This window comes from Acipenser ruthenus, chromosome 13 (assembly GCF_902713425.1).
Source record: "Acipenser ruthenus chromosome 13, fAciRut3.2 maternal haplotype, whole genome shotgun sequence".
In the NCBI taxonomy this organism is placed as follows: Eukaryota; Metazoa; Chordata; class Actinopteri; order Acipenseriformes; family Acipenseridae; genus Acipenser; species Acipenser ruthenus.
In genome coordinates, this window is record NC_081201.1 from 4,948,792 (window position 1) to 5,059,996 (window position 111,205).

The following is a 111,205-nucleotide window of genomic DNA, read 5'->3' on the forward strand; positions in this document are numbered from 1 at the left end:
GGGATGCAGAAACAATTGGTTCTGCAGCCTGCCTCTTCAATACAAAAAAGGAATTATACAGAGGATATATTAACTATCACTAAATAATAAAATTGTGTCACTGAAATATAACTAAAATATCTATTTTTGACAATAGACACAACATACATATGGGGTTCTGTGACAGTTTATAAACTACTCGACCTAAAGTCACAGAAACCCTTGATGGAATTATTTTCCTGTAACACACTGAAGCACATCTATTATTTTTTATAATACATGGATATTAGTATCTGTGAATTGAATGAATAATAATAACGTAAATTAAGTCAAATATATATTAGTAACAGCTTTGTGAAAAGGACACGCATTTCTAGGATACACCACGTGTTTCATACAGGAGCACAGCAGATTTGTGCAGATTTGTCCTGGAGCACAGCAGATTTGTGAGCTGGGGAATAAGGGTGTTTTCAGAGAGGCTTGGAGACGTGCAGACTTTTGTTTGCACTTTGTCTTTCCAAAATGTTTTATCACTGGTGTGTACTGTCTGCAAAGCTGCACTGTCTAGCACACAAATTCCCAACACAATCAATACGTTTTTGCCACAATCGTATCTAGGCTAACATTGATCTTGTTATGATGATTCACATAGACGACAGAAGCTGTGCTATTAATTATGGAAAGTTCACAGCCCAGTTGGGTGCTCAGTGTTCTACGGTGTGCACCCACAGATTCTGTGGCTTTGTTTATGGCTTTTGCTCCTGCAGCAAAATATCTGCACAATGGAGTTTTGTGGTTAGGAGGGGAACAACTCTGTTTCTTAAACAAGCAAAGCAAGCGTTTTATTCAAGTGGAGGATTCATAAATGCCAGACATGTCTAAACAGGAATTCTCTTGCCGAAGGCAAATTTGTGAATAAGTGTTTGCTGGGCTTCAAAAGGAGATATGAACCAGTTGACACACATGGCATCAATGCAGAGGTAAATTCACTACAGATGGGCTGATTGCTCTGTGCCTCTGCTGCGCTGACGGGAAACATTTCAGGTGCATGGTTAGGTCCTGTTGGCTCAGGTCATGGTGACAAAGCTGAAGCTCCTTTGTTACAACAGGCTGTGTTGTACACTTGTGCAGTTGAACTGTACCACTCCCGTTTCTCAATCAAAATCTGTACAGGAGGGTCCACAACTTGCTACCGTGTAAGTGTACAGAGCACTGTCGCAAAGTGGGTGAAAAGTGGCACATCACTCTATTCTTTACCATGCTTTCACTATGCTAGTGTAACACATTTTGCAACATGCTTGCCATCAGGACTGAAGGTGTTAAAGTCTGTCTGTAATAATGCCTGAAGTGACAGAAAGAGAAATATACATTACCGGTAAATACAGGATACAGTTCCGTGCCTCACGGCCAGGACAGGGGATTAACAGGGACTTGTGGCAGCAAATCTGACAGGCCTGAAAAGGAGTCAGTCTGCTCCGCGGGGTGGAGGAGCAGACTGAGCCGGAGCACTGACCCTGTCCTGCTGTGTCCCTATACCCTTTTCAATTTCCACCCCTCTCTAAATCATTGGGTCATTTTTATTTGTAGTTTCTCTCCATAAGATAAGTGGTTGCCCACCCCAACAGCCAGTTTTATTTTAACCAGTTTATTTTTTATTTGTTTTCTGAGCTTGTACATACATAGAGCAAACCCTTATTTTTTTACATGAATGCATCATTTTATTAGTGCAATTAATAACAAATAGTGATTAAAATACAAAATCTGGACTATATTAAAACTGATCAAGACCAATGAATAACCTGAAAGACCTGGATCAGATTCAGACTGAACTTTACGCACTGTTTTGGCTCCAACCTTCATAGCCATTAGTTAACAATGTTGTCGTTCCAAACCGCTTCATATCCAAGCTCTTCCAAGCCTGTGGAAATCCATCTTGACACCCCATGAGGTGACCAGGGCTCCTGGGTGTGCTTGAGTGCTGACATCACCCCTGGCTAGGTTGGGATCCCACTTCAGCCAGCCGTGTCAGGCTGGGGTGGGGGCTGAGATGCTTTTAGTGTGTCATCACCCAGCAGGGGCACCTAAGATGCAGGATTAGAAGATGACAGGTTTTTGGATCTCAATGGTGCCCTGTATGAAAAGCAGTTGCAGTGCAGTGCAGTGTGGTTCTAGCAGCATCTGTGTGCTTGGAACAGAACAAGTTTGCAGTTCAGCAGCAATGTACCTCATGTGAAGTATGTTGGCATGTGCCCAACTCCTTGTATTTTTTTAGGTAGCAGTCCCAAATATTTTGTATTTGTACCCAGCTGTTCCCAGGTAAGGAGGATTGCTACGCCCGGCTGGCCTGCCAAACTCGGATCAGAGAAAAATAAGCTGTTAACTGTTTCAGCATCTTCCAAGTCCAGCCAAGTGTGACAACAGTTCAAACAGATTGGGGTAGAAAAGAACAAGGATCAGATAAAAGGAGGTACTGTTTTTAAGATGTGGGTATCCACGCAAGATAAAATCTGACACAGAAAGAATTTATCATGTTAAAAAGAAAAATCCTGCAGCCGAGTAATTGTCTCCAGTGTTGAAACAGGGTAAGAAAAATGCAACAGTTGGCCTGACACAAATAACCCATGCTGATCTCCATCCAGAGTGCCTGCAGTCAACACTACAGTACATCTGGTGCTGAAATGCTTCGATTCCGGAAGTGGAGAGTGGGATTGACTTTGCCAACAGCCTGGAGTGCAGATGCTGAAATGATCCATCTAAACAGACCCTTGCAGAAAGACACCAGGCAATGTGTTTACATTTCTGTGTCCTGACATCAGACAGAGCAACACTAACCTGAGGGGCTGCAGCATTGGGCATTCAGCGATTAGCCCTGATTATGAACATGGCAGAGACATTTAGGTCCGGCTCACTAGTTCAGTTGTACAATGCTTTCCATGGTGTCCTTTCCTCTCAACATTGGCTTTCCATTTAACTAACTTGTGAGGCAGCTAACTGGTTATCTTCTTCAAAAATATAAATGCTAGTCCATATTGTACTTCCATCCTGAGTATATACCATTGGTAGGGCTGTATTTTTTTTTCATAGTAAAAATTAAAATGCTTATTTCACAGCATTTCACAGTCTAAAAATAGGTACCAGCATTTTTACAATTATACATAATATTTATTAAAGCAGAAAACATAGAGCTGTCACATTCAAAATGTATTATTTTCTCTATATTTAAATGTTAAATTGTTGAATATTTCATGTAAAAATAACAAGAGCAATGTGAAATGTCCCCTTATTGTACTGGTCAGAGCATTGAAGATATTTTAAAGAAATCGTGCAGCTCTATACAGTATGTTCAATCATCAAACTAAACTGTCTGCCAGGTTCCTAAATGCAGTGTAACTGATGCGTCAATAAGGCAAACGCTTGCGTGAAAAAAATGCAGCCTTAACTCTTGGTGACCGACTTAAGAACCCTGTGAAGCTTGATCGCAAAGTTGTTATGAGTTCCAGTTGAAGGAGACAGCAGCTCAAAGCTTTCATCAAAAAGACATTGACACACGATAGTTTTAGTTTGTGGTCTGTCTCTAGACTAACTATGGGAAGCAGAAACACTCATTTACCATTTTTCAGTGCCAAGCAAGTCTCTAGTCATGACTATTATTTGTGATAAATTTGACAGTTGTACAGTACTCATTTGATACAGCAAATATTCTCTGTTGCCAGACGCATTGAAAGCAGTTGTACTTTTTTTTCTCATTAACTGTGTTAGAGCTAGAGTACTGTATTAAAGTTCATCCTCCTAGAAGACCAGATAGATGAACATCATAGAGTAACCCAATGCAAACCACAATAAATGCATAGGGTTTAAGCATGTGAAAATGATGTTAAACTGCTAAATAAATGTGCACATTTACCATGTTCAAATATTATCATGGAAAGTAGTTATCTGCTATATAATAATCATCATGTTCCTAAAACCACTGCTCTTGAACTCCAATACCTTCTTCCCCCTAACAGATTACAGTTCTGGTGGAGTATTTGTCGATCACAGTGTAAAATGCACATTTAAAAATCTGAAATTAATTGCTGACATTAGGGGGGCTCTCTAGTTTTATTAGACAGATTTGGAGAGAGACTGGAGATGGTTGAGTCTGTGGATAACACAGATAGAAGCTGCTGTGCTCATTTAAATCCCAGGTCAAGCGGTACTGGCATCTTCCTTGTAATATTGAAACATTTCCCGGAGGCATGTAAAAAATAAAAAGGCTTATTTTGTTTCCTGTATTTTTAGCTGACTGCTGAAAAGAAGATGGTGTGGTATAATTAAGATTGACAGGCTTTCCTTCTAATTTCACACAAACCAAGACAGGACAGCATTTCAGATGCGGGGGCCTGTTTAGCGCCAGAATCGCTTTGCTGCAATTAAAAAATAGAACTTAGGACACTGGGAAACAGCGGGGACAGGTTCTCAATCGCTAGCGGCCCCAAGTTAAGGATGATTTGTGGAAACCTGGAATTCCCCACAGCCGGATTGGGAATGCTTCCCAGACCACTTTGTGGCTACGCTGCAGATTATATTGTAGGATTCATCCCTACTTGAATGCCTTACAGCACTATATGATTAGCTAACTGCAAGGAGTGAAAGGAAGATCTGTAGGCTAAGCTGATTTTCTTAAAAAAAAAATAAGGTGAGACACCCATTATATAGTCCAAGGGATCTGTTTACTTGTAAGATGGGTTCTTGATACACAGGGCTCAAAGATAAAAAAAATGCTCAAAAACCCAGCAGTAAACCAGCATTCTAACACCATATTTGATCAACCAGAACGGAATGGCTGTATTCACCTGCTTAACACTAAAGTAATTCTTGATACATCTAAAAAGCTTCCTTGAAAGCATTACATTCATAAAAAAAAAACATCCCAACCCTTTTATCTCAACCCTAAAGGTCAGTAGGCTAATTCCAGTAACTGTTTCCAATGGAAGTGTCTCCCAGATTCGCGAGGGAATCTGAGATCCTGTGTCATTTGCAGGTATTCAAAAAGGAAAGTTTACACAACTTGTTTGCTGGGTTCTACCTTGTGCTGTTCCCGGGAGAGAAACAGAAAGAGAGTTTTGTGCTCCAGTGCACGTTTACAAAAACACAAAAACAACAAAGAACAAAACTTTTTAAGAAGAACTAAAAGACCTTTAGGCCCAACAAGTAGTTGTCCTCTTCTTCCAGGAGTTTACAATCTCTCCTTTCGTGATAGACTATCTGAAGAGCAATTTGCTGGTAACAAGACCACCCATAAACGCCTTCTGTTAACAACGTGTGTTTCCACCACCACACAGCACAATTTTTCGGGTAATGTTTTGCAGCCAGCTTTGTGGTGCTGCTAACAATGCAAATCAGAATGCTCCTCCAAATATCTGGTTTTGATATGGAACCCCCACTGAGATTTTATATCAGCAGTAGAATGCCAATGAGAAGGATAAAGGACTTTTTTAAAACATTTTATTTTTAGCCAAAACAAGTGTCTCAGGGCATCCTGTAAAAGGGACTTCACTGATGTATTTACCTCCACTGAACTAGTGCCCCAGGACGATTTAATCTACCACTTCCTCTCTCTCTAGCGCCTGGACTCCAGAGTGATTTATTCATCTGCTTTTTTCTTTTGTATTACTGGTTTTCGAAGAGACATACACATTGAAGCACTAGAGCAAGAACAAATGAGAATCAGTCTGTATTGTCTTTGAAGTCTTAGATGATAAACCAGACTGCAATAGTCTGACAGATTTCTGGTAAGGGACAAACAAATAAACTAAAATGAAGTTACCAGTATATTTAGGGTTAAGGGATAACGTCCGAGTGTCTTATAAAAAACCCCAGACAGGACCCTAGTACCGTATATTCCTTTTTAAACAGAAACAGCTTTGGGATAAACTGTTGGACAGCAACGTTTGTTGCTCATCGTCTTTTCTTAACCTACTGCTATCCTGTCTGCGGTTTGTCTGACTGAATTAAGGTCGGTTCAAGAGGGCAGGACCGCAGTTTGCGTGATTAAATATTTACCTGCATTGGTGCTCACAGAAGGAAATATTTGCTTTGAACTACTCCGTAAAACATTTCTGAATGGCTCCTTTATCAGACAGAGAAAAGATCAAGCTGGAAATGGGAAGATTAGGCAGCATGAAGGCAAATAACATCACAAAAGCCAACCACTAAATTCTGGCATTGAAACAGTATAGATCATCACTGGATACTGGTGTACTCTTTAATAAAGCTTTTTAATAACTGCATGTTGAGCACCATTATACCTTGCTTTCTCATTCTGTGGCTCCCTGTACAATATACTTTTAAAAACCCTTTGATGTTTTATACATTCATATGGTTTAATAAAACAGCAGGTGTTTGTGGGATAAATGTATTACTTTATATACTGAGAGACAAAGCCTTTTGCTGATAATGAGGCTCTTGGCATTTGCGGTAATTATCTTCATCATCAGGAATTGGTTTGTTGGATTTTGATGTTATTTCTAAAAGGTCAAGGGCATGTTTATGGTTCAGCTCTGGAGGTCTGTAGTTCACAAGCCCATGTGATAGGGTCTTATTCACGAGACTCTATCTGATTGGTCCTGATCTGGAGGGGGTGGGGCTCTTAGTATCAGTTTAATTTAGCTCCACCCACCAATTGTCACACTCTACCCACTCTGCACCGCAATGCCCAAGATGAGGAATTAATAAAGATGAAAGAATCAGGAATGCCAAACCTCTTTGTTTTAAGGGGACATTGTGATATATTTTAATCCTCAGTTGAATAATGCAACTTCTATATGACAATCATATATTATAAAACAATTTTGGTACTTAACACTTCTTAGTTCTTACCATGTGACGTATACATAAAAATCCCCAAATCTTTTTATTTATTTGTTTATTTATTTTTTATAAATGAATACAGGGAGAAGGATACCCCAGCTAAAGAAACGACTCTAAAATCCTTTGTGGCTTTGATTTTAAAATATCCGTCCCTGTAAGTTTTGGTAAGTAGACGTTGTGCTCCTTTTCATCCACCAGTTTTAAAATAGTGTATCACATTTATTTTGGGGAACAAACACAAAAAATGACAATGAGATTAAAAGCAAATAAACAAATGACTACATGTCTCTAATAAAAACTGTCCCCCAGTGGCTGCCGGCAATGCGACTGGGTGTGATGTCGCCATGAATAAAAATGGATAAAGTTATTACCTGGCAATGAAGTGAAGTAAGCCCCTAATTTCATCCAGATGTTGTTTGATTTTGCAGTATTGACAGATGCACTCTCCCGAGGGTTGTAATGATGCTGTAATGGGAGCGGTGCTTTAATCTAATTAGGTTGGGTTTTGCTTGTCAGTAGAATTAGTCAAAAAGGTCAAAAATTAAAGCGGCGTGCATGGATTATAAAACTGGCTTCTTTTTGTAATTTAATTATTTGTTTCTCATTATTGCCATAACGTACCAGGCTTTGTAAACCAGCTAGGCTTCAAATTAGCATATTATAATTTTTACAGGGATTCCTTTTTTTATTTTTTTTATTTAAGATTGTATTGTATTCTTTCTCTTATACAATGGATTACATTTTAAATCTGTTCCAGACAATTTTGAAATACTGTAATAAATAATGTATTTTTTGTTTGTTTGTTTTGAATAGCATAGTAACTCATGCACACATCGACTCATATTGAATGAAGTGTTTCGATTTGAATAACCCACTTCATTCTTTGCATCCTGTTTTGCATGATCAAATTGAAAAACTAAAACAGTACTAATGCCCCAGTATTTAGATGTCTGCAACATTGCAGAAGAGCATTAAGCAGGACCATTGCATTCTACTAAAGTTGCTGTAAGATTGAAAAAAGACAAGAAACATCACCAGAGATGAAGCCCCAAGTTAATTCCATGCATGGTAGGCTGGGGTCCAGGAGAGGGCAGGACAGCGTATTCAGGGATAGAGTATACTGAGAAACACACACAAAACAGTGGACTGCTCTTATAGTCACCTGATCTGTGGGATAACCTTAGCCCTCCTGCAAGAGGTATCACTGTGAAACTACAAGTATTTCGGATTATTCTGAATGATGGTAATGGGTTATGATGAGTAATCATTTGCATCATTGTGAAATGAAGCTGTTCTACACACAGGGGTTAAGCAGCACAATTTTTGCTTTTGGTCCAAATTTAAAACTCACAGCCGGTGTAAAACAGTACCTGAAAAGAAGTTTAGCCGACAAGTTGTGCCACACAAAGCCACATTGCTTCAGTGTTTTTTTTGCCCCTATTACTCTGACTTGCGGCATCGATCACTGAAAACAGGTGCTGTCTGTACGCACCATTAACCATTGAGAAGCTATTTTTAATGTTGTGGAACGTAGACTGATTACATGCCGTTGCTTCTTTTCACAGTCTCCTAGCAGGAGCTAACACTGCCATCTAATTACTGTATCACGGTCTTCAGAGCGACGTCATAGAGCATGGAAATGGGGGGGGGAGTGTTATTTTTTTATGCTTATCAGTGAAAAAAAAATGAAATCAGCCTAAGTATGTTGTAATACCAAGATAGGTAACACTCAACATGCATGTAGATCAACTCTGGGTGTTTTTATCCTGCGCGGGCAGCAGCTGATTCTCACTGTGGCGTCAGGTCTTTGCTACAGTTATTTCCAGGTCGGCATTCCAAAGGTCACATGCTTGAGCACTGTCTGATCAAGGGTCCCTTTCCACCCCGGAGAATGTAAACTATTAATCTTGTCCATTAACACTGAACCCATACCTGTGTGATTCAGTTTCACATGAGCTATGGTGAAGCCGGCACACAGGGCTGGAGTCAGAAAGCTTTGCTATTCAAGTGCTTTTCGTAACCCTATGTGTTTATAGTGCTTAAGGTGCCTCATGGCACCTTCCTTTGATCTATCATTTTAATTTCTTTCAGTTCAGCCAATTGCCGTCTTAAAGTTGTCTGCGCTTGATGCCTTAAAATGCCAAATTCTAATTTTCTGCACAGTCCTGGAACTTAGCTGACTCTAATAGCGCATGATTTGTTTCAACATGTTCAATACCATCATAAAAACTACAGCTGTACAAGCACAGGTCTGAGGAAGCCAAAGCTTTGTTATCTTATGCGCCAGGCTGAGATATTTGCTAGAAGCTGTGACACAAAGGGAAAGGTATTATATCATGAACAAAAATGCAAACAACCCTGATACTTCACCTTATTATTGTGCTTGTATAACTAATTATCATGATAATTAACAATCAACTGTGAGAATGCATGTCTAGACAGGTCAAATATGCACACCTGCTTGAAAATCGGTTGTTAGAAACTATCCACCAATTCAGCACCTTTCACATACAGCAAAAACATTCTGCAAAATACTTGTGCATTGGCTGATAAAGCTTGCTCACTACCCAGTGACGTAGCAGTCCTCTGCAGCTCTTATCTTCCCCATCCATGAGTTTCCTCCGAGTGCACACAGAGCAATGGGAAATTGCAGGTGCCGATGTTCTGGTTAGTCGGACACCCACTAGCACACCCTTTCAGACCATTACATCTTTGCTTCAACCTGTTTGACGACCAACTAAACAACACCACCTAACTACTCGTTCTGATATATTCCCCACGTTGTATGGTTCATCTCTTTTGTATAATGTGGCTTTATTTTTTCTTAATGAAGTGGCCCCATTTATCCATCAGAAAATCAAATCTTAATATCCCATAGTTAACCTGTGAAGTGTGTTCTCTGACATCATTAAAACCACCTGTTCTCTTGGCCTTGCCTAAATTTACAGCACAGGGCTGGAAATCTGAAAGTAGCGCTCCTCTTTGGGGATTAACAGTAGCCATTAACCTCATCATTGCACAGTGTTGAGTATCCAGATGTTTGGATGAGATACAGCATTTCCAGAGCGAACATTAATCAAGTGTGTCAAATTCAATTAACATGTCTGCATTTGATTGTTGAGGTCAGTAGATATAAAGTCTGTTTTGATTTTCAAAACATTTGATGGACAACTAGCAATTGTATTGCCTTTTATAATCAACTCATACAAGAACAACCGCATCGCTTGGCAGTTCACAAATCGACTTGCTTACTAACAATTTTATTTCTTACATCCAACCAACTTGGATTACCTGTTTTGGTCTCTGAAAGCGTGCTTTTATTTCTCAAATGGCATGCCTGCCCACTCATGCTCACTTACTTCTTCACAATCTTTTCTTTACAAACTATTTGTTTTTTCGTTTTTACGATTCTGACAAAAAACTCCCTACAGTAGGTTTGAAGCGAGTGCACTGTTTTCCTAATTTATTATAACAAAAACTAAATCATGAAAAATTATAGCCAGCTTAGCTTTGTTACAAATAGAAGCAGTTAAAATATTTAGAAAAAAAAAAATAGGAGCGAACTGTGATTATACTTGGAACAAACAGGGATGGAGAAGTGCCAAGTTGCTGTTGATTGCATATTGGATGTCTACCATAGTACATTTTGCTTTGGTGTTCAGTTTTAATTCTAAAATGCATTATTAGGGAGATATTTAGTGCAGCTCAGTTTGCCATGATTCTAATCAAATGTAATAACCCAACTGTATGATGGAATTAAGTTTGGCACAGCAGAAACCCATTTCATGCTTACTTCCAAAATGCATCAATGCCTCTTCATTAGCATTGACCGTTTGCTCAGATGGGAAGGGGATACATTAACTAACTAGTCAGGGATTAATCCAGACTTACCCTCCACCCGAGGGACAGTTTGAATGTGTGTAGTAACTGGTTTTAATAGACCTTTTTATTGGAGCATGAAAACAGTGCCTTTAAAATAAAACAGCTTTTTAAGTTAAGTGTGCAAATCAACAGTCACTTTTTTTTTTTTTTTTTTACCAGTGGGACACAGTACTGTACCATAAGCCCTGTCCCTTGTTAACCAAAGCAGTGATTGATTTACATTAGCTTGTGTTCAGGTCAGGAATGTTTCTAATAAGGGAATGTACACAGTGCTCATTTTAAAACTACATTTAAAGTTAATTTTACCCCGGTAATGATGTGAATCCCTGACCTACAGTTCCACACTATTGCCAAAAACTGAAGCCAAATGTTTAGCTAGCAAACAGGTTACACAAAAATAAACAATGTGTACCAAGCCTGGTTCAGATTAGATTCAAACTGCAGGTCAATACAAAGTACCGGTCAGATCCTCAAACTCCAGTGCATGAAGAGAGCCATTGTGATTAATTCAGTGAAAGTCCAGAGCGACTATGTAATCTCGACCCACGCTAGCAGCCTAATAAGCACCAAGTGCCTTTTAAGTGGAGCCCTCTTTCTTCCAGAGCACCGAGCCAAGCACAGAAAACGCTTTCCAGCTGAACTGTGGAGTGGAGCCACAGGTGATCCCATTAATCAAAAAAATCCCTGCAGTTCCAAACACAGAGGCTGTTTACATGAGTCTGACATGTGTCAATCAGGCAGCAGCACGACAGGGAGGCTGGGATAGGGGCGGCTTGACAGAGACAGAGTGTCAGAGTGCCGTCTACAGAAAGGGCTGGAATGAATTCATTTTACAAGCCTATGATGAGGTACACCCCACCCCTCTGCGTATTTTGTATTATTGTTATTTTATGTATTTGTGTTATTATTTCGGTTATTTAAATGTATTTTTTGCACTGTTTTAGGTTGGCAGGGAAGAGTTAATTGCCTCCCCTGCCAAATCAATTCACGTGTAGAATATGCATCTACAATACTTGTTTGTTCAGTGTTTGTTAATCTCGATTTATTTTTTGTTTTGGCCGTTTGCTTTTTGTAAAGTGTTTTTGTTTTGTTTAAATCTTTTATTTATTATTAAAACGTGCATCAGCGCTTCACTCGCAGTACTGTGTCTGTGTATTTCCTGGTCTGATGTCACCACCAAGGCATCCTTGTGACACAGCCTTACAAAAGAACCCATAGATAATATCTACTAGTGTATAACTCAACCCACACCACTGTAAAATGAATGAACAATCCAAAGGCTTACACTATAAACCACTACAGACATAGTATCTTATTAGTGCTTTAGCTCCACCTCAGCCTGCTTGCCCACAATCCCTAAAAGATAGGTGAATGACACACTTTATTTATTTAGATGTGGTGCATGGTTTATGGACTACCCTGTATTTTAACTCCAGTTAAAATAATCATACAACTAAAGTCCTTATTAAAGCAATCTATCAGTTACTTGGAACCTGAATTGGGATTCATAAATGTAGCTAACACTACCATCTAATGGGCATACTGAGAACTGCAGTAAAATTACATAATTTATTATTACTTGGAGATTAACAGGTGGTGTGAACAGTATGTTAAGGTCCCAGGTATAGATTTACAACACCCAGTGTAAACTTACTATATCCCTACTACAGTATATAACACATGAAGATACACAGATAAGAACAAATCAGTCACTTATTTTTATTAGAGGAGTAAGTATACAGAATATATATTGTAGTTTTTACTTCAGTGTTTTAGAATGAATACATTCAGAGCACTGCAAAACTCAAGCCAGTTTTACATATTTAGAGTGCTCCATGACTCTCAAATGCATTTACTTTGGTGATACAAATGCATGTCTACAGTGTAATCCTTCCCCTGGTTTTATAAGGCTTGCAGCAGAGAAAGTGTCACTCACTGCTAGACACTGAGCTTCAGACATCACATTGTTAAGTTAATAATTGGGAACTCGGAACCTTTGTTTTCTGCTAGTACTACAATAACTAAAGGATAGACAAAAGTATTTGGTGTACACATTTTTACCTTTTTTAAATGCATTAAATAAAGCTTACCCCTTTTAAACACTGAAAAGATATATTGACATTATGCTGCAAGATAGAAACAAAGACATTTCCAAATTCCCTCCATATTTTTTATAACAGCATGGTATACTTTTATTCTTGCTATTACAACAGGTCACCATTTATTCGTTTGTTTTATTATGCATAGCTATTGTTGCTGATGTTAATATGATTTTAGTCAATAGAAGGAGTTTCTGGAACAGTTAAAAACCCAAAGTGCAAAATGCTTGCAGCTAGGGTAAAAAAACTGTGTCACAAATAAAAAAAGAAACTCTTTTAGATCACCAGGAGCATGATTTTCTAAAGGTGAGAACTTTTTGGATCTACCCTTCCCATGCAGAGACTTTGTGCGTTAAATCCAAGCTGAAAAATAATTGTATGATCTTCATATGTTAGGTCAAAAAAATCGTGAACTCATTGAGTGTCAGCAATCCTTCATCCATACCCTAGCTTTCCCTAACGGGGTTTAACCAGATTACTTCATACACTGACCAAACACTTTCAAAGTACAAGACTTTCATTCATATTCATGTTCTTGTTGATGTTTCTTCACATCTGCGTACTAGTGCTCGCCTTACTGCCCCATCAAAACACCATCGACTTTGTCTAAAGAAGAGAAACAAAACAGCCATGAAGATGTTTCAATAAAACCCTCAGTCCAAGGAGAAAAAAACACCAAATTTGTGATGAAAGTTTTCTGATGATACTATTGCAAGACTGGGGCTACAAAGCAGACAGACTATTGTTTCAATATTTGTGTAAAAGCTGATGAGTTTTATTTTTTTGTTACCTTTGGAGACAAACTTCAACGAGCTGCTGAATATTCAGAAGCGTGACTGCCCACGCTGGGGCCCATCATTGAGAAACTCGTGGCCCAGACTGTTCCCACACTTACCACAGGAAACCTGGAGAGCAGGAAAACAGAACCGGATACTGCTTGAAACACACACCAAGGATGTACACTGGAACACCAACACTCACAACACTTACACAACACCTTCAGTGTAACTGACTGCTAAACCATGTGGTGTCCTTAATATCCAGCTACCCCTCTTGTCAGATAGGTTCCCTGGATTTCAATATGCCTTCCCGGGACATTAAAAGATCCTAGTTTTTAATGTTTTTAATGTTATAGAATATACAGCAACACCGCAAAGCTAGTACTGTAAGTTGAGCACAATAATATTGCTGCAATAGACGCACAATATTAATTGGTTGTCAAGTCTATTATAGTAATGTTATCAATGCTACCTATTGGATTACTGTAGGATTTCTAGAGTTTAAACTTTCCATTCGATCTCCCACTTTTTTGTACCTCAGAGGTGGCAACCCTAATACTGATGTACAACCCTTTGATAAGACATACTTTCCTGACTGATTTTATGTAATACCTACTTTAAAAAATGGAGAGGAAGTTTCGTGCCTTGGGTTGCCAAATTTTCAAAGTGAAAAACTGTCTTTTTTTTCTTCTTTTATTCAATTCATTGATGCAGCAACAACGCTGAAAACAGCCCCAGTTCTCCCAGGACCTCTGGTAACCCTATTTATGCATGTCACTACTCTACCGGTGATAATGTTTTAAACTGTGACATGTCTTCTCCCTACACTCACACACATACTGTAAAAGAAACAAAGTCCTCACCTTAAGGGCATCCGTCATTTCTTCATACTTGGACACGCTGCGTTCGTGGACAGTCTCGGTGAAGGATGGCCACGGGGATGAATGCTCGTATTTGCATCTACTGGAAAACAGCTCGTAGCCACATTTGGCACACACGTATATACCTGGAGAAAACAATATTGTATCCAAAGCATTTCAGTACTTCTAAAGACAATAAAAATGCATTCAACAAGATGCATTTGTCTGTAACAATAAAGTCTTGCAGTCCTAATCTGGGGAAAACAACGTTTTTTTTTTACATCGCAACATTCACAGGGAAGCCAAGCAGCACACGCCCACAGAAGGAGCAATGTGTTTCTAGTGTGTTTGATGCGGTGTAAAAATAAATAAATAAGAAAACCGCGTGTTATTCCACTTGTTTTACAAACCTTGTTTGTAATTTGTGATGGATTTGATTGGATGAATGTTATGTAATTTATCCGAGAAAATAACCTTTTAATAACGCAAAACCAATTGCTAGTTGATGATACTGCAGTGCGCTGTATGGCCGAAATATCGAGGAAAACAGTACGTTTCTGTAATGATATTAATGAAAAGAAAATGTGTTCTGAGCTTGACAAAACAACAAGGATTACGTCATTAACAGGGTTATGAAACGGGGCGACCAGCCGTTACATCACCCACCCGCCTACTTACCAGTTTTAAAGTGATTTTTAAATTCCTCGCCTCCTCGAAAGCTACAGAATGACATTTCTGTGTAAGTAAAATGTAGAAAAAAAACCCTCCGGATTTTACGTAAAGTTTATTTTAAATAAACTTCCTGAATACGTCTATCCTCTCCGCTCTCCAGTAGGCTTTTGATAGAGTGGATCAGGTGGCCAAGCAACAGATCACATGACAAGACTTCTTCAGTGGAAGTTGTAATACACAGGTTTCCCGCTGGAGGGCAACAATGTCTCATATTTATTCTTGCAGTGTATAGACTCAGATTTATCAACGTTTGTTTCAGGGAAAAACAGCTTCATCAGTTGGCCTTAAAATACAGTATATAGTAATACAGCTTGCAGATTTAGTTCAAATACAGTACTTTGTTAGTCAATTCAGGAATGAAAGGATATATTACCATACTAGTAAATTCACAGTTTATGTTTATGTTCAAAGCACCATTGACAAGAATCAATAGATTTGTGCAAAAGTGGATATTCAAGAGGCAATCTGCCACACACCAACGCTGTCTTCCGGGATCTCAGTGGAAATCAAAATCCAAGTTGCCAGCTGTCTTTACAGTAATCCCTTGCGTCAGACAGTGAAGGCCCATGCAGCTTCCGGAACTCAATGATTTCCGCTGGCACAGGAATGAAATGAGGTTACCAAGATAGATTTGTTGTCACAGTTACATTATGTCACCTCAATATATAAGGTTTTGTATTATATGAATAGCATGTGGAATGCAATTTTCATAAAAAAAATACAGGTGATTTTACTAAGCATTGATTCTAATAACCATTTAGGCTATTGATAGGGGTTCACAGTAACACACTTCAATGTAAACACACAGCTTCACATATTAGAGCTTATAAAGGTGTTGTACCAGTTATCTCAGTCTAATCAGATATCTATTAAATGCACATTATCAAAAGCCTCAGAGTATGTAAGAGAGCTTTCACACAACAGGCAGATCAGGCCAGGATGTTTCCCATGTTGTGCCGCAAAGCTGAGAGATGGAAATAGGACTTCCATATGCATTGCCACTTGACCAATTTTAGAGTTCATGTGATCTCTGTATTTACATAAACTCTGATGGTCCCCTTCTACCCCTTAACACTACAAATGCTGTATCATAAAATATACAGTCCTTGTGCGAGTAGGTCTGGACAGACTTATTACAACACTTTCAAATATTTTGTCTGTACCCTTGTAAAACTTTAGGCCTCTTAAAATAATTGGTCACACTGGGATACCGTCACATTTTGTCTTGGGGCTCTGTTCCTTCTTTCTATGAGAAAACAGGTACAATTGAAGGGATGTTGAAGGAATGTTTTAGCTTAATGAATATCATGTTCACTTCTGACCTGTTTAACAGTTGTGACCTCTGAGAAGGTGCTTATTAATTTGGCTATGACTGTCACCCATAATAACAATAACATGAAAAAATTAGACATTTTATCTTTAAGAGACAATGAATCTTCTGTTACATTAAAGTGATTGGCTTTAAGGGGAGGTGGTGGGTTGAGAAGGGGGGGGGGGAGGCAGGGGTTATCATCATTTAATCTGGATTAGACAGGCAGGCAGGACGGCAGGCTGTCCAACAACCGTCAGGGGCTAGAATAATCAGATCGGAGTAGCATGCAAGGGCAGCAGCTGCAGAGAGAGAGAGAGAGAGAGAGAGAGAGAGAGAGAGAGAGAGAGAGAGAGGGGGGGGGGGGGGGGGGGGAGTGCTGCGGTGTTCAGCCTCCTCGTTCAATTGTACACACCACATTGGGATGGGACAGAAGAAAAGTGCGGTGCAACTGTGATGAATCGCTACAATACCAGTCAGTAAGAACTGACTCTTGCGAATTTACTGGACTGAATTTACTGATGATCGTTAAAACTAGACTGGACGAGAGGAAACGGAGATTAGCGTGCAGTGATTGTACTCCAGCATTACCGCAGCCGTTTAACAGGATGGGACCAGACAAGTACTCCTGCTGCTGCTGCCGCTGCTGCTGCAGCTAGGAGCGGAAAGCCAGAAATACAGCTGCCGTTACATTGTGGCAGGGGGGGGAGGGACATAACTCATTTTGCTGCACTGAGTTTTTTTTTTTTTTTTTTTTTAACTGTAGCTCCCAGCTGACTGGAATTAAGACTGTTCCTTTCCAACGGTAGAGTCTATTGTTGTGTGTGTCCGTGGAGCAGGTTACATGGTAGATGGTGTTTGCAGTGAGCCGTTCTACAGTGCAGATGGACTACTCTGAACAGCTGGGGAGTTCACGAGCAATTCCAGCAAGAGTGCACCTCACCTGTAACTGAGGAATCTACTGCGAAAAAAGGACAGAAGTGCACACGTCTTGTGGTAAAGTTAGCAAAATTAATAACTAATTCTGAGCAAAAAGTATGTATAACTTGTATTATGGATACACATTCTGTGCACACAAGGCAGATAATGAAAAATGGTTCGATCATGTATGATTAATGGCGCTTTAACATCGCCCCTACTATTGATAAAACCGCTTCTACTTTACTATTTTTTTCTAATATTACAAAATATATTATCATTATTTTTTTGAGGCACAAAGATATCCTTCAGAATTACTACTGGAGTGAACACTGTTTATTTATTTAATAGACAAAAGCCAATGCAGGCTGTTAAACTGTCTCTCCTGAGTTTACAGTCATTAGAACAGCTTTCACACTGCAGCCTCAGTTCACAGACCTGCTGCCCCTGGGCTTTTTTTTGGTCAAATCTGGCAATACAGTAACCTCCTATAAACCATGGCTTACAAAAGCTGCTATCACACAGTGTACGGTTTTAATGCTGATGGCATGTTGCCTGTTTTGTGTATTACCTCAGCTTTGCAAGCTTATATAAATCAAACCTGTTCAGCATCTTCACCTCATGTAATCATCTGTCCGGTTGCCCTTCTTTTACCATACTGATCTGTATCAGCAATGAAAGATGATGCAGTTATCAATCAATCAATCAATAAATCAATTTTATTTAATATAGCGCCTTTCATAGTGGACCACCATTACAAAGCGCTTTACAAGATGCAGTAACAACAAGAAAATCCATAATACTTTAAATACAGAGAAATGGACAGCAATGAAAGATGATGCAGTCATACCCATCTTAAATACACTTTTGGCGTATTCCTAACAGAAGTATTTACTGTAGAAGCGCCAAAAAGTTTTTAAGTCAAGTAAGGCACTGATGTTTAAGGTCATTAAATTAGAAAATCATCAGAGATGTATTTGTAGCTAAAACAGGATGAACGATGCAATATTGAAAAGGTTTTTGGGCTGACTTTTAAAAGTATGCCTCCATTCATTTAGTTATTGTATTTGTGTATGAGGGCAGCAGCAGATCTATGGGTTATGTAATGAGCAATGCTCTGGAGAGCAGCCTCCCCCTAAAAGGCTGATGGTGACACACAGCCTAAGCTGTTTGTTGTAATAAGAGACAGAGACTGCCCATGGCAAGTGCTTACGATGGATCTGGTGAAATCGTTACTGATTTGTTGATAATCAGATCAATAACGCTGTCATTCATCTGATTATCAACAAATCAGTAACGATTTCACCAGATCCAGCCTAATGAAATACAGATTGTTCTACTGTTCAAGCAGCAAGCTATTTTGTGAAAAAAATAATAATAATTAGAGCCAGCTTTTAAGACATCTGCTTTATTAATGGAGTAAAGGGAATGCAGTTCAGATCCTTTTAAGAGAACATTTTGGCTAAAATATATGAACATCTTAAAGGGTAAGTGGTTTTAGCCATACAATTGTGGGTGGATGCACATCTGTTTGGGATCTCGCAGGAGCGTAATAACTCTAAAATCAGGTGGAAGACAAAAATGTTTACATTGACACTGACCTTGCAAATAATACTCAACACAACCATTTTCTCTCTCTATGTATATTACCCATGATGCACAAATCTAGATCTGTGAACTAAAATGTTTACAATTCTCAGTATCCTGAGACAGCTTGTGCACACACATGTATGTTTGCATTGCTATCTTTCTGGGGACATTACACTGACCCCAGTTATGCCCTTGTGCCATGCCAAGGAGCACCAATATTCTGTTTCTGTTTCCCTGGGCACTACTAATCCGAGCGCATCAGGATTTTAGGAATTAGTGTCTGATCAGGCAGAACATGACAACAAGGGAAAACAATTGGAAGGGGGGAAATCCATAAGGATTAAAGAGGTTTTAAACCAGAACACAAGTGTTTGGGGACTTTGCAAACTAAGACAGCAACATCAGAGCTTTGGTATTACGATTTGGTATGATTATTACATAGTTTTAATGCTTCATCTGGGGACTCTCCAACTTGAACTGAGGTGCAGTAAAATGTGTTTTCAATTAAATAATGCTGTGATTTTTTTTGGTAAATACAGCATTATTTTGTGAGCTTAATCGTGTGTTTGGGAAACATTTGACTAAATAGCGTTGTTGATTAGGGAAATAATATAATAAAACAAAGCTGCAATTTTTTTTTTAAATAAATATTTTCAGTCCTTGTTAAAATGGGCAGATTTGTTTATTGTGTTTGGAAGGACAACATACTGTAGCTGTGAATCGCTTGGGGACAACTTGCCTTTGAATCTTGGCTTCATTTGAAGAGATTACATTACATTACTATTGCGGTACATATTGGTCTAAATGGACTGTGGAGCAAATTGAAAACAAAAAGGCCAGCAGCAGCTCAGCAGATTAGTCCTGCGGCAGGCTTGTTGACTCCATTCAGCAGGTCATCCTAGCCATTGCCTTTTCATTTTGACAGCAAGGCGTCATGGAAATCACGTATTGTATTCTAACATCAAACGGGTGTCAGCTGCAGGGAGCTGCTTGTTTGTAGCAGGTGCTTATCTTGTTTCGATGCTAAAAAGATTCTACTCTATCAGTCACTCAATGGATGATCAAGAAGACAAATAGTATTAGAGGTTGCGCTTTGCTCTATCTGTTCTAACCTGTACAAGCAACAGCTGGAAGGTGGTAATACTGTGGGGTTTGTTTTAATAACTCAAACAGCAACAGATCTAATTAACAGCAGACTAGATTTATTGATTTGGTATTGACCCCTTCCTTAACATAAATACAATAAGCATTGTATTAGTGGGACTTAAATCTTCCACTGTTTAAATTCTAATAGACCCCTTATGTCTTGTTTACTTGTGTGTCTCTGCAATTGTACTGATATTGCATCCTCTACAGTGGCCTTTTATCAGTTATTTGTCTGCCACGGTATGTTATGAGGTCCATAAAGTCTTGTCTCCCCCACAGCCCGTAGCCAGTTATTCCAAGCTCTTGACATTATATAGGAGATGACATTTCTTCAAAGCAGTCTTAAAGTTAAGGATGTAGGTTTATATCCCAATGGAGAGCTGCAATGTATTGATGGAGATGTGCACTACCATGGTCATATGAGCAAGTGCTTGATTCACAGTGCAGTATCAGCTGGTCTTGTCCAAGCAATTAATAAAGACAAATAACCATGCAGAGGCATCAGTAAGCTTTAAAAATGAGAGCACAGCAGGGTTTGTAATGCTGCATAACTCTGGATGATAAAGAAAAAACACAAGCAAGTAAAGGAAAGCAGCTTGTTTGCCAATCGGACTGGTTCATCCTAGCTTGCTCGCTATCCTAGTTCATTTACATTTTCTCTGTTCTGGCCTCTGGAGAATTGTGTTTGCCCAGATTCTGATCACCGGCAACTGCAGTCAAAACTAAATTAGGATCTGTTTCATTTCCAGGTCATACCAGTTTGCTCATGTAGAATTCCATCAGTTGTTCTGGCACATCAGACTAGTGACACGTCAGAGTTAGCTGGTTTTGTTACTCTTTCTCCAGTACAACCAAGTGAATAGCATCCATTAAATTAAAAAGATTTGCGTGGAACTGGAACATACATGTATGCTTAATTAATTCCTATTCATCTAAAGTAAAGTGGTGTTAACCACTTTCACTCTATTCCCAATATTTAAGTTTATGAAAGTTTTGGGGGGTTTAGAAATTATAAGCTATAAATACATGTTACAAGTGATTTTGGTACCAAACACAAAGAATAAAAGAACACATCTTACTGTCTCTTCTGTTTTTTTATTTGTTATTTTCAGGAGTAGACTGTGATGGGAATGTAACCAATGGCCAAGTCTGCTGAAGACAAGCAAGTCTTAGGACTTCCTTTTGACCTTGTCAACCAGTCACTCCTCCCCACACAACAAGAACCACCAGCCACCACCAACCAGGGCATTGTCATCCAGCTGACCACGGCTGGCAAAGAGGAGGACTGGGACAGCCTGGAGGACAATGAGCTCATCTTCTCACTGGACAAAGACGAGGACGGGGGGACGGTCATCTTCACCAAGGAAAAAGCATATTCAGAAAGTGGAAAGAGTTTTGAAGATGGCCTGGGCTCCACCTTCCACATGCCAACCTCTCCATCCTCCCCTTCTGTTTCGGGGTCGCTCGGGGACTTTTCCTACTCCACTGGCTTTTTTTCTCCACAAACGTCTCCCAGCAACACCTATAGTTCCTCGGCCCCGAAGCCGTACATGAAACTTGTCAAGTCTCTTTCCACAGAGATTGAGTCCAAGGAGGCCACCTCCCTCAACACCCGGCCTCTGATCAGTCTTGTGAAGTCTATATCCACAGAAATCTCCCGGAATGAGCCTGAAGTCACCCAGTCCAAGTCCGACTCAAAACTTAACCTTCACCTCTGGAGGCAGCTAACCCAGTCCAAGGGCAGGAATGGAGATTCCAAGACTGCTCCTCCCTCCCCCAGCATCTCGCCATCCGAGAGCAAAGGAGGATTCTTCAAAGTGCCGGAAGTTGAGGCCAGACTGGAAGACACCAAGAGGAAGTTCTCAGAGGCCATGCAGGAGCCCCTCAGCATGCTGAGCAAGATCATTGGCGATGAGAACTCAAAACAGAAGCCAGGTGCCAGCGATTCTCCTGGGGCCAGCAGTCAGACCAACAGGGATTTGGGAGGGGACCTAGCTGGGAGCAAAAACACCACAAGAGGAGGAGAGTGCGACAGGCTGTCCGTCTGTGAGACTCCCCTCAGGCACGCCAAAAGGAGCCTGTCAAAGCCATGTTTGTCCCCAGAGCCAAAATGCAAACTGGGTAGCGGTGGCAGCAGGTATGAGATTTGCACCTATGGGGATGTCATGCAGGTAGTAGAAATCGAACCCAGTACTGAAAACACAAGGGTAGAAAGTGGAGAATTCTCTCCCGAGCTGAACAGAGAACTTGGTTGCTTACAGACTTCTCAACCTGTGCCAAGTAAATGCTTGTTCTGCATCGCCACACTGGCCTACAGTTACTTCGTCCTGCCTTTGCCCTCTTACATGTCGGGCCTCTGCCTGGGCCTGGCCTGCGGGGTTATGGTGGGCCTGGTGGTTATCTTGCTTCTAGTTCCTAGGAACTCAGTACACTTTGCCAGAAAGCTGCCATCAGCTCATGATTGCCTGCAGTCGGATCTTCTTATAAAGGAACACAAGGAGCCTGATGTATTGAAGGTAAGTTCACAGGAGGTGTATCAGGTTTAAGGGAGGTTGCCATTACTTGGTTGTCATCTTTGACACCCTTTTCACTGGAACATGGACCCTTTGATGTGATTAACTGGTAACTGGTTTCTCCTTTGGATCTCACGTGTCATTTCTGTTGATTTATGCCACTACTAGGGAAAACAATGTTTATCACTCCTGCTATATTAGAACTGCTAAAAAAAAAAAGATCCAAGGTATTTTTCATTACAGGCATACACTCATTCAAACAGCTTTTTAGCTGCAATCCAATGGCATGTTTGTACCAGATACCAGCCTATTTCAGGAAACTAGTTATTCTTTATTCTCTGTTGGGTTTTTTTTTTCCAGTTCACTTGCATCCCCACTGGAGTTGAAAGCAAGATTATACAGAGTAATGCTCTGCTTGTCCAACCCAGTTACAATTTATAAAGTTAAATGCTTGTCTGTTGTCTAACTGATTTCAGTCAGGATGCTGTGCTTCTGTCTCCACAGGCTTCAATGGTTAAGGCCTTTGTGTTCCCTATAATTAAGTAATTTACATTTCAAACTGCCTGACCACTTTGTCATTCGTTGGATGATAACAGTATTTAGTAACATGTGTTAACATCTTATTTGTAGGCTTGACTCATAACCACGTTATCAATACCAGCAACTTACCAATTCTCCCATTAAGCTGATGAGAGCTGGCAATTGTTCCTAAAGGAATTCAGGCCACTATATTATGGGCTGGATTGAGTCAGTGCAAGACAGTGGATTCATCATGGCGATACTTTGTAAACCTTGCTTTAACCTACCCTCATGTACTTCAGAAGATCACTTAGCTGCAAAGTCAGCTTAATATTTGACAACAGCAAAATTAGTTTGACAATAGTAGCTTGGATCCCAGCCAAATACATCGGCCTTGATGAAAGAATAACGCTTTACTCCAGCAGAATAAACCAGACTGCAGGAGAGGTTGGGGATGGTAAAGGATAAGGAAGCTGTATAGACTGAATTCTGAGTTTCGAAAAGCAATGAGTGGTGTTCACTTAACTTCATGGGTTAGCCTGATCATTTTATGTGAAACTGTTTTTGTGCTTAAATAGTCAAACTAGTATGCAATTAATGACAATGGATGCTTTGTAAAATTAGGTTTACATGTATCTTAAATTAATGAATGTGAATCTGTCACATGGTTCAAACCTTGCCATTAAGGGATTGATATTTCATACATCAGTCAGGATATCACTTTTGGCTATTGCATAGAACTGCAATGCACTTAGTGGTATTGTTATGATTTATGAATGCATTTAAAGAACACAAGGACCAGTGGATATAAGTCATGTAAATGGACTATGTACATAACTTGGTGGGGTACAGTGTTCTCTAGGTTATAGACCAGTCAGTTTAATGGTTTCATTGCAATGAACTAAAACCATTAGATATTGAGAACATGTCTTCCAAGCAGCACCACCTTCATTATTCTATTAAGAGGCTTTGTTCCTTACTGTCCATTATTGCAAAGCCCTTTGAGGTACGGTAATGTCTAAAATAAGACTTTGTGTTCCAGGGATGGATGAATGAGATGTATGGGTATGACCCGGAGACCTACCTACCCTCCCTGACTCACTCTGTCTTCATCACGCTGGAGGGCTCCACTCTCAAGCTGTCCTACCCCAAGAACAACATCCCGAGGCGGGCCACCTTCGATGAGCCCCGACATGACGCTGTGTTTACCAGCCATCGCACAGTGGAGCTGGCCGAAAGCAAGGTTTGTCATTCACTACCTAGTCCTGCGCATTCCAGCCTCTTTAATCCCTGTATATATTGATCCATGTGTTGTTTTTCTATTGTTTTTCTATTGTGTTGCTGTGCTTTGTCTGTGTATTAACTCAGCATAAAGGCTAGCTTGTGGAAGTTACTGATAAGGACACATTCCTTATTTTGGTATGATATAGTGTTGGTGTATTGTACTCTTCTATACCAGTGTTTGTGTCTTGTAATCTCTTGGAGCAATCTATTAGCAGAGTGTGTTGTCAAATGCACATTATCTTACAAAATTTGAAATGACCAACTGAGAAAAGGTACTGGAGGATAGCAAGCTGTACAAAAAGAAAGAATTGTTGAAGAATGATGTCACCACAGGTTAGGTATAAAAATATATATTTAGGGCTCTTTTTTTAGACCAGAGGAAGAAGAGAAGACTGCCACACTCAAAAATGAGTAATTATGCATTTGTCGTATTGCATGCTGTTCTGTAAGTCTAATACAGTATTAGGGTTAAACTAACTGTATTGAGCCAATCATTCTAGGTTCATTCACAAGATAAGACTCACACCAGTGAGTCAGTTCACACATGTGTTTTCTTCTATTCTTCTATGTACTTTTAACAGGTGTTTCTTGTACCCCCGGCACTGGCCCGCAAGAGAATATGGAACAAGAAGTACCCGATCTGCATCCTCTTGGCTGAGCAGGCAGAGACAAAGATGGGGAGCCAGGGCGAGCAGGAGGCAGAGGAGCAGAGAACCCAGTCTGACACCCCCAAGAGAGGGTCCAGCCCCGAGCCCTCTGCCAGACCCCCTACAGTGGAAGCCAGTCCTGGGATCCTCTACCTCTTCGGACGCACAGGAAGGGACAAGGAGGAGTGGTTCCAGCACTTCCTGGCTACCTCCAGATCCGACTCCGAGGGCAAGGAGAACCCCAGTAGATGTGGCTCCAAGTTTGGTAAGGTGGAGTAGGGTTACGAATCGGAAATGTAAGGCAAGGTGTGAACGGAACCAAGAACCGAGCCAGTCTGAACCCAAAACAAAATCCAGCTCAGAAACAGAAGTTCAGAAGTGCTGTGATTTTTATTTACAGTGTCCAGAAAGTTGTAGTCACACAAAAACATAGAAGAATAAACAAAATCTTCTCAGTAGGTTAGAAGAGAGGGCTTTTTTCCCCTCTCTATAGAGTCAGACATTGTTTCTTGTTTAGTCTGGCTGAAAATCCACTTGTCATTAATATGCAATGCTGTGTGTGTATGTCAGGTGTGTCAATGAACCGCGGCTCCAGCCCCTCAGGCCGGGTGTTGTACAGCGACGGCTCCAGCAGGGGGAGCACTGAGGACATCGCCTCCCTGTTCCGACTCAGGGACCTGGCTGGGAGTGTGCGCCAGAAGATAATTCTGGACTACAATACCTACATGGCCCACTTCATCCTGTCAGAGAGCTCCAGCCCACTGCTCAGCCCCTGCCACAGTGCAGCCAGCAGCCCCAGCGCCAAGAGGAAGGTACTGAGCACGGATTCACACAGGAAACTGTCTTTAGAAAGGTTTATTGTGGTACAACGAATGATCAAATTATTTGTTATTATGAACCTTTTCTTCTAGGCGTTGCACTAATGGAGGTGTCATTGTTAGTTTGCCTTTGTCTGTGATCTGTGTTACAGGTGGATATCTATTTACTAGTATATCCTTTATAAAACACTGGAATTGGACTTGGGTCTAATTTTGTTAGTTAGGTCTAATTTTGTATTTAGAGTAAACTTAAAGGAAACATCACCATGCAATGAGCAATTAACTTTTTACCATTAGAGAATTTGTTTACAAAGTTTGAAAACTTTCTTAACTAAGAGCTAAAAAAAACCCTCTATCCTTCTTTTGTATTTTCTTTTGTTGAATTAGAAAAACAATGCTCTACACATTTAGATCTGCATTTAGTATTTAGTCTGCAGTATTTATATTTAAGGATTTCCTTATATCAAATAACCAGTCAGCCTACAGAATTGTTGGCAAACATGAGGGTGATTTTTTTTTTATTTTTTATGATCAATTATTAATCTCCATGGTCAGGCTGTTCAGTCATTACTTAGGAGAATGAAGTTGAATAGTTTGATTCGAATGAAAACCTTGCAGCAGTCTGGAGTGCTAAATTGCAGGGGACACTAATTTGTTGTCTGTCACGCTGGTTGGCTGCAGATGAAGTGTGATAGACTAGAATTTGCATCATCATCACCAGACTGTTAACTGTAAAATATGTATTGGATGCCAAAATTTTCTCATTGTTTCCGAGCTGTCTCTGACCTGTGACTGGGTGTTTCTCTATTCAGAAGTTTTCTGGACAATCTTTCAACTAAACAGGCTTACTCCTGTTACTACCGGCAACAGAGGATGTGTAAAACAATATCAACAAACAATCTGAACCGTTGCTATTGTCATAGCAGGAGATGCATGTATTGCTTTTAACTTCTTGAAACTTCTTTTACATGGTCCCTGTCGAACCCTGCAGGATGTGGTTGGATTATTTTTACAATAGTGGGATGCATTCTTCTGACTTCTCTGTTTATCTCTCCCACAGTTCCCCAGAGACCCACTAGGGGGCAGCAGCGAGGCTCAGCCAGCTTGGATAAATGCTTTGATTGGACGGATCCTATGGGACTTTCTGAGAGAGAAGTACTGGGCAGATCAAGTGGCATGCAAGATCCAGAAGAAGCTGAGCAAAATCCGGGTGAGATCAGGGGCAGACCTCCTATGCCTTATCCTCAGGCTCATATAGATATAAAATAGTTTAATTTAGTGCTATACCCTATATTAGAAATATAGGCTATAGTACTTTAATATAGTATTCTCAGGAGTCTTTTATCATTTGAAAAAGTTCCAAAAAATCTCACATTTATTCTGTCCATCTATAAAATATCTACAGAGCAAAAAACTAAAATATTGTAATTAAAATAACTTTAAGGTGTTATTGATTTCTACATTTTACCACATGGTGGCTGAATTGTGTTATTATTTTAGCATTAAAATATATTTTAAAAAAGCATTGTAAAATACAAATCTTTATTTTGTTCTTTAACTAAATAACTCTGTGCTGTACCATGGCAGTTCCTAACATCTAATGTCTATCTGTTTATCAATGCAGTCAGGAGATCAATCAGGCCCAAAAGCTGTTTTAGCCGCTTCAGTCTTGTTCAACCTGGCTTGATGTAGTTTGCTAGGCTGAACAAGCTATTAACAGGTTGCAGAGGTTTGGTCTGGGCTGTGGTCTGCACATACAGCTTGTAAATGAGCTGTAGACAGTGACAGACACGAACTCAGAGAGCCTAAAGGGAGAGCCTATGGTCTTCTTAAGCTTTCAAAGCTGTCAACTTATCTAACAGCTCTGTATCTTATCCTTACATTTTTCAAAATAATTATAGTAAAGTCATAATAACCTTATATACTTTTTTGTTGCCCTGCAGTTACCTTACTTTATGAATGAGCTGACCCTAACGGAACTGGACATGGGAACCTCTTTGCCTCAAATCCTGAGTACCTCGAAGCCGTCCATCAACCACAGAGGTAAGGCTAGAAAGGATTTCGAAGAGCATAAAGAAAGAAAAACAATCAAGTAGCCTGAGAGACTCGGGTTCGGCAGCGTTTAAATTTGTCTGACATCCCCCCGTTGGGAGCTGTTTGTGCTTTCTATTCCTGTTCTGCTGTTCAGTGTAGTATAATCATGCGTGGATAACGCGTCTCAGGCTCTGAGGGAGCTTTCTGTATCTTGGATTACTCAGTCTTCTATTGTGTCAAACACCTTCATTCATCTTTCTGTTTGAATGTCTCAACACTGAATAAAAATGGAATTAATTATCAGTCGGCAGTACTGAAGAAGCTCTAACTCATGAGGTATTAAGACTTAAAGCATGTTCTGATGAATTCAAGTTCTTCAAAAACAGAATATCAGACTGAATTTAGGTAATAAAAATAGGCTTCAAGAAAACAGCTCATGAGCTAAATTCAAATGTAACTTTCCTTAATGCACGTACAATGCAGTGGTACTTCTTCTCTGTATGCATATTTAGTACTGTATATTTTCTATTTTGTAATTCCAGTTGAATAGATGATCTTATGCTGTTTCAGGTCTGTGGATGGACCTGGAGGTGACCTATAACGGATTACTGCAGATGACTCTGGAGACCAAGATGAACTTGTGCAAGCTGGGGAAAGAAGCCATAGGGGACAAAGACAGCGTGCTGGAGCCTGGGAGGGAGGGGTAGGGATCGGGGCATTTCCGTACCACACTAGCATCCATTCGAACTGCAACATCCATCTGTGAATGACGTCTGTGGTTGTACACACATGTAACCTCTGTGTGATGTACTTGACATTTATATGGGTGATCCTGCCTCCAGAGAGCTCTCAAACTGGTTACTACTTGAAAAAAAAGCATAAAATCTTTAAGAAGGGACTTTTATTTTCATTTAATCGCGCCGTGCTTTTCTGATGTGGACTTATTTCCAATGGAGGTTGGAAACACCGAACTGGTGATTTAACCCCGGTCTTCAGGAATAACAAGGTATTAGATTAGCCTGCTGCACCACCATTACTTAGTCCTTGTTGATGCATCATCGTATGGCATTTAGTGATGGCCCTGTGCAGCAGAGGGGAATGGAGAGGCATGCTGTATGTTCTATGAATGTCAGCAGACTGTCTACTTGGGTTAGCATTGCTCAGAGATTAGGACAGGGGCATCATAGGCTAGTGTGGGCTGCTGGTGAAGATAAAGGCTGTGTCAGTATGCATTAATCGCTCAGAGAGATTTACAGACTGTGTTATTCAACAGTATTTAACCTTTGTCATGCCATAGCAATTGTCCCCAACTTCGTATTGGTTTATGTAACATTTCTGATGACATGGCTAAGGGTACGATTTCGTGTATAAGACACATTTGAAGAGGGCTATAGAGAAAATGCGCTGTCACACACAATCTGAAACATTTGCTATCCAGTTTTAACCATGCACCCACTACCTTGATTAAATGCTTTGGAATTTATGAATAGTGTTTCATACTTCTATAAATGAATGATATGCTTTATAGACGGGGTTACATGGCTTGCTAATATACATACAAATGATTACAAATGAGATCAAATAGTTTCATGTTTTCTTAAATTTGGTTCCGATCAATTCACATTGGAATGGGTCAGATGCTAGTTGTGGTATTTTTATTGTGAATGTCATATTCCAGTCTGTACATACACCTTTAAGTCTGTTTGATGTGGCTCTTACTCTGTAAATGAGACTAGTAGACACTGTTTCGTGAATCCTCGCTCCTGTCAAAGGACTTGTAATTATTTAACATAAATAAATGAAGAGATCCTGGGAAGTAGAATGAATATCCTGCAGTGCCATGAATTTATTACTCTAGCAACAGTGTAATCCTTTGACAGCAGTAATGCATTAACTGCAGCCCAGCTAGCCCTAGTTTGAGTCCCTGGTGCTTTTTTGTTATAGATTCAGGTCATATGGACCCATGGGATTTAGGACTTGGCGCTGGGGCAGTGATTTTTGTGTATTATCCAATAGCGCAGTCCTGTTCAGTAAAAGTACAGTCAGCTGCTGGCCTCATTCCAGATCCTGACCTGCCTGAATGATATTAATAACCGAGATTAAACATCTGAGAATAGCCATTCTATTGAAATATTGGTTGACAGGTCGAAGCCGCGCGTCTACCTGCTGGCAGACAGCGATGAGGAGTCTTCAAGCGCTGGCTCTTCTGATGAAGAAGAAGTCCTACCCACTGAGCCGCAATGGATTCTGGGAGACAAGGCCACACCCCCTGGCACTGAAGGGTAAAGACTGTCTGAACTTTAGTAAACATTGCACCAATCAGCCACCAGGAGTTTTAGCAGAATTTGCTTAACATCTATGCACATTTTATTCTTTCAATCAATATCACAGTTCAACAAAAATATAAATTTATACCTACAACCATACATTGAAATGTAAAAAATCAGTAAAAGCTAAGGATATTTAGAATGATTCAATATATTCTTCTGTGACTGTAATTCCAAACAAAATGTGCCTGTTTGTTCCCGGTTTAGCCACGTAGGTGGGAACAGTACAAGTCGGAAGATCCTCCGCTTTGTGGATAAAATCGCCAAGTCTAAATACTTCCAGAAGGCCACAGAGAATGAGTTCATCAAGAAGAAGATTGAGGAGGTGTCCAACACACCCTTGCTGCTCACCGTGGAGGTGCAGGAGCTGTCGGGGACGCTCGCTGTCAACATCCCACCACCCCCCACTGACCGGTTATGGTACGTCCCCAAACGCAATCCCCTCCTCTCAGCTCACAATTTGGACTGTTCTGCTATGTCATGGCGCTGAGGCCTGCTCTATGATGTCACTGTTGTTTTCTCAGCATTACAAACTCTATGAAGTAACTAACAGTAGTATGCTACAGTTGTCCCTGTTTTGGTGATGTTCATTTCCAAGTGGTAACGCAATGACAAGCTATGATGAGAGAACCTTAGGGCTGGGCAAGCCAAGCTGCTTGTTTAGCTCACCCAGTATCTTGTTTGTGAATCCTCACTACTTGTCGAATCAGAACTGTAAGTCCTATAAAGCCTTAACCAGGAAAGGGTGGAATAAAGAGACTTTGTAACGAGGCGTTCACTCTTTTCCCCAGGTACAGCTTCCAGATCCCCCCAAGACTGGACCTGAGGGTGAGGCCCAAGCTAGGTGAGAGGGAGGTGACCTTCTCCCACGTCACAGAGTGGATAGAGAAGAAACTCCAGCAGGAATTCCAGGTGAGAATAACAATTACCTGCACGTTTGGTTAAAGCTTAATAAATAATAAACAAGCATATCAAGTGTGTGTAGATTGCATTAAAGCACAGCACCATCTAATGTTAATAAAAAAAATCATCACTGGAGTTTTAACTACATCTTTTAAAAAGAGATACACAAAGTCTGATGTTATAGTTCTAGTATCAGGTTTTGCTTTAACGCTAAGTTATTAAATAAATAACATTGGTTATACTTTATAAGAGAGATGATTCTCATCACTGTTAAAGGAACTGTACTGTGCAGTATGTTTACTGTATGTCAAGATTTCCTTGTATCTGAAATGACGTACAGCATAGCACCATCACAGCCCATGAAGTTCCACAAATGAATTACATACAGTCCTAATAAAGTCTGGCAAAAGATTTCCTTTGAAGAGTGTAAAGGTTTTTATGTGAAAACTCAATTTCAGACGTGGTCTGAATATTATGGGCCAGCAAACACCTTGAGGGTGCTCAGCAGAACTTTAATTATATTACTCAGCTGTTTGGTTTTAATTTTGTAAAATTAACAGACGTTTAAAAACTGGAGTAAATGCTTTGAAAATGTGACCCTATGTGCTATATTAAAAAGCAGTATTTTCAGAAACACTAAAACAAACATATTAAATTCAATGACAAACATTTTGACTAGAAGTGTTACTTAGTGTTGTCAATGTTACACCTAGGATGTTGAGAACCACTTCTAGTCAAAATGAGTGTCATTGAATTCAATAGGTTTCTTTTAGTATATCTAGATGTCTCACTATTGAGTGTTTAGTAGTTATGTATATTATCTCCAGAAACGTACTCCAACTGGAAAACTTAAGAGGCCATTCCTAAAAAGACCTCACAGTGAAAACTTTAACTCCTAGACTATTTTAATATACAGATTTGAAGCATGAAATAAATGCTGCTGCTTTCACTACAAATACATCAACACAAGCTGAAGTGTACCCCACAGTTCTAAAGATATAAACAGATATAAACTGGTAAAACAGTAGGATTTATTTTTGTAGTAAGGTTGTTTTTAATTGTCCTCTCTTTATCTCTATAAAAAATGTTTTTAAAAAAACAGAAAGTGTTTGTGATGCCAAACATGGATGACCTATACCTTCCCATCATGCACTCTGGCCTGGACAAACTGGCACAGTCCCCAGCAGAGCCCTCGAGACAGCCTTCTGAAGAGTCTCTGGACAAAACAGAACCTGAAACATCACCTTTTACTGAATAACTTTCATGAGCTACTAACACTTGGTACCCAGGGCAGCTCTGGGTGAGGCACAAGAACCTACACAGGACACTAAGAGTGCCGTACAGCACTGAACTTAGCTTCTTGTTTAAGGACAGATTTAAAATATATTTTACTGTAAAAAAGAAAATGTATGAGATGTGCGTGCCATAAAATGATGTCGGACTGCTTTGATATTTTTTATAGACTTGTTATATGCATCTTGTTAACACTGTATGTCACACTTCCAGAATCTCCTTACCTTAACAATGTTTCCTTATACAGTGCTCTGTAAACACAGTGGTAACCAATCATCTATTGCACAAAGCTATCAAAGGAAATTCCAATAGAAACTTAGCTACAGTACTACCATATGCATCAACCCCATAGGTTTCCCCACACAGAATTCATGCAAATAGAGATTAGAAGAAAAAAGACAACAAAAAAAAACTTGAACTCAAAATATGAGAATGCAAAGTTACAAAAAAATACTGGAGAAGTTTTCAGGAAAAGTTCTGTCAGCAATTCTGCATATCAGTTGGCCAGTTGAAATCACTAAAAGTAGAAGTAGGAATAGCTAGTCATGGATTACAAAAATATTCTTTTTGATGTCTTATAAATTGTGATGTTCTGAAGACTGCAACCCCACAGTCTAGTGCATGTTTTTAACACTGACTTTGTTCTGTAATTTGTCTCTCAAATGTTAATAAACGGTACACATTTGCTGTGCATTTTTTTACATCTCTAGTAAGCTGCCATGCTGTTGACTTTACACGCCTAAAAATGGGTCCCTAAAATAATTCAGGGTAACGATTCTTTTGATGCAAAAGACCACACAACACTGAAGTTTATCATTGGTTTGATTGCCACACAATGCAGTAATAGCACAGCGCCAGGCTGCTCCTTCTAGGGACCCCCTGCCTCTTCATGAACCTCTGGGGTCTTCTTCTGAAGGTCCTTCTTGTGAAGACCCTAAGAAAGTGGAAAGAGCAGAGTTAGAAAAGCATTGCATTCCAACGGATCACCGTTGCACATATACACTTTTGATATGTCCCCCTATTGGTCCCTCTATCCTCATCACTCTCCCACCTACTGTAATAGACAGCTGGTTCTGATTGATTGTATCCCAAGTGAGCAGGACTGACAGACAGACCTTAATGGTTAGCTGGTGTTTATAGGGAGCAGGTCCCTTGTAGGTGGTTTACTGCAGTGCAGATGTGATCTCCACTCACGATGAAGGCTCTCTTCTCCTGCCCTGTCCGAAAGCGCCCTTAGCCGAATTTGGAGGTAGTGTTGATGAACTTCAGCTCGATAGGCTCCAGGTCCTTGCGGCTGGTATGCACGAGGAGCGACTGGAAACAAGAGCAGACAGTGAGTAATCCTGTACACTGGCAGTCCTGACCACAGGCTGATACCTATTGCAAGAGTCCTTGCCCTTTCTGGAGTGCTAGGACACGCTTCTTGGTCGCCATGACACAGCCCTTCAGCATGAGGAAATCGCTGACTTCCCCGTAATTGTTTTCAGCTCTTAAACAGTTGGAAGATTTCAAGTTAACAATAAAATTGTATGCAACTTGAAATAATGTAACCTGAAATGTTAGGGTGCTTGAGGGTACCCCAGATCAAGAGCAGATGCAAGGCAGAAACACGTGGAAATTAAGAATCATGACATTGTACCCCCAAAGGTATCATATCATTTTAAACATCAAATTATATAGACCACTTGATCCCAAATCTTTAGACAAGGTTCAATTTAACTTCTCCCTTGTTGTAATTATCGTGGTAGATCATTAATGCCATTTGAAGTCTCAACCATCTTAAACAAACCTTGCCTGTGAGTTAACATAAGCAAAGTGAATCAGGAGATTGTGAAGCAGCTGGGGGCCTGTCAGCAGAGGGAGGGGAACAGCTATCTCCAGAACTGTGACAAGGAGATGAACCACTTGACCCCTTTATGAACACAAAGGTACTCTGGTACAGCTAGAAATTGTAGGACACTGAGCACAAGCGTGTCTGGTATTTATTTCTGGAGCAAAGTGAATTTTAGATTTTTTTTTTTTGTAGGGCAAGGTCTTGAAACTAGATGAGCTCTCCTTGTTGCGCTTGTGTCCCTATAGAATATAAATTTGCTTCCATCTTGCCTTTCAGACTGGGGATCTCTGAGTTTATGGTAGTGCCCAGAAAAGCTTGATGAAACAGAAGCACAGAATGATTGCTGAGAAAAGAAGCACCTGCTGCTGAAGCCAAACATGAACTAGTACTTCAAGATTAACACGTGGACCTAGCAGAAAGTCATTCAGCTTTTTATTGTTCAAATGTGAACAGTCCTGGCAACAATGTATTAATGTAAAATAAAAATCTTTATTTGGAAAAAGGGTGCTTGTAGCTTAAATACTTAAGTGTTTGGATGATGCATAGATTGAAATGTTGACACACAAAATCTTGACTGAGTATTCAAATGTCCTTCCTGTTCCCATACTTACCACCCTGGTATAATCCCAATTTACAATTTTTACAGGGGAAAATTAAATTGGTAATACAGCATATTTTTATGAATATTCCAGTAGAACACAAAAGTTGATGCAACAAATATTTGTTGTGTATACAAGATTTAAACTGCAGTTGTAGGTGAATCTTGAAAAAACAATGTCCAACCTAGAATAAATCACTAATCTGAATAAGAGCATGTAGCCTTTTAAAGCAAACTTCTGCCAGTTTCAGTACAAGCACCACGGATGATTGGAGAATTATTGCAACAAAATGCCAAATTAAGTTAAGCAGTGACAGCAAAGATGCTATCCCTGTATTTGGCAAATTCACTACTAAGCAAAACTTTGTGTGCAAATAGCACCCTGGATTACAGAATTTTAGTCTATAGCCACTTAAACATGTAAAAAGATTGCTGTTCTTAAACAGTTTGTAAACTGTAAATAGCCAGTTCATGATTTCTCCACGCAATGTCCAAATTGTATTTGGATTTCATTTATTTTTTTAATTATATATAAAAGTTACTGGCATACAATTACTACTTCAGAAATGAAAATGTATGATGCTCATAGCATTAAATTATTGCAAAGCCAATTTAAATGCAAGTTACTGCAAATGAAATTTACAAATTTGTATGGGCAAGTTATGTGGCATTGGAAGGTACAGTGCAAAGTAAATACACACTACAGTATTTCAGTTAAAATATTTATTTTCCTCAAAGTTTAAGAGGTTGGTGGAACAGCTTCCTGGGTCCTCTGCACAGAAACCCTGGTGTGGGTCTTGGCCAAGTGATCGGTGAACTCCTGCAAAAATAAAACATTACATTAGCACAATATGGATCAAGTCTGTAGACATCTTTTAGAACAAGACTAGCTATATTAAAAAAAAAAAAAACTTATCAATTTAAAAATGATATTAAAAATAGGCATATAGATTTATTTGGCCGACACCTTCATCCAAGGAGACTTAAAGAACCATGGAGGGACATGAACCCTCAATCTTACTTGGTAGGGAGACTTGGCAAAGACAGTCTCCTTCCAGAGATCAGGGGTCAGGTAGCTGTAGGTCTTGGAGATGGCATCAAAGGTGGCCTTGGCTGTAGAACAGACAGTACTTGGTTAAAAGATCTAGCATGTAATATTTAACACAGAAAAACAAACTTGATAAGACATGTAGAGCTCAGAAAAAGGAACAGGAAGACCATGAAGAGGTTAACCTGCCGTGCATTAAGATGCTCATTTACTTTCTCTCCCGTTTAAAGACAGTTATACCACAGTGCAGGCATATCTGAGCAGAGCTGAGAGATTGAAAACATCCATCATTATCAATGAAGTCAGGCACTTTCAGGCCTTGTAGTCCAAACTCACCAAAGTTGCCCAGCGTGGCTGTGCAGCCTCTGGCTGAAGTGTAGCAATCATCAATACCAGCCATCGTAAGCAATTTCTTCGGTACTGGGGCAGATACGATGCCAGTACCACGGGGAGCAGGGATCAGACGCACCAGAACTGAACCGCAGCGACCAGTCACCTGATGCACAAGACAAGCAGGTTATTAAAAACAGGAAAGGAATGAGCAATGATCACACCAACAACTGATCTTGTTAGATTAGGCATTACTTCCTACCTTGCAAGGTACGGTGTGGGGTTTGCCAATCTTGTTACCCCAGTACCCTCTCCTTACAGGGACAATGGACAGTTTAGCCAGGATGATGGCTCCTCGGATTGCAGTAGCAACTTCCTTTGAGCACTTGACACCCAGACCAACGTGGCCGTTATAGTCCCCAATGGCAACAAAGGCCTAACACAAAAGAAGTTTAATGTTATATGAAATACAAAAAATCAAAAGCTTCAAGAATGTTGATGACAACATTGTACACATACCTTGAACCTGGTTCGCTGACCAGCCCTGGTCTGTTTCTGGACAGGCATTATCTTAAGGACCTCATCCTTCAGAGAGGACCCCAGGAAAAAATCAATAATCTCAGACTCCTGGAAGAAAGTAAACAAATGAAACCAAATTAAAACAAATTTCCAAACACATGGGATTACAAATCTGTTACTTGCTACAAACCAGTAACACACACATGCAGGACTTAACCCTCAGAGTACTACAGGGCCGATGATCGGCCCACGGAGGTGTGCTGCATGAGGACTAAAGGGCCGATTATCGGACATAGATCTGCCCTCCCATTTGCTCTTATTTTTTTATTGGTCAAATTTTACCTAGCAACAAACTGTGCCGAGCAACAGCAGAGGGCTTTGGTGTTAATATTAGCCAATTTAAATGGTTGTGAAGCGAACACCTTTTTTTTTATTGGTTAAAAAGAAAACCCTGTCTCCTAGGCTAGCTGAGAGTTGAGAAATGGCGGATTAGAGAGTTTAAGCAATTCGGACAGAGAAAGGTTTTACGGCTTCTGAGGCTGATAAAACGTATAATTGTTTGGGACTGTATAGCTATGTGGATAGTGATGACAGTGATTTAAAAGAGGAGGAGGATTGAGAACAGGAGGATGACGAGGGGGATGAAGAGGATGAAGAAGAGGCGGAGGATGTGGCGGGAGGTGACGACAGTACAGACAAAGACGTGCCTTTAATTTGGTTGCTGAACAAAAACTTCAGAGTCCCGATTTGGACCCGTAACAGAATTGCCAGAACAGAAAATAACATCGAACATAAAGTATACATAGGTTAGTGACTTCACCAAATTGGCTTTACAAACCACCGAAAAAAAAAAAACCACTGATTGCAAAAGCCAGGACTTTACAGAGAACAAGCTTCCGTGCCAATTCAGATGTCTCCACAACTCAAAGTTGCATGCAATAATAATAATAATAATAATAATAATAATAAGTAGTAGTAGTTTTGCATATGCTTTATATTTAATTAACACTTATTTGTGTTGGTATACATGTTGTACAATCTTATATAAAAGAAAAGGCTTTCGAGGGCAAGTACGTTTACTGTGCGGTTCCGATCTGTTTGTACAGATAGATGCGTTGCTTGCAGAATTGAATATATCTTTTGATTCATTGTTTGTAAACATCTGTGGTTTTTTACATTTAAAAAAAAAAAACATTCTAGGGATTTATATGTCGTATTTTGAAAGTTTATGTGCATGGTTGGTTTTGAAAATAACTGATGTTTTGATGATAAAAATACCATTTGTATAACAAAGGTGTCTTTGCCAATACATATTTCTATGTTCAGTCCAAAAAATATATCAACAGAAAGAACAAAAAACTTCAATGTCTTCCGTTTCTTGTGATATATAGGTTTCATACAATATATATATTTTTGGGTGTAAAATTAAGTAATTTGCTACACTATCCCAAGCGCTGTTATTTGCGTGCGACAGCTGTAGTCCTGTGGCGTAGAGCACTCGCCGTGACGTAGTACTCTGAGGGTTAATACTTTCAACGTTTACCTTGCTATTTAAATAAAACTTTACAACCATGACCAGCGGAACAAGAGAAAGAAAGCAAGCGAGTGGGGTTAAATAAATTTAAGAACCACCAATTTATTCGCCGGTTATCGAGGTCAAAAATTGCCAACTAAAAGCACAGCAAAACCATCACACAGTGATGTAATTTAACCCCCCCCCCCCCCCCCCCCCAAGAGTTGTTACTGAAGATAAGTCTCCAGTGGGGCCGTGGCTCGGAGGATCAGCTATATTCCAAATCATTCAACAGGGAGCCTAATGGACAAGCTTGTCTACAGAATTTAATTGAAGAAAAACTACCACCCCACCCAAAATTGTTTGTTTGAAGCTTTAAAAAAAAAAAAAATATATATATATATATATATATGTTATATTTCTATGGCTTCTTTTTAGGGTCTTTAACATTATAGTATGTAGAAAGGTGTTGTGTCAGTAGCAAATATCTGCGCTAAGGATCACATGGCAACTGAATTCTCAAAATTGCTCGCAGCTTTTCGGGCTGCTTGGCGAGGGGGAACTAAACCTTCCTTTGAATTAGTCTGCTGGCCCCAGATTTGTATGGAACAACCACACTTCATGGCAAATGTTGCACGGGTTATTTATTAATATTGTTGTAAGCAAATCCTTTATGTCCTTTGTGTTTGCAATGACAGTATGCAGAGGAACATGCAAGTGGCTTCCTAGCAGCCAAATCGCTGCATCTACTACGATTCATGTAATTATGCAACTTCCATGAGTCTTTACAACCAGTCAATTATTGGTGAATATAAAAAAAATATTGAATTGCAGGTCATTTTTAAAAAAGTGCATCAAAAGAATGTGGAAATTGACAGACAATTGTTGATTGTTCAACTGCTTTCATTTGAAGCAAACAGTGACTTCAATTTAAAGTCATCTGTTGCCACTGAAGCGCATTAACAGAATACTGCTTACTGCATTTTTTGATCAACGATGTGTTGGAATGGGGATTGGGAATTGATTTTAAAAACAGGAATTGACCCCAAACCAGGGAATGATAAATCAAATGCACCTTTGCCAGGAAGCGTGGATATTTCAAAAGGATAGCAGAACACACAGAGCTCAAGTTCAGAGCTATTAATTAATGCATTTAAGTCCCTGTATATAAAAAAAAGGCCAGTGTATGAGTGTCATAGCAATAAAATGGATAATTTAAACTAGCAAAAATACACTTCCTGCTGGCCAACCAAACCACCAAACGCATTTGTGTTCTTTAGGAGGCTTGGGGGTCCAATGGTTAAATAGGGCTTGATACCAGGAGATTCAAATCCCCGCTCTGCCACTGACTCGCTGTGTGACCCTGAGCAAGTCACTAAACCTCCTTGTGCTCTGTCCTTTGGATAAGACTTAAAACAGAGAACCTATTTTAAGTGACAATGCAGCAGCAGTTGTGATGCATCGTTCACCACCAAGTCTCTAATCCACAACTTCTCAGATTAGTTCATTGATAGACACTTAGTGCGCATACCACCCCTACCTCTGCCAAACCTCTCCAACGTCTATACTATAAAGCAAAAAGACCATTTACCTTGATAGGAAGAGAGTACAGATAAATCTCCTCCAGAGACTTGATCTTCATGTCCTTGACAAGGCGACCCAGTTTGGTCACAGGCACCCACTGCAGGAATAAATTTAAATTAATAAATAAACAGCCACAAAGTGAATTTAACCAACTGACTTCTAGGTGACATCTGATTGTCATTCACAGAATTGTAAAAGTGTTGAAATACAAAATACATACTGAAAAAAACCCAGTCAAAAAAACCCTGGTAATAAAACACTCGCCTCCTTATCGTCGGCCTTGCCGCGGGCACCACGGCCTCTCCCACGACCCCTGCCACGGCCTCGGCCGCGTCCCCGGCCCCCACTGCCAAAGCCACCTCGGAAACCTCCTCTAGCACCGGCGTCGTCCGCCATTTGCTGCAGGAGAGAGGATAAAGTCAGACAAACGCGCTAGCATGAAGACGTTTAACACTAACATATATTCTAGTTAGAACACGTACTATATTTTTATATTAACTGAGTAGGAGATTAGGGCTTCCTAGTTCTACCGAAGAAATATAGCCGATGCAGGCCACTTTTACATTATCATAACTATTACTAAATATGTGACAAGTCACAAGGAGCGTGCATAGTAAATACCTGTCAAGCCATACCCAACCCTGTCTTACAGTGCAACTTAAATCTCCTTCTAAAATGCAAACACTGTCACAAGTGACCTTCGGCATTAAAATCACCTTTGTCTACTCAATAGTTTCATGTTATGATAGTTAAAATCACAGTGTAGAACCCGTTTTACTTTATTATACTTCACAATCTACAACGAGGCCTACATTTTGCACTCTGTGCCTAGGCGGCTCATCAAATGTCACTAACAATAACATTAACGTAAATATACCATCAGTGAGACATGTAATCATGATTATATAAGGACTAGACAAATATATCCCTATAGATATTAAGGATGTTTAAGATTTTTACAGGATTACCGCCCATCCTGTTTCCCAAACAACACCACTACTTACGTGATCTTTTTATTTAAGAAGGAAGAGCAGCAGCCGCGCTGCGTTTATAAAGGGCCCGGCAGCTCGCGAGACTTTGCACAGCCCTGTACTCAGAATAACCTATACTTTATCGCCGTAGCTAATACAACTCTAAACTGTTATTCAGGTTTGGGGTGGCAAAAGAACCTTCTGAACGAGACAGCACCCCTAACAGTGAATATTACATAAACATATATTGACTGTTAGCGGATGTTTTTAGATTAGACAGATTCAGGGTTAGAGACGCGACCCCCACACTGAGTATAATTATATACTCGTAGAAACAAAACTCTTACAATTATGTGCTATTCATATTTTGAGGACTTTCACGCAGAGGTAATAATGAACCAATATTGTACTTTTCTGGAAGTTTATAAATCCTTTTAGACCACGTGGCTTGCATATTGAATCACGTTACAAAAAGCATGTGACTTGAATTGGCGGGAATAAATTGTGTGTGTGTGTGTGTGTGTGTGTATATATATATATATATATATATATATATATATATATATATATATATATATATATATATATATATATATATATATGTGTGTGTGTGTGTGTGTGTGTGTGTATATATATACTATTAGAATTTCTTGTATTACCTTTCTGACACACTGAAAATTCCCTCGGATGTTTTAGTTGTCCTTAGTAAGATAACTGTGCCTACATGAAAATGGTACATTAAGCTTATTGCCCACTTGTTTTGTGTGGTGATTAAACCCATGTTCCTACACTTTTGATGTCAAAATTAGTATAATTTGATATCCATTTATAATAAGATACAGCAATCATTTAACTCGCATATCGGTACCAGAGAGGTTTAAATAAATAAATAAATAAAATGTACTTCCTCTCTACAGAAACGGTCTAATCTATTTATATTTTGTCTCTATTTCCAGGTGGTGTGGTCAGACTTTAAGGAAGATGTTTACTACAACGTGTATATAGATAACGAAGAGCCACACAGAAAAAAAAAGAAAGAACACGTGGGAGTTTATTCTATAGTCTATTTTATTGCATAATATAAATACAGTGAGCAGGTCGACACAAGTATGGGGATATGTTTGTTTATGATTTTAATTGGGTTCTAATGACGGGTTTATAAGAATATGCACACTCGTGTGGTATGTAGGTGTGACCCTAAGTGTTCCAGAAACTCAGGTTACAGTTGGTGTCACAACAGCAGTTTGTAGAAACATTTAGAACGGTTACAGTAATTACTCTAAAATGAAATGTCATTGTTTGCACATTATTATTATTATTATTATTATTATTATTATTATTATTTATTTCTTAGCAGACGCCCTTATCCAGGACGACTTACAATCCTAAGCAAAAACATTTCAAGCGTTAAGGAAGTTCCACAACATACATCTTGACAGTTAGGAATAATTGAAGAGTGGGAGAACACTCCAGTAACTGGTTGGTGTTTTGTGTCACCACAAGAAAATTACTTTTGTATTTGAAATACTTTTCATAAGATCCAGGAAATCTTGCCTCTAAAGAGATTAAGTGTAGTCACAAATCCATATTGAGGTTTAGAATATGCATCACAAATACCCAAACTCTGACTTGGCAATTTGTAAATAATGTGTGTGAATTGAGAGCTAATCCCGTTTTGTAATTGTTTGGTCTGACATGTGGATTGTGCAGACTGGTTTATACTATGTTTAATAAAATAAATACATTTTTAATGCCTGTAAAGATGTTTTTAAATTATTTCAAAAGTATCTACATAAGCTTGTTCAGTCCTCCTCGGACAGTGCCTCCCCACATTTTATATTATTGAAAACGAAAAAGTAATACTGGTTAATATATTTTTTAAATGTAGTCATTCCAACAGAGTTAGGAAAAGGATGGGACAGCCAGATTACATTTCCCTCCCCCTGAACAGTGAACACAAGCAGTAGAATGAGCACAGATTATTTATGTGAATGCTAGATTCTTTAATAATATAGCTGGCTGTAAAAAAAAAAAAAAAAAAAAAAAAAAAAAAGTTTGACAAATGTGTCTTCATAATGTAGAAATTATTAAGTTATTAAGTATTTGTTTCACATTAGAAAGCGGTTTCATTTAATGGCGGCTTTGAAGGTGAGCTGTAATATGTATTTAATTTATAACACCTGTAATAGAAGAAACCCGATAAAGGTGAAAAATGCAGACTACATACATGTCTTATAATTATATATCACGTAGTTAAAGCAGTTTGTTGTGATGCTTGGTAATAGCACAATGTGTGATTGTGTAGAAATGGGTTTTTGCAAGAACTGCGTAACTGAATTTTGAGAGTTGTTTGCGGACCACAGGTTGGGAACCACTAAGCTAGAGAGTTAAGGGTTTTTCTTTGCACATGTACTGTGGATTACTTGGGTATTGCAGATTCAATACTAAGGTAAGGTCACAATCCTGAACTCAGAAAATATCCTACACAAGTGCAAAGGAGTTACATTTGTGGACAGATACACAAGATTATGATTTTAAACTTCTTTAATTTGAGTGAAGCTTAGTAAAATATTCTAAAGTTATGAAATACTTAACTTTAATAAACATTTGTGACAACAATTTTATGATGATAATGAAAATATGTATACATTTGACAATTAAAAAAAAAAACCTTTAAAATATAGCATTTCAATACACAGTTTAAACCTTTCAACAACAAAGCAATGTCTCAACTTTGGGGTGGATTCTATTACAGTTAAACGTAATAGTTCATAGATTTATTTGCAATTCTATATGAACAAAACATTTCAGATTTATCTATTCCTACCATGCCCACTTGATCAATTTTGATGAGCTTTTTTCATGCCGCTGTTTATAAAACATTGGTAGAGGACTCTGCACTGCCTGCATGATCATCGCCCTCCTCCTTCTCCATTCACTCAGACTGTCACAGATCAGACTGACCTGCCACCTCATCTGCAACATGGTGCTCTGCATCTTGGCCAGCTTCTTGAGTTTTGCAGCAATAGCCTTGTGGGTACTCTGCTGAGACTCAAACTCCTTCTTCAGCTCCCAGTAACAGTTGTGCTGTCCATGGACAGCTGGTCACTTCGAAGTCGCATGCCGTGGAGTGACCATACTGATACGACAGGGGGAAGGTGGCACAACAGCCGTGTATTTCATGATCATAACCACCGCAAATATGCCAGGTTACGTCATATAATTACACACAGGTTCATATGGGTGCTTTACCCGTTCCAATATGACAATGATACACCAGTGAGGGGACATGTCCCTGTACAGCATTTAGAAAACCATAGACTGAGAAAAATTAAAGAAATGCATACACACTTTTAAAATGTCAGATTACATTGCATAATAAGTTAGAAGTCAATTAAATCTGTATGTATATTGATTTGAAGAGGGGAAATGTACAGTTTATTCCCTATAATGATGGTTCACCAATGACTATTTACGTGTTTCGCTTGATTAATAATAAATATGTAACATACGTAACTTCAGAGGGCAAAAAAGTAAAGAAACGTGCATTTAATCAAATGTAGCTGCAGCAGAACTTGCAACAATGTATTTTTTATGAACATGCTTAATGTAATGACACAGTTTTTTTTTTCAGTTATACAAATGGAGATTTACTAGTTCCCTAACCGCGTTTCATTTATGGTTTGCAATTCGGTACGGCGATTATGACGTACAATCCGTGCGACGGCCAAGGAACTGTTGCTAGAAACACATGGCAGATAGCGAGGTGGTGTAGGTTTTGTGGGTTCAGAATTAACCAGAAGTATTTTAATATCTCATGGACTGCTGAGTTATCCCGGGAATACATCGAATAATGACAAGCAACACCCTGCAGTTCAAAACTAAGTAAGCTGGTCAAGATAGTAAAGCGCCTATGGTTGTAAGCAGAAAAGTACACATGCCATTTCAATAAATTGGAAAGTGGGGATAAAAACACTATAATGATGTTAAATTGTACACATTTCTGTTTTAGCTTCGCTGTTTCCAGCAAAATTGAACCGTTTTACAAAGGAGGAAAGGTTCAGGTAAGAATTACAAGGAATTCGTTCGGGATTATTGTGCTATAACAATGGCCAGTAAATAGATACCTAGGTCAGTGACGTTTATTATGTGAAGCAGCGCTATTGAATCGTTATCAGCAGCCATATACAGTAGATTGCTAGACTAAATGATAGACTTAATAATTCTAAAATACTCTTGCCATACCATATTTTGCTAATTGCACAGTCCATTTTGATAATATAGTAATCCATCCGACATAAGTATGCAGGTATTGGTAAGAACTTTAAGTATCCTGTACCTGTACCTATGGGATATAAATAAGACTCCCATTGCATAGCAGTTTATCCATTCCTGGTTTTACTGTGAGTTTAATAAGACACACCTGAGCTTGTTGCCTGTACACGGGCTAATCAAGCTCTTATTAAAACCTGGAATGGGTGAAACTGCTAGGCCATAGGAGTCTTATTGCCATCCCTGAACAAATGCAATGTGTTTTTTCCCTTCTGCTTTAGATCAGTAAAGATGGAAAATACATTTTTTGTACCTGTGGTACAAAAGTCAATATCCTGGACATTGCAACAGGACGAGTCTCTCACAGCATTGAGCAGGTAGGGTTGCAGTACATCTAATGTCTGGATTATTTATCTAGTTTGTTTGATGGCAGATGGATATGAAAAAGAGTCCACACTCCAGACTTGTGTGGCAGATTACTTCAAGTAAAATTATATTTTTGTTTTCTAATAGCCTGTTATTTCTATGCATTTTGTTGCTATTTACAAATGCCCTGTAAAACCTTAAGTAATGTTTTTATTAATAAATTACACCTGCACCGCTCCCAATAAACCCAATGTATGTTTTCTCAGGATGACCAAGAAGACATTACATCATTTACTGTCAGCCCAGATGACAAGGTAAGATACAAAAACAATCGAAGCAATAGTTAAATACAAAACTGTATAGAACAAAATAAAGCGAAAAATATGAATTATCAAAAATGATAGGGTGACCAGTGGCTCATCCAGTAGGGCACTATCGTGTGGCGTTTAGATTGAGTCAAGTGATCAGGAGTTTGCTGGTTCAAATCCAGGGCATGCCAAGTTTAAGATCTTGGCTGCATTGGCCAGTATGCAGCCGCTCCCACAAATTCCACTGTAAGTTGACCCCATTGTACATACTATACTTGGACTGCTTGTTTTTACTAAAAGCTGTGTCCTTTACCTGCTTCAGATTCTGGTGACGAGTAGCCGTGCCCTGCTGCTGAAGCAATGGGACTGGAGAGAGAACAATTGCACTCGCACCTGGAAAGCTGTCCACACAGCACCAGTGGCCAGCATGACCTTTGACCCCACCTCTACTCTCTTGACTACAGGTACAATGTTGTTTTATTTTTTTTTAAATCAAAAAGCTGTGCTTAGTGTCTTAGTGACTATTCTAGAAAGAGGCTCAATTTAGTTTTTCCTCTGTTTCAGAATGTTGCCACCTTATAAGCCCATGCATAAAATATCTACTACAGGTGTTCCTATGACAAAAATAATAAAGAATGCAAAATGGTGTTTTCCTTCCCTTTTTAACTTCCTATGCTATCGATGCAAGAATATAGTGAATATGTTTGTGTAAAAATGCTTGCAGATTTGTTGTCCAATGTCTCACCTTGTAACTGATGAATTTGCTCTGTGTTTTTAGGAGGCTGTGACAGCACCATCAAGGTCTGGGATGTGGTGAAACAGTACTGCACTCACAACCTCAAGGGATCCTCTGGAGTCGTTCAGTAAGACAGTTGTATTCAACGCCTGGAACTTTTGTGTGTGTTTTACTAACCTATATGCAATAGAGGAATATATGAACATTCAGGCCAGGGTTGTGAATGACCATGTGTAATGCAATCCTTTTCTTTGAAACCTCCCCCAGTGTTGTGGAATTCCATCCTGATATCTCCCGGCTGCAGCTCTTCTCCTCCTCGATGGATTGTAAGATCCGTATCTGGGACCTGAAGTCCAGCAAGTGTGTGTCTGTCCTGGAGAGCCACTACAGTGCTGTGACCTCGCTGTCGTTCACTCCTGATGGCAACACGCTTGTCAGGTACTGCTCTTCTGTCTGATTGGCTACAGTCGCATGTGTGCACTTCAGAAAAGAAAGGGTGTATTGTCAGCTGTGTGACCTTGTGTTCCACTGGGGGTAAAAAAGTGCCAGTTCTGGCAAGGTCTGCACTCCGAGATGCGATTTTCCACCTACACATTTACTATACGCTAGCCTTTGAAATATCGCTCCCTTTCTTTAGTAGTGTTATTTAACATTTGAATCTGTATTTTCAGTTCCGGCCGGGATAAAATCTGCACTGTATGGGATCTGAAAACAAAGACACCCACAAGGACTGTACCTGTTTTTGAGGTAAGGAGAATGATACATAGCCCACGGTTCAAGCAGTGGAAACACACTTTGTGTATCTGTACCTGCATTTCATATGAACATCTCTACCCTTCTCCCAGACTGTGGAAGCGGTTGTTCTGCTGCCAAAGCAAGGGGACTTCTCCAAACTGGGAGTGAAGAGTAAAGAGCCCCATTTCATCACTGCTGGAAGCAAGGGTGAGTGTAGTCACTGAACCATTCTGGTGCATTGTCTTTTTTAAAAACATTTTCACTGTGGAAGAAGACAAAAAGCAAAAAAACATTAAGGGTATTTTACTTGTTTTTTGTAATATCAAGATCTATATTGCATGGCACAAATGTCTTGCCGTGTTAGCAATAATCCTAAATGGAGAGCCAAGCCATTCTAAGTAGACCTGCATGTATAGTAGGTATGCGATTTCTTTTGTAGCTTAAAGGATATAAGTGTTTTTTTCTTTTTTCTTTCTATATTAATTGTTTTAATATTGTGACTGCCTCCAGGTGTGCTGCGGGTGTGGGAGGCTAGCACTGCCCGCTGTGTCTTCACCCAGACTGTATCAGCCAGGCCCCAACCAGTGGAGGTGGGGGGAGGGGAGGAGCCAGATGAGCACAGCCTCACCCACTGCTTGCTGCTGCCCGCTACCAATCGGATCGCCACGGTGACCGCCGAGCACAACTTCCTGCTGTCCGACCTGTACACGCTGGTTCTGGAGCAGCAGGTGAGGAGTGCTGAATGATGCTTCTTGTTTAGCTTAACTATGTGTGAGTGTAGAAAAAATGGAATGTCATTGTGGGGTGATGGCGGCTCTAGCCTGTTCAAGCCTGGTTAGGAGTCCTCATCTCTCCTGCCTCAAGAAAGCATGCAGCTGCAGACGAGAATACAACATGTAACGCTGTTGTGTGATAACACCTTCTTGATCACCTCTTTACCAGTTTGTGGGCTACAACGATGAGGTTCTGGATGTGAAGTTCCTGGGCCCGGCTGACTCTCATATTGTCGTGGCGACAAACAGCCCTCAGCTGAAGGTCTTTGACCTGGCAACGTCAAACTGTCAGATCCTGCACGGGCATTCTGGTAAGCATTCTTCCAGTGTAGCTGGTAAATTAAACACATAGGAACGTGCAAGAAGCTTGATACATACAGATTTTAGTATAGAAAACTTCTGGGGGTATTTGCCAAAGGTGATTTGATGTATGTGCAATCGGGGATCACTGTGGAGAGCTGTCTAAACACTATGTGGCACAAGTGATCAGTTTTAAATGTATAATGTTTGGTATGATAACTTTCTGTCTTCAACTCACAGTTTGCTCATTCAGGTTTAATGTCAAAATAATCTTTTTTGAATCTCGTTAAAGTGGTAATGCTGGTGGCAGGTAAGAGGGTAACAAGTTATACATTTTATCCGGGGCATGTTAATGTAAAAACCTCTCACAGCAACACCATCAACTAAATTACCTAAAAACAACACACAACATGTGATAACTGAAACCATTTCAATTCATCCGTTTATATCAAAGGTCCCTAGAAACCTTTGAATTATGGGGACCACTACACAACTTGAAATATCACGTTACAGTGTGCTGTAGAAGATGCATTGCTTGCATTCGTTCACAGAAATACTAATGAATTGTTTCTTATTTTTTCTGTGCAGAGACTGTTCTAGCATTGGATGTGTTCAGAACTGGTTCCATGTTTGCAAGCTGTGCAAAGGTAACCTATCAAGAAGTATGCTGCGTCCTGCTCCATAACTCTGACTGCTTGAATCTGTTTCACAAGATAAGACAACGCTAGTATAAAAGGAAAAACCCTCAATGAAAATATTCTCAGCAAATCAATTAACAAATACATTTTCTTTTACAAATGTATTGCTTACATAGGATTTTATCTTTGCAATTATTTAAAAAAAATGTGTAATCCTTTATTTATCTAGGACAAGACCATCAGTGTGTGGCAGATGAATATAGAAACGGGGGTGGTATGCTGTGTGGCGAAGGGATCTGGACATGCCAATGCTATTGGAAGTATTTCCTGCTCCAGGTGTGGTCTGTTTCTTGGTACACAACACTTACACTATCCCTTAGGGGATGAATATCCCTGGCGACAGGGTACAGGCACAATCTGTATCTCACACTTCCGTACAGTATTTTCATATTTCTTGGGAGTTGCTCTATTTGGGATGAAACTATGTTTATGGTGACCTACTCTTGCAATAATTTATGTATAGTCACCTGTTTCAAAATAACATTTCAAGTAAGGAAGTTTTAAATAGGTTGGTAAATGGCCAAAGCTATCTCAACCAAATTGAATAATTGGTAATGTGCTGTCTGCTCAGAGAAAAGGTTCCTTTAATCAACACTAAATTCAACAGGAGTGTATCACACCTGTGCTATGTACAGTACACTTCAGACTTCCTTTTCAGGTTCCATTGCATCTCCATGTATTACGCATACACACATTCATTATTTATTGCCAGAAATGTGTCTGGTGTCACAAGCTCTGGCATCTCTTATTTATCAAATTGTAAAGCCTGGAACCGTTCAAATTGATAGCCTTATTCCTTGAGATGCTAATATATAGGGCCAAAGCAAAATCTGTGCAACAAATGCTCTAGCTTAAAAAAAATAATGTTTCCCTGCTTTTGCTCGGTCTTCTCAGGATGAAGCAGAGCTTCGTGGTGAGTGGCAGTCAGGACTGCACGATAAAGGTCTGGGATCTCCCAGAATCCCTGGAAACGAGAGGAGGCAGCCCTGAAGTCCTGCATGCACGTGTCACTGAGAAAGGGCATGACAAGGTAAGGCAACAGTTGAGCAGTTCGTCACATTTAATAATAGTTTTTTAAAGCGTCCTGTTCTCAGCAATTCTTTCTTTGTTTTCTTTCATCCTCCCCAGGACATCAATAGCATTGCAATCTCACCCAATGACAAGCTGCTGGCAACGGGTTCCCAGGACCGGACTGCGAAGCTCTGGTCCTCTGCAGACCTCTCCCTTCTGGGGGTGTTCAAGGGGCACAAGCGGGGGATATGGTGCCTGCAGTTCTCTCCCATGGACCAGATCCTGGCCTCTTCCTCTGCCGACGGCACCGTCAAGCTGTGGGGGCTGCAGGACTTCAGCTGCCTCAAGGTAGCCTTTTCTTATTTTACAGTGGAGTGTGTTCAGGTGTATTTGCACTTGGAATATTAATGAATTCTTACATTATGTCCTCCAGAAAATAAATGTGTTATTTATTTTAAACCAGAAATTGTAGTCGCTAATAGACAGCTGGTTATTGATCATGTCACAATCAAGGTTACAATTTTGACATCAATTTGCTGTTAGCTGTGACTTTTTTTTTTGTAGTTGACGTGCACCCTGATAAGAAATGTATGCAATCCTAATTGGTTTTTATTATAACAAGACATGTGTCATAGAGTTTAGCTAAAAAAAAAAAACCCCTTCATTTCTCAATATAAATATAATGTATAACCACAAATGCAACTATGAAAAATATGGGTTGCCCTCATTTATTTATTTTTTTTTATTCCGCTGATATCCTATATTTTAAGTTTTGACTGCCTGTAGGCAAAATGTTCTTCATTTCAATCTACAAATATATATATAACGCACTATAACGAGGAGCATTATAACGGGTGAGCGCTGTGTGTGTGTGTGTGTGTGTGTGTGTATATAAAACCCTGTGCAGAATAACAAGGTTTCTGTGCAAGGTCATCCCTCTTGTTTGCTGACAGTTCCTGTGCATGGGGGAGCACTGACAGTAAGACTATGCATACTGTTTTTTTTATGTTCAGTTATACAGTATGTGTTTTTGGGGGTGGGGGGTGGAGTGTAGAATTATTGCATAGTCATGGAGGTGTCTTTCTGATGATGATCTTCTGTTGTAGACTTTTGAAGGTCACGATGCCTCGGTGCTGAAGGTTATTTTTGTGAGCCGTGGGACACAGTTGTTGACAAGGTAACTTTTTTTTTTTTTTTTTTTCTGTGATCTGCTGTAAATGTATCACAGGTAAGCTATTATATTTTGCTCTCTGCTACCTGCTAACAGAATATATATAAAAAAACAATGCACATGAAAAAGTCGACAAATGCTGTCTCTTGTTTTGATCAGCGGGTCTGATGGGCTCTTGAAGCTGTGGACAATCAAGACGAACGAGTGTGTGAAGACGGTGGACGCGCACGAGGACAAAATCTGGGGGCTCCATGGCAACAAGAAGGATGACCTGGTGGTTACTGGCTCGGCCGACTCCTGCATCACTCTGTGGAAGGTTAGTACTGCGCTGCTGGAGCACCCTGCTGATTCTGGAACACTGGGGCATGGCTAGGGTTAGTTACCTCCCTAATACCTCTGAACATGCAATTTTATTTAGGCCCTGTCAAGGGGTTATAGTTAAAATTAACTATACATTGCTAGTACTATGTGCTTTCATCGACTATGTAGGTTCAGCACAGCTGCCATACATCCGGATACACTAAATTAAAAAGAAAAAGAAAAAAAGCATGGTATTAACTTTCTTCTTTTACAAAAGGATGTCACTGAAATTGAACTTGCTGAGGAACAAGCCAAGCAGGAAGACCAGGTCATAAAGTAAGTGTTTAAATACTGTATCTGATGAAAAATAACTTTCTTTTGAGACTTGCACTGCCGGCTGACTTTCTGCAAAACTATCCTATAACACCAGTCTAACATGCTATTTGGGCACACTTGCAGACAGCCTCTGAGTCCTAGTCTTATGTGCATTGACATTGCTCCAGGTGTTTTGAAATGAAAGCACTAAAATATATGCTGAATAATAGTAAAGTCTGGCTTCTCCTTGTCTGCCCTTTCTCTTGCGCAGTTGTTTTTTTTTTTTTTGAGAAACACACCTGCCTTTGTCTTAAACAAAGGAGCGCTCGACTAAGAAAAATCCTGTTGTGGTGCCAGATCTCTCATGTCAGGCTTTTTGAAGAATGATTTGTGCTTTAGTGTAAGACCTTTTAATTTTGATTTAACCTTTTACTGCCAGGCGTTTGCTTTTAATTCACATGCAGTAACCTAGGGAGACGCACAGTTTTCATACATACAGTAATATGCGAAAACAGGATACAATAATACAGGGCTATGAACAGCAAACTGTGGATGCAAGTCTTTGCCATTTCCCCTGATGTTGAGGATGTCGTGCTTTTCTGGTTTCAAAATTCCTGTGATCAGAATGGGACATGCAGATTTCAAGTGCAGTTCATTTGCAATGTATACTTTTTAAAAGTTCACTTATTTCCAATAAAATGCACAGTAGTTTTAAATTTATAATACTTTTGTTTTGTAATTTAAATGTAATTGTAACTTCAATAGAAACTGACAGTAGGCATCTGGCTTTAGCCTCCCGAGAAGATTATTTTTTTGCTCGTCCCTTGAAATTCGTATTAACGAGAATTGACTTTCTTTTTTGCAGACAGCAAGAGCTCTCCAACCTCTTGCATGAGAAAAAGTATTTCAAAGCTATGGGCTTGGCAATCTCCCTGAATCAACCTCACACTGTACTCATGGTCATCAAAGGTATGCTTGGAACTTGGGTCAGATAAAATACCACAATATGTGTGTGAGGATAAGTATGTTTCATTCTGAACTCAACTCTGTACATGTCAAAAACTAACAAGCAATAATACATAATACTAGGGATGGGCACCAATATCGATATTGTGATATACTATCGATAATTTCCATATCGCGATATCGTGGGATAAAAAAAAAATCAGTTACGCTCACAGAGACATACTTTTTATTGCAAATACTGCTAAAATACAAATGCAGTATAATCAGATTTATTTTATATTAATATACAATCATGGTCAATATTTCAGCTTTGAGGTGGCTGATGAAACAGTAAAACAATATAACAAGACGGATATTGTGAAGCAAAGCACAACTAAGTTAAAGTAAGTTATTGCTTTTCATGTGCAAATATCTGTTAACATCTATATATATATATATTTGATATTGCAATTGTGTTATTATATTTCTGTGTTTTGGAAGACTTCATTATTATCGACATTGAAATATAATTTTCACATCGTTGCCCACCACTACAAAATACACTCCTCGGAAATATAGGCATAATCTTGAAGCTGTGAAGTGCCCTCTAGCGCTCCTTGTGTGTAATATTCTGTGAACTCTGCTTTCACAAAACCAAACACAAAATGTTGTTTTTCCATTGTAGCACCAACATTACTACTGTTAAGATCTGTAACCTTTTAAGGAAGTAGCTAACTGTGCATAACAACAGGTTATGGACAGGGCTTTAGTGATTGGTAAAGCTGATAATGTCAACAAAGGGGCACCACAGGAATGCTGACAGTCTTCATTTCTTATGTCAAAGAATTTAGTGTAATTCTTGCCAAGGTTATTCTGTGGCTAGCAAGCTGGATTTAAAGTTTTTATGGGGATACTTGGCATAAATGAGTTGAGATTTGAAGATGTCTTCCGTGACTTCATTAAAGGTGTTATTAGTTGAAAAAAAAAATGTAATTCACGTAGGGCTGTGTTCGAAGGTTCGTTCGCTAGCCAGGAATTTGAAGGTAGTTTTAAAACTTCGAAGGTTCGTCATGTTCATTCATGCACTGTATTTTTTTTTTTTTTCCTTTGTTAACAGAAACCGTTTGACAATGTGTGAATACTATAAGTCACACATTAAATGTCACTCGCATGTAGAATTTTGATTTGTATAATGCTGTTACGTAAACAAAAGCTGTTGTATTAAAATCCACTACCAAATCGTTATACGTATCAACTCTATATGGCGCCGCTGCCGTGTATGGAGCAGGGGATATGACAAAGCACTGGGGTGGTACCTATAGCAGTTGTAGTGCTTCAGTAAAATATGTACTGAATACCTAGTGTACAAGACAGTGTAAGATGAAGTGCTATGGTAGAATATGTTTGAAATATACGCTAAAACTAATCATTTTAATTCCAAAAAATGAGCACCATCCGCCCCTCCCCCCTCCAGCTTGTGTTTTCCAGAGGCAGAACTTTAATTTCTTCATTCGCTATCTCGACAGCAAACTGTATTGAAAGAAATGTCTCGAAACCCCTCTGCTGTTTGGGATTTGTTTGTTAAATGCCCAAACGACCAAAAACAAAGTTGAATGCAAACTGTGCAAGAGACTGTTGATGTATCATGGAGGCACAAGCAATCTCCGCTCTCACTTGACAAGTTCATATTATTCATATTTTTAGTTGTTGTAAATTGTGACTGATAACCTGCTTGGAATGGTGACTGTTAAATAAAGCTTTGTTTTGCCTCAGTCCGCTGCAGTTGGTGCTGCTGCAATGCAAGCTTACTGTATATATCACAAGCAGCATCAATTGTGTGTAAATAAACATGTATTTCTATTTATTTAAATTATAAAAACATGATTACTGTTCTATATAACATGTTTAAACTACATGTAAATGTTTTTATTACATTTAAATGGATTACCTGTAAAATAATAGGATTTTCAATCAGATATAAGCAAGTAGCTATGGTGACATCACCGGTAAAGTATGCACATTAGTACCATTGACGGTTCGAACCTTCCTTCGTTAATGTGTACCAAACCTTCGAAGGTCAAAATTCACACCAAGTAGTTAGATAAAATGTATCTATCTTGTCACTCAGCTACCTTAAACTTTTCTGTCTGCTATTAACCAGGCGAATGATTCAATACAATTGGTATGCAAGACATCACATCTCATTGATTTTTATTTTTGTTTTGTTTGTAGGAATTCTTGCAAATGAGGATGGCACAGAGCAGCTTGAAAAAACTATTTTAAAATTAAGACGGGATCAAACGGGTCTGTACACATTTTTCTTTCTTATCTGTTACTATGGGTAGTTACGTTTGGTTGTGCTTTTTTTGCAAACTAGTATTTTAATGTCATGGATAGCAGGTGCAGCTGCGATCCCTGCCTCCTCCTGCAGAGCCTTGAAATGTAATTTCCTTTTGTTAATAATCCACAGCATGCAACGGAACACTGCTCAAAGTATAACAAGAAAAAACATGCGTGGCCTTTTGAGGTAATAGTTCAAAATTGAAGCACAAGAGTTGTATTGCGTTCTGCTTCTTCAGAGCTTGTTAAGAAGGGGAGAACAAAAAAATGGACACATTGGCAATCCACACTACTTTGAGCACCGTACTGCTACAAAACCTGAACCATCACTTGCATTGCAAAAGGCCTTGATCCTTCATCATATGATAGGTATCACTGATAAACAAACAAATAAACCAAAAAAAGGAACAACTTCTTCTTTCTTCTTCTTTCTTCTTTCGTCTTTCTTCTTCTCAGTCAATGGGCTTAGCCAGTAGGTGTAGCGGGGAGGAATATTGACTAGCCTGTAATCCCCAGTGTTGTGTTTCTGGGTTGCAGAGTCTGTGCTGCGATTCTGTGGGGTGTGGAACACCAACGCCAGGAACTGCCTGGAGGCCCAGGCGGTGGTGCAGGTCCTGCTGCAGCACGAGAGCCCCGAAGAGCTGCTGCAGTACAGCGGGGTCAGGGCAGCACTGGAGGGGCTCCTTCCATACACCGGTGAGCAATCGGGCTGGGAGTCATGTCAAATTGGATTTGCTACAAGAGGTTGTGCAAGGGAATTTGAGAAAACCACTGTGCAGTCAGCAGCAGAACTATACCCTGTGGCTGTGCTTGAGAGCCCTGTGAATCATCCCTGTAAAAACACTTCTGTGTTGACCCCACTGCATGCTTTTGTTATGCAAAAACTGATCCTTTTTCCCCAGGCTGCTGTTGTCTGTCTTGTAAAAAACATATTTATCTATTGAGAAATGTGTAGATTGTGCTAAAAGCAATAAATGAAAGGAATGCATTTTATGATGAGGAAATGCATATTTAGGTGCTGCAGTAGAAGGTTGTAAGAACATCATTAAGTTGGTACATATAAGAAACCTGGATTGTTATAAATTCTGGGTTAAAGGTGATTGAGGGCTAGCTAGTTTGAATCACGGTGGTTATTAGAAAAACATTTAAGATAATGCGTTGGTGACTTTGTAACTCTTTTATTGCCCGTCTCCAGAGCGACACTTCCAAAGGATCAGCAGGCTGCTTCAGGCCTCAATGTTTGTGGATTACATGTGGCAGAACATGAGACTGACCGGCAATGCCAGGTGAGCTCAAGGGAATACATTTTCAGATGAATAGCAATTCACTGAACAGGCCAGGGATTTGTTTGCATAATGTAATAGCTATGTACACTTTGATAGGCACTTGGTACAATTGAGAAGAAATTCCTGTAACTGACTATTGCTGGATTGATTCATTGAAAGGCAAATACATAATGCCTCATTAAGGAAGTAAAACATTTCCAAAACGTTTCCCTATTGCACATTGAGATTGCACACTTGCTCTATTGTCTTGTTCATGAATTGCAATCAAATTCTTGGTACACTTTTTTTTTTTTTTTTTTAAATACAAATGTGTCTATTGTCCTCTGTTCTTGGAAATGTGTATTTTCAGCTGTGGGGAAAACCAGGATGAAGAAATGGAGGACTCGTCTCTGGGCGGACCGGCACCGTCGTTCACAATCGATCCAAATCCTAGCATGGGCTTGGATTCAGAGGGTGGGGACTCTGCAAGACTTGAGGAAGCTGAGAGACAGGGGCGAGGTGAGGTAGAGGAGGAGGAAGAGAGCTCTCAGCAAGAAGACGTAGAGAGTGATGATGATGATGTAAGCGCTGCCAACAAAGGTGTGAAGAGCAGGCAGGTGGGGTCTCCAGAGGAGGGTAAAGAGAACATCGAGCCGGAGTCCAGCAGCGAGGGGGGTTCGGACAGTGAAGAACCGATGGACGAGATGGAGAACGAGGAGCAGAAGCTTGTTAGAAGAGAAACGGAAGCAAGACCGGAGAAGATGACTGCCGGGAACCAAGCAGAAACACAATCGGCAACCCCCCGCACCAGGGTGATGAGACTGAGAAGGTGAAAGGACAGGACTGACAACCTGGAGAGCCTGGGATTCAATTCCCAGCTCTGTCATTAACTTAGCGGGTAGTCAGTTTGAGCTCCTTGTCAGTCACTGCCACCATAGACCAAACAAAATGTAATAAATTGGCTAATAGCGTCACACCTTGTGAGATGCAGTGTCAAGAGGCAGGAGGTCCATTGCAAAGGTTTCGTTGTTAATGCCGTTTTCCTGCTAGCCACACAATCTGAAATGACTGAATATTGTACTGTAAGATCACTATTGTAACACCCCCAGTGCTTTTTCACCAGCATGGGACACAAGTTTGACAATTACACAGGCTACTGTATTTATCCCCTGCTCTCGCTCTCTCTCTCTGTCTCGCATGCTCGCTCTCTCTCTTTCTCTCTCTCTCTCTCTCTCTCTCTCTCTCTCTCTCTCTCTCTCCCTCCCTCCCTCCCTCCAAAATAACCATCTCAAAACTCCTCCACCCCCATTTTTTTACAGTGGGGCTAATGATCCTTTGAACAATAGAACGCATTACACTCATATCACACTCGTATACAGTAGTTTATTAAGCAAATAGAAAGAGATTACAATATACAGCTATGGCCAAAAATTTTGCAACTGAGAATTTTAGGATTGAGATATAATTAAAAACTATATGAACATAATTTTAGATATTTTATTTAACACCATGGAATCAAAGAAACAAAATGATATTGCAAAAGTCTTCTAGAAACCATAATAGTAGTACAGTATTTCATGTTACATTTTGAAATGTCACATTTTTCAATTTTTCTTTTTATTGTGTTGGAAACCTACAAAGCGGAATGTAATTCAAAATGTTAACGTAACATTATTCAGCAGGTTTCATTGACTTTTATGAAGAAAAATTTGTTAATTCTATTGGGCAATGCAAAACCTTTGGCCATAGCTGTACTGTACTGTATACAAGACTGTTTCTGTCGATTTGCCATCAAAAGTAATGAAACTGAACCGACATTGCATAATTGTACATTGTACAGTACATTTCCTTAAAATGATTTCAATTATTTTTAGTTTTATAAAGTTTAGAACATTTTAAAAAGGCAATCTGAAAAGAAACCATACACTTGGATAACGAGTCATCTGTGAATATAATTCTTATGAATAATGCAATATTTTAATAAAAACTTTTGGATCCAATTTGTCTACATTTTTGTGCCTCTCTCTAATAACATGTATGTAATATGCTGCTTTTATGTGCCCAAAGGTTTGATTTTGGTTTGTTTGATCAGGTTGTTAGATATTGATAGACTGGAGATAATTACAAACAAAAACAAAGGTGGAAATACAAGTTAGGGAACATCATTTTCACAAACCAGTTTGTTGAAAAACAAAAGAAAACATTGAACAACTGAGCTATGGGATTATCAGAAATATTTGAGTTTTATCAGTTATGGCAGGCGTCCATGACGATGTACTAGAAGATGATCACTTCATACTACTCTAAAGCAAAAACTACAATTGCATTGCAAAGCAATCAAACGTGACTGGTGGATGGCATCTTAACAATTTGAGGGGGACACAGTAAAAGAGGGTTATGACAAAATGTGTTGTCGATGGTACAATACGTGTTTTTAAAATTTTAAAATTATTGTGATTGAAGTATATGCCTTAGTGTGGAATTACACCATTGCTACATGCATGGCTGGGCACAAGAGTGACATAACCACCTACAATAGCTGTGTGGTATGTTGACCACAACGCACACTTTGAAGAGTCTCATTACAATAATAAAGTAGTCCTTCAGAAAACAAGGTTAGTGTCTAACTACAGCACACTGATTGGTGTCTTGTTCGCCCTATCCATTTTATAATACAGAAATACAGAGGGTCTCATTAATATTGGCGTCTTGTGGAGAAAAAAAAAAAAATATTACTGGGTCTGGCAATTTTTTTTATTTTTTATAATTAACTTTTTAGGATTAGCCTTGATCACACAATCAGCCATTCTATATACAAAAGTGTATTATGCAAATTTGTATAAATTACATCAAGTAACTAAATATATTATTTAAATGAGCAGATAAAAAATACCAAATAGTAAAACTACAATTTTACTTATGACTCTGTCATAGGTGTGACTGTTTTCAGAGAAGTTTTAGTTGGGGTCTGATGTCATCTGGTCATTTCAATGTACTAAATCAAAAAAGGTTCTGAAACCCACGACTGGCTGCAGGGCCAGTGTGAGGAAGTAATATTTACATAGATGTTTCCACACTTTCAGCTATGACAACATTTGGATTGCCTTTTTGATATCAGTTAAGTGTTACAGGAATATATAGTCGAAACAACATTAAGAAGCTTTCCGAAACCAGAAACCATAACATATATCAAAATACTGTCACGAAAACTGATGATTAAACCAGGCATTTTAAATATTAGGATTTTATTGCAGAGTTTGTATCACAGTTGCAATTGTTGAACAGATGTGTGGACGTTTACAATCACATGCTTTTCAAATTATACAGGTTTTAGAGTTTTTCAGTCTGTACATAAAAAGACCTACTTATTAAAGGGTGCATATAAAGCAAACAGTATTTCCAGTATGGAAAAACTATAGGACACATATTATTCATAAAACTTTTACCTTTAAAGAAAGAGGATATCAAAAATATCAGTTTCTAATTTCAACTTTGTTAACATGGAAAAGTAAAATGTGTTATTTAATAATTATATATAAAGTAAGTATTTCTATATAAAAAAGGAAAATATTTCATATAACATGTTGAAAAAAATCCAACTTACAATGCAATTTATTACATCCATTCTCATATTACTGGTAAGAATTACTTGGGGTCAAAAGCCAAGAAGGATATCTTGTGTATCTTACAGGTTTAAATATAAAGTAGACATAATTCTACTACTTTTACTTACAGTTTAAGCTGCATATTTAAATAAAATTCCCGGAAAAGTTTATTTTAATAAAGTTGTGCCACGGTGGGTTTGGAACCCAGGAACAATGGCATTGCCGCCCTCTTGGTGATTGTCGTGCATCGGGACAGTATTTCCTGGGCTTTGGGCCGTGGAGGCACCTTGGGCATAGAAGAGCTCTTGAAGAGGTTTGGATCAGAGTTGCTGTTGGGTAGCTGTTCCGCTACACTCAAACAGTCTGAACCGCGCCTGTGTGTGATCATTGCAGGTGGGGTCCTGCTTCTCTGGAGCTGCTCTGCCATGTCTGCTTGACTCACGCTGAGGAAATCACTTTCTGGTGACACTGGAGAATTTCTAGAGGAACTTGAGCAGCTGCTGAAATTCAAGCTCTCTTCGCTGCCGTCGCTGAGGCTGTCAATCCTGCTTTCAGTCTTTGCGGAACTGCTTGCATCTTGGTCGTTGATGGTGATTGCAGGGGGCGGAATGCAACAAAGAGACCTTGATTTCTGTCGGTCCAAAGGCCGAAACTTCCCTTTGACAACTGGGTAAGGCTGGAGTGATGTATGAGAGCGGCTGAGCTGAAGATTTTTAACAGCGCAAAGGTTTCCTGGGGGACTTGCAGGTCTGTATAGATTGATAGATTGAATCTGGAATTTCTGGTGAGGGTTTTTGTAGGGCTGGAGATACATGGAAGGCACATATCCAGCTTTTCCATTGTACCTGTGGGAGTCGGGAGACAAGACATGGTCAGCTCCTTGCACATGTATTTATCCTTCATAAAATACTTGTATACACCACATTCATTACATATACCTCTATATTAAATTGAACTCTTACCTAATTAACCACCAGCCATTGTCAGACTTCTGTAGGACTTCCACAACCACCCCGATGTTTACTGACAGTTCGTCAATGTTTTTGGCTTCATAACCTCGGGCTGCATAGTACAGCATTCCTATAACCATTCAGAACACAATACAATTAGCAACACAAAACAGAAGCACCGCCCACAAGACCCAGTGCACTACAGTTTGTTTTGTTTAAGCAATCAGTTCAAAATCAACGCTCACCTTCTTCTGGAATGCCATCAGTTGTATCATCATACTCTTCTGGGTCACAGCATTTCTCCAGATATGGAGCTGGGAACCAGGCTATATGTTTCTCCTCATTTTCCACCAGCCACCATCCTTCAAAGGAAACGCAAATTCGTTTTAAGCATACCGTATTATTAAAACTGTACTGTATGTATTGTTCTTTACGACAAAGTTGTATGTAGCCATTTCAGGTTTTTCTTTGTGCTTCAGTTCGGCTTCAGTTCACTCTTCATGAGCTCAGTAAAGTCTGTGGTAATCTAGTTATTGTATATGAGATATCTACCTGCTGGATCTTTGATGAGAACATCCACGGTTTCTTCAACGTTGACTTTGAAAGGTCTGTTCTTGGTGTCCTTGGTCTCGTAGCTGGCCACGCACCGGTGTGTTTCCGCGATAAATGGCTGCGTGATGTTCCCTGCACTCTGTTGTTGTTTATCTTCGCTCATGTCTTCCGCATCCCCCTGGTCTTCAGACGGCATGATGACAATGCTATATACACACACACATAAAAAAATAACATTCATTTAGAGGTAATAATAAGAAAATATATAGTCAGCAATAAGATTTTAATTTAATGCGTTTTTGTTTTATAGAGGTGTTTCATTTGACAAATCGGTGAAGGTATAGTGTACCAAAAATAAATAAATAAATAAAAAACACAAAACACTAGTGTAAAACATCCCATTTATAAAAGTCAGTTTCTTAGTTCTCACAATAGAGATACACATAAATGTTGATTTCTGATGTGATGCAAGTTTTTCTTATTTTTTCTCATCTCTAATTAGGTTTTCTACATTTTGTATTTTAGTGAAACAAGCGTTGCTATATATAGGGACTACATCATCTTTTAAATGTTTTACAATGGTGGTTACAATATCAGTTCGTGACAATACTAGTGCACTGTACCTGTTTTTAGGAAACGAAGGCTCCAAGTCGTGATTCTGCGGTATAAAGAACTGGATGACGTCATTGCACTGGGAGATCTTGGGCTCCAGTTCGATCAATGCTGTGAAGTACTTCTCCAACAATTTCAGCCTGAGCATCGATTTAGAAGGGGCTTTCTTACGCAGGGTCTTCAGAGGAACATCTGAATAAGAACATCAAATGCCGTTGATTAAACAGACCTTAAGCTAGTAATGCAACCGTTGTAAAAACCACCTTTTTTATATTCCGCTCTTCTCTTCCTATTGTTTTCTTTATTTTTATTTTCTTGTTTTAAAAAAAAAAAACGAAAAATGGTTTATAGCTAAGCCGTATGTATTTAATATATCTAATACTGGTGCATGTGCACCAATTATCTTATTACGGTCTTAAATTATAATCATTTTTAAGAACAAAAATGCATGGGATGTGTATTGTCAGCACGTGTAATGACATTAGATTATTTAATTTATATTATCTTAAGGTTTATCCTTTTGATGTTTAAGGTTTGAATCATTACCCAATATATAATGGTTATAGGTCCTACTGTTGATTAAAATAAACAGTGACTGCCTAGTCAAAACTGTATGTATCTTACTTTTTTTTTTTTTTTTTTTGACACATTCAAAGTCTTGAAAATGCATTTTACATCCAATTAATAGTTAGGAACCTGGCTGGTATCAAATATATACATTTCATATTCTTCGTATTTTGCGGAAATTTTGCCATTCATTCATCAACTCAACACTCAACTTACCTTCAAATTTTGGAAGAACTTCCTCCGCCTTTTTGCCGAATCCACGGCCCACGGGAAACTTCTTCTGAAGCTGCTTCTGTTGATTTTATAAAAGGAAGCGACATATATAAATATATTAGAACAACGTGTTCAATCGGGTCCGTTTCATTGCTTTCGGTGTTAAACCAAATGAAATGTTGTGTGTAGTATTACTCACGTGCAGTTTTCTGAACTCTTCATACTTTCTGTAGACAATAATGTCATTCTGATCTGACCACAGGACTGATGTCATAAATATCTGAAATAAATCAAATACATATTTAGAAGGAAAAAACAACAACAAAGTAAATACATGTGTCTAGATTTTATTATGAATAGTAATATCATACATTATTATTATTATTATTATTATTATTATTATTATTATTATTATTATTATTATTATTATAGAATAGAATAGAAAATGTATCTGTAAAATGTCAATAAACAAGTAATAGATAATGTGTATTATTATGTGTCAAAATATTATTAATATATAATTTAATATAAATATATTTTAACAAATATATATATATATAATTGTTTCTTACTTTTTTGTTTTTGTTCTGCATAACTCCGATGAGTCTTACGTGTACAGGGTACCTCTGGTTACTCATTTTTGTGTGTTTGCCGCGCAGCTCCTCAGTTGTTGCTTTCTGATTCTCCACTTCAGCACAGAACAGGTGCAGTGAAGTTTATAATAAAGCCATCCGCCAATCAGACGACAGGGCGGGGTTAAAGGGAAGAAACACCACCACCCAAGGTTGATATCGTTGGTCAAACTTACAACAGGAAACACACAGCGGTGGGACATTGTGAAGCACAACTCTACTTTACATATTTAATAATGAATAATGTGTGCAGGTTTACTGCTTTACTGGCCCCTATAACTAATCAAGACATATGCGGTGCCGTTGCATGGGCAATTTCCCCAAATTAGACAGTGCTGTTTGCTCCACTTAAAAGTTATTATCACTTACTGAAACCGTGCAGCATTTTCTGTGACAGTATCAAAAAAGAATCCTGTTGTCATTTGGGCTACCTTTTAAGATACCAGTAATTTGTATTTTTATAGGGTGTATGCGTATAGATTATACCAAGCCCCCTGGTTATTTGACAGGGGTAAGGCATATGCTTTTTTCAGTTTATTACAATGCACTTTGTGATTGTGGTCAGCACTGAGAGCACCTTCATTCTTTTTTTTCTTTACTTTGCATGGTATGGCTTTTTTTTTTATAAGAAAAACTCCATTACCAGTAAAAGCAAAAAGACCAACTGAAAAAAATCCCCAACTACACCCTATAATTATTCCGAAACTAACTACTAAGGCTGTATAATTACTGAATGTAGACAGTCTACATTTTATGGGCCAGTAGTTGAAGAAAGGGAGTTGTTACAAGGAGGTTCCCTGTTCAATCCCGGCTCAGCCACTGACTCGCGGTGTGTGACCCTGAGCAAGTCACCTAACCTCCTTGTGCTCCGTCCTATACGGGTCCTAAACTTGGTTTATCTGGGTTTACAGTGTATAAGCTCAAATGCCTCGACAGAATTAGAGAACCACAAAGCATCTCAAAATGAGGGAATCAAGAGGAAATGTTGTTTTTATATTCATAAACAATAAGATTAGGAACACGCTCCAAAGATATTGATGGTTCTGCTGCTAATATTCATTCCATAGTCTTCCTCTAAAGCCTCATTCCTGTAATAAATACAACTTGCTGGGGGGGGGGGGGGGGGGGACTTTTACATCCTGATGTAATTCCTCCAGGTGTGCAAACCTAATCTGTGTATTGCTGTCAACCGACCGGGAGTTAACTGGTACTGACACATCAGGGAAACCTGACTTTTTTTTCTTTTTTGTTCTCTGCTAATGTTGTGGAGATCGAAACCACGCTTTCCTTGTCCAAGGTCATCTTTGATAAACAATCATATGAGCACACGTCAACACCCCAAATGAAAATTCCATCTGCCTGATAAAGATGAGTGCACACACTGACAGACTCCAGCTAGTATCCACTGCTATCATTTCGACTTCCTTCTCGTTAGGAGCTGGCTAAAAGCCCAATTTAATTAAATGGAAGAGTGATTTGATTTGCTTTATTCATTTAGTTTATTAATGATGTCATGTGGCAGTTGAATAAAAAAAAATGGAAGCACGTAATGCTATATATATATATATATATATATATATATATATATATATATATATATATATATATATATATATATATATATATATATATTATTGTCGACTTAATACAGTGACTTGTAACATTTGCTATCATCATACTATTCCTGTTATGTATTGATTATCTATGAAGGTCTGGGTTGCAGGTTTAGATTTCTACATGTACGAATGTTAAAGTTATATATTTGAGAATATGTTTGCATTATAAGATCGCAAGTATGATATTAAAATTACATTTTATAAAAACATATTTATATTTTAAAAAATCGTTCTCTCATTTTGATTATCTACTAATTTTGCTTTGATTAAAAGAAATCAAAGAATTTGGCACATAACGGTGCTCGCTTTTCTAAAAAGACAAATGCTATACATGATCAGTCTCAAACGAATCAAAAGTTGTTCCACTGCACTGACTTAACATGGTACTCGTTCATTTTTTATTTCGCTGGAGGAACCATTCTCCAGTTCTTTCACGTAACTTATTTATTTTTCCTTTGGCTGCATTTGAAACTTGTTCCATTGTTCTGGACTGAGTGGATTCAATTTGCAGTCTACACCAATACAAAGGGAGTCTCTTCTCTGAGCAAAACAATCGAAAAGCAGCGTCCAATTGAAATGGTCGATTCTTTACATCCTGCAGGCAGCAAGCCTTTCATGACACATTTTGGAGTAAAGAAGCACTTGGAAATTCTCGTGTTGCAAACATACATTTCTGGTGTCCCGTTTCGGGTCCAGCCCACATTACTGAGATCTGTTTTTGTTTTTGAACACTAAATGCTACTTGTCGAGTCAATGCTAAACGCTATTTAATTCGCTATGTCAATCATAACTGCTCAGATTTTCCGTATAGTTTCCAGGGAATTGAGGCGTGCGCTGAGTGGGAGGTCTTGGCTAAGTAAAAATGTAAAAGGTCACTGACAACCAACATCATTTTTCAATTAGATAGCTACAATGAAACTAGATACAATTCCAGGAACTAACATTAGCAACGTCACATGAATGTTATTGCCCTAAGTACTCAACATGCAGTGATTACTGTACTGTGTAAGTATAGAGCAGGGCTCTCCTTTGACTGTAACACATAATTAAAATCCAATCTAACCATGACCTTTGACTTTCTTTGATCATTTAAGTAACTCATGAAGCATGTTCTGTTTCGGAGTTAGCAGCGACGTTATTTGCTATAGGGCAGTTTGCTATATGCCATCTTTATGAGCTATATGCTCCATCATGTCTTCCACTTTTTGAGATCAGGAATAAAGTCGGTGACGGTTGATGTAATTGCTACCGCTCAGTCTCAAGGCCTCGTCGTGGGCATTCATTCATTTTTTGCCAGTGATTATATCAATGACAAAAAATTACATTGCATTCTAGTATTTCTATAATATTATGCTATTATATCATGATAACTCAAAGGGAAATATCGGATATGGTTGTCACAGCAAGCGGAAAACGGAAGAAATGAAACACAGCGAGACAGGAGGGATTCACTTGTGGAAACTATTAATATTGATGATGCCCAGGTACAATTATGTATACCTGCTCTAAAGAAAAGGTACCATAGATTTGTGTAGGGCTGTGCTGTGCGTTTCCGGGTTTGCAGCTGCTGTATAAACTCATCGTTGTATGGTGTTTCCCTTACCCCACACCCCACACCCCACACCCCACACCCCTCATCCCACAGTGGCAGAAAATAGTATTTAAGATGGTCTACAGTGTTCGATATATATATATATATATATATATATATATATATATATATATATATATATATATATATATATATATATCGAACACTATATATATATGGAAAAATAAATGATTAGGCAATGTTATAAGCCTACATGAAAATCAATGGACTTCTTTTTGTAACATATGTTCGCCGTATATGCAAATGTTGGTATTAGTTCGGCAAAAACATTACACTTGCAGGCTGGTGTTGACAAATTTGTCTAGATGAAAGCAAGACGCAAACATGTTATTTAAAACTATGCTACATATTAATACTTTTGACATTCACAAAATTGTGCTGAATATTTATCAATTTATGTCCATTGGTTTATATTATACAAAGTGTCATTCTTTGTGGAAAGCAGGTGAAATGTATCTAACTTGAGTCAAGGCTGTATATATCAAACCTGTTGAGATGTATTCGGATGGACGCTCTGAAATTGAGTTAAACTACATACTTACCCCAGGCTCTTTTTGTAAAGCCCATGCATGCAATGCATTACTATATATTCAATGACCTGAAATAAGAGTAGTCTAATGTCCCTGCTGCTGTAAAACGTCTACTGGGATATCGGAAGCGGATAGCAGACCAATGCGGTTAGCATTAAGGCCTTTACCCACTTTTAAAACACAACATATTCAGTGAAAGCGACGACTTGCAATGCACGTTTTGAATACTTTATTTTGTATTTTGTTTTGTGTTATTTTTATCCTTTTAAAAATAGCAATGTATATCTCTTGATGTTACTCACTGTTTTGTTTGTTGAAGCTGGCTGGAAGTGTGAATGGACTTTTACACTGTGTCAATATTTGAAATAAATAAACCAGCTCTCCAAGCCTTTTACACTGAAATATTTGAAATGGATAAATATTTGTGGTTTTCCGGGTAAAGGGTTAATTGTTTGGAGGGGGAAAAAAGTGGAAAATCCCTCAGTAATTGCCCCCAATATACTGGAAAAATGCCTACGTGAAGTGTCAGGTACACATTGTCTCACGTAGCCACACTCAGTTTTTTTGGTGTATACGTGTGTTAACGCGCAAGCCTAAGCTTACCAGGAAATGTATCTGACCACTCCCTAATAGCATCTATAGCAGTCATTGCTTGCATCTGTTTCGGGATTGTCCCTTTAATTGAAACAAATAAAACACAATTGGACACTCTCTTAGACACAGACAAGCAGACACATTCACACAGGTTAAGTAAATACAGGTTTATTTATTTATTTGTTTTGTAGAAAAAATATTTAAAACACTGTATCCAAATAAAGATCTGTATATAATACTATTTTATGTTTTGATTAACAGTAAACATTTAAGAGCAAATCGGCCACGAAGGTAATTAGAGAACAATGTTAAAAGAAAACAGAAATTGTCCATTAAACTTGGCAGATGGCGAAAGTATGAGGACAGGAAATACTCTTGACTCTTTTCAAGTGAAGACATACGTCATGTCCAGTTGACGCTTTCTTTTTCTCCTCTGTCCTAGTGAGCAAATCTGATGGGACTACGAAGATGACAACAAAAATATGATTCAAATAACGATCGAATATAATAATATCATTGCGTGTATTCAATATATAATACATCAGAGCAGTGGGGATAATGTAATCATTTGTCTTTTGAACCTCCAAAACTGTTGCATTGACTCTCTGGGCTTCATTATTCCATCTCCTGCTGAAAAGTAAAAAATGACTGCCAGCGCATACCAAATAAGTAAGACACTGGTCACGTAGGCACCTTAATTTTGAGTGCTTGTTGCCAGAAAAACTACAATTGTAGTGTTGGTGTGAGTTGAAGTGTTGGATGAAACCGATTCCTTGTTGCTGTAATGTTCTTCCAGGAAGTGGATGAGTTCTGGTAAATGCATTTGTATTCATTTAAAGAGTGAGTCAACGATTAGGTGAAGGAGCCACACCACTGAAGCGTGGCAGTTAAACTCGTTGCGTCTCAGTGACGTCCCAGGGATTCCGTTTTTCCCCCCTTTCTGTAAATGTTCTACCCAGGTGATGAACCTCGCTTGATATGGATTCCAGATTTTCACACCAAATATGGAAGTTGAGAGAATTTAAAACCAAAACCACAGTCGCGCAATAACCTGAACGGTGAAACAATTGTATACAAATCGAGAGTTAACCAGATTACAGCCAAATGCAATTCGAAACTTTTATTGGAAGCTAGCAGCGTAGGACTTGTGATGATGCAAAACCATGGCAGTTATCGTGTTCACCATACAGAATGGGCCAGGCGGCCACAGGAGATAAGCGCATGAGTCCCCCCAAAAGTGTTTCCTTCCATCACAATTTCCTTCTATCATTTCCATGATAGAGAATGGGTATCCATAACATCAGAATACAAAGTATGTTTCAGAGACCAACATAGAAATAGTAAATGGTAGTTAAAAAAAAAAAAAAAAAAAAAAAAAACTGCCTATTTATAGTAAACCAGGAAAAACTACGTTATGATAGAGAATGGGTATCCATAACATCAGAATACAAAGTATGTTTCAGAGACCAACATAGAAATAGTAAATGGTATTAAAAAAAAAAAAAAAAAAAACAAACCCTGCCTATTTATAGTAAACCAGGAAAAACTACGTTATAAAGTAGTACCATGACACATTTTGAAAACAATTCTGACCTTACATAACATAACTGGATGTGGAATGACTCATGGTGTTGTATTTGCAATGGACTACATAAAAAGTGTCCACCTACGTTGCCTGTGCCTGTAGGTCATCTTTCCTTAGCATTAGCGTTAAACATGCACCATGCAAACCGCACCAGTTTAGACAAAGTGAAAAAGTGTGCACTGGAACAACAGGCTTATTAGATCTGTGAAATAAAATCTTGGGAGAAAGTATTTTCAGACTCTAGTCACATTACAGAAGCCATTAGCCATTTGTTTCTATAGCCCATGTTAACAAGGTGGTTCAACATTTTTTTCTAGACTTGATCAGGTATTTATGGTTGTCTTCCAAATTTGGAAAATCTTATTTGGGTGTGAAGCAGACTATAAAACAGCCGCTTGTCATGTGATCTGTCTGTGTACGTTTCTGTGTTCCTGGAACCCAATTTCTATTAATACAAGACAGCTGTCAGACACAATACATTCCACCAACTTTTGATTACCTCGATGTTGGTATTGTTAACCCTCTTAAAATATGTTGTTGTTGGATGTCTGCTATCACTCTGAGTGGTTCTAAGTTATCCTGCTTCAATTTTGAGCTATAATATTTCTATAAATCTGTATCTGGCTTTGTTTGGAGCTTGTCTTAAAAACAAACACAAATAAATAAATAAAAACTATTGCAGGGACTGAAGACTTTCTGATTCCCTTTGAGTTATGTGGGAACCTGATCTTTAAACTTTTCCAACCCAACCTTCAGATGACTGGTAAAGGCAGACAACTCAGTACTGGAGCTGCAATTACATCATAGTAGAAGAGACTCAAAATACACAAGTTGTAGAAGTTGCATACACTGTTTAACTCAATTGATCTGGTCCACTTACTTCCTATGCAAAATAAATTCAATCATTTGTACTTTCACATACAGCATTATACTTTAAGCATACATCTGTCCAAAGTAGAGTATCTAAAATGAAATGAGTCACTACAGTGTTCTTTCTGACAGTTCAGTCTTTACAACAAATCACACCACTCTGCACAACATACTGCAAGGCTTAGTGATAACAACACTTTTTGGCTTGGTTCTCATTTAAGTGTTTGTTCAAGTTTGTAACAAAAAACAAACAAAAAAAAACAAAGAAACCCCCCACACACCGAGCGGTTTTAACAAAATTCCATCCAACAGTTTAATTTCTTACTAATAATAAAACCCACAACAGAATTGGTCTCCATGCAGATTCCTCCAATAAAGATCGAAACTCCTCTCAACATGGCAATCGTAACTTTTCTTTTTTCTTAACACTTGCATGTCATTTTACACCAAACTCTCTCAAATCTCATTTAATCGTGTTTCTTTGCATCGTTTTAGTACTTGTATTTTGATTCAAATCAGTTATTGGCTTGAATAATAAAGAAAACAAATCTATATGAGTGTGTATATGTATATATATATATATGTAGTAGTTCCATATTTACAAGAGTATATATTTTATAGAGTAATTTATGCATTGAAGAAAATAATTGTTCCTGTATACATTTCATTTCTGTGAGGGTTGGTAAATTACACCCTCAGTACCAGACTGCCACAGTACAGCACTTTCAAAGTTCATTCTGATCAAGCTGTTGGCTCTAGGGATGTGATATAATGCCGCAGGAGAGTATGTGTAAAGGTTTAGAGTATACCCACTTACAATCTGAGTCCAGGCTACCTAGATTAGCCACCCCATTTAAAAAAAAAAAAAAAATGAAATTTTCACAAGCGCCCAAAACATCCCCCACTTCTGCAATTTTAAAAACATAATAATGTGTTGATTTTTGATTAAATTAATAAGCATATAGTTGGACTGTGTCGTGAATGATATGCAAAACACTTATCAGTCTGCTCAGATGTGACAAAGCTTAAAATGCATCAATCTGTCAAACTTTATTTTTTTTAAATCTCTAGCCTCTATATATACACTTTATTTTTGAACACCTGGCAAACTTATTGTCTCTGCTGTCACCTGTTAGCAGTCAATATAAAGAGGCACTTATTCATCGATTCTTGAGGTAGGTACAGCAGAACTTAACTTCCACCTGCACTAGCTTATAATAAGAAAAAGGGGAGTAGGAGTTGTATCTATCGTTTGGGTTTCTGGAACATTTTGACAATTTAACAAGATGCAAAAACATATACAGGAGAAAATGTGCTTAAATTCCTAATACCTCTAAAATGTTATGAGCTTAGTTTAAAAGTAACCTTTAATTAAAAAAAAAAAAACTCAGTTGATTGGATTGTATATCACATTCAGCCATCTTTGTGAATGTACTGTAATCATTCAAAATAAAATTAAGGCAATAGGTTTACAGATGAAAGATTGTGGAAATAAACCATAGTGTGCCAATGTTAAGCACACAAACCCATGCAAAAGTGGACATGTTTTGAGACATCTCCATTGAAGAACTGAATCTCTACTGTGCTATTTAAATGTGATCTGATCTTCAGGCACACCTCTAGGTATCACATGTATCAATTAAAACAGTTCAGGGTTTCCACAATTAAAGAGGCAAGAAGCATAGAAATACTGCAAACCCCCACATTCCTGCAAACTGTGCTGTTCGCTAAAACACTAAGAATTGAGAGGTATTGATCATGAGGGTATCTCAAGCTATCAGTCACCACTGCGGAAAAATATATAGGGCATCATCGTAGGGGAACATACAATAGCTGATTAGTGTTTTAAATAAAATGGGTTTTGTAAGGCAAACATTTAAATTAATACCTTGCCTTGATACCAGTTTCTAAAAATTAATTACGATAAATCAAACTATGCTTAAAGGAGCAGAAAATATCAGTATTCCCGCAGTGATTGTAAGCATTACATTGCATAGATGAAACGTAAAAAACAACGAAAAAAAACTCAGCAGGGGTCCGAGAACCTTAAAATGAATGCCTATATGAACTGGTCACTGGTGATTCTTTTCAGATTGTCAGCATTACACCTCAAAAGCTTTTCTTTGTTTAAAAAAATAAATAAAATAAGATACATAACCACCACCATCATACCATGATTTCCTGGATAGGCAATCTCTGGTCATTTCAAACAGATCACAAACATAAATGGGGGAGGGAGGGTGGATACATTGCAAGGCCACAAAGCTTCTGAAGCCTCTACATGGTTAAAATATCAGGGAATTATTTGCAAGCCCCAAAATTAGTGATGAAGGTTTCTTGAAAAGCAAGCCCTGCCAAATTTATTTTCTGAGCAATAATGAAAAAGTCCTTAAGGCGCAACTAAGATAGACTGCTTTGCAGCCTTAACACATTTGGCGCTAACTTATAATATAAATGTGTCATGCTTTTAAACATAAAAAGTTAATTATTCCCTGACGCAGTCACAACTAAAAAGTGCAGAGAGAACAGAAGACTGTTTGCACTATTCGCTGCTTTTCCTTTCTTTCTTTTCTGTTATGGAAAACAACCGAAGGACCCAAAATCTATACCGGAGAGATTGCAGGAGTGTGCAAATAAACAAAAGTAGCTTTAAAAACCCAGATAAAAAAATAAAACTGCCCCGTCAATCCTGGTTCTCACATTCCCACCCGGTCAGTCGTGCACGAAGCGCTCCTCGGAGATCATGCCATCTGTCCTTCAGCACAAAAGACTGGCATGTCATTTACCATGAATAACAGTTTGTTTACATTATTTTCATAACAGTCCTGGAATATGAACATCCCATTCTCTGCTGATGGTCCGACACTGCCGATGTCACCGGAACTCATATATTGGGGCACTGTGTTCAGTAACGTGGGTGAGGTTTAAGGACTGGTACCTGTGGAGGTCAACGATAGAGGCATCAAGGAGAGTAGACAATGACATTGCTTTAAACAGGTGGAGAATTTCATAAAAACAAATGACCAACAGGACAGCATTGCTTATCATAAGTAAACATAATTAAACATTGTAACATTGACACTGGAAATATTTCATGGCACCTGATTTATGCACAGTGTCTAAAACAAAAGAATCATAGACTGCAGTACATGTATCAAATTTGAAAGAAATAGTGTTTCATCTCTATGATCACGAAACAGAAAGTCCCAATTAAGTCTGTTGTTTTTATATGCAAAGATATTCCATACTTAAAACTTGATTAAAGAGAATAACAGTATATATAGCTTTCTGTCTCCAATATCCAGACCCCAATATTAAAACAAATATATATATAGTACTGTGCAAAAGTTTTAGGCAGGTGTGAAAAAATGCTGTAAAGTAACAATGCTTTCAAAAATAGACATGTTAATAGATTATATTTATCAATTACCTAAATGCAAAGTGAGTGAACAGAAGAAAAATCTAAATCAAATCCATATTTGGTGTGACCACCCTTTGCCTTCAAAACAGCATCAATTCTTCTAGGTACACTTGCACAAAGTCAGGGATTTTGTAGGCATATAGTCAGGTGTATGATTAAACAATTATACCAAACAGGTGCTAATGATCATCAATTCAATATGTAGGTTGAAACACAATCATTAACTGAAACAGAAACAGCTGTGTAGGAGGAATAAAACTGGGTGAGGAACAGCCAAACTCAGCTAACAAGGTGAGGTTGCTGAAGACAGTTTACTGTCAAAAGTTATACACCATGGCAAGACTGAGCACAGCAACAAGACACAAGGTAGTTATACTGCATCAGCAAGGTCTCTCCCAGGCAGAAATTTCAAGGCAGACAGGGGTTTCCAGATGTGCTGTCCAAGCTCTTTTGAAGAAGCACAAAGAAACGGGCAAGGTTGAGGACCGTAGACGCAGTGGTCGGCCAAGGAAACTTACTGCAGCAGATGAAAGACACATCATGCTTACTTCCCTTCGCAATCGGAAGATGTCCAGCAGTGCCATCAGCTCAGAATTGGCAGAAAACAGTGGGACCCTGGTACACCCATCTACTGTCCGGAGAAGTCTGGTCAGAAGTGGCCTTCATGGAAGACTTGCGGCCAAAAAGCCATACCTCCGACGTGGAAACAAGGCCAAGCGACTCAACTATGCACAAAAACACAGGAACTGGGGTGCAGAAAAATGGCAGCAGGTGCTCTGGACTGATGAGTCAAAATTTGAAATATTTGGCTGTAGCAGAAGGCAGTTTGTTCGCCGAAGGGCTGGAGAGCGGTACACGAATGAGTGTCTGCAGGCAACAGTGAAGCATGGTGGAGGTTCCTTGCAAGTTTGGGGCTGCATTTCTGCAAATGGAGTTGGGGATTTGGTCAGAATTAATGGTCTCCTCAATGCTGAGAAGTACAGGCAGATACTTATCCATCATGCAATGCCATCAGGGAGGCATCTGATTGGCCCCAAATTTATTCTGCAGCATGACAACGACCCCAAACATACAGCGAAAGTCATTAAGAACTATCTTCAGCGTAAAGAAGAACAAGGAGTCCTGGAAGTGATGGTATGGCCCCAACAGAGCCCGGATCTCAACATCATCGAGTCTGTCTATGAAGAGAGAGAAGCAGCTGAGGCTGCCTAAATCCACAGAAGAACTGTGGTTAGTTCTCCAAGATGTTTGGGCCAACCTACCTGCCGAGTTCCTTCAAAAACTGTGTGCAAGTGTACCTAGAAGAATTGATGCTGTTTTGAAGGCAAAGGGTGGTCACACCAAATATTGATTTGATGTAGATTTTTCTTCTGTTCACTCACTTTGCATTTTGTTAATTGATAAATATAAACTATTAACATGTCTATTTTTGAAAGCATTCTTTACAGCATTTTTCCACACCTGCCTAAAACTTTTGCACAGTACTGTATATTATATATATATATATATATATATATATATATATATATATATATATATATATATATATATATATATATAATCAATCCATCTGAATGTGACACCTCACCATTCTGAACTTCTGTGGTAGTAATAGCCCTCGACGGTAGCTGTGGATTTCTGGAAGCAGATGTAATAAAACCCTGCAAAAGAAGCACCACTGATGTCCTTGATTGTGTGATCGGGGACTAAAAACTGTTCCTATGAAATAAAATAAAATGGAGCATTACACAACAGCACAAAAGGAGGAAGTAACTCACCAAATGAAATAAATAAAAAAAGAACCTTTCAGTAATCTTTAAAAAAATGATCTTATCCCCCCCCCCCCACACCCCCTTCAAAGATGCCCTGAATCAAATCTTCTTGTTCTTCTGCAGAGCTTCTGCAAACAGAAACAGAGATCCTTAGAGCTGACTCATTTAAGTTTAAATTCTACATTACGTATTACCCATTTATGCAGAAACCATCAACATTAAACTGATCTTGCCCCATCATTTTCTAGCAGTCATCAAATCTTCAGTGTGTGTAAAAGTGTAATACTTTTATTTTCAAAACCTTCAATTCCTTTTAGGGTCTGCCCAATGTTAAAAGTCCCACCGGCGACCTGGCCCTTTAAAGTAGTTTATTGCTGGTTCTCAAGTAAACACTGCCCTCTACAGGATATGCAGCGAAAGTACACAGGCAGAAACTGGAATTACCTTCCACCTCATGAAGACGTAGTCACTGTTCTTTAGTTCTTCATAGTCAAATTCATCAGAGTTAAATGTTTTTGCATATTGATAAAAAGCCTGAAACTTCCCCTAAAAAAATAAAAAATAAAATTAGATTAGATGATTTTTTTTAAATCGGTTATCCATAAAAACATTGGTTTATGTTAGATGCAGACTTTCTTGCAGAGGAGAAAGGAGGTGGAGGAAGGATTCAATAAAAAATATGCAATAATGAATGTTCATACCCAATGTTTACGGTCTACATCCTCATCTGCGTCCCATTTCCGTGTCAAAAAAGGATGTTTTTTACTGATTATTTCCCCTGCAAAAAACGTGGTAAGTGTTGGGTACTCCTGTTAAGACAAAAAGTTTTAAAAACTGGTTTGAAAACCTTTTGCGCAAGATGCATATGTGGTTTTTTTTTTTTGACCTTATGACTTAAATTAGAAACACTTAAATTAGATTTTATCTGGGTTAGAGGGAGATTAACTATTTTCTGTAGCTGTTTCAAAACAAAGGGAGTTCCAACAGAATATGAGAGGGATATACACTACAGTATTTCATAAGAGTTAAGCGTTGGGCTTTTCTAAGCAATAATAAGATATTATAGTATAGAGTGACAGTTACACAGATCAGATAATCCTGGATGATGGAACTGCAGTATCTCCTTAGAGGACAACTCACCTGTTTATTTAGTAAGATCTCAGATACAACACTCTGCTTTAATAGTGTTAATAGATTCTGCACCTCCAGATATATTCACCCACCAATACAAGCCCAACGCTCATTCTCCAACTCCCATCTAGCTAAAGACCGATTGACATGTATGTTTACCAGCTGTGAAAGTCACATGAAATTGTACAAACACATAAAAGTACGGTACACAAACCCCAACGGGTAAATCCCTCTATTGTGGTTTTCATTAGAAAAGGCAATGCAGGACTATGACAAACAATTAGTCCCCTGAAAGGCACAGAACACAGCGGACTCGTCTCGGTGATGTCGGTTGCCATGGTGCATTAAGAATCTAGGTAAAAATCATACATTTTGTCGTGTTTACTTCCTTTAAATTCCCTACCCAATTCAAATCATCACACACCACTGCTACCCACCTACCAATCAGGATGAATGAAGATCAACAGGAAACCTCTGTTCTTGCTTTTAATGGGAAATGTGCAATGGAGGCCCAAGTAAATGTAAAGTGACAGAGCAAAAAAATACCACAATCCAGTACAGTTTACAGTTTCTGCAAATCTCTCAGCATCTCACCTCAGTAAGTCCTTTGATCTTCAGGTACCCACACAAATAAGAGTCTTCCTTGGTAACATGCTGAACGTAAAGAAAAAAAAAAACATTATCTTCACATCACACACGCATGACAGTGCGAGGTTCAATCCAATAGCCAACCAAATAAATTGCTAAGTGATTTAGTTAGATTGCAATTGTCCCTTGTACTTGCATTGTGGTGTCTAATGTCAATACATATTTTTACAGGAGGCATCCTAACATCATGAACAGGATCAATCTACAGTACTGAATCATACACTGCTGCACATGTGAATAATTATTTATTTATTTATTTATTTTTAAACCAAAGCCTCTAAAACTGTATCTAGTTCTTCTAAAATGTTACAAAATTGCAGATTGTCCTTAATTATGGTGCAACAAAGTAGGATAGGCAAGACTGTTTTTACATTAATAAACAATATTTCGCCTCCCAAAAAAACTGGTGAGGTATACCGAATGCCAAGTACTTCAACATGCACGCTAAATGTGTCTTCCAAAGAACGTGTCGTTACTGGCATGGGTACTGTATATGATCATAAATAGCAGGGTAAAAATGGGGTCAGCCAAAATTAGACCTGTCCCAGCTTACCTGCAGAACTACCTCCACATCGTAAGAGTTGCCTTTGCTCTTCTGGTGCCCGCGGAACTTGGAACCGCTGTAGAGGAGTGAGGTCGCGACACCAGGCTGCTGCGTGTTGATCGGGGGCGGTGGAATAAGTGAAGCCGAGGAGATCAAGGCCGCAGATCCGTTGCTGCAGGACTCAGTGCGGACCGGCATTATTATTCCTCCAGTACTGAAGCCCCGAACACTGTCGACGCTCTCAGGTGAGCAGCCGAGAGAATGGAGGGGGGAGAAATTGACGAGCCGGCTCACAGAACTCCCCAGGCCGCCAGTATCTGCGTTACCAGGGACCGCTATAACAGCAACATCCTCCCACCTGATTAGTCACGATGACGAATCTAGCAATAAACCTTTTCATTCATTGGCTGGGTGGCCGAAAAGTATCATGGGAGTTGTAGTTCTCAATTTCGCAGTATAAACTCGTCCTAACATGTGGCGTTTCAGGTTTTCTGCTAAACGTAACCCCGTCCTTCACCTATGCCGATTGGAAACGAAAGCTTACACGCTTTTTGATTGGATATCGTGGTCGGCAAAAACTACGAATGAAACGTCACATGCAGGGTCAATGCTATGGCTGCGTCCATGGCAGGAGTGTGTTATGAATGACACGGGTTTTCATTTTCATTTCAATAAAAAACAAGAAAACAGCGAACTATTTCAAAATATACAATGTTCAATTTGAATGGATTCACACACGAAATAATACGTGTTTCTTCTTAGGGATGCCGAATTCAATATTGTTGTAATGTATCTGTACTACACTACACTTACAATATTATTAATACGTGTTTGTTAGAATAAAGTCGCTCTGTTCCCCCCCCCCCCCCAAAGGCTTATCTAACTAGTTTAAAGTAAATACTTTATTTCTATTAGTTTGGAAGTGTAACGACCTTGAAAATATGTTGCGGAATGCGCTACGTTTGTACTGTAAGGGTTCGCTTACCGTGTACTGCTGTCCAGTGATGACAAGACAGAAACAAACCTGCCATGTTTTGGAAAACAGACGGACATACTCATCAGCAATGTCAGGTATGTCTTCAGCTTTTTTTTTTTTTTTTTTTTTGAGTTTTCAAAATGTAAACTGAAAGAATACGCGTGGGGAAACAAAGACTGCTTTACGAGCCACTGCTAGCTAGCTTTTTTTCTGGGCTAAGTACATTACTAGGCAAGCCGTAGAGACGAAACGTTGAGTTATAACGGTATGTTACTATATCTGGCTAAGACAAAATTGCTTAGGATACAACAGATGGTGTTATTTAAAATAGTAGTGCACAGTCTTTACAAACCTGCATTTTCTTTGCAACCTTTCCGTTTTCTTTTTTGTATCTACAGAAAGAAAGAAATTTTATCAGGATGTCAGTATTTCACATGGAGAAGGTACGTGATACAAGAATACAGACTTTCTGACACATTGATTTGTTGATTTACAGAATATATCATTATTTCTTTTTTTTTGGTCTCTAATATTTTAAGGCGGAGTGTTTGAGATCAATCTGGACCACAGAAAGTTGAAAACTCCGGGTGGGAAGTTATTCACCGTCCCCAATGAGGCTCTGGCTGTGGCTGTAGCCACTGAGTGGGATGTGCAAAGAGATACTCTGAAGTTCTACACAATGCACATGGTAGGTCGAAAAATCCATTTTGGGGCGGATCTTCCTTATTACATCCCTTGTTACTGTGACCTACATAGGCACAACCCTTTTAACTGGGACAGGAATATAAACACAGACTATAAAGATGACATCACAACCCTCCTCACAAAAGCCTTTACCAATATACAGTAGCAATTTACAGAGCTTGTAATAATGTTGCCTATTGCCTTTCACAGACCACCTTGTGCAACACAGCTCTTGATAACCCGACACAGAGGAACAAGGATCAGATGATCGCAGCTGCCCTTAAGTATCTGGAGACAGACACAATCTGGTAAGAGGTGATGAAGATGATGATGATGATGATGAGGAGAAGCGTCTCTTTCATTTTATTTTCTTACTAGTTTGCTTCTGAAATTGTAACTAGTGTCACACGGTGGTATCGGTCTCAATCAGTTTCTTGTATTTAGCTACAGGGTTGAGGAACCTCCAGGTTTGGTGCAGCTTCAGAAGACTGAATGGGACCCTGTTATGGACTGGATAGAAAAAAGGTAAATCTTGAGTCAATTTTAGGCTCCGAAGTACAGTATCCTGTGTACTTCAATCCTGTGAACACAATCCTAGCAGAAAGAAGTGATATACTGTAAAATATAGTGTACCCAACATTATCTGATTTCCCCTTTGTTTTCATTCTGCTTTTATTTGCAGATACAATGTGGTGATAGGCTCCTCTTCAAATATAATGGGACCCACAATCCCAGAGGAGACTAAAGATACCTTTCGACAGCACCTGGCCTCCTTCAACTTCTGGGCTTTAACAGGTAAGAAGATGGGGCTCAGTTTTATATGCTGCACTGTGAAAGAATGATACGACAGGATTGAGCAAAGTTAGAAAATGTAATTTGCAAATAGGCTTGTGTTTTAGAAATAGAATGTACGAAAAAAAACAACAATTTTGTTCTATTTCTTTGTTGTCAAGATCCTGTGTCCCCTGCCTTTAACATTACGTAGATGTATGGATGAATATCATATTGTGTTAATCCGTCCCAGGTTTGGAGTTTGTGATCACACAACTTAAATCAGTGATTCTGTCATTTGGATTAATCGACCGGCACCTCATGGTAGAAAAGGCAGTGCAGCTGTCCCGCTTGGAGGAAGAATTCCAGGTAAGAAAACTGTCAGAACAAATACAAAAACTTGTCATTTTAAAAAGTCCTAATACATGCAGGGATAGTGTATTAGTGGGGAGGAGTACTCTATATTCCACCAGTACATAATTTCTTAAAAGTATTTCTAGTATGATGTTTTGAACCCATGAGTATTTTGAATTTTGATCGTGTTTCATTGCCTTCCCAGATCCACCACTGGGGCAATGTGGAGTGGGCCCATGAGTACGACCTGCAGGAGCTCCGCTCTCGCACTGCAGCCGGGGTCCTGTTTGTGCACCTGTCTTCTGAGAGCGCCACTATGAAACGCAAACTTCTGCAAGACTTGGAGTTCCCCCAGCCCAGAAAACCATGGAACTGAAACCCAAACAATAAGAACCCAGGCTCCCCCCCACCCCTTCAGATATCACTTATTTCACATAAATGTACGTGGCCTAAATGTATACTGTCACATTTAAGAGGGATTATATCAACTAAACTAACTATGTACTTTAATAAAAGTAGTTTAGAAATCAAATTGATCTAGGTCCAACAATGTTCTGTTTTGGGAAATGAGTCCCAGACAAAGTCATCTGTGGATTAATGTCTTGTAGGATTAGTGTTCTGAAAAGGTCCACTCTGTCCAGTACAGATTCTACACAGTCAGGGAGGTCCAGGTTCTCCATATCATCCCACAGGTAATTGATGTGGATGTTGATCTCTGAAATCTGCTTGCAGTTCTGTCTCACTTCATCACTGTGCACCTGCAGAAGCACAAACTAAATGTAAGCTGTTCTGAAAATATGAACCCATTTATTATTTACAATGCAGTTCCAGGATATGCTACTAGAGGTGTGCTTATTCTTGTCTCCAGAAACTGCTAGGAAACAAGATGCAGGAGTGACAAACAACCGAAAACTAAATTTAGGCACAGGGAAGTTAACAATAGTGGCTCAGCAATGACAATGATTGGACATGGAGATACAACTTGGCATTCATACTGAACCAGTCAACAGTGAATAAGCAAAGTCACCAAAATCTATACTAAGTATACCTAGCAGAACCTCCCCTAAAACCCCTAGAAGACAGCTGCATGAAAGGATATATCCCCTGAACAAATTCAATGAAGATCTCAAGCAGCCTGCTCCACAGTGAAAATAAAAGGTTTCAGGGGGAAAGCTATAATGTGTTACTTTAGCCAACTGTGACTCATTACTGCTCTTAAATGGTTAGGTTACGTCCTTGGTGATCAGAAAATGCTGTGCTGCAGAATCGCATTTTTCCACATAATAGTTATCCATGTGGAACATCTGCAGGGGTATTGTGACCACACAAATGGGTCTGTAATAGGCTGAATTTTTCTGGATTGGAAGAATGGATTTAGGCTCTGGCTGGGGTTAATTCAGCGTTGACACGCTATCTATAGGATGACTGATGCTTGTGTATTTTGATGAGCTTACTAAAGAACGTTTTGATCCCCCTTGTTGCAGCCTCTTTACCTCCAGCTGGTCCAACAGTTGCAGCTCCAGCATCATGAGGGAGTCACACAGCTCATTGATCTCCTTGTTATACTGAGTAACGCGGGTCTCCAGCAGCGACATGTCAGTCAATTGATGCAGTTCCCTGTAAATCTGAATACACAGTTACTTTAGCCCTATTTTGCATGAGTGGTCAAAACAAGACAGTTTACTATAGTATACTACATTCAATACCACAGTATACTATAGTGTTTTGGCCACGAACATAGAATACTATTTTCACAATTTCACAACAGTAACAATGGCTATATATACTGCACAAAAGCTATACTTACTGTATTTCGTCCACTAGTCTGAAATCCAGGTAGACTAGTTCACGTCGGTAGGCAGCAATAGATATTTTGTAGTTCTCATCCTCGTATATGAGGTTCCCAGCCAGATTCAATGAATGCAACCTTTTAAACCTTCGCAAATAGATAAGCTGTAGAAAACAGCATAAGAAAGGATATTGAAACTTTAAGATAAACTTTGGCAAAAGTGGTAAAAATGTGTTCTCAAGTTTTCCAGCTGGTCCAAGCTGTTGTTCCCAATGTATAAAACCTGCAGGCTATACAGGGTGTCTGTGTTTGCAGTTTCACAGATTCTGTTGAACAAGCTCTGGTCCTCCAGTTTCACAAGCCCATCGAGACCCTCTATCACCTCAATGCTGTTAAACAAAAGGTCTACAAAAATGAGACATGGTCATTACTAGAGAACAATCAGCTTCGAATTTAGTTTAGTCAGGCTGCTTTAGTATCAGACTCACCAGGCCATACCAAGTTGGTCAAACTGTCCAGTCCTTGGATCTTCTCAATGACGTTATTGTCCATTTGTAGTTTGGTCAAGGCAGTGAACTGCCATACATTATCAATCTGGAACAAGCTTCACAAGAAATTGAACAACAAATGTGGAGGCAACTGTTTGTTTTATGATGATTATTACAAAGTTGTATGTCTTGTATAGGCAGTGGGGAAATTTGATCTGTTGTGAATAGATGCCAAACATGTTAATCAAAAAGGTGTTAATCAAAAAAATAGCAGCAGTAGTGCAGACCTCGACGTGCTGGTTAAATATGAATGTGAATATGAATGTGAATCAGAAGGGAATGCATCTGTAACACAGAATTTTCTTCCATGGAGGAACTTTAACGAGACATTATACTGAAACTTGCTATTAAGAATTCTCATTCTAACTTTATGTAGTTCTATGTAAGTTTAAACGAACAGACATTTAAGATCGTTATTGTTTCTATTTACATTCACAACTGCGCTGAGAACGGCTTTTTAGCAAAGCTAAATACATGGAAGTGTATTTAGTTCAGTCAGGCACGTTACTTTGCTTGGCATTTCCTTCTGTTGGGTGCTATATACTCCTGACTCAGATTTAACCAAAGATTTATCAATTTAGTATTAAATATAATGTTTAACTTAAAACTTGGTACTTGGGCTAACATTAATAACATGGCTGCAGCCTATTGAAAACGACATAACACAAATAGAATTGTTTTGGCGTTAAACAAGCCAATCATATACGAGATTTACAATGTTTTGAGCCAATCGCTAAAGAGCAGGAGACAAACAGAAAGAATAGCGACCAATTAAAACAACGTTACATAACAAGCTTTCCCAGACCAGCGGACCTTTGTGAAAACAGACACAGCAGCCAACCAATCGGCATTATCTAAAGGCGGGGTCAGTTCGGAGTTTTCTTTTGATTGACATCAAAACTGTTCAATCAAAAATCACATTTCTGGGAAGTTGTCCAATTATCCAGCTCAGTGGGCTGTCCTTGAGCGACAATCTCTGTGCCAGTGACCGTCAGTGCGGATTGTTTGTTGTCATCAAGATGGAGTTTTTATTAGGGAATCCGTATAGCACTCCGGTTGGGCAATGCACAGGTAATACGTACTTATTTACACTAGTAATACAACAAATGTAACCACAACATGACACTGTTTATTTCATTTTCTTTACATAGAGGTTGTTTCAAGGAAAATTATATTGTGTTATGGGTGTTGGAACACGCAATTCAATACACTCCCTGTACTGTCTGTTATAAATAACAGGCAGTGATAAGAAAGATTTTCATTTAAGTTTGAACGATTCATGTTTACATCATAATGTCCAAGTACTAGTAAAATACCGGTATGCGTCACTGTGATGACGCATGAATTTAATCGAAATGTATTTTTTATTATTTTTTTGAATTTTATTGATTGAACTTAGCTAGCGGTCCATGCATTTATGTTAACGGGGTTGATCATGTCCCGTTAATATGTTCAGCATCAGAGAATCTTTAAACTATATATATATATATATATATATATATATATATATATATATATATATATATATATAAACACGCAAGCAATTAAATTATATTAAATAGAGAGAAAAAATCAATATAGGATATATTTTTGATAACATTAGATAGATCCATGGTGATGTAATCAAATTCTATAAATATGTAGATGTCACATTTATTGAGTTGCAAAGGCTTTTAAAAATACATTTTCTTGCAGTTTATTTAAAATCCCCAGGTACATTTTGTTAATGTACATGGTAAGAACTGTGCCTTAACTTTCACAGAATGGAACGTGATTGCCGTTTAGCGTGCCTTTACTAACTGTATTTCCAGCAAGTAATTCAGCCAAAGTATATGAAATACAGGGGAAGCATGTCACAGAAAATCAATGTAAACTCGATTTACAATAAGCTGCTGAGTTCATACGAAACACGGAATTGACTTTTCCATTATTGTGGCTAGGATGACTACTGTTGTAGGTTTTAATGTGAGTTTAACAAGTGACCATGGGTGAGGTATATTGACTGTAGTTAAAATCACACTAAAACGTATGCCCAAAAGTCTCACTTCTCTCAGCCCAGCATAATGTACAAGATTAGTGGAGTTTGTCCAGATAGCCAAATGGAAGCCACAGGACAGTATGCACACACCCAGGTCTGGAAATGCTTGCTGTTAAAGGCAGGGAGGACTGCAAAAACAGGATGATTCGTTTGGGTCTTCAATGAAATCAACAGGACTTCCCAGTTATACCTGTTGTATGATAATCTGACCACACGTAGGTCAGATTGTCTTAGTTTATAAGCCTGGCAGCTTTCATAAACCACATGCATACAAATATACAGCTAGGAAATAAGAAGTGATGCCCAGCCGTGTGGTTTTCGTACAGTTCTGCTGAGCTGAAAACTTGCATGATTGTGCACAGCACACAAGCCCACACGTTAGACAAACAGTAAATAATGCACAAAATGTGATGTTTCTTTTCAGTAACCAGACTGTTTCGATGAGACCCAACAGACTCCCTCAGAGCTACCCTCTGATTTCTCAGATTAGAAGACAGGATTGTAATTTGTGGGTTTTATGAAGGGTGTGGTTAGAGGCTGTTGGTCTCATTGGTGTCAGTGCTGGGTCTGTTACATTGCAGATCTGTAACATTGCTGAGTTTGAAACCTGTTTTTTCTTCTCCCTCACAGAAAAGGCTACTGATGGCTCCCTTCAGAGTGAAGACTGGGCCCTTAATATGGAGATATGTGATATAATTAATGAGACAGAGGAAGGGTGAGGCACAGCACTGTTTAAGTACACTCAGTGTTTAAATGAATCATTAAGTTCATCAAGCAAAGCCGTGTGCGTGTGTGCGTGCTTGTTTTTATGGGATATCGTGTAATCTCGCTACTACAACAGAATAACAATATTATGTCAATAGTTTACAGGGCTGAATCTGCCCGGGCTAAAGCTACTCGCACAGTCTGTCAAGCACTCCAGATTTGCATGTGGCACTTTGCCTTCTTCCAAATTCTTGCTAATGTTACAGATTCCTACCTTCAACTTTTATTCCAAGTTTTATACAAATTAAAGACACACCCAATTTATTATAAATCCAATTTCTTTCCTCTCATCTGCACTAGCAACATTATCACTGTATCATTTTGCTTTGCTTGGTTGTTATACTATTGATCTGCTATAGGCAGATCATTCAATTACAGCTTTTATCACCAGGAAGTAAGTAGTTACCAGGAAGCAACATTTAAATATATTTTTTTGATATGTAGTGTAAAAATCAGCAAAGCAAAAACATTTTCATCACAATGGAACCGAGATCGTTGATAAACACTAAGAAGAAAAAAGAAAACTGGAATTTAAACCGTGGTTATCACATCTTTAACCACAGTGTTTTTTTGGGATCTGTGTAGTGCAATATGAAAAACTGTGCACAGATATCGGATATAAGGGGTTAATTAACTGACCTGTCACACAACCTGGAATAGTTCAACCTGCTATGCATTGACAGTCACTTTTCTAGATCTGCCTCCTTTTATTAATCAAATCCCTTGTCCCTCATATTCCTGCAGTTTAATATTTTAGTATCTCATCTCGCCATCTTGTTTTCTGCAGCATTATATTTCCCAGTCCGTCTCACAGCCACAGTCCTCAGATATACAAGCTCTCTGTCCTGTCAAAATGCAGCTTTAAATCGTTACAATATAATGCTTATATCTCTCCCAAGTCTACCTCTCTGGCACAGTGCTGAGATTGAAAGGCAGGCTTGGGTGGTCACATTATGCCCTGCAGTCAATGCCTGTCATCTCTCAGGTTGCCGAGATGAGAGCCTCTGTGTTTCAACATGTCTCATCTTGGAATTGTTGAAATTTAAATGCAAAGATGAGGTGGTTCTTAACAGAGAGTGTTTAAATGACATGCACAATGCACTATAAATTTACAGGACTGCTAACAGTCGAGCGATTGTTAGCAGAAATAGTTGTAGTCTTGCTAACATAAGAGAGAAGTTGTTTTAAAATATTGATTAGCACTCCTTTAAAATGGCGGAAAGCATCCAAATGTATAAAAGCATGTTTGAGAGCTCTAACCCTTTTATTCTACTTTTGAGTCTCTTCTTTCTCTTAACCCAACTGGTTTCAAATGTTCTACCCCACTACACTGGCATAGTGCAGGGCAGTACTTGCTTAGCTGTGTAAATAGAAAATGTAATTAAAAACCCACACTAGGCAGCTTCAACTGAGTTTTCTCATAATAGGATGTAGCTGGGGTCCTTCAGGGCAAACCAGGGGAATCAGTTACATTTAATAAGAGAAAAGACCATCTGCCATATGAGGGAAAAATTGAATCTTTTTAGTATTGCGTGGCTAGTTAATTTATAGCTACAAGGGATTTTGGAGTGGCTTGGCTCCTCAGCTGCTACAAGATGGATACAGCTGTCCTGCAGTAGAACAGGAGAAGATTGAGAGTGATAAGCCCACTGTTTAGTATGATAGGACTATTTTAATGCCATAGTTCTTGTTTTATTAATTATTAGAGCAGCAATGGATGAGCACATTTTATTATACCACAGAGATAAGAAACCTGGCTCTTTTTTATTTTTAACCACACTGTACAGGAGTGAGAGAAGTTGCATAAATCAAATATTGACCTTAAGATACATTGCCCCCTTATTTATCATTTCTGTTGACTGCAAGGTGCAATTGTTTTACAAAACTAGTAAGAAACATATTCGGTGCACTTCGTGTTTGTATAACAAATTGATCAGGAAAGAGCAGTAGACAGCTTGTGTGTGTGGAAATGGTCTAATTTTAAATCCATTTTGTGTTTTAGACCAAAGGATGCTATAAGGGCTCTGAGGAAGAGACTGAATGGAAACAGAAATTACAGAGAAGTGATGCTTGGCCTAACAGTGAGTATGGTCATAGGCACAGCCGCTACTGGAAAATTGTAGTGCTGTGCCGTTTGAAATTGATCACATTGGCTGGCTCAGTGAGTTATGAACTGGCGTTCTCCTTGCAGCCTCACTGCAGTAAAAACTTGTAACAAATGTGGTCTCCTTTGTATGAATCAGTGATCAGAATCACAAAGCCGTCACAAACTTGAATATGTTGCTATGATGAAAAAAGGTATTGTAATGAATACATAAATAACATCATTTTACCTGGAAAGCTTTTATTTATGAGAAAGCATGTGTCTCTTGACTAGCACTGGAAATTATAATTGTATTAGCTTGTCATATTTTGAACTGTCTTGTTTGAAATATGGCCACAGAAGAGAGCTGATGGTATAATGTGTTATGCTATAATGAAATAAAAGGATGAGCATACTAAGCTACCTCCTCTTTCATGTATGTCTGCACATAGGGAGTCCCCTATGCTTTCATTGCTGGACAGAGTTTATTTGTAGTTATAACTCCACATAACGTGCTGTATTACGTCTGTGAATGTCACATACCTGACCATTTCCTCTTTAAGGGACACTTCAAAGTAAAAGGAAAATAAATTAGAATTTGAACTTAACATGCCAAGGGCGGGTAGTGAAAGGTTAACTGGAGAAAATTGATTTAAAAAATAAATAAATAAAATAGCCTCCAAACTGACTACAGTACTGTACATGGCTTATTCCATTATTCTATACATTGGTCCATTAAATGAGAACCCAGCTTGTTATATGTGTTTTGCCTACAGTGGTCTTTCCATAATGTAAACTGTACTGTTTACTTTATGGAGAGTCTACTGTAGGCATTGAAATGCTGACACTGCAGTTTATATTTTTGTACTAAATAAGTCTTGCTGTCTGAAGTGATGCAAATGTGAAGTGATAAAAGGTTCAATTAAGTTAGCTTGACTGTGATTGGCAAGAAACATTAGAAGTGCTTTAAAATGACATGTACTTTGTTAGGAATAGCAGTTAACTACTGCTATAAATGTATGTATAAATGTATAAATGAAGTCTGAAAGAGGTCAGTTTGTAATCTTCAGTGGCAGTTTGGTGGCATTTTGTTTACAGGTCACTGCATGTCTTTAGGGTAAGGTTAACCCCTTAAGTGTAAACGCTGGGTGAGATGTGTGTTAAAAATGCAGCAGAAAAAAACCTACAGAGATGTACAGAGAGGTCCTTGAATTAGCAAGGACCCCTATGTCCAGTTTTTCTAGTTTGAAAAATAAATTTTGCAAACAAAACCCGTGGTGAATCTAGCCCCTATGTTTTTCTCAAAAGCAGCAATGACGGACAGTAATCCATTTGCAAAATGCTTTTTATAATATCTTTTTTTTCACATAATCATGTTTGCTGTTTTTCAACTAGGTCCTGGAGACATGTGTTAAAAATTGCGGCCATCGTTTTCACGTTCTTGTAGCCAGTCGGGATTTCATTGACGGAGTCCTGGTAAAAATAATCTCTCCCAAAAATAACCCTCCAACTATTGTGCAGGACAAAGTGCTTGCCATGATTCAGGTGAGCTTCACTCGGATGTATCATTCCTGTTTATTTTTGTATCTGTACATTCTCTGGAAGGTAACTGATGTAATTGGATGGTTAAAAAGTCAGTAACTGTGGGCCAGGTCTTCCTCCTAAGTGAGATTCAGAATCTCAAAATGTTCTCATCCTGGTTAAATACATTTTTTGCAAATTAAAAAGTATCCCTTATAACGTGCGACTGTAAACGACTGTACTGCACAGTGAGTTCACTGTTTCAGCCGTATTTCAGTTATAACTCTTACTGGTCAAGTGAGCTCAGTCCAGGAGGGTCATTATTTGCTGGGCATTGCAGTTTCTCCTGCAGCTTCTTAGCAGCCAGACTTCCTGCTGAACTATCGATTGTGCGAAACCATATATGTTCACCCAGAAAACGGTTTAAAACTACTGAAAAGAAGAACACAGTATTATTTGTGCACACATAGGTACACATACACTGTACACTCTCGTGAACGCCTTCGCTGGGTGGAATCTAAAGAGTTCTCAGTCAGGTCAACTACAGACAGTCATTTTTGCTCTGTGGGGAGAGGCAGAAAACTGTTTCTCCCACAGAATAGCATTTCTCATGATGATCATTAAGTTACGTGAACATAATAGCTGTGTGAAAGAAAATGTAGCGCTTGAAATATAGTGAAATAAAGACTACCATGAGAGAGAAGGAGACTGAAAATCCTGTACTGTTATAGCATGATGCTGCTCCTGCCCACCCTATGAATTCTTCAGATGCAAAGGAGCATGTAAAGTGTTGTGGTAGCCCCAGACTACCCTCTGAAGTAAGGATACTGTCGCCAGCTGAGGTGACGGCACTGTTCTGTATTGGTGGGCGTTTATGGAGGCAGTAAAGGCAGGCACTTTACAACAGTGATGTTATAATACAAAGTCTTTATATTTTTATGAGGTAGCACTTTAAGTATTCGTTGGTTGGGAGAACAGTGAATGCTCATAGAAAGACCATGGGATTGCCTTGTGTGTGATAAAGGAATGCATACATTATTTTAGCAGTCTTTTAAGGACATTCAGACCTGAGCATTTGTGCACCACCACACCAGTCTTCTGCCTGGTTTGCTTCAAAAACTCAGTACGCTGGGAGCAGATTGTATAATCCACTTTATTCTTTCTGTCCTCGGGAGGATTCATCAGCACCTGCTGGTGGAAGTTTCTCAGTTTAGAAATGCCCCTAGACCAGTCCTCTCCAATCAGCACTTGCATACAGGTTTAGCCACGCCTCTGCTCCTCATTCTGCCATTTTATTTCCAGGCTTGGGCTGATGCCTTCAGAAGTAGTCCAGACCTGACCGGAGTCGTCCATATTTATGAGGAGCTGAAGAGGAAAGGGATTGAGTTTCCCATGGCAGACTTGGATGCACTTTCTCCAATACACACACCACAGAGGGTAAATGACTGTTCTCTCCTTACTTAATAGGTGATGATTATCTTGAAGAAGGCTGTGTCTGTGTAGTTCAGGAGCAGTAGTAATAAATCATATAATAATAATTCAAAAATTAAATACTAAAAGTAAACAACTTCAGACTATCCAGATAGTTTTTCTTTTTTTTCTTTTAGTAGTAACGAGCACTAAGGAAAATCAACTAGTTAGCATGGCTGGTTTCTAAACAGAAAATTTCATCTTCACAGGAAAGTTTCTGTTTTATTATCAGGACAGAAACCTATATGATATCTTCAGGCTAGGAACTGAACAGTTTAAAATAAAAGAAACTGCATAAATGTGAATAATCCTGTTTCATTTGCAGCCACTTCGATAGAGGTAACTTGTGTCTTTAAATTTCAAGTTATGCGCTTTGCAGAGTGTGCCGGAGGTGGATCCTGCCACAAATATGCACAAAGCCCAGTCCCAGCAAGGAATAAACAACAGTGCCCCCTCCTTCACTGCCCCGCTGCCACCCACCTACGCAGCAACACAGGTGCTCGCCCTGCAAGTGACTGGACCTATCAATGCAAACTCAGAACAGGTATGGAAAATACAAAACCACAGGCATCATTATAAATATATAATACTCTCAATAGCATGCTGCCTTTTTATGTGCAGATTTAACTCATGGGTGATGGTTGCGGAGGGTTCATATTTTTCTGTCTGCCTTTTTTCCAGCAACCCCTGTAGAAAGACATTATGTAGAGTAATGTCATTTTACTTGAGTTAACATGACCTTTGAAGCTACTTAGTCTTCAAGAAGCTGCCTATTTCTCTTCAATCCTTTTTGGTAGATTTTCCCATACACGAAGGCTAGTGCATACAAGCACAGCCTGTGCTTTCCTGGTAAAGTGATGCTAGTACTTAAAAACCACATACCCCATCCATCACAGGCAGGCTAGAAAGGACAGGCTCACATTGCTGGATCCAGAATGAAGAGCTCTTCCACTCAAGTGGAAACAAGTCACTAGATTATTGATCCAGCTGGTGCATACTTTAAGGGAACTGGAACCTGGATAATAAAGAGGCTATTTTTTTTTCTCTGCAAACACAAGGTTATAACAAGAATCCATGTTTTTAGTTTGTGTAAAATAAATGAAATGTGCTTTATTTTATTTATTTATCTGACATATTGTTTGCGGACAGTTGAATTTACTGACATGCTGAAAAATAGATAGGAAAATGGGTTGGCAGTTAATAGCTGTCTTCAAGGATAGAGTGAGTGTGATGCATTTGTGCATCTGTCTTCTAAGATTTCAACCCTCAGAAATGTGTAGTTCAAAATATCCTCGGAAGGTATTAGGAATAATCAGACACCAACACAATTGTAGTCGACAACAAAAGTTGTATTACTTAACTTCTAATACAGTAGCAACACTATATTCAGCCATAAGAGTCAAAGAGAATAGATATTACCCGTTCTCCTTGGCAAGTCGGGTGGCTGGAGCCTCTCTCTCTCCACCCGCGCTTCACTGTCATGCTCGCTAATTCACCTTTTTATTTCATTAACTCTTTTTCTAACTTGTGTCATCCTCAGGCACTATATTGGTTGGGAAGACGCAACATGCAGCAGCTGGTTGTGCTGACCTTTCAATTATCTCGCCTGATTCACTTTCCCATAACATTCAGTGTACCATAACACAACCTTGAATAGCTGCCAGCCTATCTTGAGTCAGCCATAGAAAGTTCTCAACACATTACATGCATAAAAAAGTTCACTTCTCAGCAAGAAAGAGTTAGACTATTAAAATGCTTATTGAAATGACATTAAAATACTAAAATGATTTAAAAGTAGTAGATCTTACAATTCTCAACCTGTCTTTGTTTCCTCTGTCAGATTGCCAGGCTGCGCAGTGAGCTAGATATCGTCCGTGGCAACACCAAGGTGATGTCAGAAATGCTGACGGAGATGGTGCCAGGCCAGGAAGAACCTTCAGACCTTGAACTCCTACAGGTCAGGGCTTTGACTGAGTCATAATTGAAATGGATTTGACCTCAATCTGCTGCTAATGGAAATGAATGAATAAATGAATTTGATTTCCGATCGCTTTCAGGTCAATACCAGAGGCCGATGGAAACTCCGATTTAGTTGTACAGGTGTAGATGAAGTAAACCATTTAACAGAAGAAAGGCTTGGCCTGAGAAAGTTTATTCGTAGCCAGTGAAGTGTGATTCTGAGTTGTATAGGAGGGACCTGTAGGAGACACGTGTGACTAGCAAATATTATAACTGCATTTACATACAGTGGTTTGCTTTACTCACACGGGCGTTCTTTTATTCGGTTTTAAAGGAACTAAACCGAACATGTCGAGCGATGCAGCAAAGGATTGTGGAGCTCATCTCACGAGTGTCCAATGAGGAGGTGACGGGGGAGCTGCTGCATGTTAACGATGACCTCAACAATGTCTTCCTCAGATACGAGAGGTCAGTTTCAACATGAGCCCCTTTTAAAATAACCACTTTTCAGTTTCTTTAAAACAGTTCCTCCAAATTTCAGCTGTGCGGAACCTACTTCACCAAACCTGAATTCATCAACACTTTACGAAATCGTCTTTTTCTGAAGTCCAGCATATTCCTGTTTTGTTTCATGCAAATGTATTTTTAAACTTTAATTAAATAAGTAGTGACTGTTCAGTCGAGCAGGGAGCTTACCAGAAGTGTCAGGGTGAAGCCCATCAAACAGAGTCCCCTTCTATACATTTTTTGTTCCTTTTCCTGCTTCCTCATTGGAGAGGTAAAAATGAAATGAAAGGAAGTCTTCTTGAGTGCTGCACCACAATACGTCATTCTTGAATTACTTTACAAGGAACAAATCCTCTATAAAGAGTGAGCTGTGAAGTTATGTGAATAGGGCATTTGTTTATCATGACTGTGCAAAAAAAAGGCTCTGTTACTTATTTCTGCGAGCTTATTTAACATATGAATGCCGTAACACTCCACCCAAAGCTTTCTTCTTTCCTAGCTAGGTCATATTTTTTGTTTGCACTGCAACAGCTCATGGCTTCTGATTTCTGCAGATCTTAAAAAGTGTTGGCATTGCACTGGATGAGCATTTTACATGGTAGGTGGAATTTGCTGTAGCTTCCAGGACGGAACGTACTGCAACTGCTGTCTGCTTTTTTTGGTACAGGTTTGAAAGATACAGATCTGGACGAGCTGCCCAGAATACTAATAATGGGGTAGGTAAAGAATACTGTTGCTAATCAGTGAAAAGAGTGAAGCACACATTCAATATGTAGGATAGGAATGTGTAGATGTTGGGTTTCTGATCATTTTTCTTATGTTTTGAAAGTTTTGTCAATGGACTAATAGGGCAGAGGAAGCTTTTAACTTGGCTCATCAGTTCCATTTGAGTGATGTCATGCACACACTAATAACACCATCATAAAATATCTTGTAACATATTGTTTGATATAGTACATGGCATTGTTCATTGGAAGTAAGGTCTGTACCATAAACTGCATTTTTTTAGATTTAAATGTATTATTCAAACTGATTTTTCATTTCCATTGTATACACGTGTATATATTTATATTATTCATATTTTTGTTTTGTTTTCAGCACCCAGTGTTCTTTCTGATAGACAGTTTTAGAACAGTATTCAGCTAAAACTACTATGTTTTTTCTTTTTTATTATGGCTAGCTGAGGCAGGCAAGTATGAAAGTTACCAGTATTATTTTCTTTTCCCATTTAAACTAATAAGTAATAAGGACGGATGTCAAAACATGAATACAAAATATGGATATCATTCTCACATATTTTTTCCCCATTTCATTCAACCAACCATATTTCATGTTTTGAAGTTTTTGAATGTAAACCAACCAGTAGCGACTCCCAAAACTAGCACACACAACTAGCAACCTTTCCTTACAGAGTTCTGCACCTTCCCTTTCACTGGACTGACAGTCATAGGAATAGAAACAATCTGTGGACAAAAGGCACCTGTTTATTGAGTCTGGAGTAAACTGCTTCATACCAGGCACATGGGGAATTGACAGATTTTCCAGAGAAGTTTGGATAATTGGATTCATAGATGTAATCACATATAATTCAGGCCTTTTAATAACTACTTCTTATTCCAACTATTTCTTATTCCAAAGCCTTCAGTAATTCTGGTCATTCTCAATGTGGATGGTATTATTGCTAAGTAGTTAACTTTCTTCCTTTGTGGTGAGTAGCCCTCGCTATTACTCCCAGCTTCTAGTGGTGGCATTGGGATCTCATGCAGGTTACCTGGGATTAAGAACCTTTTTTTATATTTTTTTATTTGATTGCAAGTTTTCAGGCCATCTACTTGTAACCTTTGCAAGTGGTGCTGATTCTGAGTTGTTGAATCCTCATTTTGTGTGTTAAATTCTCAGGTACTAAGTGAAGTTACAGATGATAACTTGATAGATTTAGGCCCAGGATCCCCTGCTGTGGTTAGCCCAACGTTAGGAAGCACTGCGCCGGCTACTCTGTCTACACAGCTGGCTGGACTAGGTAAGGTGCAGCCACACCACATATTGCAGCCCAGAAACAAGAACATTCTCTTTCACTGACTTATTTACACGAAACAGTGGTGACACCTGCTGGCAGAAATGTGCAATGAATGAAAGTTTATGAAACACTGCATTAATATTAATTTTGACTTTAATAATAATAATAATAATAATAATAATAATAATAATAATAATAATAATAATAATAATAATAATAATAATAATAATTTAAAAATATACTAGAGTTATCTACAAAACAGGTTTTATTAATGTATTTAAGTATTGTAACATTACACAATAAACATGTAACCTGTTCCAGTAATAAGAGGATGTTGGCAGCCTAATAAAAATCACTGTGTAACTTCATGCTGTTTTTCAATTCCAGGCCTGGGTAAAGACAGTGTCAGCGGGACCCTGAGCTCACTGCCGAGCTGCAATCCTCAAGATGATTTTGACATGTTTGCTCAGACGAGAAGCAGCTCTTTGGCTGATCAACGCAAAAAGTAAGCCAGGCCTATATTATTTATGAACTTAGTGAATTTGCCATTACAAGTCACTTCATGGTTTTGTTGTGCTTTTCATTCTTAAAGTGTGAAGTATGAGGATCCTCAAGCACTGGTAGGACTGGCTTCTGCGCTTGATGTCCGACAACAGAACTCGGAAGGGGTGAGTTCTCTCTGTCTGAAGCATGCTGGGAACTGTATTCTTTGGCCATTGTGTGTTGAAACCAAGCGTGTGTCGTTTTGTACATTTCTTTGAACAAGTAGCATACCTCCGTGTGCCCATTTCAGCATTGGAATGTGTCAATGCATGGGCTGCTTTGCAGTGTGCTGTTGTGCGATTGACTCTAGTTGAAGAAAAACTTGAGCTTTGACTAATTGTGTCGCTGTGCTGCACATAAGAAAACTTTTCTTTCTGTGAAAGATTCTTAATCTGCCGGTGCACTCTACACCAAATCTTCCCAGCCCTTTGTTTGAATGAATACTGCTCTGCATTTTCCATCATTAGCAGGCCTTGGTTTACCACAATGGATGCCATCATTTTATATATATATATATATATATATATATATATATATATATATATATATATATATATATATATATATATATAATATATATTTTTTTAATTGAATTGGACTGTTCTGCATGAAGAAGGCAGTTGACAGAAAGAAGCAATTATTATGGAAAAGAATCAGCCAGCAAGAGAGGAAATATGCAGTGCATATTCACAATCTGTTCTCCAGTATCATAGTTTTACTATGTGTGGTTTAATTGGTTCAAAACTGGTATTCTAAATAGCAAAGCATAATATTGAGGCTCAAGACAATTATCCTCAAACAGAAAAGGAAGACCTAGGTATAACTAATATAGTGTTAATTTGTTCTTTTATATTATGAAATGACATGCATTTTACATTTAAATGTATCCATTCGACATGTTCATGCCAAGATTTATTTAAGTTATGATAAATACAATTAGGAGAGAGTACTTTTTCTCTGGGGGGGTGGGGTGAGTCTTGCGATCTTTATTAAACAGAATGTTTGCAAGTTTTGTTTCAAAATCCCAAAGTATTTATTGTGAAGCTTTCATACTGTCTGGACTATTTGACTAAAAAGATGTTCTCATCGTTGTTGTTGAATTCAGTCGTAGCAATGTAATCCGTTTTAAGAGGCTTTTATGTTTAATAATGTATTGGTTCTAAGTGCTGTAAAATCCCTGCATCTGTAGATTGTACCAACCTGATAACATGTTTTGTTAAATGAACTAAGGGCATTTTTCTGTTTACACAGGTTATTAAAAGTTCCAGATGTTTACAGCGCTGATATCAATGTTTATTGTATTGCAGGTCTATTAAATGTGTTAGCTGTAGCTAAACTTGTGAAAGTATACTTTTTTATACTGGCTGATTTTAAAAGCTAACCAAAAACATTTTTATATATGACTAAATACTGTGCACTAGAACAACCTGGTATATACATGAACAGCAGCAGAGTCACAGTACTGTAAACATCGATGAACTTTATGATATGAAAGATTCCTAAGTGATTTGACTCATCGAAAGACGGTGATGAGCCTTTGGAACCAAACAGTGTAAATTATCGGGGGTGGTATATTTGGAGCATGTAGTAATTGATATAGGTAAAATGTTGACTCGCTTCTGTTTTATAATCATTTAAATATCCCCACGGAGAACAGAAGTGGAAAAGATTTCCATGTACGCTTGTTTGTTGATGAATTTCTGCCTGTGTTTTTTCTCTTTTATTTCTTTGATTCTCGGCTGTTGTTCTTACTTCACTGTATAAGGCATTTTCTGTTGTTGATTCAGCTGAGAATTAAAGGTGGTAACCCAGACATGGAGCCAATAGACAGCTGGCTTATTACCCAAGGAATGGTGAGGATTTCACCAGTACTGCCGTCCCGCAGTGTCCCTGCTGCCATTCCCTTGAGCTTCCCTCCCCCGATTCCCACCCCACTAACCATGCAAACCCGACAGTAAAAGGGAGAGCCTTTAGAAACGAGCCTGTAATGACAGACGATTCTCTAAGTGCAAAATATGAACCACAATCTTATCACAGAAAACAAACCCCCCGTCATCTTGTAATACTGTCACGGTTTGTTTTCAAACAACACTCTGTTCAGCAAACCGAAACGCTAGAAAGCTGGTCTTTCTGAGTAAAGATGGTTAAAATATGTAATGTAAACGTACTGTCCCACCATGTTTTATCATTTACGCCATTCTGTTTCACAATTCGGCAGACTAAAAGAATACATTTTTCAAGTGTTAAAATTCAGCCCATTAATGCTAGCCTTCATCAAAAGATCTTCTGTAATTGAGTTGTACAAACCTTGGCCAATGCTCTGCATGCATGCTGGTTTCTGGCATTTCCTACAAAGAGGTGTGACACACTGGACTGAATGTTTGCCTTTGCTCAGTCCCTTTTACTGTCATAATTTAAGCCATTTCATTACAAACAAATATATTGTAGAAAAATGGAAATGCAGTCTTGTTCCAAAAGAACAGACATGTATTTTTATATACAGCCTCAATCTATGAGTAAAAACTATTAACTTCTTCCATGCAAATTACTGTCTAGAAATCCAAGCTTTATTTTTTCTTTAGTTTGTCTAGCATTTACAATTTTAACCAAACTGAAAAAAAAATAGATTCTAGTAATGACTAACATATTAACAATTCAGCACAGTAACATTAGATAATTAGACTTTATTCTAGAAGTGGTTTATTGCTGTTGTGTATTAAAATTGTACTAATGAAGAGTTATTGTAACCTGTGCTCTCAGGATTATAATCCCAACCATAATGCTAATCTGTATGATGAGAATAACATGCAAGACTGTCAAAGTCAATTACTATTATTTTGTGAAGACACTTTGGCTGATCCAGCCTGTGTCACTTAAGTCAATGGCTGCCAACTAAAACTGAAGAGCAGCTTCTGAAATTAAGTCAAAGCACCTTAATACAGACGTCAATACTTTAGTAATTGCAGTAGGTAGCACTTAGAATGATTTCAAACACCACAAGTATGTAAGAGGACAGAAAACAAAAACTGAATTTTAAGATCCCTGAAATGACTAGAACAAACCAAACAAAACACATTCAGGAGTGGCGATCAAGACAGCATTTTGCATCAAACCCATCACAAGAGACCGCCTCCCAATAGTGATCACCTGCAAATTTGGATGTAGATATTTTGTTCTAGATAGCAACGTGACCCCCCTGCAGTAAAACTTACTGTCAATCAACGTAAATCTTGGGAGGCAATGTAGCTTAGTCATTGGGAGTCACGACATCCTGATTGAAATTCCAAGCCCATCCCTAGAATTACTTTGCAGTCCTGCTGTCGTTCCCTTCTCCCCTCTCTTTGTCCCTGTCCCAAGCAAATTGTAGCATTGCCATCAAACAGGACCCCACTGGAAAGGAGATGTGGAATATCCTGATTTACATTTTCTATAGAGTACACTACATTTTAAGCAAGACCGTTTTGCTCTGCATTGCTTGCACATACATTATCAATGAACTACCACTTGTTATATTTCCCATATATCGCATAGCTACTCTTCCGCTTTTCTCCCTGGATCAAACATTTTGAACAGCTGTGTGAGTGCATACGCCTCTCTGTACTCCACCTGCACAGAACAGTGGGTTACTGGGAAATTGTTTGAGCCATGGAGAAAAATGAGTGTTACCTGAATCCACATTTCATTTGTAACTAAACAATGATTGGGAGAACTTCTAAGTAATCCCACTTTGTAACTACCCAATGCTTTATACAACAAGAATACATACCCTTTCTTTTGTACTTGCATGAGGTCATACAGTTTGTTTCTCTTTTGTCACAGTGCAACGTCCTGTGTGTGTGTGTTTCATTTTTTGACATTGTACTTTTCTGAGTTTTAAGTTGAAGGTTTTTTTTTTGTGTGTATTTGTTTTGTTTTGGCTTTGCCCGCCTTGGTTTGTCCCTCGCTTTGCTCCGTAGATTCCTGTTGCACAGTCCTCTGTCATGGATGACATTGAGGAGTGGCTCTGTACCGACGTGGTGAGACTATCTTTAAGTTGATTTCATTCTCTCTGTTTTCTCTGTCTTTCTTTTTTCATACATTTAACATCCTTCATCGAACAGCAAATTGATTTTCCATCTGTCCACTGAGTTAAGAACAAAGGCTGTAACCCAATGGCCATGCCACTGCCTTGTATTCTGATGCACAGTTTCCAAAGCCACACCAATGTATCGGCCAGTCACATCCACTGGCAAATGTCATTGGTCCTGCATCAGGCTGAAACTGTTTTAATGACAGTAAAGTGGGCAATCAGATTTGTTTGGGTAATAATTGAGAGAAAATGTATTAAAGGCTATGAAATGGTAACAAATCGGTATAAACTACTACTGTGTGTGATGGGATATTCAAAGTTTGTGTGTGTGTGTGTGTATTAAACGTTTTTGTGTTTGCACTGTAAAGTCATTGATATTAAATATCTGCAATGTTTTTACTGTGCAGACAATGGCTTAAAATGGGCAAATCCAGAACGATCGTATCCATAATGTTTCGCTTTTAATTATATGAATATTTTAAACTAAAATGCTTACCAAATTTTTATGTTGGAGCAGAAACTAGATGAAAGCAATCATTGCTAAAAACTAGTCAAACAAAGTAAATGTTTTTTTTTTTGGGGGGGGGGGGGGGTAGTATATCCTTGTAATTGAATGTCTGGGAAACGGCTTAATGAATTTCAAATGCAAAGTGAATTGCTTCTAGGTTAAACTTGTCATAAAGCATTATTCTGTAACAGGTTGTAAAGACTGTTGGAATCATAAACTGGAAGTCCAGTTGGCAGTCTTTCTCAGTTAATGGTTAATGTGTGTGCAGCCATACAATGAAGACACTTTGGGACAGGCTGGGATACATTAGCTCCAGTGTTGGTCATATCCATGCCATTTTGTTCTGGAAGACAAAATAGGATATGTCTGTATTTATGTAGGTTTTTTGTTTTTGTTTCATTCCTGCCAATTCCAGATCTACTGGATCTATCTCTAGGTGATACAGTACTGCCTTGACATGTCAGTCAAATATCCCATATCCTATCTTTCCTGGTGGCCTCAAGAACAGTGTTATATCACCAGTTTAAAAAATGGCATTTATCAGGTTTTGATGTTTTAGAATACATTTGCTGCAGTCCTGTTCTCTGATCCAGGTAAAGGGTTGCCCAGTTTCTGATGACAAAGATGGCAATAGCAATGTACATATACTAGCCTTGACATAGATATATACCTGAACAGCAACATGGAACTTTTGGGTGTGAACAGTAGGTGTCAAGACCGAATGATTTTCAGTGGCAAAATAAATAAGAGATGGCTAAATCAGGATTTTGTGTTTAATCCCCCCTTTTTCTCTAATTAACAGAAAGGAGATGAAGCAGAGGAAGGAGTGACTAGTGAAGGTATGAGTAACTTTTATGCTTCACATCCTGAACACGAAATTACTTCACACTATTGAAAACCGTTCACGGCAGACAGACATGATGTGCAGTGCAATACGCTGCAATTGTAGAAAATGAAGTCCTGATATTTGCCAGAATAGCATGGCTGTTGAATGGCTGATGTGTTTTTGTTTGTCGTTTCTCCTCCAGAATTTGAAAAGTTTTTAGAAGAGAGAGCCAAAGCAGCAGAGGTGATCCCCTGCTTGCCGTCACCCCCTGCTGGTGAACCCGTGCCGGCTGCCAGTGTAACCAGCAGCAGCAGCCGCAAGAAGGCAGAGGGCTCTGAGGACGCCCTCTTCGCTCTGTAATCTGCCTCTGCATCCCTCACCTTCCCCCTGTGTCCGGGGCAGAGCGCTGCTGTTCAGAAATACCACTACTGCTGCTGCTGCTGCTGCTGAGTCCTAGTGTTACCTCTCCAGCCATGCTCCCTGCGCACACCTCCCCTCCTTCTCTCTCTCTCTCTCTCTCTCTCTCTCTCTCTCTCTCCTAACATTTCCTTTGCAAGCAATCTAACATGGCTGTTATACCTTTAAATCAAAAATCCATATCTAGGTGTAAAATAAGAACAGATTAACTACTGTACATCCTCTTTGCAGTCCACCTTTTTCACATTGTAATTAACTCAGAATAATTACTGAAGAATTTTAACAGGGACTATATATTTTTTGAAGATATATTAATACGTCCTGGCTGTGCACAGACCTTAAAGTTTGTATATGATCTTTATTTTTTAGCTATATTTAACACACTTTTTCTGTTCTATAACCCATTCAACCATAGATATTTTTGTTTGCATTAATATTATTTGATATTTTGGATTGGGAAAAAAATGATGTTGAAATATGGTGAGGGTAAAGGAGGTTTCGAGGCACTGGGTGGTAATGTGTACAGTGTACAGTTTGTTGGTATCTAAGTTATCTTTATTTGGTTGAGCTTTTTCATAAAGAAACGTCTGCAACTTCTCATGGTTTCCAGGAACAGACAAGCAGCAAAATGGGTTATTCTGTTTCCCTCTCTCGTTTCAATTAGCTTTGGGATATTGCTCTAATAACCGGTTGATGAACAGTGCTTTATGGCTAATTGAAAATGTCGCTGCAGTACTTCAGAGCACTTTTAAAATCTATTAGCTAACAATTTTGCAGTGTCATATTAGACTTAACATGCAAGGCTGAAAGCCAAATTCTGTCTGCCGGATGTTTTTTTCTTCCCACAGGGAGCTGCATGTAAATGAAGTCAGTGAACGAAGAAAAAAAAAAAAAAAAGAAGTTAATCATAGTCTCGTAGTGTGAGCGGATTTAGATTCATCCATTAAAATCAGGCAATTGGTGAAAGCAAAAGGGCTGAGGACTAATACAGGGCTGACGTTTGCAGAGTTGAGTTTGTTTCTGTAAAGTTCTGTCCTCATTAAATATTTCCCTCCACACCGTTGCTCATAATATTTCTGAAACATGCGAAGTACACAGAATCAGTTCAGTTTTTCCAATGAAATGTTTGAAAATGCCTATTCTCACCATTTTCATACTTTTAAATACACTAATTTAAATAGACTAATTTTAAATGGGTTCTCAGATTGCAACATAGCCAATAGAGGCAAATTATTTCCAAGTTACCAGACAGATCCCACAAGGCTTATTACCTGTGTATTTGTAAGTTGAACTGCAGAGGGGGTTGTCTGTTTTATCCCTATCCAAGATCACCTTGCCTGTGATTTGCTTGAAATGCTTTAGATTTCTGTGGTACTCTTATTCGATATCCGTTTTTACTCGCTACCACTTAATACCGGATGTATCCAAGAGGATTTCTATCTAATAATACTGTTTTTTGCTGAGTTCATGAGAAAAGGAAGAAGTTATCTCATATTATATAGCCAGTAGCTTTTCCAACACCTTAAACAGGTTACACAGGAAGAATCTGCTCTTAACAAAGATTATTAATACATGAAAGTTGTACCCCAGTTACTGAGGTACATTTCCAGCAATGGGATCTCATTTAGCTTGCAAACTGATGCATTCTTATACTCCGTTATTGAAGTGTGACTTTTACAAAGTGGGACTGGCGTGTTCACATTCCTTTTTGTACACTATGCCCAGCTATTATAAGGAACACATGTACCTGCAAAATACTTTACCAATATACAGCATTAAGTACCTTGTTAATGTTTTACAAATAAGGTCTTTCTATGTTTTCTTTGAAATATCCTAACCCTCTAACAGACACTCAGAATTCAGACTGGGTCATAAAAAATGACTACTCCAGGGAAATTTAAAGGGATTGCAAATTTGGGATTATGAACTATGTTCAAAGGATCTTTTTAACCTGTGTATAGTTGTACATAACTCTAACTGCAAAATTGGTTGACAAAATGTTCTTTTACTCAGTAAGTGCAGAGATCAGCATTTAATCATACAAAACACTAAGAAAGTATTGTATCCATACTTTCACACAAACACAAACCAAGAGAATTGAAGGCATTGACAAGTACAATACTGTGCTGTAGATTCCATATCTAGAAGTTGTGCTCTTTGGTGGCTAAAGCTAATTTTCTTGATATATGAAAAGATTGTAAAATTATAATCTCATCAAATAGTATTGGATATTTTCTAATAAGTACATGTGGATAGAGCATAAACAAGACGCTTTAAAAAGGGTCAATTCCAAATAGAGGAGACCCTAATTCACTATTGTTCTGGCTTGTGTGAAGTTATGGTTTTACTTTTGTCACTCATAGACCCTCTGCTCTGGGACACTAACTCAAATTGCATTCAAACTAAACAGATCGACTAGGATGAAAATTTTACAGCTTGTTGTATTAAGCCATTTTAATTTACTGTAAAAAAATATATATCTTGTAAACGTTGTGAATAAAATTTCAAATCTCACATATTTTAACATATTGCAGGTTTAGAGGAGTAGTTAATGCATATATTTTATTAAAATGAGGCTTAGAGATGATTAACAGTCCTGTGGTTTTGTTACTGTGCTGTCATTTTGTTTGTGAATGTCTGTTTTTTTTTTTTGTTGGGAGCTACCATAGGGAGTTCACACTGAATTTCATAGCTTGTTTATTCAACTAAAATTTAGGATCTAAAGACACGATACTAAATTCTTCAGCTAAAGTGGATAGATAGATGCGTTACAGAAAAGCGGCCCCAAATTTGTTTTCAGTCTATCAGTGAGTAATTTACATGTAGTGTGCCTAAACTAGACTGCAAGTCATTTAAAATGTCACAGGTTTTATAAATGTAATACTATTTAGTTTCCCTAAAAGCACTTTTCCCCTCTGTGATACCATACTTTTATTGAGATCAATATGGCATTTGTTGAATAACTAAAGCATGTTTGTAACAAAATGTTTATCTCATAAACTAAATTAGTGCGTTGATTTCTGAGGTCAAGTCATTACACTGTCAAAAGGTACTTCATTATAACATTCTGTTGCCCTCATTTAAGCTGATCTGTTAGAGTTTTAGAAATCTTTTACTTTCAGTGAGGTTAAGTTATTGTTTTATTGATCTTTTTTGACAACAACATTAGGAAAAATAAAATAAAAATAAAAGAAAAATACACAGGTTTATCGTTGGTGAATGTGTATTATGTTACTTTTTTGTGTGCACTGGTTGTTTCAAATGAAACTTTGTTGCCATGTTTACTTCGTTAAATTTAATTTCAATTTTTTGTAAAGAGATCTTAAGCTTTACACACTTATGTTTAAGTAATATAGAGCTTGTACTGAACCAGACTGATTGATCGGAACAATGGTAGCCAAAGAAATGCACAACATAATTTCATATATAAACTAAAGCAAGTGTCATTTGTAGACATCTCTTGTAAATTTTAAGTTTACACATTCAGACTATGACTCAAGTGTTTTCCGGTCCAGTTCAATTCAATGTTAAACGCATCTAATTTAGCAGTAATATATCTGTGTAATCGATTAACTCTTTGTATATTGGATGTAAGGGTTTCAGAGCAGGGGCTTATATTTATTGGGTTGTAAAGACTCTGGGAAATGGTTTAAAGAGAAAGTGTGTAAAGTTATTCATACTTCAGCTGGGACAAAGCCAGCGCTTGTGTGTCATAATGATACCCATGTATTTGTAATAACACTGTTACAGATATTAAGCTCTGTACTATACGACTGTTGCATGTATTAAATTACAATAAAACACCACCAGTGTGACCTGTACCCACCTCTCTGTGTGTTTTATTTACTTTTAAAATGTCTGCTTTTTATTGACTTCTTCCAAGAGGCATTATTATGCTGGCAAACTTTTTGGGGGTCTTACCTTGGCTCTCTGAGTGCAAATTGTTCCACAACACAAAAACGCCATGAACAGTGGCAGGTGTTGGGTATATCACACTGCTTCATGTAGCTCACCTGTGAATGTAGGCTTTTTATTATATTTTAAAACAATTCCTTTTAAATTCCTTAAGCTTTTAACCACATATATTGAACTTCATTTTATACAACTATAGTTACAATTCAGCACAAATTATTAATGATTAATCCTTCAATCTGCTGTGTAAGCAATGTTTTGATTTTAATAAAATCCCAGATTTTTACTCCCTGGAGTAAGGAAGACAGTTTTTTTTTTGTTCCATACCCAGATATAATGAGTACATTCACTGAAGTGCATATAAATCCCATTGTGCTTATAATATTGACTGCAGAGGCTATTTTCTGAAGGATAGAGACAATCAGAATGCTACCTGCACCTGCACCCCTAAGGGTTTGTGTTGACCAATTCTAAATAACGTTTGCAGAGGAAAAAGACCTCTGATTGGAATAGGGCCTGCTGGATGGTATATAGAGGATGTGATAGCTGGACTTCCTTTCTTGTTGAGGTGTTTTCTACAAGAGTGGAACAGCACAGAGACAGTCAACGCTTTTTATTCCACTAAAAATAGTTTTTGCTTAGCAAGCGGTCTACAGCTTTGTTCATCTGACAGCCTGTAAAGCACACCTGGGATGCTTGTTGATGAAGGAAGCTATAAATAAGAAATTGGTACAGGATGGAAATTCATGGATCCCCCAGGATGATGATGATGATGATGATTTTTATTATTATTCTGTCATGAATAGCTTTCATTGATGTATTGGAGATTTAATGGGGGACTAAGAGGGTTACACCCAGTAAAACAGCCACCCTTGTGGTTCAGACACCTCACAGGGTACAATGAGTATTCCATGGAAGTGATTTTCAAATCTTTTCACACAATAGTAATTTTATCTGCACAATTTTCCACAAGAAAACAAACCAACCAAAAAAAACCCTATGTTCCATTCCGCTTGGAAACTCCTTGTTCCTTTCTTGTCATCATTAGCACAAGTGCTTCACTGTCCTTGTGCCTTATTTGACCAATCCGGTGCGGTCCTTTGAGGCACTGTGCTGTGTTATCCCAGGGCATTGACCCCTTTCTACTCTCGTGGCTATTTGGTCGAGCTTTTTATTCTTTGTTTAGAGTTATCCGTTCGCTGGATACATTTCGCTATAATTAATCTTCAACTTAAAACAAAATATCTCTTTGTTCCTAATTTTTTTTTTTTTAAGAAAATAAGTTTTAAAAACATTTTGCCATCCTGACTGATTAGCATTATACACTTGAATAAGCATTAAGACACTATATCAATTCAGCATTAAGACACTATATCAATTCAGCATTAAGTTTCATGGTTGGCAAGACTAGGGGGTGTGAGTTTATTAGGGTTTAAAGTACCTCCAGTTCCCTAAGGCACATGTCAGGCTCCCCCTTTGCTACCTTGTCCAAATCTACTGCCTGTACCAAAATGTCATTTGTAGCTCTAAACATTTTTTTGTCAAGCTAAAACAGTCCAACAATTCATCTTGGTGGTTATAGAGAGTAGTTTAAAAAGATTCTAAAAAATATATAACATCACTAAAATATTCAAATTCGAATTGGCTTTAGCGGCATGACAATAAAAAGAATTGTGTTGCCAAAACACATACATGGCATAACCAACAAAAATATATAGGCAAAGAAAACATATATATATATATATATATATATATATATATATATATATATATATATATATATATATATATATATATATATATAATGTAATATAATTAACATTACTTTTTTAAACTAATATCAACAACATGATCAGAATTCACACCAGGAAATATCTAATAATAAAAATAATAATAATAATAATAATAATAATAATAATAATAATAATAACTAGAATGGAAGTTTCTGGAGAAACTTTGTCTGCGTTGTAAAACACGACAGGTCATGGTCATTTGTGGATATGGCATACTTGGTTTTCTGTACAGGTTCTATAGTAAACATGACTATCTGCAGTATTTAAGGACACTATACTGTCAAACCTGCAGTTACAAGATTTGGCCACCAGAGGGCAAACAGAGAAAGTTGGAATGTGGCATTTTACTGGGCACTGCGCCTACATTTCAAATCCGATCACTACAAAATTTAATAACAACCAAATTCAAACATATTGGAAGAGCTGAGCGAAAGAATCGAGTTGATTGGTTGAAAACTGTAGGAGTAGGAGCTGTCCAGTTTTTAGCTGTCATTCTTGAAACAGCCAAATGTCCATATCTGGCTCTGGGAAGGTCGTAGGTCAACGAACCTCGCGCAGAGTGATAGAGAACCAATAGGTTTCTATACATGTTCAATTGTAACTATGACGCTATCTTGCTCCTAAAAGGAGTTATATGCTGTTTAATTTTGGGGGGTCATGACCAGTTACCCCCAAATCCAACAGTCCGATCGCCACCAAAAGTAATAGCTTCTCAAATAAGACAGAGTGCAGTACTTGTGCAAAGTTTTGAGTTGATCAGTTTAAAGCTCTAGGAGCAGATGCGTGCAGACAGAGAAAGTTGGAATGTGGCATTTTTCTGGGCACTGCGCCCACATTTCAAATCCGATCACCACAAAAATTAATACCAACTAAATTCAAACATATTGTAAGAGCTGAGCGAAGAAATCGAGTTGATCGGATGAAAACAGTAGGAGTAGGAGCTGTCCAGTTTTTAGCTGTCATTCTTGAAACAGATAAATGTCCATATCTAGCTCTGGGAAGGTCAAAGGTCAACGAATCCCGCGTTGACTTTTAGAGAACCAATGGTTTTCTATACATGTTCAGTTGTAACTATGACCCTATCTTGCTCCTAAAAGGAGTTATAAGCCGTTTAATTTTGGGGGGTCATGACCTGTTACCCCCAAATCCACCAGTCCGATCGTCACCAAAAGTAAAAGCAACTCAAGTGAGACAGAGTGCAGTAGTTGTGCAAAGTTTTCAGTTGATCAGTTCAAAGCTCTAGGAGGAAGAAACAGAGAGAAAACAAGGTCTGCGTTTTACAACGCAGACAATAATAATAATAATAATAATAATAATAATAATAATAATAATAATAATAATAACACCTTTGTAAAACAATTTTACATAGTGTCAAGAAAACGCTACACTTCAATGTAAAAACAAATTGCAGTCAGCCCATAGTTGCTTTTTTTATCTTTTGCATAATTACTTAGCTCTATAGCAGACTTTGCCATTCGCAACTTTACAAAACACGTGTTTTCACATCCAAAAATAGGTAGCCGTGGACTTGCGCAGTGTAGGGTGAAAATAGTCTGGTCATGCGATAACTAGTATAAATTGACTTGACACCAGTATACAAATTATTATAACTGATATTCTTTTGATATTTAAATTAGCTGTTTTCCCAAATCACATCGACAATAAGGATTTACTTTGTTGTTGGGTTTACAGAACTAACTGCTTAGCTGTTTTCTTAATTCAGCCTCCCGAGCGTTATAAACAGCTCTTCTTGTCCGTGAACAGGAAAATCAGCCTGGTTTGTGCCCAGGCGGGATTACATGATGTAATCACAGAGCCACAGTTGTGATGTGAAATCACCCCACTCTGAGCCTGTTGTGCGATTGGCTAATTCTACTGGTTCTACAGGCAGGGCTATCTCTGCAGCTCTACCAAACTTCACCAAGTAGTCCCACCTCTAGCCTCTGATTGGCACACTGGGACACCCCTCCAGTGGATAGTCAAGCAGTTGTTACAGGCAAATCTCAGATACTGTATTATTATTATTATTATTATTATTATTATTATTATTATTATTAATTAGCCATTTAGCAGATGCTTATATCCAAAGCGACTTACAGAGACTAGAGGGTGAACTATGCATCAACAACTGCTGCTGCAGAGTCACTTACAATGTGACCTCGGTTTTACATCTCATCCAAAGAATATCAAACTTAGGTAGCCAATGCTGGCTGTGTTGGGAACTAGAACTCGAACACACACAGTAGCGTTTTTTTTTTTTTTTTTTTTTTTTTTACTGGATATTTATTTATATAAGACCAATACAGATTAATTTAAGAGCAAATATATCAACTGTTACTGTAGATAATATACCATAAATTTGATTTTTCTTAAACCAACCCAATCAGTCCCTCGATCAAAATGACAATCTGTTGAATCACCATGACCAGTTGAAAACCAACACTACCAGTTCCATTAACAGCTCTGACCAGCTCAACAGCATACATCATGGATTTATGGTCGGTCCCATTAAATCTCGGGTTTAAATCTCATGTAACACATTGACTGACAACGTGGGTGGTTTAATGCAGAGTCCATGATTCTTATCAAGATGAAAATTGACAAAATACAAGCGCCCTACTGCACTAGCCTTGCTTCTGTCTTTTTACGCTCAAGTTATTTTGAAACCTCTAAAAATGGACTTCGGAGTATTGTTCGACATACATGAAACTGCATATTTGTATACAATATGTGATATAAGTTCTTGACAAATTGCATTCAACAAACAATTGGTTAGTTCTGTGTCCAGACTCCAGCTCTACAGAGTATGACATCAATCTGACATTCATTTTAAGTCTGGTTATATAACTGCTATAGTACAGTGAGTTCAGCCTATGGCAGCAGGAACAAGTTTCAAAGAACTAGTGAAAGACAGAGGATTCTCATTTTGCTAGACTAGACTGGACTAATAGGGAGATTGATCCAGACTAATGGGGCCCAAACCAGTGCATTCATAACTGGGATTGAGTCAAACAAGCTTAGTTCAAGATCCTTACCAAATAAACAGGTCTGTCAGCCCAAGTCTGTATGGCTGGAAGTACAGGCAATAAGTGTTACTTTTAAGAGCCCAGTACATATATCTATTTAATAATAATAATAATAATAATAATAATAATAATAATAATAATAATAATAATAATAATAATAATATGTTCTCCTGAAAAGTGATGAAATTAAAAGCTATTTTATCATGTATACTTGCATGCCTTTGGTATGTCATAGAATAAAACAAAGAAGCTGTGAAAAGAGATGAATTATTGCTTATTCTACAAAGATATTCTAAAATGGCCTGGACACATTTGTTGGTACCCCTTAGAAAAGGTAATAAATAATTGGATTATAGTGATATTTCAAACTAATTAGTTTCTTTAATTAGTATCACACATGTCTCCAATCTTGTAATCAGTCATTCAGCCTATTTAAATGGAGAAAAGTAGTCACTGTGCTGTTTGGTATCATTGTGTGCACCACACTGAACATGGACCAGAGAAAGCAAAGGAGAGAGTTGTCTGAGGAGATCAGAAAGAAAATAATAGACAAGCATGGTAAAGGTAAAGGCTACAAGACCATCTCCAAGCAGCTTGATGTTCCTGTGACAACAGTTGCAAATATTATTAAGAAGTTTAAGGTCCATGGAACTGTAGCCAACCTCCCTTGGCGCGGCCACAAGAGGAAAATTGACCCCAGATTGAACAGAAGGATAGTGTGAATGGTTGAAAAAGAACCAAGGATAACTGCCAAAGAGA

General features: G+C 38.5%; 7 protein-coding genes, 1 non-coding gene and 1 pseudogene across 12 annotated transcripts; 5 read left to right on the forward strand and 4 right to left on the reverse strand.

Annotated features, from left to right (window-relative positions):
- Positions 1-12,408: 12,408 nt before the first annotated feature.
- Positions 12,409-15,321, reverse strand: LOC117418044 (methionine-R-sulfoxide reductase B1-like; annotated as a pseudogene).
- A 1,549-nt stretch (positions 15,322-16,870) lies between these two features.
- LOC117418520 (testis-expressed protein 2-like) lies at positions 16,871-33,175 on the forward strand. Its single transcript, XM_034031662.3, has 12 exons — positions 16,871-17,488; positions 21,259-22,662; positions 24,221-24,421; positions 25,044-25,374; positions 25,680-25,921; positions 26,988-27,137; positions 27,871-27,970; positions 28,532-28,664; positions 30,106-30,243; positions 30,496-30,708; positions 31,080-31,200; positions 32,294-33,175. The coding sequence occupies exons 2-12, from the start codon at positions 21,286-21,288 to the stop codon at positions 32,447-32,449; spliced, it is 3,162 nt and encodes a 1,053-aa protein (XP_033887553.3). The 5' UTR covers positions 16,871-17,488; positions 21,259-21,285; the 3' UTR covers positions 32,450-33,175.
- A 2,449-nt stretch (positions 33,176-35,624) lies between these two features.
- On the reverse strand, positions 35,625-40,938 carry LOC117418521 (small ribosomal subunit protein uS5). Its single transcript, XM_034926085.2, has 8 exons — positions 40,915-40,938; positions 40,175-40,309; positions 39,918-40,007; positions 36,814-36,921; positions 36,557-36,730; positions 36,301-36,460; positions 35,938-36,029; positions 35,625-35,736 (listed from the first exon to the last, which is right to left on the reverse strand). The coding sequence occupies exons 2-8, from the start codon at positions 40,304-40,306 to the stop codon at positions 35,656-35,658; spliced, it is 837 nt and encodes a 278-aa protein (XP_034781976.1). The 5' UTR covers positions 40,307-40,309; positions 40,915-40,938; the 3' UTR covers positions 35,625-35,655.
- A 609-nt stretch (positions 40,939-41,547) lies between these two features.
- On the forward strand, positions 41,548-41,674 carry LOC117418650 (small nucleolar RNA ACA64). The gene has a single exon (XR_004546840.2). It is a non-coding gene; the product is annotated as a small nucleolar RNA ACA64 (small nucleolar RNA).
- A 2,887-nt stretch (positions 41,675-44,561) lies between these two features.
- On the forward strand, positions 44,562-58,416 carry LOC117417932 (transducin beta-like protein 3). The gene is made up of 23 exons (XM_034030351.3): positions 44,562-44,766; positions 44,894-44,945; positions 45,435-45,530; positions 45,786-45,833; positions 46,150-46,291; positions 46,606-46,690; positions 46,831-47,001; positions 47,235-47,310; positions 47,409-47,505; positions 47,809-48,026; positions 48,241-48,382; positions 48,960-49,018; positions 49,239-49,345; positions 49,964-50,099; positions 50,198-50,428; positions 51,187-51,257; positions 51,411-51,567; positions 51,829-51,887; positions 52,732-52,835; positions 55,044-55,115; positions 55,689-55,847; positions 56,347-56,437; positions 56,787-58,416. Exons 1-23 carry the CDS (start codon positions 44,735-44,737, stop codon positions 57,247-57,249), a joined length of 2,868 nt encoding a protein of 955 aa, XP_033886242.3. The 5' UTR covers positions 44,562-44,734; the 3' UTR covers positions 57,250-58,416.
- An 890-nt stretch (positions 58,417-59,306) lies between these two features.
- LOC117417642 (NADPH oxidase organizer 1-like) lies at positions 59,307-63,596 on the reverse strand. The gene is made up of 8 exons (XM_034029797.3): positions 63,488-63,596; positions 63,115-63,195; positions 62,919-62,994; positions 62,147-62,327; positions 61,524-61,729; positions 61,217-61,333; positions 60,984-61,101; positions 59,307-60,866 (listed from the first exon to the last, which is right to left on the reverse strand). The coding sequence occupies exons 1-8, from the start codon at positions 63,551-63,553 to the stop codon at positions 60,194-60,196; spliced, it is 1,518 nt and encodes a 505-aa protein (XP_033885688.2). The 5' UTR covers positions 63,554-63,596; the 3' UTR covers positions 59,307-60,193.
- A 7,708-nt stretch (positions 63,597-71,304) lies between these two features.
- On the reverse strand, positions 71,305-78,257 carry LOC117417850 (glucose-induced degradation protein 4 homolog). Its single transcript, XM_034030236.3, has 6 exons — positions 77,880-78,257; positions 77,273-77,332; positions 76,249-76,356; positions 75,992-76,093; positions 75,364-75,494; positions 71,305-73,292 (listed from the first exon to the last, which is right to left on the reverse strand). Exons 1-6 carry the CDS (start codon positions 78,066-78,068, stop codon positions 73,229-73,231), a joined length of 654 nt encoding a protein of 217 aa, XP_033886127.1. The 5' UTR covers positions 78,069-78,257; the 3' UTR covers positions 71,305-73,228.
- Positions 78,258-78,442: 185 nt separating this feature from the next.
- LOC117418517 (ATP synthase mitochondrial F1 complex assembly factor 2-like) lies at positions 78,443-81,187 on the forward strand. The gene is made up of 8 exons (XM_034031654.3): positions 78,443-78,941; positions 79,245-79,289; positions 79,386-79,534; positions 79,741-79,838; positions 79,975-80,055; positions 80,213-80,325; positions 80,555-80,670; positions 80,861-81,187. Exons 1-8 carry the CDS (start codon positions 78,812-78,814, stop codon positions 81,029-81,031), a joined length of 903 nt encoding a protein of 300 aa, XP_033887545.3. The 5' UTR covers positions 78,443-78,811; the 3' UTR covers positions 81,032-81,187.
- A 2,744-nt stretch (positions 81,188-83,931) lies between these two features.
- LOC117418053 (TOM1-like protein 2) lies at positions 83,932-105,536 on the forward strand. Of its 5 annotated transcripts, none has more exons than XM_034030601.3 (16): positions 83,932-84,063; positions 85,661-85,745; positions 87,798-87,876; positions 89,274-89,423; positions 90,702-90,836; positions 91,234-91,413; positions 92,710-92,826; positions 93,163-93,296; positions 94,003-94,051; positions 95,235-95,355; positions 95,740-95,857; positions 95,945-96,020; positions 97,683-97,748; positions 99,852-99,911; positions 101,275-101,311; positions 101,501-105,536. In XM_034030601.3, the coding sequence occupies exons 1-16, from the start codon at positions 84,012-84,014 to the stop codon at positions 101,656-101,658; spliced, it is 1,617 nt and encodes a 538-aa protein (XP_033886492.1). In that variant the 5' UTR covers positions 83,932-84,011; the 3' UTR covers positions 101,659-105,536. The 5 variants fall into 5 exon arrangements, with proteins under 5 accessions (XP_033886492.1, XP_033886494.1, XP_058891487.1 ...); XM_034030603.3 differs by having other exon boundaries at positions 91,249-91,413; XM_034030606.3 differs by lacking the exons at positions 97,683-97,748; positions 99,852-99,911 and having other exon boundaries at positions 83,933-84,063.
- Positions 105,537-111,205: the final 5,669 nt, after the last annotated feature.

What these genes read in the sequence shown, in the direction of transcription:
- LOC117418520 (XM_034031662.3), top strand. Translation starts at nt 21,286, where the DNA reads ATGGCCAAGTCTGCTGAAGACAAGCAAGTCTTAGGACTTCCTTTTGAC. An exon ending in ACACCCCCTGGCACTGAAGG is followed by an intron (nt 30,244 to 30,495) that starts GTAAAGACTGTC and finishes TTCCCGGTTTAG; the next exon opens with CCACGTAGGTGGGAACAGTA. An exon ending in CCCCCCACTGACCGGTTATG is followed by an intron (nt 30,709 to 31,079) that starts GTACGTCCCCAA and finishes TCTTTTCCCCAG; the next exon opens with GTACAGCTTCCAGATCCCCC.
- LOC117418521 (XM_034926085.2), bottom strand. Translation starts at nt 40,306, where the DNA reads ATGGCGGACGACGCCGGTGCTAGAGGAGGTTTCCGAGGTGGCTTTGGC. An exon ending in AGCCACGCTGGGCAACTTTG is followed by an intron (nt 36,030 to 36,300) that starts GTGAGTTTGGAC and finishes TCTGTTCTACAG; the next exon opens with CCAAGGCCACCTTTGATGCC. An exon ending in TTGCCAAGTCTCCCTACCAA is followed by an intron (nt 35,737 to 35,937) that starts GTAAGATTGAGG and finishes TTATTTTTGCAG; the next exon opens with GAGTTCACCGATCACTTGGC.
- LOC117417932 (XM_034030351.3), top strand. Translation starts at nt 44,735, where the DNA reads ATGACAAGCAACACCCTGCAGTTCAAAACTAA. An exon ending in GATGGCAACACGCTTGTCAG is followed by an intron (nt 47,002 to 47,234) that starts GTACTGCTCTTC and finishes CTGTATTTTCAG; the next exon opens with TTCCGGCCGGGATAAAATCT. An exon ending in GGGGCTCCTTCCATACACCG is followed by an intron (nt 55,848 to 56,346) that starts GTGAGCAATCGG and finishes GCCCGTCTCCAG; the next exon opens with AGCGACACTTCCAAAGGATC.
- LOC117417642 (XM_034029797.3), bottom strand. Translation starts at nt 63,553, where the DNA reads ATGAGTAACCAGAGGTACCCTGTACACGTAAGACTCATCGGAGTTATG. An exon ending in CCTTCGTTTCCTAAAAACAG is followed by an intron (nt 61,730 to 62,146) that starts GTACAGTGCACT and finishes GTGTGTATATAG; the next exon opens with CATTGTCATCATGCCGTCTG. An exon ending in TGATGGCATTCCAGAAGAAG is followed by an intron (nt 61,102 to 61,216) that starts GTGAGCGTTGAT and finishes GAATGGTTATAG; the next exon opens with GAATGCTGTACTATGCAGCC.
- LOC117417850 (XM_034030236.3), bottom strand. Translation starts at nt 78,068, where the DNA reads ATGCCGGTCCGCACTGAGTCCTGCAGCAACGGATCTGCGGCCTTGATC. An exon ending in ACGTCTTCATGAGGTGGAAG is followed by an intron (nt 75,495 to 75,991) that starts GTAATTCCAGTT and finishes TTTATTTCATAG; the next exon opens with GAACAGTTTTTAGTCCCCGA. An exon ending in TACCACAGAAGTTCAGAATG is followed by an intron (nt 73,293 to 75,363) that starts GTGAGGTGTCAC and finishes TGACCTCCACAG; the next exon opens with GTACCAGTCCTTAAACCTCA.
- LOC117418517 (XM_034031654.3), top strand. Translation starts at nt 78,812, where the DNA reads ATGTTGCGGAATGCGCTACGTTTGTACTGTAAGGGTTCGCTTACCGTG. An exon ending in ATACTCATCAGCAATGTCAG is followed by an intron (nt 78,942 to 79,244) that starts GTATGTCTTCAG and finishes TTGTATCTACAG; the next exon opens with AAAGAAAGAAATTTTATCAG. An exon ending in CAGTATTTCACATGGAGAAG is followed by an intron (nt 79,290 to 79,385) that starts GTACGTGATACA and finishes TAATATTTTAAG; the next exon opens with GCGGAGTGTTTGAGATCAAT.
- LOC117418053 (XM_034030601.3), top strand. Translation starts at nt 84,012, where the DNA reads ATGGAGTTTTTATTAGGGAATCCGTATAGCACTCCGGTTGGGCAATGC. An exon ending in GACAACAGAACTCGGAAGGG is followed by an intron (nt 96,021 to 97,682) that starts GTGAGTTCTCTC and finishes TTGTTGATTCAG; the next exon opens with CTGAGAATTAAAGGTGGTAA. An exon ending in GGCTTATTACCCAAGGAATG is followed by an intron (nt 97,749 to 99,851) that starts GTGAGGATTTCA and finishes TTTGCTCCGTAG; the next exon opens with ATTCCTGTTGCACAGTCCTC.